Source organism: Nothobranchius furzeri, chromosome 12 (assembly GCF_043380555.1).
Source record: "Nothobranchius furzeri strain GRZ-AD chromosome 12, NfurGRZ-RIMD1, whole genome shotgun sequence".
NCBI lineage: Eukaryota > Metazoa > Chordata > Actinopteri > Cyprinodontiformes > Nothobranchiidae > Nothobranchius > Nothobranchius furzeri.
This window is the reverse complement of record NC_091752.1, coordinates 38118070-38262248: the sequence shown is the minus strand read 5'-3', so window position 1 is coordinate 38262248 and position 144179 is coordinate 38118070.

Sequence of the window (144179 nt, the reverse complement as noted above, 5' to 3'; positions counted from 1 at the left end):
AAAAATAACAAAGTGCAAGTCAAGAAATCCCTTTAGTTTAAAGATTAATTTATTAAGCAACATGAAAGGCCATGAAATGATCCTCTATCAGATGTGAAGTCAGTTAAGAAGGTCATTTAAGTAAAATATCACTGACAGCCACAATGCTTTTTGCTCCAAAACATATTTAGCATCAAACAAGATCAACGCCTTTCATAAAACACGACATTATTCCTTTTGTACGAGTCATTAAATGGTTATTTGTAAGAACATTAGCCGCATCTGCTCATTCTGATCTGTGGCTCTTCTGTAAATAATAGCAGATAGCAGAAGCTGCAGCAGTGAAATGTTTCATTACTAAAGTGTTTGGTATTCTCCTTCTAGTTTGTGTTTCTGCAGTTTGTGGCTAAGATTTAATGAGTTGAATAATCATCATTTAAACCCTGTACATTCATTATTTTTTCTTAGAGTAGGACCCAGTTTGGTTCTGCAAACTGTGTGTGCGTGTGCGTGTGTGTGTGTGTGTGTGTATTCATGCATGTTTCTCTTTTGCACCCAGGTTTGATTTCTTGAGCCTGCCTCTGATTGAACGGCCATTGTTTATGTCTGATTGTACTAAGTGACAGTTTGGGGGTTTGGGGGTAATCTGTCGTTTTTTTTAAAACGAATATCTGCCCCTCCAAAAACTTGCATCCACACCACCTCGTTTAAAAAAAACAAAAAAACTCTGTCCACACGTACCCGGAAAAATACGTTGTTAAGGACATGCCAGACCTGTAGGCGGCAGTACTTCCCCCGTTCTTAACCTCGTCCTTCGTCTGTGGTCTTCCGCAAGGAGCAGTAATTCTGTTTGCAAAAACAAACAAGCAAAAAGCGCTTGGACAATTGATAAAGCGAGCGCAGCTCTGAGGGCATCCATGATGCCGGCTAGTGTAAACACAGGTCGCACACGTGATGTCAGCATTTTCTCGTCGTGGAAAGTGACGTTGCGGACCTTAAAACTCCGGTTTTGTCTGTCCACACGCAGACACCCAAAACGGAGAAAACGCAGATCTTCACTTTGGCCGGAGTTTTTAAAAAGATCCGTTTTCGTGTGAAAAAAACTCCGTTTTCGTGTGGATGACAGGCCAAAACGTAGAAAAATATCTACGTTTTGGCAGATCCCCGGCTACGTGTGGACAGGGCCTCAGTTTTCATTTTTGTGCCTCACAGAGAAAAAAAAGGTGCTTCTTTTTCTCTAAATAACATAATGGTGGGCTTCAGGTTGTGGAGCTCTAACCTTGACCAAAGACATCTCACTGGGCTGCAACGAGTTGGAGATTGGAGACACAAATCTGCACACAAAAAAAAGTCAATTCCTAGTCGGAATCACACTAATTAGTGCATAAACACTTTTGTGATCATTAGGAATGACCAGAAATTGGGTCGATCACGTGTTTTTCAGGAAATTGGAATTGATGGAAAAAATCAGATTTTAACCATATAAAACAACTAACATTACTTATTAAATTCATCCTCAGAAAGATATTATCAAATGGAATAACACTGGCTTAAATTTCAATCCAGCAAGTTCCTCTACATCAGTGTGTTGTTTCACAGACAACAACACCGCAAATCCCACAATTTAGGGTAGTCCAGGAATTCATGCACCATAACATGTTGCGGTTAGCTTACACAGAGCATACTCGTCACCTCAAGAGAGAGAAAATGTCTGTAATCTGGATGTGTTTTTAAATGAAGAGCAAAGGGGGTGTGATAAACATGTGTAATGTGTGCAAACTGGGCATTTAAAGATGTGGAAAAGGTAGTGCTGCATACAGCGGTGATGTGTCACCTTAAAAAAACGGATCCTGCTCAGTTCGCTGCAGGAGGACCTGGCTGCAGCAAAATGGTTACTTGAGTTCAGAATCAGAATTCACCTTACCGAAAGTGATTAGGTCACATGACTTCCGTGGTCAACCAAAGTCATGTCGCCTTATCATCCGACCTTATATGATATGATCTTATATGATATGATACATGAAAATACATCAAATTTATAAAAAAATTATGCAAAATTACACTGGATTTCTCTATGCGTTTCGCATTAATGCTCGTAAACAGCTGCAATTGGGTTAAGAGGCCATGAAAGGCTCACTTTGGATGAAACAAGTTATGGTTTTTAAAGGTTATCATTTTACAACAATTCTTATACATCAATCAGCCACACACAGACTGATGTGTTTAAATAATTGTAACAACTGGAGACATTGTACTAAATGGAAAGCGATGACTAAAAATAAGACATAGCAGCTTTGCCATGCTGTAAGCAGTAATGAAAGACACCAACATCGCTCACAGCTTTACAGGAAGTGTCATTACAGCAGCTCCTGTCAATTCCACAGCAAAGAACATGTAAAATACTCCTTTGTGACTTTTTAATTTGTGTATTTATTGTGGTAAACAACAACAGCATGAGCAGCTCATCAGGCTCTACCAGCTCAGTGCCACCCCTGTCTGGGCTTCAGGACATTTGTGTCATTTCACATGTTTAAAGATGAGCCAAGACAAAGTACAACATAAACCTGTGAGTGATAGTTGAATACTGAAAGTTAAGATGTTTATGAATCACAACAGCAAGTGTTTACTGATTTCACATTTCATCTGTTCATTCTAGAATCCCCAGTAATTAACTGCAGCGCGGTGTGGCTTCCTTCTTTGTTTCTGAGCATTATGTGCAGCTTTTTGCACAGAACTTAAGTCAAAGGCAAAAGAAACGTTCACCACGTCCTGGTCCAGAACGTGTATACAGGCAATCTGGGCGTGCTCCCAAAGGACGTGATGGATGAATAAATGTATGCATGCATGCACACGATAATTAACCGATCACAGTTTGATAAGAGCCGTTTCCGGCCTGGGAATTTGAAAATAACTTTGTGAGGCAGTGGGTTTTTACCGCTTGATCAAACGAGGGCTAATGAGCAAACATGCACTTTCTGTGTTGTGTGTGTGTGTGCAGAAACCATTTGATGTATTGCACAGACTTAAGAGCAGTGTTTTGGTGATTGAAATTGATGTTTATCTGGTCAGAAATCTGTTACCTGTGTCAGCAAAATGGGATTTTCATGAAATAACAGCCAAGGTCTGCAGGGTGGCTGCAAGAAAAAATAATTCAGGAAACAAAAAGCAAAAAGCCATGACTAGAGAACGTTCTTCTAATGGGTAACTTCTTAAAACAAATAACAACAAAGCTTGCAGAAAACTGGAGGCTCTCTCTAGCATTACCCAGCCATAGAACTCAGATGAAAAGAATTCACAGCAGGGAGACGGAAGCACAAATAAACGGGAGGAGGAACCTGATGTTGCATGCAGAGAAATGTTCCTTGGTGAATGAGGCCCAGGATTTGGTGGTGGTGGTGGTGGCTGGTGGTAAAAAAAAAACATTTGAGAAGGAACCTAGGGTTTGTTAGAGGGGAATTCTGGGAAGGGAGTGAAAAGAAGGATGTATTTACCTCCAAAGATTAGTCTGACATAATCTAGAAGCGAGTTATTCAATTCCAGGCCTCGAGGGCCGGTATCCAGCACGTTTTTGTTTTAACTCTGCTTCAACACACCTGATTTCAATCAGCAGGTGATTAACAGGCTTCTGCAGAGCCAGTTGAGCTGCTGCACAGGTGAATCAACCACTGAATCTAGTGTGTTGGAGAAGAGAAACCACTCAAATATTCTGGATACCGGCCCTTGAAGCCTGTAATTGAACAGCCGTGATCTAGAACATATTATTCCTTCTTCTATTTTATAACAGCGATCAAATTAGGCTTAGAAGGTGTGTTAATTTGAAGCCAGATGTTAAAGCTCGAAGGAAAAGAGCTGAACATGAAAGTGATTTAATAATTAAATTTTTTTTTTTTTTTTTTTTTTAGTTTAGTTTATTTCAAACAAAGAAAACATACATTTTTTTTTAAAAAATACCACAAACAGAAAAAATACATATCATCCCTTCTTCTGTGTTTGAAAAGGAGTAGGCTGAAGTGGAAACTTATATGTCCCTACCCCTTTATACAAGTAATTTTTACTTGTTTACTAAATCTAACACAAAACCGACATTAAAACAAACAAAATGGTACAAGTCACCAAAAACCACCAAATTATATGGAAAAAAAACAACAAAAGAAAAAAAAAACATCTTTTTACAATTGATACAATTTACTTTTCCTTAGAATAAAGGACACTCACATAAATCATCTATTTTCTACTATATACTTGTTCAGAATATGTTTTTTATCATTCATTTTAAACACATTTATATTTGTACTTACTTTAATTTCTTCTTCTAAATTGTTCCATAATTTAACCCCAATTATTGTGATACACATCTGTTTTAATGTTGTTCTAAACTTATGTATCTTTAAGTTTAGTGTTCCTCTCAGGTTATATCCTCCTTCTCTCTCTGTGAACAGTTTCTGTATTTTATCAGGCATTAATTTATTTCTTACTTTATACATTATTTGTGCTGTTTTGTATTTAACCAAGTCCTGGAACTTCATTATCTGTGTTTTAATAAAAAGTTCATTTGTGTGATCCAAATATCCTGCATTTGTTATTAATCTGATAGCCCTTTTCTGCATTGTTGTTAATGTCTGTAAATGACTTTTGTACGTGTTTCCCCAGACCTCTACACAATAGCTCAAATATGGCAGTAGCATCGTATTGTATAACATATAAAGTGCTTTCTGATTAAAAATATACTTAGCTTTCCCCAATAAAGCAATGCCCCGTGCAAGCTTCCCCCTAACATATTTGATGTGTGGCTTCCAACAGATTCTGCTGTCTATGACCACCCCAAGAAATTTTATTTCATATACTCTCTCAATTTTTACATTATTAATTACTATATCTAATTCATTGTGTCTTCTTTCATTACCAAACAACATAAATTTTGTTTTCTCTAAATTTAGTGACAGTTTATTTACATCAAACCATTTTTTTAATTTATTTATTTCCTGTGTGACCACATCCAGGACCTGTTGCAATTCCACCCCCGAGCAAAAAACATTTGTGTCATCTGCAAACAATACAAACTTCAAAACTTGTGAAACCCTACAAATGTCATTTATGTACATTATGAATAGTTTAGGTCCTAAGACTGATCCTTGAGGCACCCCACATTGTATCTGTCTTAGTCCTGATTTATGTTGATTTATTTGCACGTATTGTTGTCTATTTGATAAATAACTTTTTATCCAGTCCAATACTATACCCCTGAAACCATATTTTTCCATTTTTCTCATCAATACATCATGGTTTTCTGTATCGAAAGCTTTCTTCAGATCTAAAAACAACCCTATTGCATGCTTCTTTTTGTCAATGCATTCTGTTATTTCCTCATTAAGATCAATCAGTGCCTGGACTGTTGACCTATTATTCCTGAAGCCATACTGGCATTCCGTCAGCAACTCACATTGATCAACAAAATTATCGAATCTTTTAACAAACAGTTTTTCTAATATTTTGGAAAATTGTGATAGTATTGACACAGGTCTATAATTTGTAAATTGATGCTTATCTCCTGTCTTGTAAATAGGAATTACCCTTGCTACTTTCATGTTATTTGGAAAAAACCCCTTTTGAAAAGAAAGATTACAAATGTGTGTTAATGGTTTTACAATGCCCTCAATCACATATTTCAGTGTTTTCATGTCAATATCGTTCCAGTCTGTACTGGTTTTATTCTTCATATTTCTAACTATCTCATAAATCTCCTTCTCATCAAATTAAAGTCGGTGAAAGAAAAGATGAACATGAGGACAGCAGAGAGAAAGACGAAGACATGAACACTGTGGACCAAAAGCCAGAGACTGCAGATACTACTGTAGCGGAATATAGTTGGTATATTCTTACACTTTTATTAAGGTCCAGAGATTTCACTGATCCAAACCTGAGCTGGATCATTAATCTTTGGACCGGGCCATTAGAATCAAAAGAGGTTGTTTTTACCACAGGGAATTTTATTCAAACACTTTGTATTGAATTAGAGACAAGAAGAGAGAGAGAGATGGGACGTTTAAAAATATTTATTTTATAATTATTTGAAACAATCACCAGGACTAACTCTCTAATGATGGATCCAGATGAATGTAATGCTGAAGTGTTGGTGTGTGTGTGTGTGTGTGTGTCAGTTCAGAATCTCCATCTGGTGGAGTGCGAGATGTTGTTTGCCCTAACTGACCAACGATGGACTTCAGGAGGAAGACATGAGACGCGATCTATGCCGATCTACGTACCGTGCAGAGACTTCCGTGTTAGATCCGGATGCCAGGTCCTCGGACCCTCCTTGTGCTGGAACTGGTGAAACAGCGTTGGCAGCACGACAAACCAGTCTATGGATGATCTCCCGGTACAACGGTAGGTTTCCAGCGTCACGTAGAGACCCCCCCTTTATTGGGTCATAGAGTTCAGCTTTTATTCTGAAGGAACCGTCGTCTTGTTGATAAAACGACAGAGTTTTCCAGCTTGACAGTTCTCAGCTTAAAAGTAGAAAATACAGCTGGCCAGTCTGTACTTCACTTAGCGATGATGGACATCAGATGGATTTGAGAGCTGGTTGAACTCACGTTGGAACTACGTTGAAACTTGCAGTAGAACTGGCTTAAAATGGCGTTGTTCTGTTTTATTAAGCTTAGTTGTTTATGATTCTTAGCGAATCGGAGTGGACAGATTAACTAAACACCACAGAACTCTGCCACGCATCAGAGAGGAAGTTCTGATTGGATGAGTGAACAATGTGTCATGTGTTTACCTTATGTGGATCAGGATGTCTAGCTCAGTTAGCCCAAAGTCTTGTTATTCATTAAACACATAAATCATAACATTGTGATTTCACAGATCAGTCACCTGATTATTATTGACCAACAGTTGTTTTGATTAGCTTTATTAGAAATAAAGTTCTTTGATTAACTAATGAAAAGCGTTCTTCGTCCTTCTGTCTTCTTTGCTGGAATGTAAACACCAGAAGCAAGCACACGACCCTGGCAATTTATGCACACTGTCAATGTGTCAAAGGGCAGCTGTTAAGGGCAGAAATGGCATATTCATAATGCTACACTACCAACTTTATATCTAATCAGGGGCAGAAACACAAAGTAAACCTAGGAATTATTTTGGACAAATAATCCAGAATTCAATTCAATTCAAAAATACTTTATTAATCCCAGAGGGAAATTGATTGCTGTAGTAGCTCAGAATAATAATAACAATAATCAAGTCATCAAAGAGTTATTGTATATTACAATGGCTGTTGGCAGGAAGGATCTCCAGTAGCGGTCAATGTTGCAGCGAAACTGAAGAAGCCTCTGACTGAAGACACTCTTCCATTGTCAGACAACCTTGTGAAGAGAATGCTCAGGGTTGTCCATAATTTTCTTGATTCTCTGGAGAATCCTTCTTTGCATTATCTCCTCCAGTGGTTCCACAGTCGTCCCCAGAACAGAACCAGCCTTTTTTATTAGGCTGTTGAGCCTTTTCAGGTCCCTGCTTCTGATGATACTACCCCAACAGACGATGGCTGAAGAGATTACACTCTCAACAACAGACTTGTAGAAGATGTGCAGCATCTTGCTACAGACATTGAAGGACCTAAGCGTCCTCAAGAAGTGCAGTCTGCTGTGTCCCTTCTTGTAAACTGCTTTGCTGTTCTTTCTCCAGTCCAGTCTGTTGTCCAGGTGAACTCCAAGGTATTTGTATTCCTCAACCACCTCCACTTCTTCTCCCATGATGGAAACAGTTTGATTCCACCCTGTTTCTTCTGAAGTCTAAAATCATCTCCTTTGTTTTGTTCACGTTCAAGGTCAGATGATTGTTTCCACACCATGCTACAAAGCGCTCCACCAGCTCTCTGTACTCAGCTTCCTGTCCATCTCTGATGCACCCGACAACTGCAGAGTCATCTGAGTATTTCTGTAGATGACAGGTCTCTGATTTGTACTGGAAGTCTGAGGTGTACAGGGTGAAAAGAAATGGTGACAGTACAGTCCCCTGTGGTGCTCCAATGTTACTGATCGCCTGGTTTGAAGTGCAGTTCTTCAGCCTCACAAACTGTGGTCTGTTTGTCAGGTAGTCTTTAATCCAGGCGATAGTTGAGGCCCCCACCTTTGTCTTCTGGATTTTCTGGCAAAGTACATCAGGCTGGATTGTGTTAAATGCACTGGAGAAATCAAAAAATATAACCCTCACAGTGCTGCCTGCTTTGTCCAGATGACAGTTGATTGGTTGAAGCAGCTGGATGATGGCATCTTCAACTCCAACTCCATGGCGATAAGCAAACTGCAGCGGGTCCTGATATGTTCTAGTTTGCTTTTTCAGGTGGACCAACAGGAGTCTCTCCAGGACCTTCAGATGTATGAGAACTTGATTCTACAAAAATAGAAAACAAATGGCAAATACCAACTCTCTATGACCTATTTAGGCTTTGAAGGACGTTTCTGTGGTGAAAGCTATGTGAGGGGACTGAGTTTTCACTTGTATCACCAAGATCATCTTTTGTACGTTCTTGCAGTGTTTGTCTTCAAGTTCCATTTTTGGTTCTTTTTTAAACACAGATAAGGTTTTTCTTTACCTTGCTGACGTTTCATTTGCTGCTGCAAACAACTTCAGAGCTGACGCTGATGGTGGCGTCACTTCCTACTCCATTTATCCGTTGTCACCCTCTGCTGCCCGCTCTCCCCTCTCCGATGATGCAGTCCCATGTGTGATCCAATGAGTAAACGCCATCGTCTCTGTTCATGGTCCCACATCCACGTCTCCTTATCTCTATAGCTTCCTTCATCCATCTTTTGTATTTCTGTTGTTCAGTGTTTATGATCCTTATGTTGTCCCAGTCCATTGTATGGTTTACTCTTGTGCAGTGATCTGTTACGGCTGACTTCTTTATTGTGCTTTCTGCTTCTTGTTTTGCTGCTCTTGTGTGTTGTAGCATCATGAATGTCCTGTTTTTGACCTAAAGGTCATGATCTGCTGCGTCTGCTCGAGCAAAGACATAAAGCCTCTGACAGGCTAATCTACATGAGATAGTGGCCAAGGTCTTTCATGTACTCTGCTCATCCGAACTGCTTCACCTCTGTTACAGCGAAGACGAAGAACTCTCTTTTGATAAATACATAATCAACAACTTTGTTATTACCGTAATAATGTGAACCCAATATTCAATCAGTCTGTGAAATTACAATGTTTATTACTTGATATTATAATCCTGTGATCAGTAGTATTTTACAAGTCATTATAATCTTGGTCATTTGCACTAGACACTAATGACATGTAATGCTAAAGTCAGACAAAACATTTCTTTTTGTCTGATCAAATCAGAACCTTTGTTTCTGGCAAGGCGTGGTTATCTGTGGTGTTTGTATAAGCCCTCTTTTGCATGTCAAATTCTGATTCGTCAGTAAACCAAAATATGACAGTTATAAAAACTATCCCACGCATGGGCGTCGCACCCGTGGGGGATGTGGGGGATTCAACACCCACACTTTTCCAGCCGTTTTGCTCACCTCCACCAGTCTGGTTTCTCGCACTCACTCTGTTTGCCTCATTTCCTTCTTCCCCTCCCTCTTCTGTTTCTCCTTGAAACTGGACAGCCGATGTTGGGTGTCAAGGAGAAACAGGAGAGGGAGGGAGGGAAGAGCTTGACTGAATTCATAATTTTACATCTTGACATTAGCTGTACAAAGTCTCAGTTTGATAAAGTGAAGAACAACAATTTGCAGAGATTTATAACAGGCACGGCGCCAGGTTTTCATTTTTGGGTGGGCCACGGTAATTTTGGACGGACCTTAATAAGCAGTGACTTAAGGGAAGCAGGCAGGTCGCACTAGAAATTTTCATTTAAAACGACGTCATACATTTTCCCCCGTCATTTTTATTTCTAAAGTATGAAGTAAAAACTCCCAATTTAATTTTCATTCATTTTTCATTTATAGGCACCAGAATGCATTACCTGCACTTCTAATATTTACCTCTCAACGTAGGACTCTTTCATAAGGGTACGTGCACTCCAGTAGTTTTATTCATGGGGCAAAATCTATGACATTTTTGAAAAAATAACAATAAAAAAAATCCATCTTCCAGTTAAAGCAAAGCATCCAGCCCACCTCTCCAAATGCGTAAAATGTGCATCACAGCCGCTAGGCGCGCCGCGCGCACCATCAGCTACATCAGCCCAGACAAGAGCAGAGCAAATAGAGAAAGAATAGAGGATCATTCTGTCTGGATGTGGATGGAGATTACATTTTACAGCAGCCTGATCATCATTTAAATACGTAAACCATCACCTGGCTTCTAGTCCATGCTATCAGCATTATTTTAATTTGTGTGTGAGCATTTGCATTTGCATGTGTGTGTGTGTGTGTGTGTGTGTGTGTGTGTGTGTGTGTGTGTGTGTGTGTGTGTTTTCCACATCAAACACTGGTCTAACCAACCAGACCAGCGTGTCCAGTAACGTATTAATGTTACAATTAAACAGTTCCACTTCATGTAGGCTAGGAACATTCCACCTGCCGTGGCCCGACCGCTTCTGCTCCACATAAACTTTGTGCGTAATCAAATGTCTCTACAGGTGCTTTCTGAGCTGAAGAGGCTATTCTGCCTCAGACTGGATGCATCATGCGTGTCCATATTAGAGACGGGAACAAGCGCTGTTCAGCCAAAGTTTCATAATCAGAGAACATTTTTCCAAGTGACATATCCCTCAGAGAGACCGGGTTTCCAGACCATTTCAGTGGGAGGAAATCTTACCACATCGCTGTGGTTCTGCACTGCACTGCGAACCCCTCTACAGATCTTCAGCCCACTGTCCACCGTGTTAGCTCCGAGCCGCGCTCAACACAGTGTCCAGTATAAAGCTCTGATGTTCCGATGGGAATCATTTCTTGATGGATTTAGTTACCTCCGCAATGTGCGTAACGATTAAAATGTCAGCTCATCTGTGTGCGCATCAGTGTGCGTTGGGATAATTCTTTCAAAACAACCGACATCCTTGAGTTTATCCGTCAAAATAAACAGTCAAATGGAAATATATGTAAACTGCCATTTAACTGTTTTGCCTTCCTGTGAAGATTGTTGCAAAGAGAAACAACTAAACTTGATTAACCCCAGAGCCACGCGCACTGCACTGTACTGACTGTAAATGAGGGGGAAACGATTTAATCGGATCCTTTTCTTTTCAACATGGTTTAATGTAAAGTTTCATTCAGTACAAACTTTAGTTACACCAATCTAACGAGGCAGAGCCTGGATTTGTATTCTGAACAGTTTAAACATGTTTAAAATGGAGACATGCATGACGCGTCAAAATTTCGCACCTGCTCCGCTATTATGGATATTAAACTAACAAGATGAATAACATGAAAGTATTTTAGGCGCAGACAACATCCCCCACACTTTTGAAAATCTTGCAATGCACCTGATCCCACGCCACCTTTTCTTTAGTTCAAAGCATTCTAGAGAAGTCTCGGACAGGCCATCTGGACTTCCTCTTCAGCCATAAAGAACCTCGACAAGCTGGATAAAATCTGTTGCAAGTTACACCTGACCGCAACGGTTCCTTCAGAATAAAAGCTGAACCTCACGACCCCTTCAGGGTCTCGGAGATGCCAGTGATAACCTGTCGTGACCTGGAAGCATTCCAAGACTAGTTTGGTTGGCACCGCTGCTTTTCTACCGGCTTCGGTTCCAAGGAGGGTCCTTGAGGACCTCGGCATTCTAGATCTAACGGAGGCTTCCCCTGGGGTACGTAAACCGACAGATGGCGTTTCACGTGTGTTATAAATCTCCTACTAAAGTTTAGAGCGAAACATTCACTCCCACTCAGAACTAACTGCTTCTCCGGATCCACTGGTTCTGCATAACATTCCACACACACACCATCGTTCATTTCACGTCTCATTCCATCCTAGTTCATCAGTACACAGAGTTAAAGTTAGTCTTGTTTAAATTGTGTAGAAATAAATTTCTTAACGATTTTAAACCTGACTCTCTCATTCCTTGGAGTTAATAAGAAGTGTCACCTAATCCCTGCAATAAAAAGTTCTGATCTTCTGGTTAAAATATTCAAAGATCCATCAGACTGATATTTCATATTTCTATGGAATCTCACATTTTATGGTTCATAAGTAAGATGTAAACTACCCATCCTTTACAGTGTCTTCGACTTGTTTCTTTCTCGCACTCCTTTCTAAGTTCTATTGTTTGTGTGTTGAGTTGGCATCCGGTTTCTCCTATCTATGTTTTGTTGCAGAGTTTGCATGGGATTTCAAAAACAACTCCACATTTATGTCCTGCTGGTATTTTGTCTTTTGGGTGCACTAGTCTGTTTCTAACTGTTGTGTATGGTTTTGTTGGTGTGTTTATGTTGTGTTTTTTCATTGTTGCTCTCACTTTTTCTGTTATGCCAAGTCGAAGACACACAAGAGCAGCAAAGAAGAAGCAGAAAGCACAATAAAGAAATCGGCCGTAACAGATCACTGCAAAAGAGGAAACCATATAATGGACTGGGCCAACATAAGGATCAAGAACACCAAACAACAGAAATACAAAAGATGGATAAAGGAAGCTATAGAGATAAGGAGAAGTGGATGTGAGACCATGAACAGAGACAATGGAGTTTACTCATTGGATCGCACATGGGACTGCATCATCGGAGAGGGGAGAGCGGGAAGCAGAGGGCGACAACGTCCTCTGCTTCCCGCAGATAAACGCAGTAGGAAGTGACGCCACAATCAGTGTCAGCTTTGAAGTTGTTTGCAGCCGCAAACGAAACATCAGCAAAGTAAAGAAAAACCTTGTTTAAAAAAAGAACCAAAAATGGAATTCACCGAGATCACTTTTTTAACAAAGAAATCTGTTGCAGCGTGTTACCAAATGGTAAATGGCCTGTATTGTATAGCACCTTCTTAGGGTTATTCAGCCCCCCAAGGTGCTTCCCAATACAATCAGTCATCCATCCATTCACACACACATTCATATACTGGTGTGATGAGCTGCAATGTTGTCACAGCTGCCCTGGAGCACACTGACAGAATCAAGACTGCTGAACACTGGCACCACCGGTCCCTCTGACGATCACCAGCAGGCGAGGCGGGTACAGTAGCCTTCTCTGGCGGATTACTGGACCACCCGCTCTACCCCCTGAGCTACTGCTGCTCCAACATTGTACATTGATCTAATTTCCCTCTGGGATTAATAAAGTATCTTTGAATTTGAATTTGATCCGCTACCAAACCTGTCAAGACATTGTTCGTGATTGAACATGTTTTGATGAATAATAGCTTTTCTTCCTAGCTATAAGGGGCAAAAATTGCCAGAAATTGTGCTTGAACACAATTTTATTAGTTTCTTTAGTGCTGATTCACTTGCCTTCTGAAAACGAAAGGGTGACGTAAAGTGACTGTGTGTATTTTTCCTGGCGATACGGGGCAGTATATAGCTAAATTACTGGAAGCAAACAGTATTTTTGTGTTGGAGTAAGACCTTACCAGTGTATGCCCATTAGGGTCAAAAAGTCCTGGAGATTGCAAACTTCAGCAAAATGCCAAGTACATCGGACTCCTTTTCATCACCAGCAATGAGTGAAGAGGTAAATGTGTAAAACAACAACGTTTATGAACGGTGAAATCTTGTAACTGTTTTATTACAAATCAGTAAATGCATTTTGTCCTCAAGGGCTTCCATAGAAGGAAACATGGTGTCGCCCAGAGAGTTAGACCCACTCCCATATATTTTAGACCTGATTTTTGTGGTTATATGTTACAATGACGCCTTTTTTTTCAACAACTGGGCATCATTTAATTCAACAACATTTTGATTGATATTTACAGATTAACAGTAAAAACTACACATTGTCACTTTAAGTCATACAAAAAATGCACAAAAACTCCAGAAAAGGAAAAAATGAAGCAAACCCTTATCACTCTTTTAATGTTGGTTATTGTCTAATATATATTAAGAGCAACACCTACTAAAGCATGCTTTCATCCGGTCCTAGCCTGCAGGATGAGATTTCCAAAACTAATTTAAAATTTGTCAAAGATCCAGATTTTAACTCTGCTGAAGTGTTACACCAAGTTACTGACTTGAAGTGATGAGCAGCCTTTAACAATTTCTTTTCATTTACCTTTCTGTATCCACTTGAATCAGAATCCACCACATGTTTATCAAATTTCCCTCTTATTGTTCCTCACCTGCCCCTCACAGTTGTCTTTTTCATCCCTAACTTTATCTTCTCTCATCCTCCGTCTCTCATCCACGTGTCTCTGCTTCTCACGTCTCCCTACCCTGTTAAGATAATTACAGTTCACTCTGTGTCGGTGTGAAGGGGGATCCCAGCCTGGCTGAAGCCTGATTAGTTTTTAATCATGAAGTGGCACTTGAGTAAACAAGGAAATATTCTCCCTGTCACTCCTGAGAGGAGATGTGCAACTGTGTGTGAGCGAGTGTGTGTGTGTGTGAAATAGTTTGAGTGCAAGCTGGTTGGATGTCCTTGGGAGCATTACGAACAGACAGACAGTAAGTTAATTAACCAGTCAAGCAGCCAGTCAGTAATGTAGTTATTCATTTAGTTTGCTTTAGGTTGGTTAGATGCATGGGGAATGCATTTCTTTCAGCTGGATGTCCTTGAAGACACAAAAAACAAAAATACAGCTACCAACCGTTCACATGGAAAATGTATTCATCAGCAAGTCAGTAAGTTAATTAGTGAAACTGAATGTTTGTTGGTTGTTTAAGCAGTCTGCCAGCTCCGCATTAGCATAGATGAAAGTTTCTGCTTAGGACATCAAACTTTTCATCCTGATGAGCATTTAGAGGCTCCGGTTCAATTACAAATGTATTTTAAAATGAGAGCCACCCAGTTCAAGCTGGTTTAATTTCAAATCTTGTTGCACATAAACCAGATTAGTATCTATTTCACTATCCATCCATCCATCCATCCATTCTCTTCCGCTCATCCGGAGTTGGGTCGGTCATGGGAGCAGCAGCCTAAGTCGAGAGGCCCAGACTCTCCCCAGCCACTTGAGCCAGCTCTTCTGAGGGAATCCCAAGACGCTCCCTGGCCAGGTGAGAGACATAGTCCCTCCAACGTGTCCTGGATCTTCCTTTGGGTTCCCTTCCAGTTGTATGTGCCCGTTAGTTACAGGAAAGAACAATCAAAGCATCTTTTAAACATAATCTATTACAGTAAATACAATTATTTAACAGCCACGGGGCTTCTCTGGCAACAGTCTCCTTTGGGTGTCTGTGCTCCGGTGGAGACTTGTGGATCTCTGTGGCTTGGAACTCTTACATCTGTTGCTGATCTTTTGGGACAGGTCTGAGGACCCTCACACTTACTATTGGATACCTCTATAGAAAAACTTTACATAAACAAGCGTGTGTACGCACACAGGTGCTCACATGGTGCTCTCATAATTATGGATTTGGGCATTACACACACACATAACCCATGGCTGTGGTTGGCACTAAATGCACTATAAATTATTACCGTGTGCTTTTCAGCAAAACGTGTTACCGGTATATATCCTCATGTTGTTGGTGCAGTGATATTTTGGTTCCGTTTTATTTTTGTGTGTCCCCTTTGTTCTCTCTATCTCTGCAGGTCTAGAAGTGGATTCTTGTACATCTATTGTTTATTTTGGTAAACATTTTTCACCCCACCTCTTTCTTTCCTCTCCCCTTTTTCTTTCACTTCTGTCTCCATTTTTGTTGGGTTTTAAAACAACCAAAAATATTTCTAACACACTTTTGGTATCAGGCGAGGCAATAAAGCTGAAGCTATACTGCTCCACCTGTGAGAGTAAAACTGTAAGGCATATCTTTGTCACGACGTGCAGGTGAGTTGAGCCGGAGGTGACGATCCACATGCAGGGGAAGAAGCAGGCAGGCAGGCAGGCAAACTGGAATGTCTAAAGAGTCTTTAATTACACAGAGCATGCAGTACATAGAAACAATGAATGGACAAGACACACAGAACTGAGAGGGTTTAAATACATGAGGAGCTGGGTGATTGGGTGACGAGAGGCAGGTGGGAGCAATAAACAGGGACACGTGACTGAACAGAATGGGGAGACAGGACAGAGTGTGACAATCTTCGGCACAGAGACATCAACTCTGATTGCTTTACAGCCGGACAGGACTTGTGGGGAAGAAACACATAAGTCAAAATGTTTTCTTTCCTAAAATTGCCTTATTGATGAAGGTTTTTCTGAAGACATTTTTTGTCAAACAGAAAAAAATTAAATTGGAGAAGTGCCAGTTTCCTCAGGGGTCAGCATTTGGCTAAACTGCACACAAAGGTTTAAGCTAAAAACGTTTTTGAGAATCTCCTTGTTTCATTGTATTTGGCACGTAATGAATAGGGCTGCAGAGTGGCGCAGTGGTTAGTGCTGTTTCCTTGCAGCAAGAAGGTCCTGTGTTCACATTCTGGCCTGGGGTCTTTCAGCAAGTTCTTCCTGTGCATGCGTGCCACAGTCCAAAAACATCACTGTCGGGTTGGTCTATCTGCAATTGTCCTTAGGTGTGTGTGTGTGTGTGTGTGTGCTTGGTTGTTTGTCCTGTTGTCTCTATGTTTCCCTGTGATGAACTGGCTACCTGTCCAGGGCGTACCTCGCTTATTTTCCCAAAGACAGCTGATAGACACTAGCCCCCTGCAACCCTGCGTAGATAAGCGTGTACAGAAAACGGATGGATGTAATGAATAAATTGTACAAGTGTGTTGTTGCAACTAACTGCAGTAAAAGTGCCCAAAGAAAATCTAAAACATAGACTAAAGGCTTTATTACGTGGAAACATGAAAAAGGTTTATCCCTTGAGCTTAGACCTCTTTTGATGCAGGACTTTTGTTTTTCGTGAAGAAACAGAGCGATGTGGGGAGTTGGGCTATTCAACGTACTGTTGTGCAGTTTGGAATCAGCAACTTCAAATATCAATGTCTGCAAGGTTTAAAAACTATGTTTATTTAGTATTAATTTCCTTTGAATAAGTATTTATTATTACAATTAGACCCAACATAAAAAAAATCATATGATGAAAATGTCTCCAAGCTTGGTGCATATATCAGTGAAACTCTAGTTAGTTAAAAGAGCAAAAAAGAAGTTAATCAATCATCACTGGCGAATGATCAATGTGTCATTTTTTCTGTATGTCGATCCATCAAGCAAATAATATTTAGAGTATTGATTTTGGTGAAAAAGGAAATGCATCATTGGTTAACTCTTCTGTGACCTCGATGACAGATCCATCTCTGGAAATGGTCTTTGTAGATAAACAGCATGAAAAAGTGCAAGATGATAAAATCAAAAATGAATAAACGGTATTTTGCTTGTATAGTGCCGTCTTAAGGTTCTACAACCCCCCAAGGTGCTTCACAACACAATCAATCATCAACTCATTCAGAGCAAGCCCTCATAATCCTGGGAATTTTATGAAGCCAAAACGAAAAGTGGCAAAAACTGCAGTTCCACCCTCATCCGCTAGGGGCTGGCACTAGAAGTGAGCAAATCCTCATTGACTCCCATGTTAAAAATGAAACTTTCACAGCAAAAAATAAACATGTTTACAGCCTGGTTCAAAAAACATTTTAGGTTTAATAGATCTACTATACATTGATGGCAACTCTGAGGGGGGTGGATTTTTTAGTAACTCTTCTGTTTAAGTGTATAATAAAATTCATTTAAATTAATGAGCATCAGAGCCACGTCAGAACTAGCGTTAGTGCTGGGAGCTAGCTCCGGGTAAAGTCCTCAGCCTGGGTATCACGTTAATAGATGTTCATTAATTCCAACTCTCTGAACTTTAGTTGTGTCCTCCATCTGTTCGTGTTTGGATGTTAATCATAGATTTATTTGGACAAAGAGTGCAAGCTGTGGTTCTTGACTGCACCAACAGTTCATCCAAGCAGTTTCTGCTCATTGTTATCAGTAAGTAAAATAATATTTCTATACTTTATTTTGCTGATTAAATGTGGAAAATGCTGCTTGCTCAAAAATAGTTAGAAAAATAACATGTTGGGCTGTCTGCCTGGGTACCAAAACTCGTAAGCTGCTAGCTAGCTGAGGCTTCTGTATGGAGCTAGGATTGGGACAATATTCAATCTAACTTGTACCAAGTTTAGTAACTTGGAACATGTTTCATGACACATAACTTTGGATTTGTAACTTGTAACTTTAGTTTTCTAACTTGTAATTCTCAATTCGTACTTGTATTTCTTGTTTTGTAACAGGAAATTTTCATTTTGTACATGTATTTTTTATTTTGTAAAATCAAACTTTTATTTTGTACATTTACTACTCATTTTGTAACATTAAACAGTCATTCAGAAACATGAAACTTTCGGCTTTTCCCTAGCAGACTTCCAAAATAAAAAAATCAATGTACAAGTTTGAAATTCTACAGGAAAGAGAGAGTTACGACACTCTTTGAACTCGCCGACTCGCGGTCACGTGGTTCATGGAGCTCTGTTCCAAACATCCCACAGCGCCGTAAGTCAGTTTGAACAGCGTATGGTTGGACAAATCACAAAAATTTAACATAATCACATTTCCCCTGGCGATTTGTGGTACTTATTGAATAATATTATATATTATATTATATATTATGTCCTAACTCCTTCACAAAGTAGCCTATTTATATTTTTCCAGGCATTTGTAGGAAGACAGACACCCGTGACTGTTCTACATTACAGGAACACAACAGTCCTAACACACTGTTGAACAACACATTTAGACCACATACATTACTATAATATAATATAGCATTAAATTTGATGTAGTAATGCAACACACTGCTCTAATATAAGCATTTAATAACTTTAAGTCCTACAAGAAGTCCTAAACTCGAGTTGTAATATCCATTTTAAAGTGTTTATTGAAAGCTAGAATTCTGCTCCAGCTTACCTTGAAGAAAACATGTAGCTGTTTATGCTTTGAATGATGATCCATTATGTTCAGTAGAATAGATTTTACAATCATTACTTTATATTTTTATGTGAAGACAGTACATGCATCTATAACCCAGTTTATCTGGCTTCTATAGCAACTAATTACAAAGAAAATTTCAATAAAACTGTATGGTTCATCACAGTAGATAAAAAAGTGCTAACTGTGAAAAAATGAGCACCAAACTTGTACATGTATAATAGCATTTTTAATAAAGCATTTTACCAACATTGTGTTTAGTCATTACATATGCACAAATAAGCTGAATCAATAAATTTGAGCAATGTACTTAAGACCTAATTAAACTCTTTTGAATAACTTTATTTTGATTATTATTAAAACAAAATGTGTCCGTGGGTTAAAATTTGAAATGACTAATTTTAGGATTGGATAAAATTTTAAAATGTAATTTTACATCTCTATATTTTTGGTTTAGTTCAATATTTCTATATGTACAAAATAGTACTTTAATAATCCCTTTCTAGGTTGATTATCTTACCGTGGTTGGTTGCGCTGCATATAGCAAACGGTCTGAGGGAGGAATCAGAATTATGGCTTACCCAAAGACGCAGAGAGAAGAAGAAAATGGTTGGCTCAAGTCAGCAGGAGCAACCTCACCATGACCAGAGATCACAAAAACAAAAAGCTGTGCAGTGAGTTTAACGTGCACTCTCCAAAGTTTTCTATCAAGGCTCTACATGTTTTGCTCTCAACTGCACAAGGCTGCAATTAAACTGTTAAATGTGGCAGGAAATAAACTACAGTAATACACCACTCTACAGGCACATTTTGAGGAGGGACAGTTTACTAAGCTTAGGCAAGGCAAGGTGAGACTCAGGGCTGATGCTGTGTTTGTTCATCGCCCTGAACCAAGAAGGAGGAAGGACCCCGCAGTGAGAAGTACAGCAGAACCACTGCATGTTGATCCACTGACCAGTGACCACACATATTGTGCTCAGGTAAACTGTGGTACGAATCTTTTCAAATATTAGACATTTGTATTTATTTTATTTAAAAATAATTCTTTATCTAACAGTGCCATTATAAATTCAGAGAATGAGGAAAGCAGCAGCAGTGAGGCAAATTAGATGAGGGAAAGTGAGAGGGGACATGAGATGGTATCAGGAGAGAGGGACATCCCAGGCAGGAAGCCATGAGGAGCCGGCGTCAGGGCCAGTAGGAGAAAGGAACAGGCTATGCAACCAGGGAACCCAGCTGGAAAACCTGAGGAAGGAAACAGAAAGTCAAAAAGGCATGAAAAACACAAGAGGCATTAAATGGAGTAAACAGACAATCAAAGAGGCTGTACAGCTCTGTTTTTCAGTGGGTTCAACAGGCTACAGGTTTCTTCAGGACATGAGTATCCCTCTGCCTGATGTTAGAACCCTGCACAGACAAATGCAGCCCATTAACTGGAACCAGGTGTGTTAGGAGAGGTGTGTGACATGCTCAGTTTGAAGGTAAAAAATCTGACAGAGATGGAAAGAGAGTGTGTGCTTACTGTGGATGAGATGGCAATCACTCCAGGCGTGCATCACTCCATCACAGACCCAACTGGGTTTTGCCACCACCGTTGTTCCTGGTCAGCTCTCCGCTCAGCCACTATGAAAACATGAAGATGGACACACAACACAGTTTAACCTTTAATGGTTACATAAGATTTTTGTTTTAGTAACTCTTTGACATTTATTTATTGATAGTTATGTTATTGTTAATTCTTATTTCTTGTCATTCCTTAACAAAATAGCAAATGCTAATATTATAAAGCAAGTGGAAATGAGCAGTTTTATGGAAAATGTCTAATTTTTAAAAGTTATTGTTCGACTACTGTTCTTGAATTATCTTAATTCTATTCTTATTACTTGAGTCCACAAAACAGAACAACATATCTTCTTACGTTCATAATGCTGTTTGTCTCATGCTTCAGCAGTTCGTTGCAGTCAGTGTTATTAACTGAAAAATATTAAATAATTACTTGTCTTCACAATCACATTTTCTTTATTATTGGTCTGTATTTGTGCTTCCATTTCTCATGCATGTTCGTGTTGATACAGCAACCAGCAACATGTTGTACAAAAAATCCCAAATAAAACTAATAATGTAAAAAGTTTATAACCTATGTCAAACTGTGGGGAATATTTTTAAAACGTAGAATCAAACAAACTGAAATAAACCCGTCTACAGCTCGTCCCCCTTCTCACAATCAACAAGCTGCACACAGTTAGCTCATTAAAGGTTATCTAGCTAAAACTGGCAACATAAAATATCCTTGTTGGCTTATTTTGGTACGAAGCGGTTAGCTAATGCTTCACAATGCAACAAAATGATGACACTTCATCAACTTACCAGAGAAAATCCTTCAGAAACACCGAAAATGAACTATGGTCAATGCAGCAGAGGGGCTGTTTGGAACTATTCGAAGCTACATGAACCACGTGACTCCCGCATTCCATTCTTTCCCTAGGAGTCTATTGGAGTGTCGTAACTCTCTACAGCTCTGACAGAACCCTGCCCTCCTCTCCCAATGATTGGACAGGAATTCGAGAAACGTGATTGGTAGCTAAGACTCGTGCTCTCATTGGTTCCACCCAAGTTCCTCCCACTGACGCTAGGATTGAGACAAAATGATCCGTTACACTGTAGGTTTGAGGTTTGTACCTGTAGAATGAAATGTGTGTTTTGAGAGTTTTGATTCCAAACATGTACATTGATTTTTTATTTTGGAAGTCTGCTAGGTAAAAACCGAAAGTTTCATGTTTCTGAATGAATGTTTGATGTTACAAAATGAGTAGTACGTGTACAAAATAAAAGTTTGATTTTACAAAACAAAAAATACGTGTACAAAATGAAAATTTCCTGTTACAAAACAAGAAATACAAGTACAAATTGAGAATTACAAGTTAGAAAACTAAAGTTACAAGTTACGAATCCAAAGTTATGTGTCATGAAACATGTTCCAAGTTACAAAACTTGGTACAAGTTACACTGAATATTGTCCCAATCCTAGCTCCATACTTCTGGGCTTTGCTGCTCCACTGCCGTCAAAGATTTGCAAGGTCACTGCTGCAGAGGTTTGATAAATTTCCGTAACATGCCTCTCCCTTTAACAGTTGTAGCGTAATGGATGTAGCTACACTTATTAAATGATCAATAAGATGTGATATTCCATATAAATATGAATTATAAATCTGATTGGTCTTTGAATATACTGAACATTACCTTAGGTTTTTTGAACTATTCAGGGAACACACTTCATAGTAATTCAGACAGAGTCAAGTATATAGTTTATATTTATTAATTTAATTCTGTATTTCTAAACTAGTGATTATACATGACAAATTATGATGAACAATGGTTGGACATGATAACAGACAGTGAATGAAAAGATAGAATGTAAGCTTAGATGTTTTGTAGCAAAATCTTATTAAGTATTTGAGAGATATTGTGATGTCTGGGTTGTAAAATAAGTTTGACTCTACGGTTTAAAGAGCTATCAATTATTCATAAAAACCATCCAAAGCCAGTGTGCAGATCTACAATTCCAGTGTTGGACATCAGCTCTTGAGTAGTCTGGAGGAAAGGCAGCCAAGGTGGTGAGGACACCGGATGCCTTGGCTCCTGGAATCCCAAAGCTCTCTTTGAATTCAGATACCAGTGGCCATTAGATGCTACCAGGGTCTGCTAGTTATTGCGCCTGAGGTGTTGTAGCGTCTGATATCACTCGCAAGTGTTGCAGAGAGGCTTTGACATTGAGATCAAAAGAGAGGATGGTCCCAAGTGCTTGCTCACCTGGTCAGCGTAACCGAGTAAGCTGGCGAAGAACTGGTTAGATCAGGAAGTGAACCCTACTTTTATTAACTGTTGTTTACAAATTTAGACAAATCAGAATTTGAAAAGTTTAAAGGCATTACCAAAATACCTCATGTTACTTGAAGCAAAAATGTTTTAACCATTAATGATAATGTTATGATATCATTATGTTCAAACTGATAGATTAACATTATTAAAATCAACAATTTCTTTTTTTTTTTTTTTTTTTTTTTTTTACCGTGTCCTGTCTGGCTGTGAAGCAAGCAGAATTGATGTCTGAATGCTGGTGACAAGCCTTACAGATTTATTCTCAGGTGGAGCATCAAAGCGTTTGCTTTTAATGTCACGCCTGATACTTAAAACTTTATTGTTATTGTTGTTGAATGCTTTGTAATTCCGACCAGACACGGAGACAGAGGTGAAAGAGAAAGGAAGAGAAAAGGTGGAGAGAGAGGAGGGGGGGTCCACAAAAATAAACAATGAACAAGAGTCTGCTTCTAAACCTGCAGAAAAAGACAAAAAAAAACAAAAGGACACAAAAAAGGGACACAACAACAATACAACAAGATCTACCTATCACTGCGTCAACTTGATGAAAAAAAAAAACAATATATATACATATATATATATATATATATATATATATATATATATAATCAACATTGCTTAACTGAAGAATCACGATAATAAATCACAATGCATTAGGTGCCCCCCATAGTCTTAAGACATGTGTTGAACGTGCCCAAGCCCATACTTTTGAGAGCACCATGTGAGCACCTGTGTGTGTACACGCGCTTGTTTATTTAAGGTTTCTCTATAGGAGCGTCCAACAGAGAGTGTGAGGGACCACAGATCCGCCCCCCAAAGATGCGCAGGACACGGGGGGAGCTCCAAGTCCCAGAGATCCAGGCGTTGCCCCAGAATGCAGGAACCCCAAGGAGACTGCAACCAGAAAGGCCCCCGCCCCCCTCGAGAGGCACACAGGATCGCCCCGGGGGGCCACAACCAGCAGCCGGCAGAGTCCCTGGAGATATCAGCGGCAAGCCCACAGGCCCACCCACAGCCTCCCACCCCCTAGCCGGCCGAGCCCGGGACCCAGCGACCCGGGACCCAGGGGTGACCACCCCCGCCGGGGACCCAGCAGAGCCCAGGGACCCAGACCCCACCAGGCAGCCACCGGGATCTATCAGGCAGATGCCAAAATCTTAAACCCCCAGACCCGGTTGCCACGAACACTCAGGCAGACCATGGCACAAGCCCCCACACCAGGTGTGGCAGGGGGAGGGGGGAAAAAGATCTATATCATCAAGAGAAGTTCCAGGAGAGGGGAGGATCCAAAGGCCCCACCTGACATATACAGTCATAGACAAACACAGTCACACACTCCCTCCCTCATGCTCACACATGCACATACAACCCAAGACTTACAAAAATGCACGCCGGACACTCACTCATGCTCCCCATACACACCCTATTCACTCTGGTCCCGGTACTGCTGCACATTGGGTACAACCATCACCGGTAACCAGAGTTTGACCCTTTCTGCTGGGGTGCTGATGAGCAGGCTCCCCCGCCCAACGCTGATCACAGCAACCCACCACCCCAGACCCCAACCAGACGGCCAGATCTCCCTCCTAGCCTCCAGCCACAGGAAGCCTAGCAACAACAGAGGTGGCAATTTCTAATCTGATGTAATTTAATGTCTAGAATAAATCAGTACAGGAAACAATATTGATTTTAACCATTAATCATTCATTAATGTAGAGTATTAGGCACATTATTAAAACACTTTGGATTTAACATATTGTTCATTCGACAAGATATGATTATATAACACTTAAAAAATTATAAAGAAGACAAGCTTTATTCAAAGAGGATAGATAAGAAGTCCTGCGTCTTGCAGCCTTGAGGACTCGACCAGCATGACAGCCTCACACAGAAGCTAGGTGGCCACGCTGGTGGGCTACCCTGGAGCTCATTCTTAGCTTCTTGGGTTAGCTAAGTTAGCTAGTGGCTACATTGTTTCAACCATAACAGCCCCACCATCAGCTCCATCACTTTCCCCATTTTTAGATTGTCTAGACATGACGAGACCATCGACATATATACTGGACGATTCATGTCCATAGGCTCTGATTATTTTTTCGAATTGATCAGCCTACAGCTCCACACACATGCAACAATGATGCGTTACCTCCACACATAAAACAAGCATGAACGAGTTCCACCATAATGTGGAGTTGCTATTGCTAACAGCCTAACAGGGATATAGAGCTGTGTTGCTTTACTTAACCCAAGCATTCCCCAGTCTAGTTCCTTTTGGAGGCTAATGCAGGTGATGGGGTTGAAAACCATTTTACATTCAGCATGCATGTGAAACTCAGAATGACTGATCGTATCCTCATTGAACCTCCCCTTGAGGGAGTCGTTAGACTCCCGACGTTCATTTTTAAGGGGAAAGGCAAGAAAAGAAAGCACTGATCTGTTTTTGTGTCATATCCTCTTAAATCAAACTAAATGTTTGAACTGATTTGAGTTGTCCATTGAGGAACATCTTGCCTTGATACAAAGCAAACTGGTTGATGAAGTCCTTATTTACATCAGCTTTTAATGTTTATGTTTATTTATTTGGCAGACACGTTTATCTAAAGCAGCGTACAATTTGTTTTACCTATAGGGCATGTTGTGATCTGTGGGGTAAACGAAGGAAACCCACGCATGCATGGGGATAACATGCAACTTCATGCAGAAAGGCCACAGCCGGGTTTCGAACCTGCAACTTTCTTACTGAGAGGAAACAGCGCTAACAACTGTGTCACCATGCAGCCATGTAATGTAAACATGTAATTAAAACATGTTTATCATATGTTACCAGTTAATAAATAAGTAATAAATAAATAATTACCCTCCAGAGGATGTTGAAGATGCTGTAAACCTTGAACCGCTGAATTGTGAGGGATGATTTTCACCCCGCCTCCTGAGCTGTTGAACTCTGGAAGAAAATACCATCCACTTACTGTACATCAACCAGAGTGCTATAGCGTCATCCCTCAAAGCTGATAAATCTCCTGTAACCCTGTCTGGGCAAGAGCTTTTCATTAAAAATAGTTAATGATCTCCATCATGCTTTGGTGTTGTGTTGTGTTTTGTTATGTTTGCAGATGAAAAGATCAAAGAAACGGACGGTCCTTTTACACGGGGATCAAAAAGGACAAAACAGGTGTGTTTTGGAGGTATTGGTTTTTCAAAAATGAAGATTATGTAAAAGCAATCAGTGACCTGTTTAATCTTTCAGAATGAGAGCCTGCTCATTTCCATAATCATTTATTTCCCTGTTTCCTCCACATTTTGTCAGAGAAGAGCCACCACTTCCTAAACTGTGTGGGAGATCCACTGAGACCGTGCTTATTTTGTCTTTATGACATTAAAAGAATTAGACAGATTTCTTTAGGTTTCTGCCCCAAATCATTTTACACAGTACAACTGATTCACTGTTACAAGATCCCATTCTTTAAAAATGACTGCTGGAAAAGAAGGTCATCATTTACACAGAGCAAGCATAGGGATGGATCTTATAGGGAAGAGCTCTATTATTGCTAAAAAAAAAAAAAAAGAAAAACGATACTTAGTTTTAAAGGAAGCATTTTAGTCTTAATGAACAAATGTATTAGAAACTTCTAGTGTAATTGGTGATTCTCTAGAAAAATAACTGTGCACAATTAATGTGGGTTTAAAGACCAAGTTTACTATTGTTTTCATTACATTTGCAGTGGTCTCTTATGCAGAGGAAAAAGACTTAAAAATGTGTGTGTGTTGGACGCTCCTATAGAGAAACCTTACATAAACAAGCGCGTGTACACACACAGGTGCTCACATGGTGCTCTCAAAACTATGGGCTTGGGCACGTTAAACACAGGTCTTAAGACTATGGTGGGCACTTAATGCACTGTGATTTATTATCGTGATTCTTCAGTTAAGCAATGTTGATTATATATTTCCTCATCAAGTTGACGCAGTGATAGCTTGATCTTGTTGTATTGTTGTTGTGTCCCATTTTTTTTTTGCCCTTTTGCTTTTTTTTTGTCTTTTTCTACAGGTCTAGAAGCAGACTCTTGTTCATTATTGTTTATTTTTGTGGAACCCCCCCCCCCCCCTCCTCCTCCTCCTCCTCTCTCCCCACCCTTTCTTTTCCTTTCTCTTTCACCTCTGTCTCAGTGTCTGGTCGGAATTAAAAAGCATTCAAAAACAATAACAATAAAGTTTTAAGTATCAGGCGTGACATTAAAAGCAGATGCTTTAATGCTCCACCTGAGAGTAAATCTGTAAGGCTTGTTACCAGCATTCAGACATCAATTCTGCTTGCTTCACAGCCAGACAGGACATGGTAAAAAAAAAAATAAAAAAGTGTGTGTGTGTGTGTGTGTGTGTGTGTGTGTGACTATATACATGTGTGTAACTGAATCTGTGTTAAACTGTTGATTTGTAACTTGTGTTTTGTAACTTCCCCCCTACACATAGAGATCATTAAAAATGCACACACATATCACTTGGTACACATGGATAAAACTACACACACACACGGATCAGTTTACAAGTACACAACTTATTTTGAGACTCAACTCTCAGATTTGTACGTACATGGTGCATTTGAATGCTGGGTGAAAGCTGGGATAACTGAATTTTTTTTGGAGTTAGTCTAAACTTGTGTTGTCAGGTGAGATACGAGTCTCAAAATCATATGTGTGCTTGTAAACTGATCTGTGTCTAATGTAGTTACATAGTCACAAATCTTCTGACTCTTGTTTCTTCCAATAGCCTCTGTAGGGAAGAAAGCTCTTGCAAGAGGGGCGATTCTAGATTTAGAGGTTTAGGGGTGCTGAGCCCCCAAAGAACAACCGGCCAACAATATAAATTTCACAATTCAATTTTAATTGAATTTCATTACCATATTTGTGAAAGAAAAGAAAACTTTTTTCACAAATAAAATTAAGGTTTCACAAATCACAAACTGTGTTTAATAGATTCTGCTGTCAGTGTAGAATCATCTGGTCCAGGCTTGAAGAATCTGGGTCAGTGGATCCCAAACTTTTTTACTTGTGTCCAAGACAAGCCAGAAGAAAATAACTTATAGATTTTACTTCACACTCAAATCCGGCACTAGACCCCAATCAATTGACTTCTTAGACCCCACAACATTTAAAGGCCCACAGTCGGAGACAACACACAAATTGGATATCAAAGTCTATTTCAAACCTACAGACACACACGCACTTCTATTCAAATCCAGTTACCATCCAAAGCACACATATGAAGGCCTCATCAAATCACAGTTACTCCAATTTCACAGAATCTTCACCCAAGGAGGCCACCAGGGTGCTGTTTTCTGCCCTCACACACAGGGAATAGTCCAGGTCCTTTCTGAGGACCTGCAGAGCATGTCACCTATGCTCCTTCTCATCATGACCTACTCCACCTAAGCTGGAAGGTTGATTTACCAAATTAAAATCAATTTCTCTAAATTCTATTCCAAATCCATTTTTCTACCATACCACAGATTAATTACGGCCTACAAACGCAACCAAAATTTTAAAGATGTACTTGTAAAAGCTAAAGTTAAACCCCTGACGGAGCATAAGGTAAAGGTCAAGCTGAGTTCTAAACAGTTACGCTGGGTGCAGAACATACCTGATAACACAGTCTACTCTTTCACACAAGCAGGGGAGCCCAAAACTAAAAACTGTGTGTACCTGATCGCATGCAAGGTGTGTACCATTAGATATGTGGGTGAAACATCAAGCACTCTACGCACTCATTTCACTCAGCACAGGTACAATATAATCAGGAAGAAGAGAACAGAAATCCCTCTCGTTAAACTGAGCATGGCTGGGAGGCAGTAGCAGCCATGTAAATATTACATATTGTACATACATAAGTAAATATTACATTTTGAGTTATTTTTATAACACAGAAAAGGTTTTTCTTTACCTTGCTGACAGTTTTGTTTGCCGAATGCAAAACATCCTCAGAGCTGACGCTGATGTTGGCGTCACTTCCTACTGTGTTTATCCGCGGGCAGCAGAGGACGTGTCGCCCTCTGCTGCCCGCTCTCTCCTCACCGACGATGCAGTCCCATGCGCGATCCATTGAGGAAACTCCATTGTCTCTGTTCATGGTCTCACATCCACTTCTCCTTATCTCTATAGCTTCCTTTATCCATCTTTTGTATTTCTGTTGTTTGGTGTTTATGATCCTTATGTTGTCCCAGTCCACTATATGGTTTTCTCTTGTGCAGTGATCTGTTACATCTGACTTCTTTATTGTGCTTTCTGCTTCTTGTTTTGCTGCTCTTGTGTGTTTTCGACTCATTTCTCTCTCTCGCACTCCTTTCTATGTTCTATTGTTCGTGTGTTGAGTTGCATAAAGGAAGGCATGGAGATAAGGAGACGTGGATGCGGGACCATGAACAGAGAGGATGAAGTTTGGGACTGCGTCATCAGAGAGGGGAGACCGGGGTGCAAAGGGCGACAATGTCCTTTGCTGCCTGCGGATAAACATAGTAGGAAGTGACGCCACCATCAGCGTCAGCTCTGAGGAAGTTTTGCAGTCGGCAAACGAAACTGTCAGCAAGGTAAAAAAACATTTCCTGTGTTTTCAAAAAGAATGAAAAATGGAATTAGAAACTAGGCACAGTAAGAACATACCAACGATACAGTGGGGCAAAAAAGTATTTAGTCAGCCACCGATTGTGCAAGTTCTCCCACTTAAAATGATGACAGAGGTCAGTAATTTACATCATAGGTACACTTCAACTGTGAGAGACAGAATATGAAAAAAAAATCCATGAATTCATGTGGCAGGATTTTTTAAGAATTTATTTGTAAATCAGGGTGGAAAATAAGTATTTGGTCACTTCAAACAAGGAAATTCTCTGGCTCTCACAGACCTGCAACGTCTTCTTTAAGAAGCTTTTCTATCCTCCACTCGTTACCTGTATTAATGGCACCTGTTTGAACTCATTATCTGTATAAAAGACACCTGTCCACAGCCTCAAACAGTCAGACTCCAAACTCCACTATGGCCAAGACCAAAGAGCTTTCGAAGGACACCAGAAAAAGAATTGTAGACCTGCACCAGACTGGGAAGAGTGAATCTACAATAGGCAAGCAGCTTGATGTGAAAAAATCAACTGTGGGAGAAATTATCAGAAAATGGAAAACATACAAGACCACTGATAATCTCCCTCGATCTGGGGCTCCACGCAAGATCTCATCCCGTGGGGTCAAAATGATCATGAGAACGGTGAGCAAGAATCCCAGAACCACACGGGGGGACCTGGTGAATGACCTGCGGAGAGCTGGGACCACAGTAACAAAGGTCACCATCAGTAACACACTACAACGGCAGGGAATCAAATCCTGCAGTGCCAGACGTGTTCCGCTGCTGAAGCCAGTGCATGTCCAGGCCCATCTGAAGTTTGCCAGAGAGCACATGGATGATACAGCAGAGGATTGGGAGAATGTCATGTGGTCAGATGAAACCAAAGTAGAACTTTTTGGTATAAACTCAACTTGTCGTGTTTGGAGGAAGAAGAATACTGAGTTGCATCCCAAGAACACCATAACTACTGTGAAGCATGGGGGTGGGAACATCATGCTTTGGGGCTGTTTTTCTGCTAAGGGGACAGGACGACTGATCCGTGTTAAGGACAGAATGAATGGGGCCATGTATCGTGAGATTCTGAGCCAAAACCTCCTTCCATCAGTGAGAGCGTTGAAGATGAAACGTGGCTGGGTCTTCCAACAAGACAATGATCCCAAACACACCGCCCGGGCAACAAAGGAGTGGCTCCGTCAGAAGCATTTGAAATTTCTGGAGTGGCCTAGCCAGTCTCCAGACCTCAACCCCATAGAAAATCTGTGGAGGGAGTTGAAAGTCCGTGTTGCTCGGCGACAGCCCCAAAACATCACTGGTCTAGTGAAGATCTGCATGGAGGAATGGGCCAAAATACCAGCTACTGTGTGTGCAAACCTGGTAAAGAGCTATAGTAATCGTTTGACCTCGGTTATTGCCAACAAAGGTTATGTTACAAAGTATTGAGTTGAATTTTTGTTATTGACCAAATACTTATTTTCCACCCTGATTTACAAATAAATTCTTTAAAAATCCTGCCATGTGAATTCATGGATTTTTTTTTCACATTCTGTCTCTCACAGTTGAAGTGTACCTATGATGAAAATTACTGACCTCTGTCATCATTTTAAGTGGGAGAACTTGCACAATCGGTGGCTGACTAAATACTTTTTTGTCCCACTGTAAGTAAATATTACTCTTGATATATCATATATTTCTTACTTGCAAAATCAAGTAAAATATACTAACTTCTATACTTTATTGTTACCTTATTTACTTTAATACTTACCTTAAAAACATTTTTTCATGGCTGAAGGCATGACTAACAACTACAGATCAAGTAAATCTTATCTAATCTAATTAGATTTCATCTTTTCAATTATTTTATAAATTTAATATTTTTCTCATTCACAATTTAATTCACTATCAAAATGTATTCAAACTGAAATAAATAAATAAATAAATAAATAAATAAATAAATAAATAAATAAATAAACATCTGGTTTCAAGAACTACCTTCTAGGGAACTGAATCATGTTTTTAAAGAACAGCTAGAAGCTAGAAAAGTGAAACCTATTTCATTGAAAATCTCTTCAAACTGAGTGGGAATCAAAGAAAACAATAATAATTCTATGGTCCAAGAATGTGCATTTCTTAGAAATCTTCCACAGGTACACTACAAATATGTTTTTTACAGTATGTGTTTTCAGAAAATCAAAAGGGTCTGCTGGTCTTGTACAGGACAGAAGATGCTCAGTAACACAAACACCACATCTGTGTGTGACAGGACAATCAAGTAAACTTCACTTGTGAACTTTAGAGCTTGTACTTTTGGAGAGAGCTTGATCTCATCTAGTTCCAAGAAAAGTATCTGGAATACTTCAAAAGTGTAATGAAGTGCTGGGGGGCATGCAAGGCATAAATCAGTCCTGTTAGAAGTGTGCAAGTTTTGGAGGTGTGACCCTCAAGAAGAATGTCTACATCATACTGGATGTTCTCCATCTTCACCACGAACCGTTGGTTACGTATTGTAACCCCAGATTCTATGAGTCTAGTCGCAGCCCTTAAGCTAGCTGCTATTGGAAGGATGATCTCAGCATCAGCCAATCATGAAGAGCTTAAATGTACGCCCACCAATGGTGGGCACCCCTTGTGGGTATATGAGTGGAGCGACTCCACTGTTCGCCTCTGATGGCTCTTAGTCCTAACAGAACCAGTGGGGCCAGTGGCTTAAGGGCTGCGACTAGACTCATAGAATCTGGGGTTACAATACGTAACCAACGTTCTATTTCGTCTAGTCTTAGCCCTTAAGCTAGCTGCTATTGGAATAATGCGCAGCTGGATGGGTTTACGCCACACTGGTTAGCTCAACCAATGGACACACCCAACATGTCTCCTTTTAGTGAGGGTCGCTCAGCCGCAACCCAGGGCTTAAAAGGCTGAGGCAACCAGAGATAAGACTGAGGCCCCCACTAAAATATCATCCACAAGAGGATGAAATCATTCAAGCAAGGCTGATGTGGTGCCATAATGCCTTCACTCAGCCTGCTGAGGTTCAAGCACTGAACGAGTGATGGATCCTGAAGACACATCTCGTAAATAATAACGAGTAAAGGAACAGGTGAAGCCCATGAAGCAGCCTGACAAATGTCTTCCATCGACACACCACTGTCGAGCGCCATAGAAGAGGAAATCCCTCTGGCTGAGTGAGCCCTGAGCCTCTCAGGAGGATCCCACCCTGGTGGTGTGTAAGCGAGTGAAATGGCGCCACATAGCCAGTGTGAAAGACGCTGGGTCGACAGTGCTTGCCCAAGGGAAGAATCTCTGTAGTGCACGAACAGGCTTTGTGAGCGGCGAATCCCTGAAGTGCGTGACACATATCGTGTGAGCGCACGCACCGGGCAGAGAAGGTGGGAAGCTGCCTCCTCATCAGAATTATGGGGAGGAGGAAAAAGTCCAGCCAATGAAATTGACCTGGATTTGAAGGAAGCATTAATGTTTTTGGGCACAAAGGCTGGGTTGGAGCATAAAACAGCAGACCCGCCATCTTCCCGGATCCTGAGGCATGCGGGAGCCACTGAGAGGGCGGTTAGGTCGCTCACTCTCTTAACTGATGCCAGCGCCAGCAGCAAGGCAGATTTGAGTGACAGGAACTTGAGTGAGACCTGGTCCAGGGTTCAAATGGGGCTTCAGATAAGCCGCGCAGAACCACCGTTAGGTACTACTGGGGAAATAGTGAGCGGGACACGGGTCTGTTCCTTCTGACATCTTTTAGAAAACGTTTTGTGAGGGGATGATTGAAAACAGATCTATCTCCAAAACCCTGGTGACAGGATGAGATAGCTGCAGCATGTCTTAACAGTGCTGAATGCGAGGCCCCTGTCCATCAGTATCTGAAGAAACGATAGGACATCTGCCAGCTGGCAGGAGAGCGCTTTAACATTCCGCTCTGTGCACCATTTCTGGAAAGCTGCCCATTTAGCAGCATAAGATGCAACGGTAGAGGGCGCCCGCGCACTCTGAATCGTGGCGACCACATCATGCGGCAGCCCAGAAGCCTCTAAGCGTGACCGCTCAGCGGCCAGACACTCAGTCGCTGGCCTATTTCGGGAGGATGTTTGATTATCCCATCCGCCTGGAGAAGGGCGTCCGCCCTCCACGGGAGTCTCCACGGGGAGCCGGACACTAGCGCTTGCAGGTCTGCAAACCATGACGCGGACAAACATCTGGGAGCTACCAGAATCACCGAGAGCTGTTTCGACCGAACTCGATCCAGGAGACGGGGAATCAGAGGGACTGGCGGAAACGCATACAGGAGCGTCTAAGGCCAGGGCTGGTGCGAGAAGGCGTCCGCTCCGAGCGGGGGATGGTCCCGGGGACTCAGGGAAAACCACAGGCGACACTGTGTTTTCGCGAGCCGCGAACAGATCCACAGACGGTTCCCCGAACCTTATCCAGATCTGTGATGTCAGTGCGGGATGCAGACGCCAGCCGGAGTCGCGGGGACCCCCTCTCGACAGGATGTCTGCTGCTACATCCAGGACCCCCGGAATTTAGGTGGCTTTGATGGACAGCAGGTGGACATGTGTCCAACACAGTAAAACTGTGGCTACACGCAATAGTGGGAGGGATCGAACTCCCCCTTGGCGATTTATGTAGGCTGCCGCCACCTGGTTGTCTGTGTGAACTTCGACATGACGGCCCTCGAGAAGGGCAGCGAAGTGTCTGATCACATACCTCGCTGTCATAAGCTCCAACACATTTATGTGCTTTTGCTTGTGGGAGGGCCAGCGATCTGCCACCGTATGGGACAAGCACGTGCCCCCCCATCCCAACAGTGACGCATCCGTAAACACAGATACGTGTGACGTAGGATGTCCGATGGGGATGGCTCGACACACGGGAGGCGACAAACGATCGCGATCAGTGAAATTTGTCGCTGTCGTTTTTATTACCTGACACACGGGAGGAGATCCGCGGCAGTGGCAACGCCATCTACGCGTTCTGTTCCATGGCGAAATCGAAACTTCTCTTGTTTTGTTTGGCTGTGTCAGGTTAGAGGGAATTAAGGTTATTTAAGCGGTTCAGAGTTAAAAAGTGGTAGATATGATGTTTCACAAGGTGTTGCTAGAGTTATGTGAAATCTTACTTGTGATTTTGCTATATAAAACATCATAATAATCAACTTCTCCTTCATGTTTGCTCGGAGATATACGGAGCATCCTGTCCGCTCATTGGTCAGTGAATGAAACCTCCGTTGATTGGTCCTCGTCCGAGCGACAGCGATGAAAAGTTGAAAATGTTTCAACTTTCTGGGATCGCGTCGCTGGGTCGCCTGTGCACGACCCGTGCACGAGCGCAAAATTTCACACGCACGTTTTTCGCGTTTCGCTTGGTAGGAGGGAGACTCGCGATTATTGCTTTGTTACGCATGTCTCATTGAAAATGAATGGAGGAGAGGCGATGTCGCCTCCCGTGTGTCGAGCCCATAAGTCGGACACAATTTCCTGCATGTGTAGGATGGCTGAAGATATCGCGTTAGCGTTCACACTTGTTTAATTTTCAATTTTAATTCTGGTACCTGTTAGCAGCTGAAACACATCCTCATATCCTTGTGGATATCATATACTGTATATGAAAACATGACTGTAATAATAAGTAAAGGTTATCAGTTGTAGGTTTAGCGTGCTCATAGGAAAGGGCCTATATAGTTGTCATCATCAACGTAACATGATTTACAGAATACATGTGACCAGCTAACATTTCATGTTCTACCACACGATGTTTGGATAAAAATATGAACCAATCAGATCTTAGATCAGGTGAGAGCCAGGCGTTTCCCGTCATCCTCTAGGTTTTGCAGCCGGTGGAGAGCAACTGCAGCGCCTTGCTCCAAAATCTGCAGCCGCCTTGATCTCACGAGGTTATCGTTGCATGCATGATGTCAGAGCAAGTCGGACACAAATCTAACTGGCATGCACTGCTTGCCGATCACCGCTGGTCTAATCTGCGCAGAACTGGCTCATCTCGAACACAGCCATTGTCTCACTGCATCTGGACACGACGATTCAAAAGTAAAATTAATTGGTTAAAGTTATGAGATACTGCATTGTGAATGTAAACAGCTAGCGAGGGTCCATCCGTGGACCGTGCGTGACAGGAGAGACAGTTAGCTACAATGGTAACGCAACCTTTGCCAAATTTATAAAGTCTACATACCTCTGCTTTGGGCCCGTTGTTTTTTCTTCCTCCTTCCTTCCCTTTCGGAATGCTGATCCCGATGGCCTAGGTGTTCTTCTCATCGTAAAATATCAAAAGTTTAAACGCGACAACAGGATGTGCTTCTACAGTGCTACCCACGCACGTGATCTACGGCACCCTTAACGGTCAAATGCATCGGAGCGATGGCCCAAGCGGGAGCTCGTCATGCAGCCAGATCATTAGAATTTAAATATTGATGTTTTAATTTCATGTCATTTCAGAGGGGGATTTTGAGTATGTAGAGAGTGCATTTCATATTACAAACATAAATTTAATAAACTTTTATTTATTTATTTGTTTTTTTTAATTTTGCACCCTATCCACCAGATGGCGCCCCAGGCGGCTGCCTGTGTCGCCTGTCGGCAAAGCCGGTGTTGGGAGCCGGTTTAGATGGCTCGAGCATCTGGCCGGGATGGTTCCTGGATGCCTCTCTGGTGAGGTTTTCTGGACACGTCTAACTGAGAGAAGACCTAAAGGAAGACTCAGGACACGCTGGAGGGACTATGTCCCTCAGCTGGCCAGAGAACACCTTGGAATTCCCTGCAGGAGCTGGCTTAAGTAGCTAGGGAGAGGAAAGTCTTCCTCCCAGCTTAAGCCGGGCGTACACTGTGCGACTTTTTCACTCGCAGCGTTCAGCTTCAGCTCAAACTGTACGACTTCCTCGCAGAGCAGATCTCACGAGTCGTGTGCTCACACTGTACGACCCAGTTCTCGCATGCGACCTGACTGCTCACACTGTACGTCTGGTAGCAACACGTCGGCCCTAAAAATGTGCTAAAAATAGCAGTTTTTACTCAACACGTCAGACTTTTTTGTCTTGCCTGTTGTCCTTCGGGAGTGCTGCAGGAGGACACACAGGGATTTATGGGGGTTGGATGAGGAAAACGAAATAAAGAAAGTGAATCTGTGTTTTGTGATCAGTTAAATTTGACATGAACACGACAAACACGCTTTCTTGACAATCTTTGTGAGTAAAAAAACGTGTAGAAACAAAAACGAACAGCGTGTGTTAAATAGCGAGCGACCGGCCGGCGTTGATGCAGGATCGCGCGCGCATGCGCCGTGAGCGGTTCCGATACTTTTTGGATTGTAGCTGCTTGCAGCTGCTCGCAGCGCCGCTTCAACAGTGCGATACCCTCACGAGGGACGAGCGAAATTTCAAACACGCCAGAAGTCCCTGCGACCTCACGACTGCTGATCGGCGGCTGGTCACGTGGTGTTAATCGCCTCTCGTAACCCCCTGTACACTACACGACCGCTCGGCGCAAAACTCGCCCCGATGTCGTGGCTTCTCGCACGACTGGAAAATCGGCTCAAAAAAGTGAAAAAGTCGCACAGTGTACGCCCGGCTTTAGGCTACTGCCCCTGCGTCCAATCTTGGATAAGTGGTCGAAAATGGATAGATGGATGGAATTCTCAAAACTAATGAATGGAGCAGGTCTTACATTTACACTGAAATCAGCCACTTTTAAATGTGTGTATACACGACTGCACATTTGCAGCTCAAGTCTCTTTCAAATGTTTTTTTTTTAATATTGTGAAACTTTACTTCATTTGGAACCTTCCCCTCATCCTTTGGTATAGCCCCAAAAAATGTAAAAATGGGCAGAAGTACTTTGTGTTCCATTTTTCTCATCTGTCTCTTATAATCATGCACACAAATTGCTTCCCTCTTTGCTCAGGAACATCTGCCGGTTCTGTAGTTTGCAGAAACTCTTTCTTTCATCGGTACTTCTTTCACTGAATCCTTTTACCATGCACTGCATGTTTGGGGCTTTTTCATAGCATGTCCAAGATTCCTGGTTTGCATTGTGACAAAGTTTTTGGTACATTTGGCCAAACTATAATGAAAGAAATAGTGGAAGCAGACATAAACAAATTCTTCCAAATCAGTTCTGCCCGTTTGATCTGCAAAATTCAAAATGCTTGTGCATGACTATTTAGCACCAAAGGCATTTAGATCAACAGCTGGGCATATTAATGTCCATGGTAGATGCACAGCCTGAGAGGATACTCCAGCTTTATTAGGGTTGTGCACAGCACTCATTCTGAAGTAAGGATGTGTTTTTCCCCTGTTTGAGGTCCTGCTGGCATGGGACAGGGAGAAAATATTTTGAGCAACACTGTGTAGATTAACCACCATCACACAAACACTCACAATTCTCTCATGTGTATCTTTTATGAAGCAAATTCTCTGTTTTATGAATCTATTGGTCAGCCAATGTGTCAAAGCTGACAGTTCCTGCTGTGTGTGTCTGTATGTGCATGTTGAGAGAAGATGGCTGCATTGATTTGTGTGTGTGCCAGTTGTTTTTGGTGTGTGTTTTGGTATGGGCACTTCTATCCCTGTGCACAGCTCACAGATGGGTTGGATATGCAGGCTGGCTACAGAGGGGCTGCCTGAGCTACATGCCATATCAGCCAATAGCGTCATTACTCACAATTAGATCCTAAGCAGATTAAAGAATGCTAACCAGCCAGTCAAACTGCAGAAAGAGAGAAATTGTGTCACTATTAACCCAGTGAAAAACATTTGATCTAAATCCACCATGTTGGCCTTTAAATCTACATTCAGCACCAGTACTTTGTGTTTTTCCACTGTAAAGTTTTATTTACCATCCTAACTTTGACTTCACCCTTAGACCTTGGAGTTGTTTTACTTCTAATGGATACGCATGAGCCTCTCTTGGTATCATTACCATCGGGGGAGGCTGGTAATTTGGTTGTGCCTATACACACCGGTAATTTCAATCAGTCATCCAGATGGTAAAATAATTTACTTAAGGTTTATTGCAAACCAGAGACAGAGCACACCACAAAGCAGCAGAGCAAAACTCTGCGTGCCACTGCAGGATTCTGCTACTGGTTTCAGTGTTTGGTGGTAAAACGGAGACACCTGCTGCTAATGTCACATGAATTTATGAAATGTTTAAAACTTAGTTTAATGAGCATCAGTGTTTTATCTAGGAAGGAAGACCTGAATAATAAAGGATGATAATGGATACATCCATTTCTTCCATTTCATTAAAACTAAGATTAGAAAAATTTAATAATTAAAAACAAATAAACAATTTTTAAATAAAAACAATTAGTACACAAATTTTCTATTCAAACAATTATTTAAATAATTAAAAACAAATAGTAAACAATTTTAAAATAAAAACAATTGACAAAACAATTCAACTGTTCAATTTATAAAGTTAATTAAACATTAGAAACTGAGCTAAAAGAACAACAATGAAAATATTTGTTTAAAAATGATGTGGCATGTGTACCCAAACTGTAACATTCAATAATAAATGCACTGATGTATCTTTGGACTAATAGGTGTTTTTAGAGCAGTGTGCAGTGGTTAGTGTGGTTGCCTTGCAGCAGAAGGTTCCAGGTTTGATTGCCGTACAGGGATCTTTCTGCCTATAGTACATTTGTAGCTTGGACCAGACCTGGTAGGGTAGTTGCATTTACTGTACATTGGCATTATCCATGCAGAGTTGACTGTTTTTTGGCCCTGCTTCCCTGAGGCCCATGTGTCGTGCTGAGCCAACCATACCCACCTTTGGACTGATTGACCATCTGAAAGTCACACCATCTGTAAGTCACGCCTACCTACTAGTGCGAGCCTCCGATTGGTGGGTAGATTCATCCAGGTGTGGCTTCCTGCATGCGCATTTTATTATCAGTCTGGACACAGTGGAGTAAACATCTTCTCCTACTGCAGCTCAAATCAACCACAGGACCCCAAGGACTGACCATCTGCTGTGAGCACCCTTGGATGTGAGAGCCCACAACATCACCGCTGCTCAGCGAGCGATAGGAAGCTGTGTGCTTCATGTCAGAGTCTCCAAAAGCAACACTGCTCACGCTCGCTTCTGTCATGTTGGGTGGTAATTTCTTGACCCACGACATGCAGAATCAACACACGGGAAAACAGGTAAGTAAAAGGTGTTTTATTTTTGACGAGGAGCTCTGAGGAGTCACGGGAACAGAAGTAGCTCAGCACTGATCACAGGATTCCAGGTATGAGATTCTGAGGAGGGAGACAGAGTGAATATCCTGAGGCGATAACAGGAGACTTAGTAGTTAGGCGGGAGCTTACCATTGCTGATAGAGAATAGGTGCACAGGAAGGGCTTGGTCAGGTCCGGGTGAGCTGAGGAGGTCCAGGTGTCGAGGAAACTGTTTATTCAGAGGCGGGGTTGAAGCGGAGGTAGGTGAGGGCAGGTGAGTGGCTGAGAGCGGGAGGCCAGGGGAGGAAGCAGTGTGATCTGGAATGCGGTAGTCCAAGCGGATATGGAGGTGGTGGAAGTGGAACGAAAACCTGGAGGAGAGCAGGAGAGAGTAGTCAGGGGATCTTCAGGCGGCAGGTTATCCAACATAGATGTAGTATCGAGCAAGTACACAGGAACTAGTATCACAGGATCTAGCAAACAAGATCGAGACAGGTTAGAGGCTTCAGATACCCACACTGAGTAATCATCCGGCGAGGTGTAGCGTCACGCTGCTTCTTAAATCCCCTGGATCTTGATGACCGGATCAGCTGCAACTGGTAGCTCCCAGACATGCCCACCTGCAGACGAAGCTCAGAGAAGAACAGGATTACAGACAGGCAGCTCACCACGGATCATGACAGCTTCAGTTTACTAACCCGCAGCATTTAGGAAGGACATCACGGACTTCTCCGCAGCTCTTTAGTGACCCGCCCACATGCTCAGAGACGTCTGCGTTCCTGAAACCTATTTAATAAGACACACCATTCCGGCAAATCAGCATAATACTGCAGCGGTGGTGTGTCTTATGAATGCGCTGTGGCATCATGGCAATGCAGGGATTTTGCAGGCGACAGGCACCAGCCCCACGCGTCCTTGCAAGGATAATTGGGTATAGATAATGGATGGACAATCACTGGAGACAACGGACATGATTTGTAGGAGACAAAAAAGTTCTAATGCAGTGGTGCAATATTTATCCTGCATAGCTTTTTTTTTTAACTATAAAAGCAGGAAATGTTGACTTTTAGCAGCTTTTGTTTTTGAGTGTTTTATATAACTTCTCCATCAATGTCAGGGACTTTATTCTTCTCAGTGGCTTTTATATTATAATTAAAATGAACTGAGAAATCAGATTGCATTCATTCTGTTTAAATTGATGTTATTTATATCTTTATTGTTCACTAAGTAACTTTTATCCTTACTTGTGACACTAAATTATTCTCTGATGCCCAAAGGATCTGACAAAACCGAATATTTTTCCCTTTAATTTTACTTCCTGCAATGTTATGAGGTTTGAAGAGATAAATCAAGAAAAGAATGTCTTACAATAGTTGTTTGACAGGTTCAACTAGGCGAAAACATCTATAAAATGGCTTCAGGTAAATAACTGCAATTAAAACATTACTAACAAATTAGTGAGACTAAATTAAAAAAAAATTCTGAATGTGTTCCAGTCATTTTTCATCCAAATGGGTCAAACTTCTGAAATATATATTATATACACATATAAAAAAGACTGCTAAATGTTTTCATCATCCTTTTAGAGGTTGCTCTAGGAGGCATATGGTGCATGAATCAGGTTTCTTTATTAATTACTACATTTTAGTAACTTTTGGGAGGAATGTTAAATATGCAACGTTGGTCCTGTAGAGTAGCATAATTCCAGATATTACTCACACCGAACACATGTAAGGGACAATTAAGGGTTCATATGTACTTTACTGTTTACAAAGGCTCACAGAAGGCTTAGATTTACAGCAACAGTAACACAAGTCATTTTTTATGAACAAGAATTCATTACAAAACAATGAGCACTCTATTTTAAAACACTGGATTTAGGACCGGGTCTATAAATGGTGAAATAAAACTGCTTAATGCTGCATAATGTTATGTATGTTGATCTAATCATTGTGAAACCAAAAATCAGTCGATTTAGTTTAATCTATGGCAATAAACTCGGAGCCTCTAGTTTACACAGCAGTGCTGCAAGTTGCCAAGGGGACCCAAGCAATGGCATCGGCTGTGAGCATGCAGCCGTTGTCTCCATCCTAGCAGGGTGAGTGGGGTGCATGAGTTGTCCGTCCAATCAGAGGTGATTATGATCTCTGGTTTAGCACTCAGGGGAGAGAGGGCCCTGTCACCAAGTGTGTGAATATCAACCATGTCAGACCTATAAAACGTCCAAAACTTTCTAAAATAATAGCCATCTCGTTATAACGGGACTGCAAAGTGTGCAGGTTTAACTTTAACTTACTTCAGGGGGAAGATCACCAGGACACCATGCAATCTTCTGGAGCCTTCTCCTAGCCTGCTTTTTCCAGTCAGAGAACCACTCTGCCATCTAGTGGTCATTTCTTATAACCTGTTAGCTACTTTTTCATGGCTCGTAAACACTTATATGAATAAATAAGCAAATTTGGATTTATTAAAATTTAATGTAGGTCAATCTTAAACTGGACTCCACCAGGGCTGCAGTTTGTCACCGGTTCTGTTCATTACCTTTATGGACAGAATTTCTAGGCGCAGCCGTGGTGTGGAGTGTGTCGAGTTTGGTGGCAGGAGAATCTCGTCTCTGCTTTTTGCGGATGATGTGGTCCTCCTAGCTTCATCCAGCTCTGACCTTCAGCTCTTGCTGGGTAGGTTCGCAGCCGAGTGTGAAGCGGCTGGGATGAGGATCAGCACCTCCAAATCTGAGACCATGGTTCTCGACCGGAAAAGGGTGGCTTGCCAACTCCGGGTTGGGAGAGAGGTCCTACCTCAAGTGGAGGAGTTTAAGTATCTTGGGGTCTTTTTCATGAATGAGGGTAGGAGGGATCGGGAGAGCGACAGGCGGATTGGTTCAGCATCTGCAGTGATGCGGACGCTGAGCCGATCTGTCGTGGTGAAGAGGGAGCTGAGCCAGAAAGCCAGGCTCTCGATTTACCGGTCGATCTACGTCCCAATCCTCACCTATGGTCATGAGCTTTGGGTAATGACCGAAAGAACGAGATCACGGATACAAGCGGCCAAAATGAGTTTCCTCCGTATGGTGGCCGGGCTCAGCCTTAGAGATAGGGTGAGGAGCTCGGACATTCGGGAGGGACTCGGAGTAGAACCGCTGCTCCTCCGGATCAAAAGGAGCCAGTTGAGGTGGTTTGACATCTGGTCAGGATGCCTCCTAGACGCCTCCCTGGGGAGGTGTTTCGGGCATGTCCTGCGGGCAGGAGGCCCCCGGGTCGACCCGGGACACGTTGGAGAGGTTACATCTCCAGTCTGGTCCGGGAACGCCTTGGAGTCCTGCCGGAGGAGCTAGTGGAGAAAGCCGGGGAGAGGACGATCTGGAGCTCCCTAGTTGGGATGCTGCCCCCGCGACCCGGACCCGGATAAGCGGAGGAAGACGAAGACGGCGAAGACGAACAAAATGTTTTGTTTAATTGGAAATTCAGAATGTAATTATTCTTGTACTTTTTTAATAATATTACCATACAATATCAGGTGTGTTTATAAAGCACATTTAAAAACAGCATGACAGCTGACCAAAGTGCTGTGCTGTAGTAGTAAAAAAAAAAGGAGGAAACCCCAAAATAACAAACAAGTTTACAATTCAAATAAGGGATGAAAGGGATATTAAGTTAAAAGAAGTAAAAGAAACATACTAAAGTAAAAACAAGGCCATGACTAAGGTTATCCCATGTCAGCAGGGAAGACACCACAGGGGTGAGGTGGTGCTCAAACCTCACTCCTGTCACATGGCCCCAAGGGATAAACCATCAACCCTGCTCAATGGTCAGCTTTCCTCGCAGGGTCACACCCATTAGGACAGTGGGAGGGTTAAGAAGCCTGATCATCATGTGACTTGATGGAAGACAGCTTTCCACTCCCCAGGTCCCGCCCACCTGTAATCACTCAGGAGAGGTAGAGACTGTATGGGGTGCCATTTGTAAAGTCAAACAGTCATGATCTAACAGCAATATTTTTGGTTATTTAGCATATATAAGATAAAAAATTGGGAGTTCACTTTTTCAAAGTCATATTTTCATCATGTTATTCATACATTTATAAATGTTAAAGTTTCCAAATAAATATTTAGTTAGCAAGCTAAATATTTAATTTGTAGTTAAATATTTATTTTGCAAACTAAATATTTAGGTCTGATCTAAATATTTAGTTTGTAAAATAAATATTTAATTCACTAACTAAATATTTAATTTACTAATTAAATATTTATTTTGGAACTAAATATTAAATTTGTAAATTAAATATTTATTTTCCGAGATAAATATTTAGACCCCAGCTAAATATTTATTTTGGAGCTAAACATTTAGTTTGCAACATCAGTATTTGGGAAATATATTTATATAGTATATTTTGGGGTCAGACTTAAATATTTATTTCCCAAATACTGATTTTGCAAACTAAACGTTTAGCTCCCAAATAAATATTTAGCTGGGATCTAAATATTTTTTCGGAAATAAATATTTAATTTACAAATTAAATATTTAGTTCCAAAATAAATATTTAATTAGTAAATTAAATATTTAGTTAGTGAATTAAATATTTATTTTACAAACTAAATATTTAGATCAGACCTAAATACTTAGTTTGCAAAATAAATATTTAACTACTAATTAAATATTTAGCTTGCTAACTAAATATTTATTTGGAAACTTTAACATTTATAAATGTATGAATTACATGGTGAAAATATGACTTTGAAAAAGTGAACTCCCAATTTTTTCTCTTATGATATGCTAAATGACCAAAAATATTGCTGTTACATTATGACTGTTTGACTTTACAAATGGCACCCCATAGAGACCGTGACGCATGCAGCATTTTTAACGCAGTGAGCACATTCACACATGGAAAGTATCAATGTGAATAAAACGCATGGCGGTACCTTGTCTTTACTTTCTTTGTGTAAAAGTAGCTTATGGGTCAAAAAGGTTGGAGACCCTGCAGTAGACAAACTGGTATTTCATTGGCAGCAAGCCCACTTGCTTGTCTTCTTTTCTCTCACTGAATTGATGAATGGACAGTTCTAATGTGCCTGTGCAGGCTATTTGTGGATCCTGCTCAAAAAGATGCCTTTGCGTTGCACAGTCCACACTCTGCCTTTGATTTGTCAATATTGGTAAAATGTGGCCAAATCTGGCTGTGTTCCCCGCAAGCATTCATGTTCTCCCCGTTCTGTAGCGGGTTGTCCAGTAATCAGAAGGTTGGAGGTTCATCCCTGACTCCTGCCACAGAATGCTGCTGTTGTGTCCTTGGGCAAGACACTTAACTTGCCTTGCCTACTAGTGGCGGAGGCCTGTCGAACACTGGCACCACCAGTCTCTCTGACCACCACCAGCAGGCAAGGTGAGTAAACATGTTCAAGCTGGCTTTTGCATAACCTTCATCACCACCCTCTGTTGTTCTGCTCTTTCTACTTATTCTGCCTTTCCCGGGATTGCCTCATTTCTCTCTTTCCTATTTGCTCGCTCCCTTTTATTTTTACATTTTTTTTATCTTAATATTTTTTCTCATTTTAAACATTTAAAATAATTTTTTGAAATATGGTTTATATTTTAATGTTTTGCTTTTGTGAAGCACCTTGTGATTTTTATCTTGAGAGGCGCTACATAAAATATAGTTTTCTTACCTTCTTTCTTTAAATCTAAAACCGTTTAGATTTGTCTTCCTAGGCCTTGGTTCCATCAAAATTAATCTGAAGGACAAACCTGTGATGCATCCAAGTTATACATTTTCTTCTGGAGCTGAATGAGTTATTTTCCACCATCAAGCAGGACAACCTTTAGCTGAAAACTCCAAGATGGGGTCCTACCTGGACCTGCCAGATGATTCCATGGATGTCTGAAACTGAGCTCTCCTCTGGCTGCGGGGCTTTGTAGTGCTGCAGGACTTACTTTCTAGCCTGGCAGCAACCAGATCTCTTCGTGTTGAGTCTACACATTTCTCCTGAGTTTGGAAAACTCTAAATCTCACGAGAATTTATCTTGCAGCACAAGGTTACTCACTTTCAGACCAAAAAGGGAATGTGTTGAGCTTTGAGAGCCAGCTACTGATGAGGCCTAACAAAAGGTTTATGTAGTCTTGAAGAGAGGAGTTAGTTTCTCACAAAAAGAAAAAAAAAAAGTTCCATTAATATTTATTTTTTATTTGCTGCATATGCCAGTCATTTTGTTTATAAAATCGATAACTAAATAAGTAGATTTGATGACACGGACCTAAATTCTACGAAGCAGAAGCTGACACTTTTATCAGCATGGTCTACAACTAGCATATAAAGATTCTAGTGAAAGAAATGGTAATGGGCATGTTATTTTTGTTACGTTTATGATAGAAAAACCTTTACAACAACACTTCTATAAACATCTTTCCTGAGCCTATTCCCAGAATTGGTCTTTGCTCTGGATCCTATTTTGAGCTAGAAACACATTCAGGCTAAACGCTGCAGTAGCTTTGAATCAGCACATTTTGCACCTTGACAGCTGTACAATCATGTTCTGTGAGCAATAATCTAGCATTGAGACTTTTAAAATGTCAGAAACTAAGATGATATTTTTTTGTTTCCACAATTTCTTTTTTCATGCTTTATTTTATTTGCTATTGTCTCATGTGAGACTTTTTCATTTCTGCTCCTCTAATTTCTCCTTCATTCCATCTGTCCTGTCTTCCCATCTGCCCTCTGTTCTTCTCCCCTCCTTTCTTGTCTTCTTTCCTCTTCTCCATCGTCTGTCCTCCACGTTCTCCACTTTCCCTCTCCTCCCCCTCCTCCTTTCCGAACAGAGCTATGAATAACAATTAGAGGACATACAAGTCACAGAGAAACCGTTTAAAAGTTTCAAATCACTTCTCTGTGAAGTATCGGCCTGTTTTAGCCTAAGGGGAGGGTGGATGGAGGCTAAACCACAGGCTGCAGAGGAAACAGAGGGGAAAGGAGAGGACATTATAATTTCTCCTCCACCCTGTTGTCCACCAGTGCTCAGTAAAGAGAAGATTATTTATCAGCTGTTCCTGTCTGCTGCCCAAAGGGTTCCAGTTACCCCGTGAAAGGCACGCAAACAGCAACACAAAGAAACAGCTCTGATTGTTGTCATGCTGCTGCGGCTTTAATAACAGGCTCTTAACAAAGGCACATTTCTGGCTTGTTGCTTATGACTAAAGCCTTTTTCATTATACACATAAAAATCAGATGAAGGTGTTTTAATTTATTTTTAGGATTTGAGCTGTGTTATAGTACCTTTCAACAGAAAAATAGCATTGGTCAGCCATTTTTCTTTTATTATTTATTGGGTTACATGAAATGTGTTTGAGGTCCAAACGACTAAAAACGACTTTGGGGAAGAGTTCACCGATGTGGGATTCAAGGTTGATTTGGCTTCAGTAGCAAAGCTTTCAAGAAAAAAATGGAAAACTCGTGGAGAAATGGCTGATCGTCCATCACAGTAGATTCCATTCTTCAGTTTAGTTTTGTTGTACACTTATTTTTTTATTCTGTTTCCTTCTATCAGATCGCTGTTGTCCCACGTGTTCCTAATGGATCGCCACATTCGTTCATGTTGTGTCTGTAAGTGATTGTTGAGTTGAGTCATTTTGCTTCATTATCCATGAAAGTGCAAAGCTGTGAAAAAGTATGTGTTTTGTTCTTACTTTAAGGACACAACGTTAAATGTTTCAGATCAGAAAACAAATACCAACGTAGACACTCATAAGACACACCATGCCAGCAAATCGGCGTAACAATGCCGCCACGGCGTGTCTTATTATAAAAGCGCCGTAGTGGTTTGGCGATGCTGGAAATTTTCGTGCCACCAAGCTAGGTAGTGATACTACTTCAATGCTGGACTTGTGAATGAAGATTACACCTTGGCACAACAGAGGGTGGTGTCATGATCACATGGAATGTCCACCAAGCTCTGGCCATATTGAAAATGAAAGAAAGCACGAGCAGTAATTTTCAGCTTTTGTAAACAGAATCAGCTGAGACATCAAACTGGACCTTGCAAACAGTCAGTGTTGCATAGACGTGCAGATCATATCTATATTGAGTCTGTTGGTCCAGACCACATCTGTAGGATGCCCAAACTAGGTCTTTGTACAGTGGGGAGCTTCTTGCTGGGGCTCAGAACATCAGACAGTTAACCGGGACTGTAGAGGACAGACACCTTTAGGAGCGGCTTCTCAAAAAAACTTAATGAGCGTGGCTTTAATCACAATAAAAAATAATGTCCAAGATAAAAGGAAGTGCATGGCAGTGCAGAGACCACCCCCCACACCCCCTTCACACTGCCATTGCACAATCCTTTGTGAAAAGCACACAATCGCCACATTACCGCCATGATCTGTTCACTTATGAACGAAAATGCTTCCTGATTCCACCTCAGCTTTGCAGCAAATTAGGGGTGTTGTTCTAAGAAAGAAGCTTTTTAAACAAAGGTAATCTGAGTAAATGGAAAACTCAGTTTATCATGGGAGCAAACTACTACAACCAACCTGACACTATGTTCCACTCCGCCTGTCACAGTTGATGTGTCCTTGGGCAAGATGCTTAATGCATGTTGGCCGCTGTTAAAAGTCCCTCGTTTGTGTTGCATTGATCACACTACATTTCCCATGATGCACCACTACATTTCCCATGATGCACCTCAGCATATAATATGGAATCCTGAGTGTGCCCAGCTGATTTGTTGATTGAGCAGTTGAGAGGAGTTGAGGTGTTTGTCGGTGTTTTCTGGGTGTATACCTCCTATGTGCGTACTTATTATGTGAGCATGGAAGCTGAGCTGAATGTATGTGCATGTTTAAACATGGATTGATGTCCTCTGTTTTTGTTTATTGTTATTTGTGGAGTGTTTAGTCTGTATAGTACAGATTTACAGAACCCAACGCCATAATGGGGCCTACAGTGTATTGGGGGGTGTTTGCTTTGCTATTTATCCCAGTCGCTTGACTGGATTTAATCTATTAGTGGTGTGTCTCCAATCTTCGAACTGTTGGCCAGTTGAGCCTGCTCAAGTTGGCTGATATTTATCAGTCTCTGTTTGTCATGTGATAGTGCCATCTGGTGGACATATTATGATGGTGTAGATTATGGTACTAGAGTTGCAAAATCATTGTATCGAGTTGAAGATTGACCATCATGTATTGCTGTCTGTTGATCACTCTCCCCTTTATTTGTATTTTCCAGATAACCACATCACATCCCAAGTATACACACACATCTCTAAGGACATCTGTACACACTGGAACCTAATGCTAATAAACAGCTTGAACTGTACCAATGGAGTTGACTGTTCCTTCTGACTGAGGAAGACTCAGTTGAAGCAAATGGGAAATCAGTGCAGTAAATTCTACAGCAGCTGTGGCTACATTGTAGCTCTTCACCACCAGTGTGTGCATGGATGTGCATGGATGAATGACTGTAAAGCACCTTGGGCAGTCTGTCCTGCTCATTACCAATGGTCACAAACACTTGGTTGCATTTGTTGTCATTATGGGTGTTACAACCAGTATTTAGGCTTAGTGGTCCATTACTCTTTTACAAATTTATCAAATCCTTTGGGTTCAGAAATAGGCTTTTTGTTAATTATGGCATTCCAAAATGCAAATGATATCTGTGAAACCATTAAAGCAACGAAAAAATAAAATAGAAACCAGGAATGTTTTAGAGCTCTTCTGCTTTTTAGTGCTGCTGTTGCCCCCTCCCACCTCCTCCCAGTATTTCTTTAACCCTCTCCCTCTACTAACCAATTTCCACCACAGTCACCTCTGTCCTCTGCACGGGCTCACAGTGGCTAATTGAAATTGGCACATTTAATTTTGCCCCACAGCCAGCTTCATTCCAGTGATGGATGGCAGTGGATGAATGTAATTGAACTTTGGAGAAAAGAGGAAGGAAGCAAAAGGAGGAGACATCAATTAACATAACCTGACTGGCCACTTCATTTATCAGGAGGGTTGAAGGGAGGCTTTGAGGGCATTAGAATGGAATGTATGCTAAAATGAAATAAAATAAAATAAAATATAATGAAACATCTCAAAATAGGGTATGCAGCTAATAAACGTTTAAATGCTTATTTTCAGCTAATTCTGCAATTGTATTGCAGCACATCTATGCAGAACAGCAGAGTAGTGTATGAGTTTAGCAGTTTTGTGCCTCCTTTTTTTTGTATAATGCGTTTGAGCTTTGGAGAACAGAATCTTGTCAAACCCCGGCTTACTTCACTGTTTGTATTATTCTGTTTCATTTTTTCACGTTTGCTTTTTTATTTTATTTTGAATAAAGTGACTGCCAATTTGCTCCTACTCACAACAGGAGGTCATTTTCCCACTTGTTTCCCCACAATGTGTATTTTTATTATCATTGTTATATTTCATAACTGGCAGCAGACTGTATTCTAGCTGTCGGCTTTGGTTAAACTGAGTGACAAACAGAAATGCGGCTGGTCTGGTATTACCATTGTCATTATTAAATAAACACCCCTAAGATTACAACAGAAGACTGGCTTCTCTACATTATAATAGAGATATAATTAGAGATATTTCCTTTTTTTTAAGTATTTTTTTTTTCATAATACATTTTTGAAGTAGTTGTTCAAAGGCAGCATTTTACAGTGGGGCAAAAAAGTATTTAGTCAGCCACCGATTGTGCAAGTTCTCCCACTTAAAATGATGACAGAGTTCAGTAATTTTCATCATAGGTATACTTCAACTGTGAGAGACAGAATGTGAAAAAAAATCTATGAAATCACATGGCAGGATTTTTAAAGAATTTATTTGTAAATCAGGGTGGAAAATAAGTATTTGGTCAATAAAAAAAATTCAACTCAATACTTTGTAACATAACCTTTGTTGGCAATAACCGAGGTCAAACGATTACTATAGGTCTTTACCAGGTTTGCACACACAGTAGCTGGTATTTTGGCCCATTCCTCCATGCAGATCTTCTCGAGAGCAGTGGTGTTTTGGGGCTGTCGCTGAGCAACACGGACTTTCAACTCCCTCCACAGATTTTATATGGGGTTGAGGTCTGGAGACTGGCTAGGCCACTCCAGGACTTTCAAATGATTCTTACGGAGCCACTCCTTTGTTGCCCGGGCGGTGTGTTTGGGATCATTGTCGTGTTGGAAGACCCAGCAATGTTTCATCTTCAAAGCTCTCACTGATGGAAGGAGGTTTTGGCTCAGAATCTCACGATACATGGCCCCATTCATTCTGTCCTTAACACGGATCAGTCGTCCTGTCCCCTTAGCAGAAAAACAGCCCCAAAGCATGATGTTCCCACCCCCATGCTTCACAGTAGTTATGGTGTTCTTGGGATGCAACTCAGTATTCTTCTTCCTCCAAACACAACGAGTTGAGTTTATACCAAAAAGTTCTACTTTGGTTTCATCTGACCACATGACATTCTCCCAATCCTCTGCTGTATCATCCATGTGCTCTCTGGCAAACTTCAGACGGGCCTGGACATGCACTGGCTTCAGCAGCGGAATACGTCTGGCACTGCAGGATTTGATTCCCTGCCGTTGTAGTGTGTTACTGATGGTGACCTTTGTTACTGTGGTCCCAGCTCTCTGCAGGTCATTCACCAGGTCCCCCCGTGTGGTTCTGGAATTCTTGCTCACCGTTCTCATGATCATTTTGACCCCACGGGATGAGATCTTGCGTGGAGCCCCAGATCAAGGGAGATCATCAGTGGTCTTGTATGTCTTCCACTTTCTGATAATTGCTCCCACAGTTGATTGTTTCACACCAAGCTGCTTGCCGATTGTAGATTCACTCTTCCCAGTCTGGTGCAGGTCTACAATTCTTTTCCTGGTGTCCTTCGAAAGCTCTTTGGTCTTGGCCATAGTGGAGTTTGGAGTCTGACTGTTTGAGGCTGTGGACAGGTGTCTTTTATACAGATAATGAGTTCAAACAGGTGCCATTAATACAGGTAACAAGTGGAGGACAGAAAAGCTTCTTAAAGAAGACGTTACAGGTCTGTGAGAGCCAGAGATTTTCCTTGTTTGAAGTGACCAAATACGTATTTTCCACCCTGATTTACAAATAAATTCTTTAAAAATCCTGCCATGTGAATTCATGGATTTTTTTTCACATTCTGTCTCTCACAGTTGAAGTGTACCTATGATGTAAATTACTGACCTCTGTCATCATTTTAAGTGGGAGTGGGAGTGGGAGAACTTGCACAATCGGTGGCTGACTAAATACTTTTTGCCCCACTGTATGCATTTGAGATACTACTAATCAAAAATGGCCTCATATGCAAAAACACTTTTTTTGGATTCCAGAGGTTAAAATCATAAATATTCAGTACTTGATGGGTCTGCATGGTGCACAAGCTGTGCAGGGATGTTTAGCATGTCCATTCCTTGGAATGTTGTACTCTCTGGCTTTCTCTTACAATTTAAAAACATGTGTTTCAGTTTACTTGTTGATTCCAAATAGCCTTTAGGAGAGAAGGTGTGAGTGCATTGTTGCTTTGTTTTGTGCGTCTCTTTGGTGATCAATCCTGCAACTCAACAGCTGCCAGCAGAACCAGGCGTCTAGTAAAACCCAAAGACATGCAGCTGACTTCAGCATTCAGTTTGTGATCAGGATAAAGCTATGGTTTTTATTCGGTTGATAAGTACACAAGTTCAGTTGATGGTGACAAATTTAATTAAATCTTAGGTGCTTACATTTGCATTTATTAATAATAATAATAACAACAACAACAACAACAACAACAACAACAATAATAATAATAATAATATAATAATAATAATAATAATAATAATAATGATGATGATGATGATGATAACCATAATAATAATAAATAATACTAAACTCCCGACACCAAAAACATTGGGGAAATTTCCCCACACTTAATTCACGGGGCTTTGTTGTCTCCCAGAGCACTGTAAAAGTCTGAGCTTCTTCTTCTGAAGAAGAAAGAAGAAAATATCATTTCTATAGCGCCTCTCAAGATAAAAATCACGAGGCGCTTCACAAAAGCAAAAACAAAAAATATAAAAAATTGTAAAAATATAAAAAAGCACTACAAAAATGTTTAAAAATATATTTAAAATGAGCAAGAATAAGCAATTGCGATTTAAAAGAAAAAATGTTAAGAAAGAGAGAGAGTGAATAGGAAAGAGGGAAATCAGTGGATTCTGAGGAAGGTGGAGTAGGTGGGGAGAGCAGAATAAAGAGAGAGTGGTGAAGAAGATCATACAAAAGCCAGCTAGAACAAGTGAGTCTTCAGCTGCTTTTTGAAGGAGACCACTGAGTCCACTGATCTCAGGCTCAGGGGGAGAGAGTTCCAGAGTCTGGGGGCCACAGCAGCAAATGATCTGTCACCTTTAGTCTTTAGCCTGGTGCGCTGCACAACCAGTAGGCTTTGATCACTGGACCTCAGGGACTTGCTGGGGGTGTAGGGACTAAGAAGATCACCAATGTAAGATGGTGCTTGTCCATGTAAGGCCATATTGACCAGAACCAGGATCTTGAAATGAACCCTGGAGTTGACTGGCAGCCAGTGAAGCTGGAGGAGAAGCGGGGTGATGTGGGTGTGTTTGGAGGACTTGGTCAGAAGCCGAGTACAGGCATTCTGAACCACCTGTAGACGGTTCAGAGAGGTTCTGCTCAGACACGTGAAAAGAGAGTTACAGTAGTCTAAGCGTGAGGAGATGAAGGTGTGGAGAACTGTCTCAAGTTCAGAACGGGACAGAATGGGACTCAGCTTAGCAATGTTCCTGAGATGAAAGAAGGAAGAGCGAACAAGAGAACTGACATGAGAATCCAGGGTGAGAGCTGGGTCAAAGGTCACGCCAAGATTCCTGACGGAAGGTTTGGTGTGGGAAGCAAGCTGACCAAGAGAGTCTCTAACTTTGGGAACCAGCTTGTCTGGGGCACAGATGAGGATCTCAGTCTTATCTTCATTCAGCTGAAGAAAGCTCCCAGCCATCCAGGTCTTGATAAAGTTTAAGCAGGTGTTTAACAGCTGCAGAGTAGACATCTCATGGGGCTTAAAGGAGATGTACAGTTGGATGTCATCTGCATAAAGATGGAAGGAGATTCCTTTGAAGGAGCTCAGGATGTGCTGAAGAGGAAGCAGATAGAGGAGGAAGACTAGATGCCCCAGCACAGAACCTTGTGGGACACCATGGGTAAGAGAGGTAGTGGAGGACCTAAACTTGGAGACGGCCACAGAAAAGGAGCGCTCAGAGAGATAAGAGGAGAACCACTCCAGAGCAGATCCTGATAGGCCTACCCAGTCTCTCAGCCTCTCCAGTAGCAGGTGATGGTCAACAGTGTCACAGGCTGCAGTCAGGTCCAGCAGGACCAGAACAGAACTGTCCCCTGCATCACTGTGAGTCAGAAGGTCATTAGAGACCCTAAGAAGAGCTGTTTCAGTAGAATGAGCTCTACAAAAACCTGACTGGAAGCTATCATAGATGTTATGTTCATCAAGAGCAGCTGTGAGTTGTTTAGCCACAAGCTTTTCCAAGATCTTGGAGAAGAACAGAAGTTTAGAGATGGGTCTGAAGCTGTTATGGAGAGAGGGGTCGAGACTCGGTTTTTTAAGAAGCGGGTGGATTACAGCGTTCTTAAAGTAAGCAGGGACCTGACCAGAGACCAGAGAATCATTAATTATAGAGAGCACGCTGAGGCAGATGGACAGAAAAGCACTTTTAAACAAAGATGAGGGTAAGACGTCGAGGGGGCATGCAGAGGTCTTCATAGAGTTAACTAGTTTGGTTAACTCAGGCAAAGAAACAGGAGCAAAGCTATCTAGGATGATGGGCCTTGTTGGATGGGAGAGGCAGCGATAAGGCTGAAGGAGAGATGCTAGATCTAACCTTATTGACTTTGTCCACAAAGAAAGACAGAAAGTTCTCACAGTCTGTAACAGAGTGGATGGAGGCTGTAGGAGAGGCAGGAGACACGATGCTGCTGATGGTGTTAAACAGCACCTTGGGGTTCCCTTTGCTCTGGGACACCAGGTTGGAGAAATAGGAAACCCTAGCGTCTCTGACTGCAGAGTTAAAGGATGACAGAAGATCGTTTAGGTGCAGCAGATGGACGTGGAGATGGGTTTTCTTCCACAAACGCTCAATTTTTCTGCATTGGCGCTTCAGGCTGCGAAGGCTGTCATTAAACCAGGGAGTAGGGTTCACTGCAGGAACTGATCTGGTTCTGACAGGACAGATGTTGTCCAGAATGGAGAGGCAGTGCTCGTTGAACTGAGAAGTTAAGGAATCTGGGTCGTTATCAGAAGAACAGGGTGGATAAAAAGCAGCAGAAAAATTGCTAGCTGTGCTCTCATTAAGAAAACAAGAACTAACCATACGGCGAGCAGGAGGTGGGGACGCAGAAACTGACAAGTTAAAGAAAATGCAATGGTGATCTGAGATATAAACGTCCTCAGGACAAACACTGTCAGCATTTAGACTCAGGGTAAAAACAAGGTCTAGAGTGTGCCCCCCGGTGTGTGTGGGGCCAGAAACATGCTGGGTAAAGCCGAAGGTGTCCATAAGGCTGGAGAAATTCATGGCAAAGTGATCAGAGGAATCATCAACGTGGATGTTAAAATCACCAACTATCACCAGTTTGGACAACTTCACAGTGGAGGATAGAAAGTCACTAAACTCCTGAAGGAAAGAACCGTTTGGACCAGGTGGACGATAAACCACAGCACAGTAGAACGGGTCCTTACGCCCAACTTTAATCAGCTGCAGTTCAAAGGAAGCAAAGTGACCAGAGGTTGTAGAGCTACATGGAAGATGGTCTCTGAAAACAACAGCTAGACCTCCACCACGACCAGAACCCCGGGGCTGGCTTAGAAAAAAATAACCACTCGGGCAGAGTTCAATCAGACCAGAATAATCAGATGTTTGCTGCCAAACTTCAGTCAGAAACAGAAAATCCAGGTATTTAGACAGAATTAGATCATTGAGCAGGAAGGTCTTATTGTTAACAGAGCAGGAATTTAATAGAGCCATGCTGAGTGAGATGGAGGAATCAGAAACTACAGAAACAGCTGGAGTTAGTGGACGTAAATTAGCAGGGTTAGATCCACGGTGTTTATAAAAAACCACTTATGGAGGGAACAGGAGGAGAAACCACTAAGGAATGAGGATAAACCGACCTTAAAAAACTTGGACGGATGAACTGCGTCCCAACACGTCCTGGCGGGAATGCGGAAGTGGTGCTCAGGTCACCAAACAAAGGTCAAGAAGCTAGAAGATCGTGCTGATGTTTACTAGATAAACCACGCTTTAAGAGAAGTCTTATTCCCACCTGGATTCCTGCTTGTTTACCTCTTTTCCTCCGACGTTTTCCCGGGACTGGACAAACACCGCTAGAGGTGCGCAGCTCTGGATCGTCGATTGGTTCCGGGCCGGTACGCCGCTCAGGCAAACAAACAGGATGGTAAATCCTCGGTGCATCTTGGGCGATCGTGAACGAACGGAAGGACAAAAGAGTCTGGCGATCATAGGAGATGGTAGCAGGGACACTACTGAAGAAGACTGCAGACAGGAGCAAGGTAGAAAAGAGGAGGTTAGTGGAGAAAAGTTAGAAAAAGTGGCCGGTGACCGCGGCTAAGCCAAGCACAGGCGCCATCTTGCCGACCGGAACTGAGTAATTCTGGTAATTGAATGCCACATATTACATCATACAGCTGCTCTCGTCTTCTGAAAGGATTAAATTTAGATTTACTTTGATAGAATAAATGCTTTTGATGTTATTAATGTTACTGTGGACACGTTTTGGCGCTGATCAGTGACATCACTCACTGCTGAAGCAGTTGCAGTATGCTAACGTCTGCAGAGTTCTGAAAGGGCTGAATTTGTATCGAGACACAACAGCTGAGAGGACCGGGACATCGTATCTCCCGCTCAATTCTTCCAGAATTTACAGTGAAGTTCTGGCAATGGAAACACGCCTAATATTTGTTAAGGGGCAAATTAATAGTCCAACATCCTAGCATAAGTGTTTTGTTAAAAATAAAAAATAAAAATAAAAATTTATATATGTATGCTTTTAAAGTCTAATAAAATAAGATAAATGGGAAAGTAACGTTTGCTTAAATGTAAATTAGTTGGAAACAATTATGGTGGAACTGTGTTTGGCAGTGGTAGGATCAGGACTATAAAAGGTGATGCACCAGCCGACGCCCAGTTTTAGTAATCAGACAATCACAGGTACCAAACCTTGGCCCATGTGAAGCACTTTTTGCTTATGTGGCAAGCCTGTGTGGAGCTGGCAGAGCCTTGATTCAAGCAGCAGGAAGGCAGCTGGTAAGAGAGAAACTTAAGAAACTTTATTGCTGGAGTTGTTTTCTGGTTGGCTGTAGCTTAGCCACCGGCCTACTAGCATGGTGATGTGGCATGGCCATATTGCTTGACATCAATAGTTTGCACCGCAAAACACTGTGTTTTAAGACTTTGTTAGCAACATTTGATAGACTTTGTCATCTGCTTTTGTAAATGTTAGATGGATTGAGCTAAAAGTTTAAAACCATTGATTGATTTAAAAAACCAATAAACATGTTTAAGGTATTTGCACTGCATGAATTAGACAAATATAAGGTTGTTTACTTTTGCGTAAATTATTAAAACATTTGAATATTTAAATAGTTAAAATAAAAAACAATTATCTTGAAGTGATGTACTATTTTGTTGGTTCTCAGTTAAGTATCTGTGCAATTTGAATTTAGTAAAATGTATAGTATGGGTTTGTCGTAACCATTTGCATTTACATGTTTCTTTGAGGTTTTTACCTGCACAAGACCAACCACAATCCTAAGCCTTCTACAAAACAACAAAATAAAATGAAGACGACAAGGAATAATTGTGTGATCCTTGAGTAAAGCCCAGTCATATAAAACTGCAAAGACTCTGCCATCCCTTTCAAGCGGGGATTCTACACAAGTTAAGGCAAGACTTGAGAGTAAAAACCAGTGGTAAAAAACCAGTTAAACACCGGAGTAAAATTCAGCTTGTAACTGGTGGGGAAAACTCACTGCAGATTCAGCATCGAGATGGATAGAAAACCAGCCAAAAAGTCTGTTAGACAACTAAAAGCGGAAAGGACATCAGCAAAAAGATCCTTCACCCGTCTAGCTAACAACATAACCAGACAGCTTCAGGACATGTCCGAGGAAGAGCTTAAGGAGAATTTTAATCAAATTTCCCTAGAAGCTGAAAAAGTTATGACTGCAAACGACGAGGTTGGTGCTGGACTTCTTGCAGAAACAGAAGATGGACTGGATGAAGAAGAACCTGAATTAACCTCTGATCAACAAGCAGACCTAGATGAAGCGACAAAAGACTGTGAGGAAAGACTGAAGCAGGTCAAAACATCCATCCAAGAAACTTTGTGGAGGATGTATGGAAAAGCTGAACTAGGAACTGAAATCCAAGTAGCAGAGGACCAAAGTACATATGCTACCACCATAAAGCCCGAGGCGGGGAAGGCTGCATATGATTTCATCCTCAGTCACTTACGAATGCTTTTGAAATCTGCAAAGGAAGCATATTCTCGATGGAGAAAATGGATCCCTCGTGATGTTCAAGAGGAGCTTCAGATACGATTAAGAGACCTGGACCTCATACTCCCAAAATTGGTTTCACGAACTGCAGAATTTATCCAAATGGAGTCAAAGGATGATGAAGGAAAAGATGGTCAAATGATGAATTTTCCAAATCAACCTCTGCAAATCATCAGATTAAAACCAACGTCTCTCCCCAAGTTCACAGGAAATAAACGTGACTTCTGTCGATGGAGGAAGGACTGGGAGGCACTGCAAAAACAAGGAGAACCAACAGGTTCAAAAGAAGTAAAGAAAGCACAACTACTTGATAGCATTAGTGAAAAACTTTCTAAGGACCTGCGTCTCAATTCCTACAATACATCTGATGATATTTTCCGTGTCCTTGAGAACCGGTTTGGGAACCGGACAGCCATCACCATTGAAATAGTTGAGGAGCTACAGAGAATCCCTGCAGTGAGAGGTCACCAACCAAGACGCATCGTTGAGTTAATCCAGGCTGTAGAGAAGGCACTTGAAGATCTGAGTGACCTTGGGGACACTGGAGCAATAAAAAACCCTCTTGTGACCAAATCGATAGAAACAAAACTTCCAGAAAGTCTGAAAAAGGAATGGCTTGTTTATGCAGCTGACAAAAAGAACTCTGTAGCATCGGCAAATCGATTCGACAACCTGTTGGCATTTCTGAAAAAACAAGAGGACATCTATGAGCAACTAGAACAACTCGAACGATTAAAGGAAGAGGAGCCAAGTAGAAAAGGAGTCAGGTCAGAACCAAGACTTGCCAGGACAAAGTCAGCTGCATCGGAAGGCGACTCCGTTGGTTGCGTTGTTTGTGGAGATCCAAAACATAAACGAAGACTTTACTTCTGTAAGAAATTCCGAACACTAACGCTAGCGCAGAAGAAGGATGCTTTGAGGAAAACTGGAGCATGCATGAAATGTATGGAGGTTCATGACAAAAGACAGTACTGCAAACCAACCTACTTGTGCCGAAATCAAAGCTGTAAAGGTGAAGAAAATCCTGATCACCATTATTATCTGTGTCCACATGCTGAAAGGAGTAATTCAACTCAAAGAAAAAACAGATTTGTAGCAGAAGAAAGTGATTCCATGAGAAAGTATACTGAAGACCAGGAAGAATTTCTCAGGAGGCTTTCACCTGAATTAGCAGAACACTGTAAAAATGTGTTTACTAATGCTGTTACTAAAACTTGTGGAATTCAGAAGGCTAAAAAGGACCAGTCTAATCTCTTAATGGGAAGTGGACTTGAAGAGGCACCAGTGCTCATGATGATTCTGGAAGTGACCGCAAATGATGGGCAAAGGATTGGAACGCTGATGGATTTAGCCTCTGATACCAATTATATCACCCATAAAGCGGCAAGAAAATTAAACCTCTGCAGTGAGGAAATTGCACTTGTGGTGCACGGAGTGGGCGGCATGAAAATCCATGTTAGGACTAGACGCTACCTCCTCAAAATTCGTGTAATGACCCAGAGAGGAGTAATAAAGTCACACCAATTGGTTTGTTATGGCCTTGATAACATTGCAACCATTCACAAACATGTTACAGCAGAGCAACTCCAACAAATCTTCCCAGATGTATCTTTGGAGGAATTAAATCAACCAAGTGAAATTAACTTGCTCATCAGCCACAGGGAAGGGAAGTTGGCCCCTCAAAGGAAAAGAGTTGTGGGGGACCTTGTTTTGTGGGATGGACCCTTGGGCAAGGCGGTCGGCGGGACCCATCCAGAACTTTTTGAGGGGATAACCATGACTGCTCATATGACAAAGACACACTTTGCAAGGTCAATGAGGACAGCCGCTATAAAGTACCAGGAACTCGGCCAGAAAACACCACAAAAACACCCTTTAAATGAGTGGAACCCTAATCAAGTTAAGATGTCGACAACGGCTACAGCAAGTCAGGACTTCTTAAAATGGTGGCATTGGGACAGCATTGGTGCTGCTTGTGTACCAAAGTGTGGTAGCTGCCGGTGTGGTGGTTGCCATCCGGGTGGTAAAGAGATGACCCTTGCTGAGGAACGAGAGCTGGAAACCGTGAAAGAAGGTCTGACCTACGTTAAAGGAGACCACCACACAGATGAACCCCATTGGCATGCTAGCTACCCCTGGGTAAGTGATCCAGCATCCTTACCTGGAAACAGGAAAGCAGTTGAAGCCACATTCCTCCGAACAGAGAAACAATTGAGCAAAGAGCCTGGGTGGAAAACTGCCTACACTGAGCAAGTCCATGATATGCTTGATCGGAGAGCTGCAATCAAGCTTACCCAGGAAGAAATCACTGGGTGGGAGGGTCCAGTATGGTACATCAGCCATCTCATCGCCCCAAACCCACATTCAGTGACGACTCCCATCCGACTGGTCTGGAACAGCAGTCAGAAGTACCAAGGGATAAGCATGAATGACTTGCTGATGAAAGGTCCCGATGTCTTAAATCAAATCCGTGCTGTCCTTTTGAGGTTCAGAGAAGGAACTCATGCTGCACTCGGAGATATAAGAAAAATGTACAACTCCGTCTGGCTAGAAGAGAAAGAGCTACATCTACATAGGTTTCTATGGCGTCACTCAGAGAATGAGGAGATTGGAGACTATGCAATTACAAGAGTCAACTTTGGTGATAAGCCAGCAGGATGCATAGCGCAGTTGGCAATGAGGGAAACTGCCAACTTACCCCCTTTCTCTCACCTTCAGGAGGAACGGAAAGTCCTTCAGTTCAGCAGTTATGTTGATGACATTTTTGTGTCCCATAATAACCCAGTTCAATTGAGGGAAATGACAGCTAATGTGAAAATGATCCTGAAAGCTGGAGGGTTTGAACTGAAGCCCTGGGTATATTCCGGTCAAAGTGGGAGGAGTGAGTACACTGGCAAGCAAGTCAAGTCAGAGGTGAGAACTATAATCCTCCCAAACCAAATGAAAGAGGAAGAAAACAAAGCACTTGGGCTGGGATATCTTGCAGAAGATGACAAGCTTCATGTGATGGCCAGCATCAATTTTTCAAAAAGAAAAAATTGAGATTGGGGAAAAATCTTACTCAAGGTGAAATCAGAGATCAGACGCCAAACCCACTGACACGGCGGGAGCTTCTCAGCCAAATATCAGGCCTGTATGACCCAATCGGCTTGGTAGCGCCCGCAAAGCAGAAAGGAGCGATTCTGGTGCGGAGAGCATTCCAGGAGGCAAGACTCACCAGTAATCAGGTTAAAGATACCTGGGATTTAGCACTCTCTGATAATCTCAGAGAGGATGCAATTAGGCTGTTTGAAGAATATACTCAGCTCAATAAGATTCAGTTTGACAGAGCTTTAACCCCCTTGCATTTCAGCGGTGATCCAACAGCCATAACCTTCTCGGATGGGAGCGAGCATGCCTATGGAGCTGTTCTGTACTTGAGGTGGGAGTCAGATCGGAGCCCAATCATAAAGCTGGTGGAGTCAAAAGCCAAGCTGACCCCTTTGGACCAAAAAGGTGATGCTGTCAAGGCGGAGGTTTGTGGTGCAGTATTCGCGTCCCGCCTTAAAAAGTACTTTGAGCTGCACAGTGAAATTAAAATTCAGCAATGGTATCATCTGATCGATAGCCAAACAGTCCTTGGAGCTATACAGCGAGAAAGCTATGGTTTTCAAACATTTTTTGCAAACAGAATAGGTGAAATCCAAAGTAACTCAAAGATCCAAGATTGGAAATGGATTCCAGGTCATCACAACATCGCTGATGTGATCACTAGAGGTGCTAGCCCCCAAAATCTTGAGGATGATTCTAGATGGCAACAAGGTCCGACTTTCCTAAAAACACCTGTAGAAGATTGGCCAACTAAATCTCCAAAAGAGCTTGGAAATGCTGCTAGAGAGAACATCACCAAGCTTCAGAAAAAGGCTTTTGTTGCTGTGTTGACGAGAGCTCAAGTAAAAGAACTTAAGTTGGAACAGGGAGAACCAACAAACAACCAAATCCCCTTGGAACGGAGAAGTCCAATCTCTTTGAAGAATCTTTTGAATTTCAATCGGTTCAGCTCATTTATCAAATTAGTCAAAGCAGTTGCATATACCTGGAGAGTTGCTAAGGTGTTCCTCGGGCATAACAAAACTCTAAAGAAACCAAAGTGGGAGGAGATCCATCTTAATGGAGTCATTTCTGTACGATAGCGAGAAAGTGCCTTGAAAGACATCCTATTCACGGTTCAGGAAGGAATTTCCTTTCCAACAGCAACACTGGACCGACTGGTTGTCTATCGGGATAAAGAGTCTGGATTGCTTCTCTGTGGAGGAAGAGTGCAAATTTTCAGAGAAGACAATATTGCCGTTCCAATAATCCCCTACAGTTCCTGGGTATCAACTCTGTTAGCCCGGGAAGCCCATGAAGTATCTCATGATGGCATAGCTGGAACTCTGTTAAAGATGAGACAAAAGGCTTGGGTTGTAAAGGGAGGAAGAATTGCTAAAAAAAGTTGTTGATTGCTGTTTGATCTGCAGAAAAGCAAGAGCTCAAAAGTGTCAACAAGTAATGGGAGACCTACCATCAGAGAGGTCTAAGCCTTCAGCCCCCTTTGAGTACGTCTCAACAGACCTCTTTGGGCCATATCATGTAAGAGATGAAGTCAAGAAGAGAGTTACACTCAAGGTTTGGGGAATCATTTTTTGTTGTATGGCAAGTAGAGCCATTCATACTGAAATAGCTAATACACTATCTACAGAGAGTTTTTTGATGGCCTACCTAAGGTTCACAGCAATTCGGGGCCACCCAAAGAAAATCTGGTCAGACCCTGGTACAAACTTTGTTGGGGCTAAACCTGTTTTGAAGGATCTCTACGATTACCTTAACACCCAGAATAAAGTAACTCTTGAGGAAAGCGCTGCAAGAAATGGAACAGAATGGACATGGACTGTGCTCCCAGCTGACTCGCCGCACAGAAATGGAAGTGCTGAGGCGGCTGTCGGAATCATGAAGAGAGCCCTCAGAAATCTTGCCAAAGGGAACATGCTCGGCTATAGTGAGTTTCACACTACCCTCTACATGGCTGCCAACCTTGCAAATGAGCGACCGTTAGCCGCAAGAGAGCAAAGCAGAGAGGGATGTATCCAGTATGTTACTCCCAATAGCCTTCTGCTTGGACGAGCATCCCAGGGTGGGGATTTAAAGAACTTTGATTTTTCCAGCTACCCTTACAAGAGGTTAAGAGAGATGGAAACTGAAGTTACAAAGTTCTGGAAGAACAGGAGGCAACTTGCTGGTCCCAATTTGTTTGTAAGACAAAAGTGGCACACAGAAACAAGAAATGTCTCTGTCGGCGACATCGTCTGGGTGTGTGATCAGAATGCTATCAGAGGCCAATTCATTCTGGGAAAAGTTGTGGCTACAAACCCTGATCGCAAAGGCATCGTGAGGGATGTGGAAAGTAAAGTTGTCCCCAGTTGCAGCGTTTCGATGGCGAAAGGATTAAGAGAACCAAAACAACGTCCAAGACATTCAGAAATAAAGGAGGTACCAAATTTTACTATTCTCCGAAGGGACGTCAGAAGACTTATTGTTCTGCTACCCAAAGAAGAGCAAGGACAAATCTGATGAATGTGGGAAAAGTTCTATGTGGATATTGACTATGGAATTCGCGACCTTCCCAATGATGTCACATGGGAATGTCGAGTGGGAGGTGTTTTGTTAAAAAAAAAAAAAAAATTATATATGTATGCTTTTAAAGTCTAATAAAATAAGATAAATGGGAAAGTAATGTTTGCTTAAATGTAAATTAGTTGGAAACAATTATGGTGGAACTGTGTTTGGCAGTGGTAGGATCAGGACTATAAAAGGTGATGCACCAGCCGACGCCCAGTTTTAGTAATCAGACAATCACAGGTACCAAACCTTGGCCCATGTGAAGCACTTTTTGCTTATGTGGCAAGCCTGTGTGGAGCTGGCAGAGCCTTGATTCAAGCAGCAGGAAGGCAGCTGGTAAGAGAGAAACTTAAGAAACTTTATTGCTGGAGTTGTTTTCTGGTTGGCTGTAGCTTAGTCACCGGCCTACTAGCATGGTGATGTGGCATGGCCATATTGTTTGACATCAATAGTTTGCACCGCAAAACACTGTGTTTTAAGACTTTGTTAGCAACATTTGATAGACTTTGTCATCTGCTTTTGCAAATGTTAGATGGATTGAGCTAAAAGTTTAAAACCATTGATTGATTTAAAAAACCAATAAACATGTTTAAGATATTTGCACTGCATGAATTAGACAAATAAAAGGTTGTTTAATTTTGCGTAAATTATTAAAACATTTGAATATTTAAATAGTTAAAATAAAAAACAATTATCCTGAAGTGATGTACTATTTTGTTGGTTCTCAGTTAAGTATCTGTGCAATTTGAATTTAGTAAAATGTATAGTATGGGTTTGTCGTAACCATTTGCATTTACATGTTTTTTTGAGGTTTTTACCTGCACAAGACCAACCACAATCCTAAGCCTTCTACAAAACAACAAAATAAAATGAAGACGACAAGGAATAATTGTGTGGTCCTTGAGTAAAGCCCAGTCATATAAAACTGCAAAGACTCTGCCATCCCTTTCAAGCGGGGATTCTACACAAGTTAAGGCAAGACTTGACAATAAGATTTCCCACTGGAAATTTGTTATTGGCTCATTGGCGCTACTGCTGTTTGTTCTTGAAATAGCATGCACTTATCCACATGTTTCTTTAGAGCATATGTAAGCTGCCAAACTAAACTGCTACTTCCACTGTCCGGTTTTATTTTTTCTGGTTCTGCTATTTTGTGCGGTACCTGGTGGCATTACCAGTTCAAAGATGAGGTCTGGTTCAACGTGTGTTGTTGTCGGCTGCCTAAACAATTCAAGAAAACAAAAAATCTTTAGAATTTTAGAATTAGTTTAGTTTATTTCAAACAAAGAAAACATACATTTTTTTAAAAAAATACCACAAACAGAAAAAATACATATCATCCCTTCTTCTGTGTTTGAAAAGGAGTAGGCTGAAGTGGAAACTTATATGTCCCTACCCCTTTATACAAGTAATTTTTACTTGTTTACTAAATCTAACACAAAACCGACATTAAAACAAACAAAATGGTACAAGTCACCAAAAACCACCAAATTATATGGAAAAAAAACAACAAAAGAAAAAAAAACATCTTTTTACAATTGATACAATTTACTTTTCCTTAGAATAAAGGACACTCACATAAATCATCTATTTTCTACTATATACTTGTTCAGAATATGTTTTTTATAATTCATTTTAAACACATTTATATTTGTACTTACTTTAATTTCTTCTTCTAAATTGTTCCATAATTTAACCCCAATTATTGTGATACACATCTGTTTTAATGTTGTTCTAAACTTACGTATCTTTAAGTTTAGTGTTCCTCTCAGGTTATATCCTCCTTCTCTCTCTGTGAACAGTTTCTGTATTTTATCAGGCATTAATTTATTTCTTACTTTATACATTATTTGTGCTGTTTTGTATTTAACCAAGTCCTGGAACTTCATTATCCGTGTTTTTATAAAAAGTTCATTTGTGTGATCCAAATATCCTGCATTTGTTATTAATCTGATAGCCCTTTTCTGCATTGTTGTTAATGTCTGTAAATGACTTTTGTACGTGTTTCCCCAGACCTCTACACAATAGCTCAAATATGGCAGTAGCATCGTATTGTATAACATATAAAGTGCTTTCTGATTAAAAATATACTTAGCTTTCCCCAATAAAGCAATGCCCCGTGCAAGCTTCCCCCTAACATATTTGATGTGTGGCTTCCAACAGATTCTGCTGTCTATGACCACCCCAAGAAATTTTATTTCATATACTCTCTCAATTTTTACATTATTAATTACTATATCTAATTCATTGTGTCTTCTTTCATTACCAAACAACATAAATTTTGTTTTCTCTAAATTTAGTGACAGTTTATTTACATCAAACCATTTTTTTAATTTATTTATTTCCTGTGTGACCACATCCAGGACCTGTTGCAATTCCACCCCCGAGCAAAAAACATTTGTGTCATCTGCAAACAATACAAACTTCAAAACTTGTGAAACCCTACAAATGTCATTTATGTACATTATGAATAGTTTAGGTCCTAAGACTGATCCTTGAGGCACCCCACATTGTATCTGTCTTAGTCCTGATTTATGTTGATTTATTTGCACGTATTGTTGTCTATTTGATAAATAACTTTTTATCCAGTCCAATACTATACCCCTGAAACCATATTTTTCCATTTTTCTCATCAATACATCATGGTTTACTGTATCGAAAGCTTTCTTCAGATCTAAAAACAACCCTATTGCATGCTTCTTTTTGTCAATGCATTCTGTTATTTCCTCATTAAGATCAATAAGTGCCTGGACTGTTGACCTATTATTCCTGAAGCCATACTGGCATTCCGTCAGCAACTCACATTGATCAACAAAATTATCGAATCTTTTAACAAACAGTTTTTCTAATATTTTGGAAAATTGTGATAGTATTGACACAGGTCTATAATTTGTAAATTGATGCTTATCTCCTGTCTTGTAAATAGGAATTACCCTTGCTACTTTCATGTTATTTGGAAAAAACCCCTTTTGAAAAGAAAGATTACAAATGTGTGTTAATGGTTTTACAATGCCCTCAATCACATATTTCAGTGTTTTCATGTCAATATCGTTCCAGTCTGTCTGGTTTTATTCTTCATATTTCTAACTATCTCATAAATCTCCTTCTCATCAACTGCTCTTAAAAAAACAGACTTTTTATTTCTTTCAACATACTCATTTCAGAAACAGTTTGTCTTGAGCATGAACAACCTCAAAAGGTCTGCCGGTGCTGAGAACCCTACACACTGCACTCCACGCCACAGGAAGATTGGAAACTAGCACCTAGCCTTAAGCGTTAAGACTGAAATCGCTCTGAAGCGAGTTTATGTTTGTTGGTTTTATTTTAATGATGAAAATCCCACAGAGCCACACCCTGATCCGGAGCTGTATCTGGGCTATGACCAACACCCACCACAGAAAAGAAGAAGGCTCAACAGGAATGCCATGAGTCAGACGGCCTCCAGCAACATAAACAAAAACACAGATTCTGTACCTGGTGAGTGAAACTGTAGATGTAGTTTGTTCCCGTTTCACATTTCATTCATGAAATTCTTTGAAAAATCTGAAATAATGCTACATTATAGCTCATGATGAATGACATTAGCATCATGGCTAGCGGCTGTCGTAAGAAGTGTTTAGTGGTGGTCTGGATGCTGGCCCGTCGGTGAGAAGTGACGGGTGAGACACTGTTAATGAACTGTCCTCGCTGCTTTTTAAAACATCCTTACAGTGTATCCACCGCCGGTGTGCTGCCATTTAAAACAGGTGCAACAGGCAGACGTGTAAACAAGCAACCATAAACAACACAGCAAGCGGAAGTAAAAAGAATACGTCTTCCGCTGTGAATAATGGGTAATGGCACGAAGTCAGCAATACTGTGGATAAATTGATCATTGTGCAAATAAGAGACAGGACAGAGGGGCCAATCAAATTTCAGCATGCCCCTGTGGTCCCACCTCTAAAATCACCAATGTTTTCATATAAAAGAGCAGACATGGTGGCTGTTGTGTTTCTTCGGCTCCAAAACAATTACTAATTTAATGTATCAAATTCCATCACTTTTTAACATCTTGTGTTACTTTCAGATGCTTCTGTGAATAATTGTCTACTACAGCTTCAACCTTCAATGCATTTTTTTAAGTACTTCCTATTTTTGTTGTTAAAATGTGTATTTCTGTGAAACACCCATCTGCTATCCTTGTTTAGCTTTATGTTAGTACAGTTCAGATAATGATGGTTAATTGGCTTATTTACCTTTTAAATTAGATGATACCTACATTTCTACCACTAAACAAGCCAGCAATGGTCCCTCTAACATGATTTGAGAACCAAGGCCACAAGTTTAAACTTCTTGGTTTGCACATTTTCCATCCAACTGTTGTTAATAAAGTTGATCTATAATTGGACGTTTTCATGTCAGTAACAGCATGCTTGATTGTTCCTGCAGTGACTTCATTTGTTATACAAATACACCGAACAAGCATTCTCTATCTGCTGTTTCATCACTCCATTCTCTCATTCTTCTTCCGTTTCCTGCGTCCCTTCTGTAGCTAATTAGATCAAGACATATAGTGGCTGTGTGACAGTGTTCTCCATAGAGCATAGAGGGGCAATATGAATAATTGAGGAGCTATTATCCCCTGCTATTATACCCCGAATAGAGCAACAGGAGCTGAGATGAATAATACCACAACCGAGATCATTTGTCATCATTTTAGCCTGAGGGTAATGGATAAGTGGGCATATGTTTTCTTTTATTCAGATTATCATCATTAGCTGCACTGGTGAAACAGGAAGTTAAATTGTTTCAGGTCTGTTGCTATTATTTTACTTATAATATAGCCTAACATGCTGTTATCAATGTCACTTCTAAATGCACTTGAAATGATTAATTACCTAACTTGTTTAGCCATGTTTATGTGAACAAAGATAATCCAGATTTGGGATTGTAATGCAACAAGTGATGGCATTCGCTCTGAGATGAGTGCTGTGAGTCTGTCCACTTTTAATTATGTCAAGTCAATCTGATGGTAAACTAAAAGACTCAATCATTACAAACGAACTGTGGTGTTCTAGTGGCTTATGCTAAGGAGTGATGCAAGGAACACCTATTTATTCACGGAAAATGTTTATGGTGCTGGACAAAATTCCTCCATCTTCTTCTATGGAGTTGCTGTGCTGTATTAGTTAAAATGTAGCATTGCAGGACCTAGGGTGCAGAACAAAGTGAGATGTGAGACCAGGATAAAAACCACTAAACAACACAACAGAAGGACACAGAATCGGACACAGGTGAAGGAAACCACGAAAGCAGGACATAAAACAAAACAATAATGCCCACATTCATGTTTTTGAAAGCTGAGTCTCTCCCACCTAGTCAAACTGACCAAAGTCATTTTTGGAAGCATCAAATAGCTTATTGCAATTATCTTAAGATAATTTTAAACACAAAGCAGCAGTGTAATAACTAGATGATGAAGCGATAACGGCTGCAAATTATAATCTTAGGTGTGTCCGTTTTTAATCAGAAACAGCAAAGCTGAGGGGGTGGGGCTTAAGCCACAAAAAGCTTCTGCAATACATTCCTGTTTCTTGTTATAGTTTCATACAGAAACATGAAATGGTGAAAAACTAAGTTATGAGTGATTTTGATAAGATTTGAGTAATGATCACCCAAACTCTGAACGGTCTATGTGTTGGTGGCAAAGTTCTTTCTACAGGTTAAACTGTCAGTATTAGAAAACGATGCAAAGGTCTTTTTATTTCAGCAATGCTTCTCAGACCGAGAACATTTTAAGTTGAATTGATGATATAAATAAAATTTATAATTTTTTATTATTTTACTATATTCTACTTTTGTTACGTTCACCAAGAGCTTCATGTTAACAACAGGTTAACATGGAGAGAAAACATTGGACTAAAGTGCGATTAAAAAATAAGTGTTTTCTTATCACGTGGATAGGATCATTTGTTTTATATCAGAGTCACAACAAGACACCAATAAAAACATAATACTATATCTTTATAGCCTATTTTCCTTTAACTTGATGAAACATGTCAAATAATAGCTCAAATGTAAGTAAAATAATACAAGGACATTTGTAGGTACACTTAATTATATGGCAACTTTCAAGACAGAAATCATACAGTGTTTTCTCAAGTAGAGAAAACTCATAAAATATTGATCCATCCATCTATCCATTTTCTTCCGTTTATCCAGAGTCGGGTCGTGGGGGCAGCAGTCTAAGGCGAGAGGCCCAGACTTCCCTCTCCCCAGCCACTTGGACCAGCTCTTCTGGGAGAATCCCATGGCATTCCCTGGCCAGCTGAGAGACGTAGTCCCTTCAATGTGTCCTGGGTTTCCTCCCAATTGGACATGTCTGGAAAACCTCTCCAGGGAGGAGTCCAGGAGGATTCCTAATCAGATGCCCGAGCCACCTCAACTGGCTCCTCTTGATGTGGAGGAGCAACAGAGCTACTCCGAGTCCTTCCCAGATGATTGAGCTTCTCACCCAATGTCTAAGGGAAAGCCCAGCCACCCTGCGAAGAAAACAAAATTTGGCCGCTTGTATCTGCAATCTCATTGTTTCGGTCACAACCCAAAGCTTGTGACAATAGGTGAGGGCAGGAAGTAGTACGACTAGTAAATTGAGAGCTTCGCCTTCTGGCTCAGCTCTCTTTTTATCACAATAGACCAGTACAATGCCTGCATCACTTCAGACGCAGCACCAATCCGCCTATTGATCTCACTGTCTAGTTTCCCCTCACTTTTGAACAAGGCCCCCAAGATACATAAACTCTTCCACTTGGGCAGGACATTGTGCCTGACTCAGAGAAGGCATTCTATTCTTTTCCAACTCAAGACCATGGTCTCAGATTTAGAGTAGCTGATTCTCATCCCAACTGCTTCACACTTGGCTGCTAACCGCTCCAGCAAAAGCCAAATATCACAATCTGATGAAGCCAACAGGACCACATCATCTGCAAAAGCATAGACCCAATCCTCAGGTCACCTAAATGGATCCCCTCAACACCTTGACTGTGCCTAGTAATCCTGTCCATAAAAGTTAGAATCAGTGACAAAGGGCAGTCTTGGCAGAGTCCAACTCTCAGCGGAAATGAGCCTGACTTACTGCTGGCAATGTGGACCTGTCTGACACCGGTCATACAGGGACCTAACAGTCCGTATCAGAGAGCCTGGTGCCCCATACTTCCAGAGTACCTACTACAGGGCCCCTTGAGGGACACAAATGAACTCCTTCTCCAAATCCATGAAATACATGTAGATTGGTTGGGCAATTTCCCATGTACCCTCCATTACCCCCCTAAATATATAGAGCTGGTCCAGTGTTTTATGGCCAGAATTAAAACCACATTGCTCCTCCTAAATCTGAGGTTCGACAATCTGACAAACCATCCTCTCCAGAACCCCTGAATGGACCTTACCAGGGAGGCTCTGCAGTGTGATCCCTCTGCAGTTGGAACACACCCAGTGGTTCCCTTTTTTAAATAGGGGGACCACCACCCTAGTCTGCCAGTCCAGTTGAAATTCCCCTGATGTCAACGTGATATTGCAAAGCCGCATCAGGCAACACAGCCCTAGAACATCCAGAGCCTTGCCTTGGATCTCACCCACCCCCGGAGCCTTGCCACCAAGAAGCTTTTTGATCACCTCAGTGGCCTCAGCAAAAGAGATTGGAGAGCCCAACTCAAAATCCCTGGACTCTGCTTCCACATGCCGGTGGGATTGAGGAGGTCTTCAAAAGCAATGCTCTTCTAACTGGTCTTCCAGCCTGTACTGTGAGACCTCTTCAAATGGTCCAGAACGCAGTGGCGCGTCTGGTCTTCAATCAGCCAAAAGGAGCACAATTCACCCCTCTTTTCATTGAGCTCCACTGGCTACCGCTAGCAGCACGCATCAAATTCAAATTCCTAACACTAGCATACAAAGTCCGAGATGGTACAGCTCCCATCTATCTGAATCCTCTTGCAAAGGCTTACGTCTCGGCCCAGCCGCTACGGTCATTAAAGGATCGTCGGCTAGCAGTGCCTACACCACGCTCAGGACAATCCAGACTCTCTTCATGCATCGTTCCACAAATGTGGAATGACCTACCAAGCACTACCAGAACAGGGGCTTCCTTTTCAATTTTCAAGAAACTCCTGAAGACCCTGCTCTTCAGAGAGCATCTTCTAAACTTGCACCCTCCCTGCACACGTCCCCCCTCTCTACTGTCCACTCCTTGTTTCCCCCTCTCCATGATTGATGTTAAGTTGTTGTTGTTATTGTTGTTGTTAGCCTCAAGGGCAACATGCCGATTATCACTTGTAAGTCACTTTGGACAAAAGCGTCTGCTAAATGCATACAAATAAACATAAATATTCTGCCAATCCACAATGTCCCAAGTAGAAATCAGCAGCACACCATTCCCACTGTAAATAGTATTGCTAGCACACTGCTTTCCTCTACTGAGCCGCCGAATGGTGAACCAGAATCTCCTCGAAGCTGTGCGGAAGTCTTGCTACATAGTGTCACCAAACTACTCCCACCCCCGGGTTTTTGCCTCCGCGACCACCCGAGCCGCATTCCGCTTGGATGTCGATGTACTCCAGTGGGTTTCGGGAATTGCGGCCACAACAGGCACTGACGACCCTGCGGCCACAGCTCTGGTCGGCCACCTCAACAATGAAGGCACGGAACAGGGCCCATTCTGACTCGATGTCTCCTGGAACATTTTGTTCCACAAAAGAAAAACAATCAATGATGAACAAGAGTCTGCTTCTATACCTTCAGAAGGAGAGAAAAAAAAGGGACACACAACAATACAACGGAAGCAAGCTATCACTGCGTCAACCTGATGTGGAAATATAAAATCAACATTGTTTTACTGAACAATCACGATAATAAATCACAGTGCATGAAGTGCCAACCACAGCTAACATGTGTTGAACATGCCCAAGTCCATACTTATGAGAGCACCATGTGAGCACCTGTGTGCGTACCCGCGCTTGTATATGTAAGGTTTCTCTATAGGAGCGTCCAATAGAGAGTGTGAGGGGCCACAGATCTGCCCCCCAAAGATGCGTAGAAGATGGAAGGAGCTCCAAGTCTCAGAGATTCAGGAGCTGCCCCAGAACGCAGGGACCCCAGGGAGACTGCGACCAGAAATCCCCTGCCCCCCTCGAGAGGCGCAGAGGATCGCCCCGGGGGGCCACAACCAGCAGCCGGCAGAGTTCCGGGTGATATCAGCGGCAAGCCCACAGGCCCGCCCGCAGCCTCCCACCCACAAGCTGGCCGAGGCTGGAACCCAGCGACTCGGGACCCAGAGGCGACCAGCCCTGCCGGGGACCCAACCGAGCCCAGGGACCCAAATCCCACCAGGCAGCCACCGGGATTAATCAGGCAGACGCTAAAAGTCTTAACCCCCTGACCTGGAAGACGCAAACACTCAGGCAGACCAAGGCACCACACTCCACACCAAGTGTGACGGGGGAGGGGAGGTGAAGATGTATAGCAGCAAAAGAAGTACCAGGAGAGGGGTGGAGGCAAAAGCCCCACCTGACATATAAAGTCATACACAAACACACTCACACACTCCCTCATGCTCACACATACACATACAACCTAATACTCACAAAACTGCACACCAGACGCCCACTCATTCTCCCCATACACACCCTATTCACTCTGGTCCGGTTCTGCTGCACAAAGGGTACAACCATCACCAGTTCCCAGAGTTTGACCCTTTCTTGCCAACGTGTTCTACCTCTAGGCTTTGGTCCAGAGAAAGGCCCAGTACCCCACGTCCGGGCGAGGGAAAACTGTTTCCATTTATGTTTTTCTGATCCCTCCCCTAGGACCTGTTTGCCATGGGTGACCCTACCAGAGGCATAAAGCCTCAGACAACTTAGCTCCTATAGGATCATCAGGATACTCAAACCCCTCCACTACGGTAAGGTGGTAGTCCAGGGAGTGGATAAAACATTGAGATAAAATAAATAAAACTATATGCTAAGAAACAATTGCATAACAACTGAAAGATGAAGAACAAATAAAATTTCAGACTGAAAAGATGAGCCTAGTGGTTCTCCATCTTTTGATTTTGTCCTGTCTACATTTATTAGCCATTTGTTTTATGTAGTGACATGAATGGCCTCATTTGTGACCCAAAGGTCACACATCCTCAGCTGGGTCAAGCTGTCCTGGCTGTACTTCTATTTACAGATTATCCATCACAAGGAGACACAAAGTCTGCTGTAAACCATCTTTAATCTGACTGCCTTTATCTGACTGCTGTTCCATCTGCAAGACGAAGGACACTTCAAGATTTAAAAGAATAATTTTTAACAAACTCTTTTCACTGTCTATTACAAGGTTCATAAATAATCATCAAGGTTCATTATAAATGGATTTAATTACTGAAATGAATTATTATTCTTTCGTTAATAATTATTATTATTTATGATAATCAGTAATGTTTAACAGTGTAAAGAAGGTCATGTGCACTTATACACACCATGCAGGACACAGAAATCAGGGTAAAGGTAACTGCACTCACATGTCTTTGTTCCATAACACCAAAGCTTTCTATCTCTGAGAGGGCGTGTTTCGAGGTATGTTAAAACCAAAACTCCTCAGTTCAAGTTCAGTTCTTGAGCTCACCAAAATCTCTCCGTGGCGACGGGAGTCCAGAGTATCGGGTCGGCCACTCGAAACCTCTTCCAAAGCTTTTCTGTCACGCTGATAGAATTGCTTCAACAAGAAACGCCATCTGCAACAAGCTGATGCAAGCTCCTTCAGAGTTATTGATTTTTGAGATGCAACCAGTTTCATCAGTCGGTGTAACCCGGAGACATCTCAAGACCGATTTGGTCGCACTACGGTTCTTCTACCCACCTCGTGCTTGGGGGTCATCATCTCTCCTGACATCTCGGATCCAAAAGGGGGTCTCCTAACTGGGTGAGGTAGACACTTCCGACAGATTGCGTCTGTATGCCTGTTTCTTATTAAGAAATAATTTAGCTTAGCTGCAAACCAAACTCTTTCACCCAGAGTGCGTTTTTCTCTCTGAGACCTACATTCACACATCCAAACACACACACTTCATTTTCTTTTCATCCAGACACAGATTGCTTTCATACCAAGTTTTAATACCAAAGCTTTTATAAATTGTCATTTATGAATTGTCTTTTAAAATTGTAATCTTTAAATTGTTAGTAATAAATTCTTAACTTTTTAAACCTGACTCTTCTTTGAAATAAAACACAGTCACTGAACGAGCAAAAATCTCTTTAAATCTTCTGATTTAATAAATAAACTTTTGCTATTAATTTAAATCTCTTAAATTAAATATTGGTCTTTGGATTAAATATAGACCAAGCCAGTTGGTGTATGAACTTCTATCGATTATATAAATATCCGTGAATATATATATATATATATATATATATATATATATATATATATATATATATATATATATACATACATACATACATACATACATATATATATATATATATATATATATATATATATATATATATATATATATATATATAAAACATAAGTTTCATTTGTCAATTCGTTTGATCTTTCTCAGAATTTAACCAAGCTGAATAGCAACAGCGTTAAAGTCTAGTTATGTAGATTAACTACGCTACATTTAGTAATGTTTGTGATGAGGTGATATGCAGAGTAGAAAGTCTTTGCTCCTGTTTCTGGATCAGAGGCTGCAAGTGTTGAACCACAGCCTTATTTTACACTCTGGATTAGAAGCGAACGACCGGAGGGAGGCAAAGGTCTTCCTTGGAAAAACATTCCTCTTGACATTTATGAGTTGGTTACTTTGACATGTTACAACCCTCCTAAATTTTCCTCCAGACCCTTTAAATAGTTTTCCATCATGGCTTCCACACAGCAAAGGTTCACAGTGGAAAGGGTTTCAAAGGTATTCACAATTCTCAGAACTGACTATCAATTATCTGTCAGAAATAATGAAAAACACGTGTGTTTAATTACATCATTACTGATTCATACCACAGCCACTATTGGGAATGTCTATTCCATTCTGGGAATAACAGGAAATCTGACGAACCCTGGATGATCCATCGGTGTGCCAGCACGCATTTGCCTCAGTTATTTAATTTTAAAGCATTAAAGCAAAAGGTTCAGCTTCATGCCTTTTATACTTTAAATTTCTAAAACCTTTTTTAAACTGTCTCCTTATACACGTGTTTGGAATTTCAGAGCAACACTAGAGCTTTAATCAAAACTACCATGTTGATTACAAACTAGGGCTGGACAATAATTTAATAGTTCAATATATCAATGGATAGGCATGTGGTGCGATAGATAAAAAAAACGGGTCGATAAAACTTTGATTGAAAAAAACTTTCCTTTTTTCGGTATAACCTATCAGGTAGCAGCATACTAGACTCACTACTTACTCCAGTCCAATCCAAACCACAGACTCGGCACGCTACGTCACCAGGCCCTCCCCTCTCAAGCCAAAACAGAGCATGAGGCAGCCGCAGCAAGATGTCTTGGGCTGCCATGATTAGTCGACTCGTCACGATGACGCCGACAAATAAAATAGACCTTATTTTATGAACATTTTTTCATCTCGCCTGCTGCGGCACATTCGGTGTTTGATTCCTGCCTTTCTGCTCAGCCGCCGCTTTAGCCCCGAGGCGCATGCACAGTGGTGGCCATCCAGCTCAGCCTTCACCGGAGAAAGTGGCGAGTGGCAACATAGCTTAAAGTTTTGAGAGCATTACACAAATTCAAAAGAAAGGCCCGTCGAACGCAAACTCTGCAAAGCTAAACTCTCCTTTCACGGGAGCACATAGGCAATGCACGAGCACCTTATGTCATGTTGAGGGGAAGGTGTCTGACCCACGACATGCAGAATCATAAACTGAGGCTGGATATGGTAAGAAATAAGGTTTATTACAAAAGGTAAACATAAAGCACAGCAGGAAAATCCAGCTGGGACTCCGGAGGAAATCTAGGGACAGGGAGGGAGAGTTAGTGGAAGTGGATGATCAGGAACACTGGGGTGAGAGTCGGGACTTACGGTTTGTGGTCCAGGGGGGAGCATGAAAGGGGGGTAGCTTGGTCTGGGGTAGTCTGGGAGGAGTGGGGGATCAGAGACACGCACTTGCCGGTTAACAGGAGACTGGGGTTCCAGGTTGCAGGCAGACTGGAGGAGCTGAGCACGGGACTGAGGACAGATCCGGTCAGGTGGGTGGTCAGAGAGGAGTGGACGACCAGGGACTGGCTGGGAGATGGAGGAATGGGTCAGGAAGGGTTGTAGGTACGTGATGAAGGTGGTGGTGGAAATCTGGAGAGAAGGCAGGTTGTAAAATCAAACAGGCTCAGAACAAACATACAACTAGGAAATTCTGGCTTGAGACTAGACTTAGTAGATCTCGGATACAGATACTCGGAAGGGGCTTGGAGACATAGATATCCGAGTTTAGCTAATCATCCAGCGAGGTGAAGATGTCTCCCAGCAGCTTATATGTCCCTGGCCAGCTGATGAGCAGATGGACTGCAGCTGATCCACTCCCTGACATGCCCACCTGCAGGAGAAGCTCAGAGAAGGTTAGACTGAGAGGAGAGCTCGCCCCAGACCATGACACCTTAAGAGGAAGAACAAAGAGTCGCCTCAGTAAGTTTACCTCGTTAGCTGCTAACATCAACAGTAAGAAACTAATATTTTTAAAGCATTAAACATTTTCTTTGTGTTAAAACGTAGCCTACATTATTTGATACAACAGAAGTATTAATCTGGTAAATAAACTAACTTCAATATATTTTATCTTTATGGTAAAGCAGATCCTCAGAGCTGTCAATGATTGCCTGACAGCTGACGTGTGGACCAGTCGTGCTACAGAGGCGTACCTTGGTGTGTTCTGCCATTTCCTGAGTTAAGATCGAAAGATGAAGCACTTCAACCTTGCCACCATGCTTCTAGTGAGCACAAGTCATTTTTGTGCACAATTTATTTTTCATTTTAGGTACCTTCATCTGACTGTAGCATTTACAGGTTACAAAGGTAATTAAAATTATTTGATAAGCTATCATCTTGTCTTTGATGGCTCATAGCTGATCACACTTCAGACTAGAAGCTAATCTTCAACAAAACTGACGATTAGTCGACTACTAAAACAGTCGTTTATAGCAGCCCTATGATGTTGCAGCGAGAAGAGGCGGGGAAAAAAATCAAAATACCAAAAAAAGAAAAATGGCCAGAGGTGCACGTAAAATATTTTCTACAAATTTTATGTTTTTCAATAATTATTGATATTGATCAATATAAAATAACTTTTATCGTTATACTTGTTTTCTATATCGTCCAGCCCTATTACAAACCTTAAGTTGAATCAGTAGGCAGATTGTAAATGAGGTCCCCCAGCCAGCTAAGGATGAGGGTCGTTGATGTTCAATACACAGAAGAAAAGGACCGTTTCTTACATCCTAACTGAAGAACTGAAAACAAGGACTTAGAGGCCAGATTTGGCTGTTCTTTCCATCAGTACTGGGGAAAACTTTTGAGGAAATGTTATTTTTGAATGACAATGATTTGGAAAAAACAGAGAGCAAAGATGAAACTATTATTTAGTAGGTATTCTTTTAGCAGTTGTAACAAAGTTTGCCTTGATATACAAAAGTTTTGCTGATAGAGATGCAATCACCTTTAAAAATGTGTTAGAGTGCTGAAGTTTGTAGGACTTTCTGTAATTTCCTTTAATGCCTTCAGTTTATCAGCAAAAGGTGAAGTTTCTTTCTGGCCCTATTTAGAAATATGATTTATTGATTAACATCAACACAGCTATGTTAATATAACACATTTTACAGCATGCATGATGCATTTCCTGACAACGTACCTGAGTCAGTGATGAGGATAATGATGGTGATGATTACAATGATTCATGAATTAGATTGTTGAAAGAAGAAATGGAGCAGAGACAAACCACATTATGATTCTGGATGTGGACCTTGCCTCATTTCTCACTGTCAGGGGACACTTTACAGTCTAAACAGAGAACTGATTAAGACTCAGAGCAGATCCATTAAACAGGTCTACGCTCAGAGATAAAACTCAATTATAAATGCTGTAAAAAGGTGGATGTTTCATAAATAATGGTGACTATAACTTTGTGTATTTCAGCATGATGCAATCCCTGGTCGTTACTGATTTTTTTGACATGTTTAGTTTAATGATTTGAGAAATTATTTCAAGAATATATTTTGAACATTTTATGCATTTATTGTGTTCAGTTATCAGCAGGAACATTGTCAAATTCACAAATGTGCACACTTTTCATAATTAGTGTTTTTAAATAAAACTTTAGTTCATTTTTTACCCCTTACACAATTAAAACTAAAGTCTGTCTGACAGGAGCTTTGGAGAGCTCGAACATGTTGAGTTAAAGGGTCTTCAACTTTTCACTCTCCAAAAACTTTCTGAATCTTATTTTCATCAGAAGTAGAAACCAAAACAGGATGCAACGATTTTAAACTTGTGTGCGATGTAGCTGTACCTGCTCAAACCTCAACTCACATGGGAGCAGACAAAAGTAGGCCAACCAGCTCTAGTTGTAGCTAACTCTGACTGCTGAACAGAGAGAAAGGTGCGATATGAAAAGATAATTTCTGTCGTGCCACGGGAGAACTTCTGAATAAAAACAATTAGTCTCATTTTTGCTGCTTTGATTAACACTGTACCTAATGTTTAAGCCCAGCGGCCCGAAGCCACAGGAGACGGTGCTAATTAAAACATATATCCTCAACCTTTTATTGCCTGCTAATTAAAACATATGGCACCTTCAATCATCAGAAATAGCTAATTTAATCATTTAATACTTTGTGTGTTGGTTGCTTCCTAATTAGCTTATAATACCTTCGGTCATTGTTGGCTAATTTAAAAAAATAACGTTTCTTTGTAATTGGGGCGTTTCTATGGAATACTGAGCTTTTTGACTCACCCTGAGGATTTGAACTTTTCATCCTCCATCAGAAGATCTGAATCCCATTTAGGATGAAAACTGAGCCCAAATTAGTGGACAGGTTTTCAGATTCATCCCTTATCTTTTCTTTTTTTTTAATCTAAGGAGGTAAACTCTCATGTTATCCTTTCTATAATTTCTTTGGATGTTTTTTGGTTTTCACTGCAAATTTTCTGTAGTGAGCAGTCATTTTCTACTTTCTTTTAATTTAAATTAAGTCGGTTAGTTCTGACCTGTGTATCTTTCATATCATAAATACTCCTAAATGGTAAAATACTCCAAAATTGTATCAAGGAATAACAGATACCTCAGCAAAAGACCTGGGGTCTCATTTATCAAACATTGTGTAGAATCCTTACTAAAACTGTACTTAAGCTCAGCAAAAAAATGTACTTACGCCAAGTAGGTTTGTTATCTATCCAACATGGAGTACGCACAGCTGCACGCAATCTCCGCTTCATAAATCGGAGACTAACAAGAATGTTTCTCATCTGCATTTTAGTCACATCCCACCCTCACCACGCCCACTTACTGCCATAAATATTTAATGCAAAGTGCCTTGTGGATCTCATGCATATACATAAGCCGGCTGTTGCACCGCTCCGCCAATGACATGGCGACCGTAGATCAAGGCAGATAAAGGAAGCACAATTTCACAAAAGCAGAACTTGAGGTACTTGTGGGTGAAGTGGAGAAATGAAAGGAAGTGCTTTTGCAAAACAAATAGAAAATGGCACAGCGTTGCTGAAGCCGTCAATGTTGTGAATTCTTCAGAGAGATCTGTGGCGGATATAAAAAAAATGGTCCAATCGGGATTTGATCCCCAGACTCCCGGATGAACGTCACACACGCGAACCAGTCAGCCAAACAGAGATCTCCCCTGTACAAGTAGCCAGGGCGCATGATCAATCGGGTCACAGTGACAGGACACACACTGTCACAGACGCATGACATTCTGTCTCAATCTGTCCCCCTGCTGATATTCTGCATTCCGTATTATGCGCTTCAGGCTGTGTGTGTGTGTGTGTGTGTGTGTGTGTGTGTGTGTGTGTGTGTGTGTGTGTGTGTGTGTGTGTGTGTGTGTGTGTGTGTGTGTGTGTGCGTGTGGGGGGTCTTGTTCTGTGTGAAAACGAAGCAGTACAAGTGATAATGCTGCAGGATTTCATAATTTTATCCTTCTCAGCAGCAGCACTGCAGGTGCTCTCCATGTTCAAAATGTGCGTAAGCAAGGTCCTTAGTCAACTTAAAGTTGCGCACATTTTTCCGCTAAGTTTTTTTTTCATAAATCCCAAAGTTTGCGTGGAAAGTTGCTTACGCAGTTTTCCGACCCCGTTTTGTGCGTAAGCAAGCTTGATAAATGAGGCCCCAGGCTGTGTGGAGGCTGAACAAACAGAACACAGAGCATTTAAAGATGACATGTAAAATAAGATTTGATTAAGAAACTGTTAATCATTTCCAGGATTTTACACAAAATGTGGCTTAAAATGTACTTTAAATGTAATTTTTTTCGATAATTTCCTTAAAAACATCTTTATAACTAAAACATAAATAAATAACAGATGCTCTTTAACTTCTGTGGATGTGTTTCTCATCACTCAGCCTATAGGTGAATGAATTGTTTAAATTATTTTACTTTTTAAAACATGAGATAGATTACAGCACAAAATATGTAAGCTACGTGTTAAAATGTTTACTATTCTAGGGTAAACCTTTTAGTTACCCCCACTAAGAAAATACATTTTTATCTTCAAAGTTTTCAGTTAAAGAATAAAATAAATAAATATACTACTACTACTACTACTACTACTACTACTAATAATAATAATAATAATAATAATAAAACAATAACAACTATAATATTTACAACAAGATGAAAATATAACTACTACTACAACAACAATAATAATAATAATAATAGTAAGAAGGAAAATGCATTTTTGACTTCATTTTGATGTGTTGAGATGCGTATTTTCTGTAGATTTCAGAGCATCTGTAACACTTTAGAGTCTAAAATCCTCCAAAGTGTTAATTTGTTTTCTGGGACTGATGCCGTTGCAGGATTTCATGACAAACAAGAATAAAAGATTTGAAGCCTAATAAGTTGAAAATGAGAAAAGAGCCATCCGAGGTTCTTGTGACTGTACATACTGTACATCTGAATGTATTCTACAAACATATAAACAAAGTTAATGTGACTAAATGTATGATTCAATCAATTAGCGAGACACTGATTTCCTGGGACACCTTGAATAATTCAGCTGATTCTTTCATTCTATTCACTGTAATGGAATTTTGGGCCTTGATTCATCATTTCTGTTTGTTTTCCTGGATGGAAAAATACCCATTCACTCCATCGATATTAAACTGCAGCGCATATGCGATTATCTCAACTCTTCCAGTTAGCTGGAGGGCTTTTAGTTCTGCAACGGTGCTCCCCATTCATCAGCTAATCACGGGCTGTAACTCACAGCCATTCATTCTAATACCAACAGCATCCTCATGAAAAATGGAGGAGCACCGTTTATCCAGAGGCACAATTGCCCTTGGTAGTCTCTGATTTGAGGATTCATCAAGTTATACCAGAGTTTACACAACACCAAAACAGTTCATTTATTAAAGCCACAAACACAACCATGAGCACGGTTTAACAAATCGGAGCTATTTAGACAACATCAAGCTGAGTAATATTGCGGTGCAACCCCAAACCGAACGAAAGGAAGGTTAATGATTTTTTTTATCATGCAAAATTAGATTTCAGAACATCTCTGTGCCTTCAAGTAGGAAAGCAAAAATAAATCGAACAAATGAAGAAAAGCTAACAAATATTTTTTTTCTTAAACGCAATAAAAATGAAGCCATGAATTGGTCAATAAGTCAGCAGATAAGAAGACGTGTGTGTGTGTGTGTGTGTGTGTGTGTGTGTGTGTGTGTGTGTGTGTGTGTGTGTGCGTGCATGCGTGTTTGTGTGTGTGTTTGTCCAGTTCAAGATGAGAAACAGACATTTTAGGTAAATTACACCTGTTTCTGTCAGTCTTCTGTGTGTGTGTGTGTGTGTGTGTGTGTGTGTGTGTGTCTGTGAGTGTTCTCCAGGCTAACAGGGTCCACTCGCCCCAAAGATCCCATGGTGTGTGTGGCATGTACTACACAGAAGCTTGTCAAATATCAGATTTACAGTACTTGATTCTAAAAGGATGAAACACTGCAAAGACTGTTACACACAAAAAGATGGTTGTTTTGGGAGAATTGTACATAAAAACATATTTTTAACTAACAGCTAACAGGTTATTTTGTTTGAATAATGTAATAATCTACAACCAAGTGAGTCTTGAATCAAATACTGACATGTAAAAACAAGCTCCATGTGCAAACTGGAAGAAAATAAATTGCCAAACAGGAATCAACAACAAATTCTAAATTATATTCAGACATTTTAAGTGACTTACTACTAAAGAACACTTTCATTGTCAGGAGAATTTTTATTTATTTCATAAGCGAGAGACTTTCTGCTGCCAAACAGAAAACAGATCATCTCTTTTAAAAACTTTAAAGATGTGATTCACTTGTTTGATCAATACTTTGCAGTGGTGTCTAATGGTCTCTGATTGGCTAACAGCAACGTGACTCTACCACTGACTCTGTTTGCTCTGCAACATTGATGTTATATCTCCACAAGTAACACAAGTCTAGAGGAGTTCTGCTGTGAGGTGGAGTTGCTAATGGTTAGCTTATACTGTTGTTTCCTGGACGCTTGACCAACAACAGTCGTCCCCGTCGAGAGCCATGACGGCTGAGTCCATGAATGTTAAATGACAGCGCGACGTAGATCTGTCAGAACGTTCTAATCCTAGAGTTTCATTGTCTATTTTCTATCAGAAGCTAATGCAGAAGATAGGTGTAGGAGACTATTTTTATGTTCAGCCTGCATGAAACACTCAGAGTGACTGATTAGAATCAGAAATATTCATTAAACAATGTTTTTTCAGTAATCCACACATTTAAAAGATTCTAAATGTTTTTTGTATTTTCTGTTTAAACATTGACGCAGAAGTCTACATTCGCCGTTACCCTAAAATCATTTTAACAGTTTTTACAGGCCGTTAAAACAAGGTTTTGTACAGCTTCAACCATTCCAGAGATCTGTTAGAAAAAATAGAAAAAATCATGTGGAATGTCAGTTGACATTGCTGAGGTCGTTTACATCTCCTACCCAATGGGACCGAATGTTGTGGTTATGCTGCCTCACCACACAAAGCACCCAGTATCTTAATCAGTGGAGCTGGTTTTAATGCTTCATCTTTTTGTCTTGCTTCATTTTTATCCCGTCACCATTAAACTGTGATCGTTACTGTAACTGAGACAAATTTAGAATGAGATTAACAAAAACCAAATCCGTTTGGGGACAACTGTAGCTGAGCTAAAAGTTTTCTTTCTCCTGTACTTTGATGTGTCATTCATTTCAACAAGGTGGTGCAAGGAGTATTTGAAATGCTTTTGTTTAAATGATGTAGAAAGATGGACTGATGAAAAGACTTAATGAGCAAATTGTGGTTTTAGAAATGAAGCTGTTGTACCATTAATCTCCAGGAAATTCTGTAAACCTGTGTCATGCCAGTTTTACTTCACTCTGAGCTCGAGTATATTGTAGTACACATGTGTATTTTCATATTACAAAGCTGTGTGACTGCAATTCTGCCTAAGGTGCTCGACACATGGGAGGCGACATCGCCTCTCCTCCATTGATTTTCAATGAGACATGCGTGACAAAGCGATAATCGCGGGTCTCCCTCCTACCAAGCGAAACGCGAAAAACGTGCGTGTGAAATTTTGCACTCGTGCACGTGTCGTGCACAGGCAACCCAGCGACGTGATCCCAGAAAGTTGAAATAATTTCAACTTTTCATCGTTGTCGCTCGGACGAGGACCAATCAGCGGAGGTTTCATTCGCTGACCAATGAGCGGACAGGATGCTCTGTACATCTCCGAGCAAACATGAAAGAGAAGTTGATTATTATGTTTTATATAGTAAAATCAGAAGTAAGATTTCACATAACTCTAGCAGCACCTTGTGAAACATCATATCCACCACTTTTTTAACTCTGAACCGCTTAAATAACCTTAATTCCCTCCAACCTGACACAGCCAATCAAAACAACGGAAGTTTCGATTTTGCCATGGAACAGAACGCGTAGACAGCTTTGCTGCTGGCCGCTGCCACGGGTCGCCTCCCGTGTGTCAGGTAATAAAAGCGACAGCGAGGAATTTCGCTGATCGCGGTTGTTTGTTGCCTCCCATGTGTCAAGCCCATAACACTGTCAGAACCACATGTATCATAACAGTGATTAAACAACTTAATATGTCTGAAATAGGCCTTAAAACACACCAGTGGTTCTAGAAAGACCCGTTTTACTTTATGAATGCAGTCACCTTCAGACAGTTTGACCGGATGGCTGTAAAATCCTGAGATTGAGGCAAGTAGGATCTGTTTATTTCTTTCTGACTTCACATTTAGAAGATAAAGGAATTATAAAGCAGCCGCACAGCATCAACCTGCTGAGTTCACCATCTAGCCCCGAAACTCTCCAATGAACTGTTTCATAAGGCTGACGGCGTGAGCATGAGGTCCAATTTACATCAACAAAAGTTAATAGCTTAATGTAAGCTGTGACTGAATCATTAAATCAATTACACATTCTGTATTCCAGATATATATGTTGTAAACCTCAATATCTTTCCAGAGACACCTTTGGGAACCGGACTCATTAAAGCAGAACTATTGTTGTGCAGACAGAAAGAGGTCTGTGCCTTAATGTAATATGGGTCCCAAGCCACATGAATTCACCTCCAAAGAAGTCAATCTCATTCTGAAGTGTGAAATCCTAATAGCAGCTGAACTCTCTTAGTAATAAGGAACTATTCCTTAAATTAGGACCTTAACCCACTTAATGAGGTTGATTTAAAAAAAATAATTAGGAACAATTGCCTTTGCAAAACATCATAGAAATGTTTGTATTTATCACATAAATAAGTGAAAAGCCATCATCCAAGCAGTTTACAAAATCCCTCTTTAATAATTGGTGCCAGTGATGGAAAAGAGCTCAAAAAAGGTAATTAAAGTTAAAAATAGGAGATATTTTCAGTGGTGGTGGAATATACCTTTGCTAAAGGTCACAGTATTGCTAATGAGGCCTTTAGCAAAAGCTGGAGTCTCATTTTGCAGTGCATGGTACGGGTTAATTCAAAACCTGCACTTTAATGTTGACAGCAGCAGGTCAAGGAGAAACAATCAGACCCAATAATAAAAGTATATTGTACACGAAGGAAACATATTACAACTTCAGTCATAACAACTGGCAGAAATCTGTCTCAATCTAATAAAAATATTGAGATTACACCAGTAATGGAGTCAAGTTTCAGCAAAAGCACCCCCAGAACACCCACAAAGCCTTTCTAGCCACAGCTGGAACGGCTGAGACAAGCATGTCGAAGTCACACTGAGACAGAAGCTTGTGACAGTTTTTCACATCAGATAATTCAGAGTCCACACCAAGGCTGTGAAGTTAATACAAGTAAAATAATTAAAAAATAACTATTTTGTGATCATTGCTGTATCATCTGTAACAGATGAAAAATGCACAGGCTGTTTAGTGGTAAACAGATTTATTTCAAACATGACAGAATTACTGATATTTCAGCTTTAGGTTGGCAACATAAACCATAAAGAAAACGTCAACATGAAATGATGGTTCAATATCTGAAATCTCAATTTTAGCCATTTTTGGTGTTAATTCATGTTGACTACTCGTGGTGTCCTTGAGTTTATTCAGTTCTGTTTCATTCAGTTTGTAACGTCCAGCAATGGTCAGTTTAGGTCGTCAGATGTTGAATGGTCAAACTGACCATTCAACATCTGGTCAAAAAGGAGACACGAGACCGCATGTGATCCCTTTAAATGAGCCTGCCTTCTTCACTCCAGAAGATTTCTAAAATTAAATATGAACTTCTGAAATTTACAAGCTAGATAATCATTAAATAAAGGTTTGTTTATTGCTACTTATAATTATAAAATAATGAAATAATTCATTAATCTGTGCTCAATGATTGTTTTAGCATGTTTACTTAAGAATGTCATAACATTTGCACTCACACAAGTAAAAAGTAAGGTAAAGTTAAGTCCATGACACATAATTAACCTTTTACCCAGATCAGAGCCTCCGGATCAAAGAAGGCGTGTGTCTCTGAGATTCTTGGTAACATCCAAACGTATTAACCTCTGGTTGGCTACACAATCATAACATCATAACATTAAAACCAGGTCACGCTGGTGATTCTTGAGTTCTAGAGACGCTTCAGGCCGGCCACCTTAAGCAAAAACCTCTTTAACCCACCAAAGCTTTTGACACGTCGTCAAAACCTATTTGCACCTGCGAAGCGGATACAACAAAATAGTTCCTGCAGAGCAAGCTGATTTGTTCAACTCCTTAAGAGTTATTCCTGAGACACAAACTAGTTCCAACTGTCGTTACCTGGAGATGACTCTGGACTGGCCTGGTCGTACTGCAAGTTAGTCTACGGACTTCGGTACCTGGGCCTCCAAATTTAACAATCCAGATATCCATAAGAACGTTCTTACTGAATGAACATTTCAGAAATCTGAAATGTTTATTCTAGATAGTGAGAATCATTCAGTTGAAAACATCGTGGCGTTATAGATATTATAGAACATACCAACCAGCGTTGTAGAGCATAAAAAGTCACAGCTGCTATGTAACTAATTACTTTTACTATGTGGTAATTGAGTTAACTCAATTACTTTTTGGAAAAAGTCATTTTTAACTATAACTCTTAACTTTTTTTTAATGTAAGACAACACTGAACATGGCACATCTAGTCTATACAATCTGAACATGTCTGTTTTGCTGGTACCTAAAAACAATATCAAAATAAGTAGGCTTGGAGTTGGTTTTCGTTGTATGTCTTTGGAGTTTTTCTACATTTTCTTGTGTCTTATCAAATATTCTCTTAACGAGAGCAAGCCCCAGGCAGTTTCTAGATAATTAAAAGTTAAAACTCTCTGCTGCTGTTTGAACAGGTGTGCTGTAACTGCCTTGTCACCAACAGAAGAACCTCTAATTGTTGGGTTAATACGGATCCAGAAGACTTGGAGGTCAGGTTAATGAATTAGTCATTTTTATAATAATGTAAAATAAAGGTTGGCAAATTAAAACAAGAAAAACATCAACGTAACCATAGGATCTGACCAAGGGCTAAAGAAAACCAGATGATGGCTGAGAGACAGCTGGGGGAGATTGGCAGGTGAGGAGTAGGAGTGAATGAACCGAACAAAAAAGAAAGCAGACCAACACTAAAATACAATATATAGCGAAGAGAACAGCGTTGCAGCGTTTTGTTGCCTCTCAGGTTGGTTTATTGTTAGTTTCAGATGTTTCAGATTTGCAGCTGCAAAGCAGACAAAGCTGGCACTAAATCGTTACATCAATTAAAGAAATCAGTCAATTCTGCATCAAACTGGAAGCAGAAATGCCAGCAGGGCTCCTAAAGCAGGGCAAGTGTTACTAAGTGTGTCATTTATTTCTGAGAAGAGAAAGCAGGACCATTTGGTGCTTGCTGTGCTGTCATCTCTAAAGCAATGTGCATTTTCACTTTATGCACAGGATGCAACATCGACATATAAATATTGGTCAATGGGTTTCCACAGGCTCCAATAACACGTTTTTGAGGAGAAATGGGAGGTGGCCACCACCGCCATTTTGACCGTGTCACAGGTTCCGTCAAGCCCAGACAATTCCACAAAAGGGAAGAGAGGAGGAGCTGAGGATGGGGCTGTAAGGCTGGGATCAATTGACGACACCCGGTCGAACTAGCTACAAGCTAACCCAAAGCTAACGCAGAGGTGGGAGCTAAGCTAACGGAGGTAGCAACCTAGTTACAACCGGAGTTAACTGTGCACAACACCAGAGCTTCTGAGTCAGAGATACGCCGGGCTGACCGCTGGGTAAAACCGGGTGGATCACAGAGGTCTCTGAGACCTCCACCAGCTGGCAGCCGCACAGCAGACAAGCGCCGCTGCGATCTGAGATGCGCAGAGCTGCCGCTGGGGAGAACCGGGTGAAAAGGTTTCCATCCCAGAGATCCACAAGCCGGCAGCCCATGCAGCAGACAGGAGCCGCGATCAGACAGAGATGCGCCGAGCTGCGGGGAGGGGAGAACCGGGTGGAAAACATTGGTCTCCCGAGAGCTCCACAAGCCGATAGTCGGAACCCAGCTCCACCAACATGTTATATTTCAACCCATTTTCTAAAGTGCAGCATTATGTTAAATGCACTGGGTTTTGCCCTATTACATTTAAATTTCATGGTTAAACAGTACATGTTAAAATCTAAGCTCAGCTCGGCAGTGACCTAAAATACATAAATATAATTTTACTTACCGAAAAAAATGAAGTGGAGACTCCTTGGACACTCTATTAGTGCAATTAATGCCACAGCAAGTCATTTTGTCCAACAATTGCACAAAAAATACCCAAAAAAGAATACACAAACAGAGACTCAAAATCCCAGAACAGTTTCCAGGCCAGACCGAGGCTCTACTGAGGCCTTTCCACGGAGCTAGCTCTGTGGTCACGTGGGTCTGAGGCGGCGGTCACGTGAGTCTGATGCTCATTAATTATACAGAATTTTAGGCTTTTAATACACTTAAACAGAAGAGTGAGAAAAAAATTCACCCCCCTCAGAGTTGTCATGAGTGCAAACTAGATAATTTAAACAAAAAACATGTTTTGGTACCAGGCTGTAAACATGTTTATTTCTGCTGTGAAATTGGCATTTTTAACATGGGAGTCAATGAGGATTTGCTCGCTTCTGACACCAGCCCCCAGTGGATGAGGGTGGAACTGCAATTTTTGATACTTCCGGGATTGCTTCAATTTTTGAGCCGCATTGTGGGGGCTTGGGATGCAAACACTTTTCTTAAAAATTCAATTTTTTTCATCTACTACAAAAAATTGCAGATACATTTTTTTTTGGTTGTTTTAAGAAAACATAATTACAATTGCCACTTCAACCACTAGGTTTGAATGAGGATTTTGAAATGTCTGTATTTCTCTAATGTAAACATTTATATTGCTATATTCTCTTGCCAATCTTATTGCCTTGCTTGATGATGGCTTTTTAGCTTGATGTTTGCAATGTATAAATCTCTCCATTGGTAGATGATTTAGAAGTGTTTTTATGTGAAATGCACTATGGTTCATTGAGTGGGATTCTATTTCCCGTAATGCTTTGCTGTATTGAATTACAGAGGTGTTTGACATCAACTGTCCTCTTTAACTAAGGACTCTCTGTATGAACATATACAACTCCTGATGAAGGTCTTCGAACCGAAAACTTGTAAAAAAAACAAAAAAAATACAACTCTCATAATCGCAGATTGAAGTGTGCAGATTCTGCTCTTGTTTCAACTTTTTTGATCTAGCACCTCAGCCTAGATGAGCTGTGTTTTTCCTTCTACTTGACCTTAGAAAACATAATTTAAAAAATCTACTAAGCAGGAGCACTTGTCTACTAATAGCTCAGTTTGTATTCCACTAATGAAAAGTCTCATTAATCTGAAAAAGGACAGTTGATAATGAAAGGTAGGCGCATCTTCACTTTAGGATAAGTCTGCACAAATATAAGTACCCCTGTTATGCATGTCTTTACTATATGAGGCTTGACTGATCACAGAAAGAAACAAGCTGCAGAAAAGTACAAGGAAAATGTGAAACTCATTCTTAGCTCCTCTATTTAAAAATCTATCATGAAGTGAGAAAAAAACTGAAGAATCAGATCAATAAATCCCTTTTTTAAATGTCAGCAATTCTGTTTTTAATAAATACTTTGGGTTTCATGAGTTTTCCTTGCAAGCACCGAATGCATCTACCTACTAGCCAACAGTGCAGGAAATTTTCCATCACGCCCACCATGTTGATTTGCTTCCACACACACATTTGTCTTCCATACGTTTTGTATGCCCCATGATACTTCTCACAACTTTTTATTATCTTCTTTGTACACACACACACACACACACACACACACACACACACACACACACACACACACACACACAGAAAAAAAGTTGTACACATGTGTAATAAATCACAGACATATGATTATTGCAGCTTTCTTTTCTCTCTCTTCTCACACTTGATTTTTTTTTTCCTCTTTATGACTCCACACAGATAGTTTTCTCCTTTTATAAAGCCTCTTTTTCTCAGCTTATCTCATCCATTGATCTTTTCTCCACTTGATCACTTCCAGCATAGTCCCATCTGGACAGACCATGAAACATGAAACAGGCAGAAAAATCTGGCCTTGTCATGTTGCCGTCTGCAGCATGAGAATGTGTGTTCTGTCAAAGAAGATTCAGAGATGATTTATCGTTGCACAGATTACATTTATCTCATTGTCAGAGCACAGATTAGACACAGACACACACAGATGAGTGCATTAGTACTTATTCAGAGGTAACATATAAAAAAAACTGTATAAAACCTGCAAGGACACGTGGCTTGCATGTTTCCAAAAGCGAATGACCTCGCTTTTTTTACTGACAGGATTTTATAAATATGCAAATGGAAACTTACTAAAATGTCAACATGTATCAGTGGGAGGTTAGGTTCATTAACCTTTTCCTTTAAACCAGATGATGTTTGCACATTCCTTTGTTTCTATATTAGGAGTGTTCTATAGTTTTTAAAAATAATTTTGTTTAAAGCAGAAGTGTCCAACTCAAATTCACACTAGGCTAAAATGAAATCTGGGACAAACTCAAGGGCAGAACTCTATATATTGATAGAAAAATTGACCAACTGTGCAGATTTTATTTTATTTCCAGATGGCATGTCATGTTCCATGCATCCATTCATCTTCATCCACTTATCAGTCAGGTCATGAGGGCAGTAGCTTATAAGCAGATATGTTGTGTTAAACCTTTTATTATGAAAACACACTTTTGTTTTGCATACCTGACCCAGTCAGCTTTCCGGCCTAATCACAGCACAGAATCAGCTCATGTGTTGAATGTTCTAGTGGAGACTGATACAGGGTCTCATGTCCCGCTGTTGCTCCCTGATCTCTCGACCGCTTTTTATACAGGGGGCCATGATATTCTCTAAGGTAGTGTGGATTGGCATAGATGGACTTGCTTTAAGCTTGTTTTAAATCAAACCTGGAAAACAGATGTTTCAACGCCCACATTGGTGACTGCTCTTCTCCCTATCTCCCACTTCCTTGGGGTGTTCCACAAGGCTCATTTCTTAGTCCACTGCTCTTTACTGTTTACATCATTTCTCTAGGTTTCAATTTTGTTAAATATGGCTTTCACTACCACCTTTATGCTGATTATTTTCAGATTTATTTCAATCTAAATCGGTTAGGTTGCACTAATTTGCTTCTTGATTGACTCTCATGGCCAGCGTCTAACTTCCTCCGTTTGAATGAGGATAAGACAGAGGCCATTATCTTTAGGCCCAGGTGTAAGGAAATGCATCTACTCTTGTATCTCTCTTCCACATGAATTTTGGTTCTTGTGATCAGCCTGGGGGTGAAACTGGATGGTGATCTGTCTGACTCTGCAGATAAATGCCACTGTGAGGTCTTGCTTCTTCCATTTAAGCTGAATAACGCACCTGATTTTTTTTAAGAGACCGCATCTGGAATTAGTTATTCATGCCTTTGTCATTGCCATGCTCGAATATGCAAACTCCATTCCCCTTGGTGTCAATGCAACCTCCCTTAGTCGCCTACACAAGGTTCAGACTGCGGCCGCCTGAATCCTCACTGGCACTAATAAAAGGTGCCAAATCACACCAGTGTTGGCTGATCTGTTTTACCTGGTATTAGTGCTGTTTCTACGAATAAAATTAAATTGGATTCAATTGAATTGAAGACCAAATTATTGAATGAAGTGTGTTATTCTGAGGCGGTAGGTGGCGACATGCAATTGTGTTTACGTTCTTCTGGCAAGTCTATAGCAACACAAATTGTAAACAAATGCTGGTGGGAGTGAAGCTGTAAAAAGGCTAAAGAAATGGATGACAACAACACTGCAGTAAGATAGAAAGAAAGAAAACAATCTTTTCTATAGTGCCTCCCAAGATGAAAATCACGAGGTGCTTCACAAAAACAAAAAATATTAAAGCCTTAAAATATGTCAAAAATGATTAAAAATATGTTTAAAAGGAGAAAAAAATGTAAGGAAAGGGAGAGAGAAAATTAATAGGATAAAGGGAAATCAATGGATCCCAGGAAAGGTGGAATAAGCTGAATAAGGAGAGGGTGGTGATGAAGGTCACACCAAAACCAGCTTGAACAAGTGAGTTTTCATCTGCTTTTTAACCCTCCCACTGTCCTAATGGGTGTGACCCCACGAGGAAAGTTGACTATTGAGCAGGGTTGATGGTTTATCCCTTGGGTCCATGTGGCAGGGGTGAGGAGTGAGCACCACCTCACCCCTGCCACGTGGACCTCAAGGGATAAACCATCAATCGTGCTCAATGGTCAACTTTCCTCGCGGGGTCACTCATGCAGACAGTGGGAGGGTTAAAGGAGACCACTGAGTCCACTGATCTCAGGCTCAGGGGGAGAGAGTTCCAGAGTCTGGGGTCCACAGCAGCAAATGATCTGTCACCTTTGGTCTTTAGCCTGGTGCTGCACAACCACTAGGCTTTGATCACTGGACCTCAGGGACCTGCTGGGGGTGTAGGGACTGAGAAGATCACCAATGTAAGATGGTGCTTGCCCATGTAAGGCCCTAAAGACCAGAACCAGGATCTTGAAATGAATCCTGAAGTTGACTGGCAGCCAGTGAAGCTGGAGGAGAAGCGGGGGGATGTGAGTGTGTTTGGAGGGCTTGGTCAGAAGCCGAGCCTAAGCATTCTGAACCACCTGCAGACGGTTCAGGGAGGTTCTGCTCAGACACGTGAAAAGAGAGTTGCAGTAGTCTAAGCGTGAGGAAATGAACAGTCTCAAGTTCAGAGCGGGACAGAATGGGACTCAGCTTAGCAATGTTCCTGAGATGGAAGAAGGAAGAGCCAACAAGAGAATTGACATGAGAATCCAGGGTAAGAGCTGGGTCAAAGGTCACACCAAGATTCCTGACAGATGGTTTGATGTGAGAAGCAAGCTGACCAAGAGAGTCTCTGACTTTGGGAACCAGCTTGTCTGGGGCACAGATGAGGATCTCAGTCTTATCTTCATTCAGCTGTAGAAAGCTCCCAGCTATCATGTTTTAATAGAGTCTAAGCAAAGTACATTTGGTATGTAGGCTACTGTGTTGACTGATTGTGCTAAATGTCAGATTCATGCAGGGCAATGGCATTATGTGTTTTCCCTGTCTTGACACTTCCAAAAGAAGGAGTGCCCAGGCTCGTCATAGCTCTGCTAAGCTGGGATGTTGTTTACATTCAGAGAAATTCTGCTTTCTAACTGCATTATCTGTAGCCTAGAAACACATTAGCCAACACAGTAGCTGAAGTAAAATTATTTTGATTTGCATAATGGTCTAGCCATGCTCCTTAGGACCTCAGTAAGCCTATTGCAATGCACCAGGCTAAAGACCAAAGGTGACAGATTATTTGCTGCCCCCAGACTCTGGACCTCTCTCCCCCGAGCCTGAAATCAGTGGACTCAGTGGTCTCCTTTAAAAAGCAGCTGAAGACTCACCTGTTCAGAATGGCTTTTATGTGACTTCCTGCTGATTCTTATTCACTTCCTTCTTTTCATGCTGTTTTTTCTACCAATTCTACCGCTCCCGGGATCCTGTATTACCTTTTTCTTCCTTTTCAATAACTTTATATTTTTTCCCTTTTTCTTTATATTTTTTAAATCATTAGTTATATTTAAAATATTTTTTTAATTCGTCTTTTCTGTTCTTGTGAAGCATCTTGTGGTTTTTATATTGAGAGGCACTATTTAAAAAATAGTTTCTACAAGAATAGAATGACTGCGGCTTATTTGAAATGGGTTTGGCATTAACTTTGTACTTTTTAGACTTGGACTTTTCTTGGAGTCCAAACCAGATAGTCCTTTATTTTTAGTCCTTTATTTAGAGAAAGGATATTTTTGTGTCTTTGTTGACAGGGTATGGTGGACTGCCCCACTGACTGACATCCATAGAGATGTCACATTGTTCATTATTCTCCACGTCTTCTTCCTCCGGCTCTTGAAGGGTGCAGACGCTTTTTTTCTCTCCTCCATATCTTATCCTCAAGGCCTTCGTCTGTCTGTGTGTGCTGGGTGCACGGCTGCTTCTGCATTTTTTTCTGGAAACTGGAAACTGAAATTCACTAAAATGGATCTCGTCAGTTGGTCACTCAATGCGGTTGATAAAATTCTTTCAACGATGAGAACGGGAGAAGGGGCTCCCGGATGCCCCTCCGGGACAGACCAGCTGTCTGTGGAGGACTCTGAAGATTTGTGGATATTCGTGGTGTTGGCGTCGTGTTTCCTGCTGATCGGCATTGGAGGCTACCTGGCTTACCGGAAAATTAATGAGCTGTCGAGGAACATTGGCCGGATCCCGGAGCTCAGAGATGGATTGCACCGCGCTGTGAATTCACAGACTCACGTAATAGCCGAGATGAATCGTAATCTTGGGACTTTGGCTGAGATTCATTCATTGGCACAAAAGATGGATGCCATCAAGGAGCGAGTAGACGAATCAGCACGGATTGAGATAGTTTAATGTCCATTATTGGGATTTTGAGAGGTTGAGGACCAACAAACTGTAAGACAGAGAGGACATTATCTCTGTCTGGCCCCAAAACAATTTCTAATCGGAATCTGGCGCCCTTGAGCCTGCAAGGCTCCAACGAAAACTCCTCCCTCAGAAGATATGTGGAATGTGCTGTCGCTATGGCAACTCAATTATGTCTCCTATCCCAGCCTGGGTGGGACTGCGGGAAGGCCGCTGAAACGTTCCAGGGTCACTGCAATCCTCCAACCCTCAATGCTCCTCCCCCTATCCACACTGAGGTGACATGCGCTGCTTCTATTGTGGCTGCAGGAACTGAAGTAGGGATAGTCCCAACCCACCACCCCACCTAGTGGACACTTATGTTGCGTTGTCTGAAGTCTGTTGCATATTTGTTTGAGGTGGGTTTTTTTTTTTTTTTGCAGAGCAAAGCTGCCCTCCTGGTGGGAGAGTAACTCTGAAGTGCCTTTTTTTTCCCTCCACCTGAACCCACCCTCATGTAAACCCCTCTGTCAACTTCAGGAGACACAGCACCGACTTGGCCCACTCTACATCAACGGGGAGTGTGTGGAGAGGGTCCACACCTTCCGGTTCCTTGGTGTCCTCATCTCTGCTGACATCTCCTGGGCGGAAAACATCTCAGCGGTCATCAAGAAGGCCCAACAACGACTGCACTTCCTGAGAGTCCTCAGGAAGTACAAACTGAACTCCGACCTGCTGCTGACCTTCTACCGCTCGTCCATTGAGAGCCTGCTAACCTACTGCATCACGGTATGGTACTGCAGCTGCACCAAGGTGGATAGAATGAGGCTTCAGAGTGTGGTAAAGACGGCACAGAAGATCATCGGCTGTCCTCTCCCCTCCATGATGGACATTTATTCCTCCCGCTGCCTCAGTAGGGCAGCAAACATCATCAAGGACAGCTCCCACCCTGGCTTCAACATGTTCAGACTGCTTCCATCAGGGAAGCGCTACAGGTGCATTAAGACAAAAACCCACAGACTCAAAAACAGTTCCTTCCCCAAAGCAATAACCACCCTGAACTCACAAATGCACCGATAGCACAGCCCCCCACTTCCCACTTCCTCCATTGACCACCACTATCTATTGATACCAAATTCCATGTGCAATAATTGTATTTACATAACATTACTGTCCATATGTACATAGTGCTGCAGAACTGTAACAATACTGTGCAATAATTTGTACATAACACTTACTGTCCATATATACATAGCGCTGCAGAACTGTACCCCCCCCCCCCCCCCAAGTATGTTTGTTTTACACTGAGTAGGAGATGCTCTGTATCTCACTTTACACCTGTATAGTGACAATAAAGGCATTCTATTCTATTCTTATCTCTATTAAGGTAGCGCGACTCATGGTTGCGAATGACCGCAGTCACCAATTCTTGTCATGTGTCTTGCCCATGTATGTCTGATCTCTGAATTGTGTGTACCGAAACGCTAATTTCCCTCTGGGATTAATAAAGCTTCTTTGATTTGATTGATTGATTGATTGATTGATTGATTCAATAGCATATATGGGAATTGTGGCATCAACAAGTCATCTCTATGTCGTGTTTTTGTTCTGCTCAGCAATTGAACTAGGTTCATTCACTCTGTGAAGAGAGGGGCAGAGCTGTCAACTGAACACTACCTGGTGATAAGTTGGCTTCGATGGTGAGGAGAGGGTGTGTGTGTGTGTGTGGATGTGTGTGTGTGTGTGTGTTGGGGGCACGGGGTATTGTATTGTGACTGTCTGCTTGGAACATCTGGTGGGGCTCCTGTCAGAAGGAGCTTTAATTACCGCCTCTGACAGATTTTCGAACATATCCCAAGGGCAGCGAGGGACATTGAGTCTGAGTGGGCCGTGTTCCATGCTAACCCTGGTTGAGGCAGCTGACCAGTGCTGCGTCCGCATGTTCGTCAGTGCCTGTCGTGGTGGCAACCCCAAACCCGCTAGTGGACACCGGCGGTTAGAAATGCTGTCAAGCAGGATAAATAGTCTTAGCGGGTCCTTTTGGCCTGTGGGACTCCAGAGGCAGCTGGTTGGTATCAGCAGTCCAAGCAAAAAGCGGCTCAAGTGGTCACGGAGGCAAAAAAAAAAAACGGGCATGGGAATAATTGGGTGAGACCATGGAGCAAGACTTCCGTATCGCTTCAAGGAGATTCTGGTCCACCATCCAGCATCTCTGGTGGGGAAAGCAGTGCACTACTAACATTGTTTACACTGGTGACAATGTGCTGCTGATCTCTAGACGTTGTGTATCGGTGGGCAAAATACTTTGAAGAGACCTCCTCAATCCTATACAGATCTTATCTTAGCCACTTATCCAGAGGGACCAACTCCAGATAAGTGGCTGAAAATGAATGGATGGATGGAACTCATGGCCAAATAAAAAAATCTGAAGCTTTGTTTCCTCAGTTAGTCTTACTTTCTAAACATCTGGTTCTAGTTTATGATTTCCATTCCTGCATAACTTTTTGTCTCCATCCCTGAGTTCATATATTTCTGGGACTCTTTTGTTCTTTGTCAAATCATCATGGGGTTTTTCTGATTCATTTCTCCCTCCTTGTAAAGCTTCTCTCTGTTTGCGTTTAGGATTTATGCTTTAATAACTTCCTGTCACTGCAGCGCCATGTGTTATCTCATGAATGAGTTTCTTTATTTCTTTTGCCAGTGTGACTCTTTAGCAGTGACTCTGCATTTTGAGTTCTGCCAACAAATCTATGATAAATCAGTGTTTGTTGTGTCTTAATATGAAGAAATGTCACAACTCGTAGTACGTCAATCAATACAAGATGTTGCTCATTTAAAAGTTACTCTGGCTAATAAACCTGTGCTGGTGTTTTTATAATGACAAACAGCAGTAAATGTTTCCTGCTTTTTCTCTTTTGTTTCCATCTTGACTTCTCTTTTTGTTATATTTAGACGGACCGACGGCTCATCTATGGTTTTAATTAAAAATGAGCCCATTTTACTCTTTCCACAAACTCACATAATGGTTAGGTAAAAGCAGACGTACACATTCAGTTCTCCTTCTTCCTCCCCAGTGCTTTTTCCTCCGTCTGCCCCCTCACCTTTCTTTTCTTAGCTTGGGTTCAAATACATGCAAATGAAATCTTTCTGTCACGAGAACGATTAAATTTAAGCTCCCTACCACTGCCAGCATGTCAGGCTCTCTGTTGTGGCTTTTCAAAGTTATTGCCAGCGAAACACAAACAGCCCGGTTATTGCTGCGTTTCTCAGAAGAAGGTGGTTTCATGACTCTGTTATTGTGCTCTTTCTGACTTATTCTAATGCTTGCAGCTGACATTTTATCGTCATTTGAGAATATATATATATACATATGTATGTGTATATATGAGTTTGAAAGGACGCAGACAAAGAAATCAACAGCCCTATCAGATAAATTAGAAATATGAATGTTTCCAATGTTTCCAAACTAAAGTTAGACAGGCAAATTGACTCACGTCTCCTGCTGAAAAAAAATAACAAAAAAAAAAACAGAACACTGAAATAACATCAACAGTTCTGGCGACATAGCAGGGATTTGCTCGTCTGTTTAAGGCGTACTGCCATGAAGAGATTACTCTGCAGGCTTTGCACCAAATTGGGTTCTGAACCTTGAGTTTTGTTCATCCCTTTCAAAGAGTAACACATTCGTTCAGCAGGTTGTTTTCTTTGACTTGTTATCCAGAATCCCGGTGTGCTAAATTTGAAGTGACACACATACAAAGAAAACCAGCAATTCATTCTCATTTTTCATTCTGGAACCTACTTTCTCAAAATTTTGGCACCACAATAACATTTAATTCCTGAAAGCAGTTTGCAAGGCTGATTATGTTTTAATGTTTAAGTTTCTGAGTGACAAGCTAGCTGCCAAATACTTGGTATGACAAACATTAATCATCTAGGTGCAAGTCCGCCACAGATCATTGAATGGATTTTATTGCATTATGTTATTGTTGAGCATTTTATTGTGCAGACAGAGAGAAAAGCAGACAAACAGAGAGACAGACAACAAATCTCCCTTCAGGACTCGCCGTGCCTCCCACAGCTTGTTTTTTTTTCACAGCTGTTTTTTAGCAGACTGTCAACAGCACGAGGGAAGAGCTGTACCTAATGGGACAGATAATTATTACCTGCATAAAATTTTAAAACCCTGAACCGGTCTGTGGGTGAAGATAACTGAGCTTCTGAGACTTAATCATCTTTCTGATTGTCTACTACCAAAAAACAAAAGTCTAAATGAAGGTGAAAATGTTTTTTTATTCTTGTGTCTGTGTGAATTTTAGTGTTTCTGTAGTTTTAGTAAATTATAAGCAGGCTGAACAGCAGCAGGTTCAGGATGCACCCGTGGGGTGAGTCTGTGTACTGAGAGGGGTTTTCATGTGTGGCTATCCACCTTGACTGTCTGCCTCTACTCCATTAGAAAACTGAGCACCCAGTTGCAGGATTCACGCCCAGGACACAACTTTTCCAAAAGCTGATGTGGAATGATTGTATTAAAGCTGCACTGAAATTGATGAAAAGAGTTTGGAGTTTTATGGAGATAGCGTCGTCTGTAGATCGATTTGGCCTATATGCAAACTGAAGGGGATCCAGGTTGGCTGGAATAGTGTTTTTATGTGCTGCAAAAGCAGCCACTCTAAGCATTTAGTTACTCTTGTTTCGATGGCAAAAGCCATTTAGGCAGGCTACGTTCTTTGGGACTGGGATGATGATGCACTTTAGAGGCGAGTGGGCCTGTAATCCTGAGTGAAGTGCATGAAAATTAACTTAGTAACTATGGTACTAAATAATACCTCATCAACTATTTTACTAAGAATTATCTTTAACAGTGCATGAAAAATAATATCATGTGGTCAAACGTGGTCAATTTTTGGTACTGCAATCAATGTATTAAAACAATGAGTCAATTCTCAGTGACAGAACCTTGTGAGTTTCGTAGCAGTTGCCTGTTGTTTGTTTTCATTTCCTGTTAGCATTGTTATCTCAACGTTAGCCTAGCCTTCTTTACCTGATATTAAAGCAAAACAAAAAAAAATGCTGTGGCTTCTTAGGGTTACAATAAATAACTTCGGGACACTTCTGGTACTGGCTTCCTGTCTTTCCAAAACACTGCTGCTCTTTACCAGCCAGGGTCAAATTACAAATGTCAGAACAGCAGTGCTTGCCAGTGAAATCTTGGCAAATCTAAAGGCACACTTATGATTGGCTCTAGAACCATGAAGTATGGAAGTGGAGCAGATTGCAAACAAAAGGCGTGTCTGAATCAACGGCTAGGATGCATGTTAGTACGCATCCTTGCCGGTCTAGCTAGGTCGGGTGCTTGCTCGACCGCTAAGACCGGAAGTCAGCGACTCTTGAGTTCAGATACTCTAGCCTTCGCCTTTACGATGTACTGCTGGTCCTGTTACTTTTAGCAACTGTGATGGCAGCTAACAGGCAAAGTAAAAGAGCTAAAGCTAGCTAAAATTGAGCAGGGATGTTTAAGGAGCTACAACAGCTTCATCTCTGTTACCAGTGTTTGTTCTTAAGGCTGAGAGATAACCATTTCCAGATAAAGTAATTTTGTTTAAACTACAAGTTTTCTGGACTTACATGTTAACTTTAGATACAGAATGGTTAAATGTACACAATACTACAGAGTATCAGTAGGACATTTACTATTAGGGAGCCTAAGTCTTCTTCCCTTCTGGTCGGCTCATGGGTCCCCGGAAGAACGAAAAAATGAATGCAACTCAACGGGGCTAAAAGAGATATTTTGTAATCTGCTTTACCTTAAGCCCTGGAAACCATCCAATGTCAGTGTGCAGAGTCTACAATACCCTTGTATGTGTCACTCCCGGCGGTCCAGAGGAAAGGCAGGCCAAGTAGTGTGTTCACCGGATGTCGAGACCACGAGAACCCAAACAGTCATAGCTCCCTTTGATTTCAGCTTTCACCGGCCATGAGATGCAAGCAAGTTAGATGTCTGTTTGAGGTGTTGAGCTGCTCTTAAAAGATCCACTGTGTCTGCAATCACTCGCAAGCATTGCAGAGAGGGTTTGACCTTGGAAGTCAAAAGAGAGGATGGTCTCAAATGCTTGCTCACTGGTTTGGTGGAACCAGGAGGCAGCTAGAAACTGACTAGATCAGGAATTATTTCTTGTATTTTTACCTTTCTTGTTTATAAATTATACAAATCAGAATTTGACACGTTCAAAAGGTCATTACCAAAAATTCATCAGAATGCATGCCTTCCCTCAGATATTCAGAGAGGTTAACTCTTAGGCCCTGTCCACACGTAGCCGGGGATCTGCCAAAACGTAGATTTTTTTCTACGTTTTGGCCTGTCATCCACACGAAAATGGAGTTTTTTCACACGAAAACGGATCTTTTTAAAAACTCCGGCCAAAGTGAAGATCCGCGTTTTCTCCGTTTTGGGTATCTGCGTGTGGACAGACAAAACCAGAGTTTTAAGGTCTGCAACGTCACTCTCCGCGACAAAAAAATGCTGACATCACGTGTGCGACCTGTGTTTACACTAGCCGGCATCATGGACTCCCTCGGAGCTGAGCTCTGTCACTACCCGATCCATCAATTGTCCAAGCACTTTTTGCTTGTTTGTTTTTGCAAGCGGCATTACTGCTCCGTGCGGAAGACCACAGATGAAGGACGAGGTTAAGAACGGGGGAAGTACTGCCGCCTACAGGTCTGGCATGTCCTTAACAACGTATTTATCCGGGTACGTGTGGACAGTTTTTTTTTTAAACGCGGTGGTGTGGATGCAAGTTTTTGGAGGGGCGGCTATTCGTTTTTAAAAATCCCCGGCTACGTGTGGACTAGGCCTTAGTGTGAAGTAAAAATGTTTTACACATTTAGGTGAAGTGAATGTTAAAACCTTAATATTAATCATGTGATGTATGAGTATACTGGTGGTTATGATCCAAATAAACAACAAATTAGAGTCAACTAGCATTATGGACAGTCTTCAGTCAGGCTTTAGACAGCACCACAGCACAGAGACTGCACTGATCAAGGTATCAAACGACATTTGTCCCAACACTGATTCAGGTAAAGCATCTGCCCTTATGATGCTTGACCTCAGTGCACCTTCTAATATTGTGGACCATAACATCCTTCTGGACAGACTCACAAACTGGATGGCACTATCAGGCACAGTGCTTGGCTGGTTCTAGTCCTATCTCAATGACAGCGGCTATGTTGTCTCTATTAGGGACTACCAGTCAAAGCGGATCACCATGATATGTGGAGTCCCCCAAGGCTCAGTTCTAGGACCACTTCTCTTTAATCTCTATATGCTCCCCCTGGGTCAGGTCATACTTAATAACAACGTTGCCTATCATAGCTATGCTGATGGTGCCCAGATATGCCTAGCCTTATCACCTAGTAACTATCATCCACTGAACTCACTCTGTCAGTGCCTAGAGCAAGTAAATGACTGGATGCAGTCAAAATTCCTTCAACTAAACAAAGACAAGACTGAAATTATTGTCTTTGGCAACAAGAAGGATAGAATGGTTGTTATTGCTCAGCTAGACTCCAGGGGAATAAAGACAAAGACCCAGGTTAGAAATCTTGGTGTTATTATTGACTCCGACCTGAGCTTCTCTGGACATATTAAGGCTATAAATAAATCTGCATTGTATCACCTTCATCAAATATCAAGAGTCAGAGGTCTCATGTCCAGACCAGACTTAGAGAAACGTATTCATGCTTTTATTTCTAGTCGGTTGGACTACTGCAATGATCTCCTAACTGGTCTTCCCAAAAAGGCTGTGAAGCAACTACAGCTTGTTCAGAATGAGTTTTAACAAGAACTAAGAGAATAGAGCACATCACTCCTGTTCTTAGATCCCTACACTGGTTACCAGTAAACTACAGAATATATTTCAAAGTGCTCCTACTAGTTTATAATTAACTCAATGGCATGGGGCCAAAGTACATGTCAGATCTCCTTCCTGTATATACACCCAATAGGGCTCTGAGATCCCTTGGAAACAATCAGCTGGTAGAACCTCGGGTCAGAACAAAACATGGTGGAGATGCATTTAGCTACAATGCTGCTCACATATGGAATCAGCTTCCCCATGACCTCAGATGTGCCCCAACCCTACTGTTGTTTAAAACAAAACTAAAAACCCTAATGTACTCATCAGCCTTTAAATGAATTTTTTCGTATCATGCGTCGTCTCCACTGTGTAACTTGGTCATCTCCTTTAGCTCTAAACTGGAATTATATCTACACTGAACAAAAATATAAACACAACACTTTTGTTTTTGCTCCCATTTTTCATGAGATGGACATAAAGTTCTGAAATTCATTCCAGATACACAATATCACCATTTCTATCAAACATTGTTCACAAATCAGTCTAAATGTGTGATAGTGAGCACCTGTGCTTTGCTGAGATAATCCATCCCACCTCACAGGTGTGCCACATCAAGATGCTGATCTAACATCATGAGTAGTGCACAGGTGTACTTTAGACTGCCCACAATAAGAGGCCACCCTGGAATGTGCAGTTTTTTGCTTTATTGGGGGTCTGGGGACTCAGAAACGGTCAGTATCTGGTGTGACCACCATTTGCCTCATGCAGTGCAACACATTTTCTTCGCATAGAGTTTATCAGATTGTCAGTTGTGGCCTGTGGAATGTTGGTCCATTCCTCTTCAATGGCTGTGCAAAGTTGTTGGATATTAGTGGGAACTGGCACATGCTGTCATATACGCCTGTCAACCACATCCCAAACATGCTCAACGGGTGACATGTCCTGTAAGTATGCTGGGACTGAACTGGGACATTTTCAGCTTCCATGAATTGTGTACAGATCCTTGCAACATGGGGCCGTGCATTATCTTGCTGAAACATGAGGTGATGTTCATGGATGTACGGCCCAACAATGGGCCTCAGGATCTCATCACGGTATCTCTGTGCATTCAAAATGCCATCAATAAAATGCACCTGTGTTCTTCGTCCATAACAGATGCCTGCCCATACCATAACCCCACCACCACCATGGGCCACTTGATCCACAACATTGACGTCAGCAAAGCGCTCACCCACATGACACCACACACGCTGACTTCCATCTGCCCTAAACAATGTAAACCGAGATTGATCGATGAAGAGAACACCTCTCCAACATGCCAGACGCCATCAAATGTGAGCATTTGCCCACTCAAGTCTGTTACGGCGATGAGCTGGAGTCAGGTCAAGACCCCGATGAGGATGACGAGCATGCAGTTGAGCTTCCCTGAGATGGTTTCTGACAGTTTGTTCAGGAATTGTTTGGTTATGCAAACCAGTGTTTCAGCAGCTGTCTGAGTGGCTGGTCTCAGACGATCTTGGAGGTGAACCTGCTGGATGTGGAGGTCCTGGGCTGGTGTGGTTATATGTCGTCTGTGTATAACAGAGAATGTTTAAGTGGTTAGCAGTAGCTTCTTCTGAGGAGAACAACACTTAGAGAGGAAAAAAAAGTTAACAGGTGAAATAGCAGGAAATAAAACAGTTAAAGAGCAAATTGTAGAAGAAAGTAGTTGAGTGTGGAAATTAGGGATGGGTACCGAATTTGATACTTTTTAAGGTACCGACCGAATTGCATAGTACCGACTGAGCACCGATTCACGTCATTTCAAACGATGCCTCGTTTCGGTACCCGTCCATCATAACGAGAACTTGCCAAGACAGCTGCGCATGCGCAAGAGCGTTATGTCGTCGCTCTCTGCGAACCAGTTTTAAACAGAGCAGCATGGTAGAAAGAACGCAGGCTAAAGATTGGGTCCACTTCACTAAATGTGATGGGTAACTGGGTGATGATGAAACCAGCGACAACGATCTAAGTGAGACATCCTCATCTTAATCTGCTCCGGTAGGTAAATATAATTAGCTTCATATGTTAGCTTCCGTTTTGCGAATGGTGCGTTCGCTTTCTCCTCGGAACTCCGAATTCCCGACTAGAAGAACATGAACACACTCTAAAATTTGGTTTCACTTTACTAAATGTGACGGGTGAAGAAGAAACCAGTGACAACGATCTAAGTGTGAGGCATCATCGTTTTAATCTGCTCCAGCAGCTAAATAAACTGTTTAAGATAAAGTTAGCTTGGTATGTTAGCTTCCATTGCTACCATTGTTATCAGCTAATGGTGCGTTCGCTTTCTCCTCGGAAATTCTAACTTCCCAGTAGGAAAAATCAAATGAAAAAAGATGGCAAAAGGACTGAAGATACACAGTAAATTTAGTTCACAGTAAAGATGTTTGCTTCAGTTTAATTATCAGCTTATAAAACTACAAGGACGATGTTAAAATACAAACAGCTGAATGTTATTTATCGTGATATATATCAAATATTGTTATATATTGAGAAAAATATATATTTAATTACAAAAGAGAATTAAAATAATAAACACTCAAAAGTATCAAAATTTGGTACCGTTAAGTTCCGGTATCGATTTGTAGGTACCAGGAATTAGTACCGGATCGATTCGCATTAAGGGTTGGATTGGGTGTTAAACCACCAAATGGTTCCCGAGCGCAGCTATGTCTGCAGCTCACCACTCCCCCAGGGGATGGGTCGAATGCGGAGAACAAATTTCGAACACACATCAGTGTGTGTGACAGCTAATGGGACTATAACGTTAACTCTGGATAACCTAGCCTTTTATATGGAGGCATTTTGGAGGCAGGGCAAGGGCAGGGCAAGGGAGAGTCATCTTTACAGACTGTACACTCCACCTCCCTCTACTCCCCCATTTGTCCAGATCTGGGCTAACATCAGATTTTTACCATAGGCCCCATCAAATAAAAATGTTTTAAGCCTAGTCTTAAAAGTAGACAAGGTGTCTGCCTCAAGGACTAAAGCTGGGAGCTGGTTCCACAAGAGAGGAGCCTGATAGCTAAAAGATCTGCCTCCCATCCTACTTTTTAGATGTTCTGGGAACCACCAGTGAACCTGCAGTCTGAGAGCATATGTGAGAGAGTATGTGAGAAGGAGGATCCTAAAATCAGCCAATGTAGCGAAGTTAAGGCAGGAGAGATATGATCTCTATTTTTAATTCTGATCAGAACTCTAGCTGCAGCATTTTGGACAAGCTGAAGACTTTTAACTACATTCTGTGGACTTTCTGAGAGTAATGAATCACAGTAATCCAGTCTTGATGTAATAAATGCATGAACTAGTTTTTCAGCATCACTCCTGGAAAGGATGCTTCTAATCTTAGCAATATTCCGAAGGTGGAAAAAGGAAATCCTACAAACCTGCTTAGTGTGGGATTTGAATGACATGTCTTGGTCAAAGATAACACCAAGGTTCCTTACTTTGTTCTCGGAGATTACTTTAATGCCGTTCAGGTCAGGTGATTGACTAAGCAGTTTCCTTTTCTGAATTTTGGGTCTAAAGATGAGAACTACAGTCTTGTCTTGATTTAAAGGCAGAAAGTTTAGAGTCATCTAATTTTTTATGTCTTCAAGACAAGCCTGCAATCTACGTAACCGATTAGATTCATCAGGGTTAATGGATAAATGTAACTGAGTATCGTCAGCATAACAGTGGAAGTTTATCCCAAGCTGTCTAAGGAGTTTGCCAGCTGGAAGCATATCTATGGTAAAAAGAATTGGTCAAAGCACTGAATCAAGTAACCCTGGAGTATGAAGAATATTTGCCAGGCACATTAACAAAATGAAATATATCAGACACGTAGGATTTAAACCAGCCTAGTCACATTGGAACCAGTTGCCACCCTCAGTTAGGCTGTCCCCATCTCTGCCGGGTTTTAAAAGTCACCTGAAAACCCACTTCTTCCGCTTGGCGTTCCCTTAACATGTTTGAGGTCAGCCTTCTTTTATGTTGATTTTATTCCCTGTTTTTATTGGTCACGTTATCCCTTGTTTTATCCTCTTGTTTCTACTTCATTGTTTTAACCCTCTTTGCACTATTTTAATTGCTTTTATTATGTATTCATTCATTGTGATTTACATTTCTTATGTACTGTGTACAGTGCCTTGTGCTCCCTGACAGGGTCGCGGAAGGCGCTTTATAAATAAAGCTTTGATTGACAGATTGATTAAACTCACAAAGTGATTAATGGATGTGCAACTGATTACCATTTGACTCAGTCTTGTTGGAAATAGCTGTCACATCTGAGTTTATCCAACAACAAAGGCTCCAATAATCAGTAAATGTTCACCAGATATATATGAGAAACATTAACACACAGTTTCATTATGAGATTATTTCTCTACATACAGTGGTCTTAGTTTAACACTTCATCATGGATGACAGAAGCATTCCTTCAAGAAAGGCTGGCTCTTTAATTAAAGTTATTCTGAGGAATGGCTAGAATAAGCTATGAATCTGAAGAATGAATAATAAGACAAAGTAGGTATAGGAAAACTGATTCATGCCTCTTCACATGAACATTCAAAGGCTCTGACATCAGAGTGATGATTATCAAAAGGGACACAGGATGAATTTATACCATTACTGCCGTCATCGCACCAGCATGAAAATCCTCTGCTCGTTGAATAGATCCCGAACTTTTCCACCTCCTGCTAGCTGTCGTCTGTTGGAGGCATGCTGTGAGAGGATGAGAATGTGTCAGCTGTTATACATGTTCAGGCTGATCCAGATACATGTTGTTCAGAACATGGAGAGAGTTCTGCTGAGTCACAGCTGGAGTTTCCTCCAGCTTCCCGAGGAAGTAAGGTGATGTTAGCCATGGTGCTGTCAACAGAAATGTGTGTCTTTCTCAGAAATCCTTCTTAATCAAGTTTAATTTGGTTTATTATCAATTAGGGTTCCCATGCTAACACAGATATTGTTAATGAAAAAAAGAGCATATTTTGAACATATTTCATGAGTCTTGCAAAAATCGTACAGTTTCATATCACACCATTAAACTCTGAAGGTAAAAAAGGGATTTTTGCCAAATTATCCGCCTGAATTGACTTGCAGAGAAGTTGCAATGTCAAATCTGCATCCTCATTACAAACCAACTGGGATATTTTATGTGTGTAAAAAGTCACAAAGTAGTAAGTAAATTTGTCATTCTTTCCAGATGTTCACGACTGAAGAATGCAATCTCCAGGGAACCCCGTAAGACAGGTTTTTATTAACCTGTTGGCAATATCTTGTAACCATTTGTAGTCAGATATTCTCAAATTTAGAATATCTTCTGTATGACTATGTTTAAAAAGAAAGCAATGCATGAATAAATGGACTGCTCTGCCTCTCTCTAATGGGAAATATTCTCAAAAGCATGTAATTAGCTGTAAATCTTATACCACAAAATCCAGTGCAGTCATGAAAGGCAAACTTCGCCAAGTCAATCACTGCTGGGCTGCTGCATCCATCCCTGATATCGGACCGTGAAGCAGATGAATTTTGTAATATTAATCCCCTTTTCCCCCCACAGTATATACAGTACAGGGAGCAGCTGTGTGTGAAATCCATTCTGTTTGCGTCACAGCCAGACAGGAAATTTTTTCAATAGTAAAAGCTAAACATTTCATGACAAACAGTCAACTAATAAAATACTGCACTGTGTAGCGTAACAAATGGTCATGTTTTTCCATCAAAAATGACCAGAAGTTAACTTTTAACTTACAGGCTAAACTTCTTCATACAGGTCAATCTGACACTGTGGTGCCGACATGAAGAAATGAACTTGAGCCAACATTCTTAAATAATCCTGCAGTACGTCATGAGTCCTCAAGGCTGCAAGACGCAGGACGTCTTATCTGTCCTCTTTGAATAAAGCATGTCTTCCCTGGCTCATAAATGACTTTGAAACTTCATATAAACATATTTTGTTGAATAAATAATGTGTTTAAATCCAAAGTGTTTGAGTAATGTGTCCTATACTTTACAATCATGAATGATGGGTTGAAATGAATATTTTTCCTGTAATGATTCATTTCAGACCTTAAACTACACCAGGTCAGTGATTGCTGAATTTAATGTTAATCTATCAGTATGAACACAGTAATGTCACCATATTATCATTAAAGGGGCATTATGGAAGTTTGACAGCCAAAACATGTATAGAAATAATAAATTTCTTCTTCATACATTCTCCTGCAATGCCCTGGTCCTGTAGAATGAGCCCTGGCATTTTTACTGTGATTGCCTGTTTTTCTATAAAATCACAGAAAAAGAGAGCTGCTCAGGTCGAGCGGGCTGCTTTATGTGCATTCATGCTCAGGCATAGCCCGTAGCATTTGCTATCCGTAGCTTTAGCAGCAGAGGGAGAGGCAGTGCCACTTTGTCGCTGTTCCTAATGCCTAGTGACAAAGCTAGCTACATTTCTAAGGAACCTTAGCTACTTTCTGTAGAACTTTCTTTTAGATATTTCCTGCAAATTAGCAACAAAATAGCCATTTTCGCTCCGAACCGTTCTTTGAACGTTGATTCAGATGTCATCAAGGATATAAATGTTACAGATACAATGGACGTCATTGGCACTTTAGCTCACCAAGTAAAATGCCGGACTCTTGTGCAGAAGACCTGGGTTCAATTCTGGATGTGAACATAGTTTATTTAGAGTTTCTTTTTTACATTAATGGTAATTTTTTTTACAGTAAGATGCCCAAATTTTTATTTGAGACTCGCCGAACGGCATTGAATTCACAGATAAAAAAGTTGTGGGTACAACTTTCATTTTGGAACGATTTTTTAAGCAAGGGAAGGGAATGATCTGAGCATGCAGGAGGACTGACCCATCATAAACCTTTGTTGGCTATGCTAAAGAGAAAGGTACAGAACCAAATTATTTAATTAATTAGCTGTGCGTTCTCCTGTCCTCTGTCCTCCGGGCCACACACACACACACACACACACACACACACACACACACACACACACACACACACACACACACACACACACACACGCACATACACAAACACATGCAAGGGACTGTCTCAACTGTTATTTTCTTTAAGGAGTGTGCACGTACAGCATGCGCGCCTCGTGCACGAGCCTACTATTGAAGCTGCCGTTACGCTTTTGGCCTGAGGGGGCAATCGCGAGCATAAAAATTCAAAACTCCGTAAAGTCCCTTTAATGGTTAAAATATTTGTGCTTCGCATAATCTGTTTAACATTCTTCCTTTACATTAACAATAACTTCTCCAAGTATCTGAGGGAAGGAAGGCTTCTCTGAGGTATTTTGCTAATGCCTTTAAACTTGTCAAACTCTGATTTGTCTAAATTTGTCAACAACAGCTAATAAAGGTTAGGTTAGGTCACTTCCTGATCTAACCAGTTCTTTGCCAGCTTACTTGGTTAGGCCGACCAGGTGAGCAAAGCACTTGGGACCATCCTTTCTTTGACTGAAGGTCAAAAGCCTCTCAGTAGCGCTTGTGAGTTGTTTCAGACGTTACCACATCTCAGACGTCGAACGTCTCACTAGCAGACCCTGGAAGCATCTCATGGCCAGTGATAACTGAAATCAAAAGGAGCTGCGACTCTGAGATCCGAGGAGCCATTCCATCAGGTGACATCACTAATCTGGCTGCCTCTTACCCGGACTGCTCAAGAGCTGCCGTCACACAAGGGTATTGTAGACTTGCACACTGGCGTCGGATGAGTTTGTGAATATCTATAGCTTGTTGAACCATACAGTCAAATGATTTTACAACCCAGACATCACAAGATCTCTCAGATACTTAATAAGGTTTTGCTACAAAACATCTAAGCTTACATTCCATAATTTCAGTCATTGTCTGTTATCTTGTCCAACCATCATTTCATTCGTAATTTGTCATGTGCAATCATTAGTTTAGAGAGACAGAATTAAATTAATTTTTATAAACTATATACTTGACTCTGTCTGAATTAATATGAAGTGTGTGTGTGTGTGTGTGTGTGTGTGTGTGTGTGTGTGTGTGTGTGTGTGTGTGTGTGTGTGTGTGTGTGTGTGTGTGTGTGTGTGTGTTCCCTGAATAGTTCAAAAAACCTAAGGTAAAATTAAATCAAAAATTCAAAGACCAATAAGATTGATAATTCATTTGTAAATGGAATATCACATCTTATTGATAATTTAAAATATGTAGCAACATCCATCACACTGCAACTGATTTAAAATTAGATTTTCAGCTAAATTAATATTTTTTGTAAGTATTAATAAAGCAGGAATGAAGCTGAATCTTACATTTAGTAACTAGTTGAGAGTTGTTCAAATAAAAAAAAACTTGATTGGACAAGCATTTGACATCACCTGGTTAGCAGGTAGGCTATCTGTCCCTCCTTTGTGACATTTCCATAATCTTATAAAAGCTATTGATGCAGATTATCAGATTATCTCCTCTGTTTTGTTCTCTGCTCTCCCACTGCGGTTTGCTCTGTTTCTTTCTGCAAAACAGCTCAAAAGCTGGTTTCCCTCTAATAGCAATATCTGGGGTAATGTGAATTACATCAGCCAATACCTCGTTTGAAAGCTTGTTTTATGTTATTTTATTTTAATTAGATCAGCCATTCAGACGTTATGCCAAAGAACATCTATCTGGTTGACAAATATCGAACATCTGTGATTCTTTGTTGTGTAGGTTTCTCTAACTTCACTTCAGAAGAAGTCTCTCATGTCTGCTTTTCTGTCTCAGACATGAGGGCTTGTGATCACACGTGATCACCCATAGCATTCTGGGATGAGCGCAGACATGATGGAAGGCTGACGAGTGTAAACGAACTGTGAAACAAACGGCACTGTCGCAGAGAAGAAGCAGATTTGGGTGAAAGAAAGTGTTAAACAACATTATAAAATCCCAATAAGGTTGCAGAATTTACAGGGATAGGTTATATAAAGACATCAAGGACAGGTATGTGGACAAAATCAGCGTTATAAATGGGTTTGATCCATATGAAAGACCCAAGACCAGAGCACCGATGACGTATTGTTACCGCCACAGTTCTGCATAACGGATATTTTCGGCTTTCTTGTTTGTTGTGTGAGCGGATGTAAACGTCTGGATGAGAGGTAAATGTTTTATTTGTTGGTTTTTTCTAGTAAAACAATCAAAACTATCCCATAGAAGTGTAGCAGGAGTAGTTGTGTTGTGTGTCAGTGCGCCCATGTGTGTGTGTGTGTGTGTGTGCGTGTGTGTGTGTGTGTGTGTGTGTGTGTGTGTGTGTGTGTGTGTGTGTGTGTGTGTGTGTTCATGTGCATGTTGCAGTTGAAGGACAGAAACGATAAAAAAGTACACCACCTGTAAGTTACCAGAATGAAAATACTGCAGAAGGTGATGTTGGTCGCCCTATAGCTGCGATTCAAGTGGGCCAACAAGGCTTTGTTATAGATACTTGGTCTCCGTGGTTTTGCTTCTAAGCAGGAAAACAATGAAAAGTTTGCTTGTTTTCCACCTTTATTCTCCTGGCGATTACATGTGTCACCCCACAACACAGCAACGATTCACTGGAGTTGTGTAATATAACCGATCACATGAATAATAGATTAATTTAAGCCGCAAGAATGACACTGAGTGCACTGTTTACAGTAATAACAAGCAACAAGTAAGGACTCATACGCCTCCAACTGGGCGTCTGCATTGGTGATGACATCACGATCACAAGCCCTATTGTTTTTCAATTGAAAAATGTGGATTGTTAGCCTTGCATTTGCAGCACTAGCGTGGTGATGTCAACTGTAAAGTATGCTATTGTAATATGATTATATTTCTTACCTTAACCATTGCATATTATCATGTTTAATCAAATATGTAATAAAGATGATGAGGCAAAGCTAGCATTTAGCTTTTAATCTATTAAAATAGGAATTTTAGAGATGCTGAGTTAGATTTGAAAACATTTGACGCTTGCTTGAGATGAGCGGGAGAGAATGATCAACACTGTCAACAGCTGTATTAAGATCTATAGCTTAAACAGCAGAGTCATCCATCACATTAAGGGAAACTGTCTCAGAGCGATGAAGAGCTCTGCAGTCACATTGGAACTCCTCAAATTACTCAATTTAGCTGAGCTCAAACCTTTGTATGTTTTATTTGACATAAGTGCTTCACTCAGAGACACAACAATGTGTGTACAATTCTGAGTGGGCAATCCGTCTTCCTTTGCTCTGCTCATTCTGTGCATGTTCTGGAAAAGAATCAAAAGATAATGTTTTTTTTTTGTCAGTCTTGCCTTGATTGCATAGTTACGGAGAAGGGGGTGCATGTAGGGAAGAAAGAGAAATAAGAAGCCTTGAATGTTTGGGAATCAAAGCGGCGATACATTGAGCCTGTCGAGTGTGCGCCAAAACCTGTTTCTTGGCTAAAGACACTGTTAACTTCTTAAATAAGTCCTGCAAAAGTCTTGCATGATTAACAACATAACACTGAAACTCTAATGTCATTTTGATGGGTTTCATATTTTGAAGTGAAATAACTTTAGTTCCACGTTGTCTTTACTGTTTTCCATGTTGTTATTTAAATAGAAAGTCAAAAATAAATCTGGTTATCTTTACCTTTATCTCCCACAACTGTCATTTTGACTTCTCTGTTGTTTATGTTGTATTATTTTTCTGTGGATGGAGAACAGTAGCTCAACTAGTTGAGCGGGTTGTCCAGTAATTGGAAGGTTGCAGGTTTGATCCTGGCTCTGCACAGAGATCCTGACTTCTGCTTTTGTGTCCTTGGGCAAGACACTTAACCTTGCTTGCTGGTGGTGGTCAGAGGAACCGGTGATGCCAGTGCTTGGAAGCCTCTGTCAGTGCGCCCCAGGGCAGCAGTGGCTACATTGTAGCTCAGTACTGTGTGTGTGTGTGTGTGTGTGTGTGTGTGTGTGTGTGTGTGTGTGTGTGTGTGTGTGTGTGTGTGTGTGTGTGTGTGTGTGTGTATGTAAATGGATGAATGATACACCGATACACTGTAGTGTAAAGCACTTTGAAGTCCTCTGAATCTGAAAGGTGCAATTGAAGTGCAGGTCATTTATCATTTAATAGAATTTTCATTGCCAAGCAACCAACATTCTAGCTTGTTCATTCATATCAAACTGCTGCTAAAAGGACCTTCAAAGAATGTTGTTGGTGAAATGGGAATTAAAATGCTTCAGATGCTTGATGATTCTCATTCGGGTAGAGAAAGAGAAACCAATGATAACTGGTCAGTAGGAAATAGCTAAGAGTCTGCCTGCAACTCAGAAGATGATCACCCACTCTAGTCACACAGTAGACAAGTGATGAACATCTTCTCAAGGTTTGGACGGCAATAATATTTTTACACTATATTATTAGGAAAGAACGAGATGATGGATATTAGTGGCCGAAAACAGTTTTCTCCACAGGGTGGCTGGGGTCTCCCTTAGAGATGGGGTGAAAAGCTCGGTCATCCGGTAGGGGCTCGGAGTAGATTAGCTGCTTCTCACATCGAGAGGAGCCAGTAGAGGTTTCTTGGGCATCTGGTTAGGATGCCTCCTGGATGTCTCCTTGATAAAGTTTTCTGGGCATGTCCAACCAGGAGGTGACCTAAATAGAGTCCCAGGACAGGCTGGAGGGACTACGTCTCTCATCTGGTGTCACGATGTGTGGCTGGAGATGGTGGACCATGTGTGGTGGTGGGTTCCGGAGGCAGAAGAGCAGGCACGGAGAACGTAAAAACGAATTTAATTACAGAACGGGAATGGCAGGAACAAACACAACGGTGACAACAAATAACAATGATCTGACGAAGGAACAGGAGCAAAACATGTGGTATAAATACACGAGGCTGATTGGGAACACATGGGCAGGTTAACGCGGGACAGGTGAAAACAATCTGGACTAATCGGGGCAGGAGAGAGACACAGTCAAGAGGGAAGGGGCAGAACGTGACAGTACCCCCCCCTCAAGGGGCGGATACCAGACGCCCACAAGGCCAAACAACACTCGGGACTCGAAGACTTGACTGGGGACTCGAAGACTTGACTGGGGACTCGAAGACTTGACTGGGGACTCGAAGACTAGACTGGGGACTCGAATACACTCGGACTCGGGACACTTGGACTCGGAGGACTCGGGGAACTGGGACACGTGGAATCGGGACACAGGAACACTTGACTTGGGACTGACTGGAACACGGGGCACAGGAACACTTGACTCGGGGCTGACTGGAACACGGGGCACAGGAACACTTGACTCGGGGCTGACTGGAACACGGGGCACAGGAACACTTGACTCGGGACACGTAGACTCAGGAACTCGGACACTCGGATACTGGAAACTCGAGCACTGGGTCGGCAGAGCAGGGGCCTCTGATATAGGCGGCACAACTCTGGCTTCTGCGGGCTCTTTGAGTTCAGTCCTGGATGGCAGAGCAGGGGCCTCTGAATTAGGCGGCACAACTCTGGTCCTAGTGAGTTCATGAGCTCTGGTTTGGGCTGCAGTATCAGGATGCAGAAAAGGCTGCAGCCAGAAGGACCTGCAGGCGTAGGCCCCGCAGGCGTGGACCAGGCAGTGGGTGGGGCTGCAGGAGCGACGTGAGGAAGCCCAGCTCGGCGGCAGGTACTCGACATCTGGTCGGAGCAGGTGCACTTCCCGATTTGCTGGGTCATCGGTGGAGGCTCGGTTGAAGGGAAGCAGGAAAGGAGCAGGAAGACCAGCCCTACCACTCCGAAGAACGCTGGCGTGCGCAGGGGTGTTTGTCTCACCAAAACTCCAGGATCCGCAGCTTCCGTGGGAAAAAACAGGACGGGGCGAAACAGCAGGAGAGGAGAAATGATTCCGACCACCCCGAAACAGCTAGGATGCGCCAGAATCACCCAGAGGGCTCGACCACCCCGAGAACAGGTAGGATGCGCCGAGATACACAACTCCAGGCCGGAATCTCCCTCCGCTGAAAAAAGAGAAAAAAGAAATAATAATCCTCCAAAAAACAGACGGTAGCTCACCACAGGTCCAGGTTGGTCAGATCATTCTGTCACGATGTGTGGCTGGAGATGGTGGACCATGTGTGGTGGTGGGTTCCGGAGGCAGAAGAGCAGGCACGGAGAACGTAAAAACGAATTTAATGACAGAACGGGAACGGCAGGAACAAACACAACGGTGACAACAAACAACAATGATCTGACGAAGGAACAGGAGCAAAACATGTGGTATAAATACACGAGGCTGATTGGGAACACATGGGCAGGTTAACGCGGGACAGGTGAAAACAATCTGGACTAATCGGGGCAGGAGAGAGACACAGTCAAGAGGGAAGGGGCAGAACGTGACATCTGGCCAGGGAATGCCTTGGGATTCCTCTGGAAGAGCTGGCCCAAGTAGCTGGGGAGAGGGAAGTCTGGGCCTCTCGACTATGGTCGTTGCCCCTGCGACCCAAATCTGGATAAGCGAAAGAGAACGGATAGATGGATGGATATTATTAGGTTTACACATCCAAAATGAGCTAACTCATAGCGCAGTAGAACCCTCTCATCCTATGACATAATTACCAGTCTAGTGTTCTATTGGTCTGAATGCCAATTGTCAAACTGACCATCGAGGTGGAATTCTGTGAGTCCTTGTGTTAATGTTAAATTCTAGAGTTCTAGAATGTGGTTTGTGGTCCAGAGGCCATCTGGCCGCAAGTATCACATTTAGGATTCCTGAGGAGGTCAAAAGTTCTGTACTATTTTTATTTTAAGCTCAAAACTTAAAGCCAGAGGGCTGCGAGTGTCGGCGACCCAAAATGATTCCACAGAAAATTAGATCCAAGTGCCGATGTCTGGGAGTCACATAAAATGTTGAATTTGCTTAATTTATTCTCTAAAAAAGTTAAACAAAACTGAAAATCAAGAAATGACAGAGAAAGTTGCAATATCTATCAAATGTGGTAACAAGTAAGAGTTTGATATTTTCAGTGCATGGTATAATTCTGGTGCTAGGGACACACTCCATGAGAAATCAAACTTAACCTTAAAATGATCAAACTTATTGAATTTTGCTGACATCACCGTGAAATCTATGTGAACTTTGTAATTTGGTTTGGAATACTGACACAATCAAAACACGCACATGTGGCTTTGCCTTCATGTTCTTGTGACACATTCATATTTACACAGACAAGTGCAATTGAAAACTGTGTTGAGGGTCTGACCTCATGAGGAAATTACTATGCAGTGATTTTCTCCAAAATGACTGTGCTTAAATTGCTCTGAAAAGCAAATAATCACATCAGCGCCAAGAAACTTCATTTCCCATGATGCTTTGCACACGGAAGCATTGGGATGATGTCACCGCCTAATACCAGAAACACGTTCTGCGGGAGGCGGGAGCTCATGGAGCTTTCCCGCGAACTCAAGCTATAAATCATCAACAAAGACAAAGAAACTTCGTTCTTTTGCCCAGGATACCTGGCGGTAAGGACACGCTTGTCGAACGCTCCGACTCCATTGAGCACGCGGAAGCTCTAAGTGCCCAAGTTGAGCCCACGGAACTGCTGGAAACTAAACTGCAAGCCCATCAGATCTGCTCGTTTCTGCTCCCCTCCAGCTGATGTTTGAGGACACAGAACTGCGGAGGAAAGCAACAACTCCATCCAGCTCTCAGAGACGCTGTAAGTTGTCAAACTCAGCACAGAAAGAAACTTCCTTCTCTTTGTGTCCAGCCCGTTGGAGAAACACTCGTGGGGCCAAAACAACGGAGAAAGCATCAAACCGACGGACGACGCCGAAAGCTGCGGAGAAACACGGAGAACCGTCAATTCAAAGAGGGAGGGACGCCTCGCTCTTCTGGTGATCAGAAACTCATCTCTTTCTCTCTCTCCTTCTTCTTCCGTTTCCTCTATAGTCCAGAATAAGCAATAAAACCGCGCTATTGCTTAAAAAGTAGCTTCGTGTTTTCCTCTTTCGTCCCAAACACGTCCGTCGGGTCATTTTGAAAGAATAAACTGCTTATTTATCATTGTCTGAATATCTTTAAATGTTTCCTACTATGGCCAAGTGGTGAAACTAAAAGATATTAACTTGTGATTAATCTTTTGTGTTGTTTCATGATCCTTTGAAATGTTTTGAGTGATTTAAGGTTAAGTTACTACTGATTCTAAGTGCCTTGGAAGTTAAGGTACAAGTTGCCACCCACACTTTAGCCAGACAAAGGGGTCAGCCATCTTGCATACAGGCTCCATTTTAGAAACACACACACACATACATACACACAAAACACCTTGAACATTATTTTGAATATACATCCTTTTATTATATCACATGGTTATTATTCATTTATGCCACTGTTTATTCATTTGACAAATTGTTAATTAAACGTTATGAAATTCAGATTTTCGTCTCCAGTAGCTTTGTTGTGTCGAAGAGAAGTCTCTGCTCCAAGGATTCTACGAACTTCAAGAAAGACTGATAAGAGTTTTGGATTCAATTTTTCCCCGGTAGAACGGGGTGGTGCCCCATAAGATACGTAAGAGTATCTTAATTAATTAATACATCGGTAAATATTCCCATATTTACAGAATTTATTGAAGAATCCAAAAGTAAGTTAAAGCTTACGAATTGTTCGCTCCTAATAACCCCAACAACTGTCACATGCAACCTTTCGTTAAACATGTGATTAATGCATGAAGATGCACACATTTGAAGCTGTAATGTCATTATCAATAGGAGAAAAGGACCCTGTGAAAGATTCACTTTTCCACAGCAGTTATCCTCACTGCCTGGCTGTACAACACTCCATTATGACCTTCTACTTGTTTGTGATTCCAGGAATCATAATTACCTTCACTAATAGCATCCGGAGAAGCTGATTCATTGTAATATTTAACATGCTTAATGATTAATGCTTTATAATAAACACGGATATTGCCTTTGGCACAGAATTCAATCTCTCTAACAATAACATATTAGAACTGTGTTCTTACCACATGACCATTTTATGAAGCCCTAAATAGCACACAGTCCACATGACTTTTATTTTGATGCATGTGATTTACTGTCCATATCTTTGTTTATTACACTTCGACAAAAACTTTTATTGCTTTTGTTCAAATTATTTGCACAGCTGAGATCAAGGGATAACTAGATAAATTGCATCATTGCTGTTTGAATGCTGGATGCTGAAACTGTAAGCTGAAGCTGCTGAATTGCTGAACTAAAGTTGAAATTAAGCTAACTTGTCAAAATGAGCTGAATGTATTTAAAGATTAGAAGCAAAAGGCACTAACTAGTGTTAAAAAGCTGATAAAGGAGGTGAAGAATGGAGAAAAAATCCTAAAGAGCAGAAAACTGAAATCGTTGAACATTGTTTAGAAAACTGGACATCTGAAATGTCTAAACAACTGTCATTTGAGTATAGACTAGTTAACAATTACATTTTTGCAATTAGCTGAACTGTGAACTTAGCAGCTGTAACAAAATAGAGTGATGTAACTATCTAGAGTTGTATTTTAATACACTGTAAGTAGATCACTTGTTATAATCAGAAGATGGGCTGTTTTTATCATCAGGGAGTTTAATTAAACACTCTGTATTGACTTTGAGACAAGAAAAGAGAGAGAGTTGGGATCGTTTAAGAATCTTTAATTTCTTAATTATAAATTCTTAACAATCTACCAGGACTAACTCTGTGATGGATGAAAATGGATTTGGATGTTGTGTTGGTGCGTGTGTGTGTGTGTGGTTGGTTCAGACTCCTTAAGCTGACGTCATTGAATCTGGTAGTCTTTGTTATGACTAGATATCACGAGGCTTATAAAGTGATGACATGAGCTGCTATTTTGCCGTGTACGTACCCAGTGGGGGCCTCCCAGGTAGATCAGGAAATGCCAGGTCGGAAGACCTCGGATGTGCGCTGGAGCTGGTCGAAACAGCGATCGCAGCGTTTCAAAGCCCGTCTGAAGGGTCGACCCAGGTAACAATCGGCAGCGTCAGCAGGTGCTCTTATTTTGAAAGGATGTCGTCTGGTTGTTAAACGACGAAAATCTCCAACTTCACAGTTCTTAGTTTAAAGAAGAAAACACATCTGGCCAGGCTGTGCCTCTCTTTGGGATGACGGTGAATAGAACTGAAGTCAAAATGGAACCGACTTAAAATGGCGTTGCCTTGTTTTATATCTCTGAATTGTTGATAAGTTTTAGTAAAGCGGATTGGACACTTTAAGTCAGGGATTCCCAAAGTGTGGTGCACGCACCCCTGGGGGTGCGCGAGGTGAAAAGTGTAATGGCTGCGGAGCTCAGAGAAGTCTGTCATATGTCACCATTAGCGTAGAAACTCATTTGTGGGTGGGCCTAAGAAAAAGTAAGTGGGCACAATAAATGTAATTGAAAACAAGTATATTTTTGCACGCGCGGGCGTCCTCCACATGTGCCCTAGCTTCATAATAACAATGCGCTGAGCTTCAGCACTCTGGCCTGCGCACGCCGATATGTTCCGTCGCGCGCGTGCGTGTCCTCCACATGTGCCCTAACATCATAATAATAATAATGCGCCGAGCTTCAGCGCTCTGGCCTGCGCACGCTGATATGTTCCGTCGCGCGCGTGCGTGTCCTCCACGTGCCCTAACTTCATAATAATAATAATGCGCCGAGCTTCAGCGCTCTGGCCTGCGCACGCCGATATGTTCCGTATTTGATCATTTTTAACGGTGTTGGAGAAATCTGAAGGTGGCGAGTCATTCTGGCAGATTGTAATTAACACCTGTCTCATGCAGGTGTTCTGACATTGTAAACCTCACACACAGAAAATTGTGGATGTAACAAAATAAATCAAGAAATGATTCCCATTCAGGCTATTAACAGCGCGCTGAAGATCTGAAGTTCAGAGTGCGTCTGTCAGAGGTCAGACGCGTTCTGGCTGAACCACGGCTCACGGGTGCACAAGTGAGCACATCTGGGCTGGGCAGAAGTCATTTTACAACACTGGTTTAAATAGCGCGAGACGCGGTGACTTGAGCGGCTGTGCCGCGCGCGCGTGCGCGCGCACACACTCACACAGCTTCAATAAGCGCACACGCTGCTTTAACTCCAGCGCGCCGTCAGACTGAAGGCAGAAATGAACACTGCCTCCACCGTGATAAAAACTTTTAAGAGGTTATTTTTCATTCAAGGTCAAATTAAGACATTAGCTTCTGGGATGAGTCAGGTCCGCTCCAGCCAGTGACTCCTCATGAACCTGACCACATCATACTGCAGCATTTGTTGTTCCAGTCCGCATGACAGCGGATCGCAGATTCAGCCACACCATAAAACAGCAATAAGTCGGTCTGAGGTAAAAGTGAACATCATGGCTATATCTTGTCCCCCTATTGACATTTGATTACGCACAAGTAGGTGATCAGTTCAGGTTTACACAGAGCAGAAGGAAGGAGAGCGCTCTGGCCGCACAGGTTAAACGTTCCTACTTTAAGAAAACCTTTAAATTGCATTGTTTATGGGCTACCTGGGCACTCTAAATATTTATTTAAAATGAAATCAAAGGAAATTGTAATGGTATCGAATGTTTATTAATTACTATTTAAAAAATGAAAGTGATGGGGAATTTTTTTAACCCTCTCTGTTTAGCTTGACATCTGATTATATATATATATATATATATATATATATACATATATATAGAGCCATGCCCCGATGTGGCCGCTGGGGGGGGGGGGGGGGCGTCGACCTGGTCGGGACATAGAAGGGGGTGCGCGGCTAAATAAGTTTGGGAACCACTGCTTTAAGTCAACAAGCCAGATTCTCTTGCGGCAGCCGAAAGCTCTGATTGGTTGGAACAATGTGTCATGCGTTTCTATGGAGATGAGGGTCAGTCTGTCTGTGCAGTAGTCCTGTTTTCATTAAACACATAAATCATGACATCTTTATTCCACAGATCATTCACTTGATTATTATTGATCAACATCTGGTTCGACTAGCTTTAATCAAAAATTAAGTACTTTGATTATTGAAAAGCGTTCTTCTTCTCCTTCTGGCTCTTCTCCTGGAATGTAAACAGTCTGAGGAACACCCGACCTTGGCGTTTTCTACACGGGTGTTACTGTGTACAGGGGCAGCTGTGTGGAGCTGAAAATAATGAACTTCATTACGTTACATATCCCCCCTTTTCAAGGTCAATGTGGTCCTTCAAGAGACCACTTGGTCGTTGAACAAACCCAAGTTATGAAGAATCTTGACAACAGAACAGGATGCGATCCCAAGTCTTGCATACTCCTCAGGAAGAACACAAGTCAGCAGGTTATTAATTATTCCCCATGGAAGCCATAAACGAAGCAACAGCAACTTTATATCCTCACGGGCAATAAAGCAAAGCAGGAGCAAATCTTGAACGTATCCACGAACAGGGTAGTATTCCAATCAAAAATCGATTGTTGTATCCACAGGCAGGGTAATATTCCAAATAAAAATTGAACCTTGAAAGAGTACTTATCGTAATCCACAAAAAGGGAAGAGCAGTTGACAGTAATCCCAACGAATGAGGTGTCCCAGCAGCCATGCCGGAACCACAGTCGTCCAAGGCCAACCAGCCGGAGCACCCCCAGGAGTAGTCGATGCAGATGACGAGTCACGGATCCACCCCCAGGAAGCAGGATCCTCACAAGCTCAGCAGAGGAGAGAGAGCACAGTGCAGGCACTTCAATGTAGACACGACAAAATTGCATTTCATGTCATCAAAAAAAATTAAAAACCTAACTCTATTAGTGCCTTTTGTACTATGTGTTAGTTTTATGTGTAATTACCCATTAAGTGAAGAAATGGATGCAGCCCTGTCTGTGTTAGATGCAAACAGGGATGATGTGAGAAGCAGAAAAATGAAAGAAACCCTAACTGGTATCAGTGAAACCTCACTGGAAATACACGCTGTCAGGAGAGGGGCAAAATTGGTTATAGCCCTGTGAGATAAATCAAAGAATTGATAGTCAAAATCATAATATTCACTGTTAAAATCAACTGGTCAAAGCTACTATAAAAAAACAGAAATGTAAATCAGTACTAAAATGTAAATCAGTGGTTAGTAATCATGTTCATGTTAATGTACCCCTAAGGAATTGTGATTAGTAAAGATAAAAAAAACAAAAGTTTTGGACAACAGTACTATGTGGCCTAACCCACTCACTGTTACCTGGCTGTTTACCTGACTCCAGGAGCCCACAGCACGTCCGTCTCAACACACCTTAAGTCTGCACGTGACGTATAACAGGAAAGACAACCATGCACACTCACAAACAAACAAATTTGTGTCATCAGAGATAGAAACCTGTGGAACCAATTGGACGTATATATCACCCCCCTTTTGAAGTCAGCGGATTGTTGTTGTCGGTATTGGCCGAATCTGTGGGGCCCTTGTGCAGTTTGATATGGTCCCTGTGTACCCATTTGTTGACGGGCGCCTTGTTTTTGTCGGCGATCTTGATCTGATACACGACCGGAGAGATCTTATCTGTAATCAGGTATGGACCCGACCATTTGGGCAAAAGTTTCTTAGCCAGCTTCCCCGAGGTCGCCTTATTGTTACCCGTTTTGGGAGCGAAAATGTAGTACCAGGCCTGATCACCTACATCGAGTTCGGAATGTGAGGCTTTCTTATCGTAATAAGATTTTCGGCCTTCAGCTGACTTTTCCAGAGATGACTGTGCGAACGAGAATGCTGCAAGCAGGTGAGTTCTCAGGTCCTGCAAGTATTGGCCGCTCGTACACGCCGGGGCTGTGTCGGACCGAACCGGTCGTTGATACAGCAGGTGAAGCGGTAGGGTCATTTGTCTGCCCGTCATCATGTTCAAGAAGATGTTGAACTCAGCTGGCGAGTTGGAATAACCAAAAGGACACCGGGTGAAGGTGTACTGCCGGTTGGCAAAGGAGAAAGCAAGTTTGTGTTGGTCCGATTCGTGGACGGGAATCGTCCAAAATCCAGACGCAATGTCAAGGGTGGAAAAGTACTTAGCATCTTTCACTTTTGGAAGCTCCTGCTCCAGGCGTGCCATAGGCCACCTAGACAAGGGGACCTGTTTGTTGAGTTGCCGGTAGTCAATGGTAAGTCGCCACTTACCATTAGGCTTCAGTACCGGCCACAACGGAGCCGAGTAGGTGCTGTTGCAGGGTCGAATGACCCCGTTAGCCAAGAGGCTGTCAATGATTTCCTGGAGTGGTTCTATGGACGCCAGGGGAATCTTGTATCGCCGCACAAAGGACGGCGGTGCATCTGGCCTGGTAGGAATCCGGTCTTCATGGATAGTGGTCAGACCACAGTCCAAGGAGTCAAGTGAAAGAAAATCCTGGTACTTTAGCAAAAGTTGTCGTAGCTTGTCTCGCTCGACCTCGTTGGTGAGAGCATCTGCTTGGTCTATTTCCTTCTCAATCTGGGACAGAAGTTCCAGGGGTCTACCCGGTGGCTTCGAGAGTGGTGGCGAGGTCGAAATCGCGTCCCCCCGCGAAAGACTTGCCACAGAAAGGCGTCCGCCTGTGTCAGGCCGCGGTTTGTACAGCCTTGGCTTCCTCACACGTGCAAACAGTTGTCCGGACGCGCAGCTGATTCTAGCGTCAAAGCGTTGGAGACAGTCCAACCCTATGAGCATGGGCATCCTCATCTCCTCGTTGATGTACACGAGGTGTTTAAAGGACATGCCTCCTATCGAGATGTTGACCTCAGCCATCGCAGCCGCGGACGAAGGAGTGCCATAGAAATCGTCAAAATCCTCTGGGCCTGAAATGAGTGTGGGGGGTGAGATGTCCTCCCCCCTTTGTTCGCACATGCTGCTGTAAAGAGCTCCGCTGACGAGCGAGATGTCCGCTCCTGTGTCTAATAATGCGACACAGCGATGTCTCTGATTTACAGTGACCTCCACTGCGGGCCTATTAGATCCCTTTCTCACGACCAGAGGTGCAAGCACATTTTTTTCAGTCACGGCGGTAGCAGTAGTGGTACTGGGGTCATCATCTGTGGGTTCATTGCCTAACATCGCCACGGATGGAACGACCGGTGAGGTGTTGTCGCTTTCCTTTGAGGTGTTGTTGTTTTCCTGTGAATCAGAACCTGTGAAAACATCAGCCTGCAGCATTTCAGTCTCATTTTGCGGCTTCTCAGGCAAACCCGGAGCTGCTGCCCGTGTTGCCTGAAAATCACGCATAAACTGTTTGACGTCCTCGCCGTCTTTCTGAAGAGCGCAGATCATGTTCATCATGTTCCTCATCTCAGTCATCATTGGTAGGAAAGCGCTTTGCATCGCCGCCTGAAGTTGTGATGGAAATTGCATTGTTTCCTCTGAGCTCATCTTCCAAATTAGTAATGTGTTCTTTAATTTACTAATTTACTCTTTGATTTTATTTCTATTTAGATGTTTATTTAGAAACAACCTACCTGTAGACTTATTAAAGAATTAGTTACAGGGAAGCTTGGCTGTTGAATGAATATTTTGGGCAAAATTGTTCAATAATGCCAAAAATAACATTGTCATTTGACCTGTCCAAGATGGCCGGTCGAGCTACGTGTCGGGTTACCTAAGATGGCGGACCGCCGCGCATGCGTCGTCCGACAACCGGCTTTGATCCCCGTAGCAATTTCACGATTCTAAACACCGGAGCGTTTACTAGAACCGCCGCTAACGTTATCCAAAAGCACTCCGTACCGGAAGGTTTAGCGGATTTAAGGACGTAGAATCGCTGCGTCGGAACGGCTTGACAGCTTCGCGGGACGCGTTCCCGAGCCCCTCACTGAGAGTGGCTAGTTAGCTCTTTGGCTAGTGCTAGCGAACGCCCTGGAGCGACCAGGGTCTTAAAATTGCCCGATTAACCAACGGGCATCTCGCTCCGTGGTTAAAAGGGTTTAACAGCGTACGCAATTCGGATGCAGTATCGCTCTACGGTGTATAACCCGACTTACAGCGTTTACCTAGCAAGTTAAGCTACGGTAGTTGCTAACGAGTATTCCAGTAAGGAACAGGCGTGGATCAGGCGCCTATTGAACAGAAATAAATTTCCAACGGAGTCTTCTGTCTCCCATTACACAAATGGATGCACACAGTGTCACAAACACCGCGACAAACAACAAAACAGACGGTTCCACTTATTAAAACAGGAGAAATGTTTACCCTCAGATGTAGGCCTCAAAATGGCCGTCAGCACACGTCAGCACTTAAGGTGTTTTGATGAAACAGCGCCTCCTGTTGGAGGGTGATGAATGTGCACCCCCCTTTCTGAGAAGCTGAATGAGGAAAATGCTCGCTTTTCCTCTCCCTGAACGCACACACTGGACAAAAATCCCAAAATATGTCTCAAAATTGGCACAAAGTGTAATAAACTGTGCAGATATCAGGCTTAGCTCGCCAATTGTAACGAAATAGAGTGATGTAACTATCTAGAGTTGTATTTTAATACACTGTAAGTAGATCACTTGTTATAATCAGAAGATGGGCTGTTTTTATCATCAGGGAGTTTAATTAAACACTCTGTATTGACTTTGAGACAAGAAAAGAGAGAGAGTTGGGATCGTTTAAGAATCTTTAATTTCTTAATTATAAATTCTTAACAATCTACCAGGACTAACTCTGTGATGGATGAAAATGGATTTGGATGTTGTGTTGGTGCGTGTGTGTGTGTGTGTGTGTGGTTGGTTCAGACTCCTTAGGCTGACGTCATTGAATCTGGTAGTCTTTGTTATGACTAGATATCACGAGGCTTATAAAGTGATGACATGAGCTGCTATTTTGCCGTGTACGTACCCAGTGGGGACCTCCCAGGTAGATCAGGAAATGCCAGGTCGGAAGACCTCGGATGTGCGCTGGAGCTGGTCGAAACAGCGATCGCAGCGTTTCAAAGCCCGTCTGAAGGGTCGACCCAGGTAACAATCGGCAGCATCAGCAGGTGCTCTTATTTTGAAAGGATGTCGTCTGGTTGTTAAACGACGAAAATCTCCAACTTCACAGAGCTTAGTTTAAAGAAGAAAACACATCTGGCCAGGCTGTGCCTCTCTTTGGGATGACGGTGAACAGAACTGAAGTCAAAATGGAACCGACTTAAAATGGCGTTGCCTTGTTTTATATCTCTGAATCGTTGATAAGTTTTAGTAAAGCGGATTGGACACTTAAAGTCAACAAGCCAGATTCTCTTGCGGCAGCCAAAAGCTCTGATTGGTTGGAACAATGTGTCATGCGTTTCTATGGAGATGAGGGTCAGTCTGTCTGTGCAGTAGTCCTGTTTTCATTAAACACATAAATCATGACATCTTTATTCCACAGATCATTCACTTGATTATTATTGATCAACATCTGGTTCGACTAGCTTTAATCAAAAATTAAGTACTTTGATTATTGAAAAGCGTTCTTCTTCTCCTTCTGGCTCTTCTCCTGGAATGTAAACAGTCTGAGGAACACCCGACCTTGGCGTTTTCTACACGGGTGTTACTGTGTACAGGGGCAGCTGTGTGGAGCTGAAAATAATGAACTTCATTACGTTACACAGCATATGCTGAATTTTTAAACGGATATCTGAAGCTGCTGAAAAGTTGAATTGATGAAATTAAGGTAACTTGTGTAGGGTTTGGGCACTCTCGCCTTGGGCACCAAATTACCTAGAGCCGGCCCTGCATTGCTGGACGTTACACTTGTCAAAATGAGTTGAATGTATTTAAAGATTAGAAGCAAAAGTCACTAATAAGTGTTATAAAACTCATAAAGTAGGTGAAGAATGGAGAAACTAAACTAAAAATGTCAAAAACATGAAGAGCAATATTGTAAAAGCCAAGCTGAAAATTGAAGATGAATGGATGTTAATTTTCTCATGTTGACGTCTACTGGAAAGCCTTGAGTGGAAAATAAATAAAAGTGTGATGGATCTTAAAAGTTAATGAAAACTGTTGATTGGGGAATTCAATAGTGCAGAAAACATGAACATATCTGAACTTAAATAAAAACTGGAAAACTGAATTTTATAACGTGTCACACATGTCTCCGTTTAAAACATGTTTAAACTGTTCAGAATACAAATTCAGACTCTGTCTCTTTGGATTGTTGTAATTAAACTTTGTACTGAATGAAACTTTACATTAAACAATGTTGAAAAGATAAGAAAAGGATCCGATCTATTTGTTTTTCTTCCCTCGTCTACGATGATGGAGATAACGGTGCAGTGTGCATGGCTCTGGAGTTAATCAAGTTTCATTGTTTCTCTTTGCAACAATCTTCACAAGAAGGCAAAACAGTTAAATGGTCGAGTTCACATTGACCGGATATTTCCCGTTTTGACAGAATTACCCCGACGCATGCAGATGCGCGGTTATTTTAATCGTTATGCACATCGTGGATGTAACTAAATTAATCAAGAAAAGAACATCAGAACATCTGAGCATTATACTGGACACTGTGCTCAGTGCAGCTCGCTGTCGGCGCACACGTAAGGTGGACAAGCTGAAGATGTGGAGAGGGGCTTGGAGTGCGTCGGTCACAGGCAGCAGCAGAACCAGAACGCATACAGGAAGTTTCCTCTCACTGAAGCGAGTGTTTTCCAAACCCTGTCAGTGAGACGTGTCACTTAGAAAATGTTCCCTGATTATGAAACTTTGGCTGAACAGCGCTGGTTCCTGTCTCCAATGTGGCGACGCATCCATGAGCCTGCCTGAGGCAAAATACCAGAATCTCATGTCCTCTTCAGCTCAGAAAGCGCCTATAGAGACATTTGATAACGCACAAGCAGGTGACCTGTCATTTCAGGTCTTCATCATTTTGGTTTAGATTTTAAAGGATGACAATCTTTATTTTTAGATTTAGATAAAAATGAATGAAGTAAAATGAAATACATTGTAATTAAATATTCATTCATCATTTTACAATCACAGAGAGACCCATCAGATGGATGAAAGAGCCTCATACGGCTCCAGAGCCACGGATTGCCGCCTTATCTAGACTGATGGACTCATAGGGACTTGATCTGCACGTTCATGCGACATTGATTGTTTGGTGGGTAATAAATGAGAATTTTATGCAACATTATATTTTGTTGGATACCTTTCATATTTTATTGACAGTTTATTAATTGTGACCACTTCCATGATGATGATGCTGTGACATTTTTAGTTTAGACTCTGATTTACACATTAAAACAACAAATATCAATGGTCTGTACCAGATGGTTGGATGGGCAGGTGGGTGCAGTGTGTGTTCTCATCCTGCACTTTCTGCAAGTGAGGTCACCAACAAGGACTGAGTGGAACGACAAATTTGCTTCCGTCTGTCTTTTTCTTCTTTCTTCCTGTTTAAATTAAATGTTGTTGACAAATTTAGACAAATCAGAATTTCACAAGTTTAAAGGGCGTTACCAAAGACCTCAGAGAGTCCCGCCTTCACTCAGATACTTAGTGTTAACTCTTAGTGTGAACTGAAAATGTTATAACATTTATGTGGTGAAAAAATGTTAAACATTAATAATAATATTATGATAATATTGTGTTCATACTGATAAATTAAATGACTAGAATCAACAATTACTGATCTGGTGTAGTTTAAGATTTGAAATGAATCATCACAGGAAAATTATTCATTTTAACTCACAATGTAAAGTATAAGAAACATTATTCTAATGCTTTAGATTTAAACAAGTTGTTCATTCAACCGAATATCATTATATGAAGTTTTAAAGTCATTTATGTCAGGGAAGATAGACTTTACTCAGGGAGTAAAAGATAAGGAGTCCTGCATCTTTGCAGCCTTGAGGCTCAAGATATACCTATATATCTATATATATATCTATAAATAAATATATATATATATATATAGATAGATATATATATATATATATATATATATATATATATATATAGATAGATATAGATAGATATATATAAACACAATTTAAAATACGCTCATAGTGTCAGCTCTGAGGATGTTTGCAGACGCATACTAAACTGTTAGCAAGGTAAAGAGAAACCTTTCCTGTGTTTTCAAAAAGAACCAAAATGGAATTAGAAGTACACTAGCCTGGCAAGCCAGACTAAATAAAGGTATTATTTAGTCTGGCCACGCTCCATTGACGGCTCTCGGTTGTGGGGCGGGTTCTACCGTTGTCTTTCAAATGATCTCCACATCCTACTGGACAATGAATGTGACATACTCTTGTTTCACTCTGTTGCATCATCCCACCCACCAGGCATATAGAGTGCCCTGATTGGCCCACAAAGCGGATAAAGCTCTGTGATTTGTTCACTAAGCAGATAGAGCACTATGATTGGCCCACCATTATGGACCAATCACAGCTCTTTATGTGTTTGAAACCCCTCTAGAGAGCTGTGATTGGCTAGCCAGAGTCCTGGTAGGAGCTGTGGAGGTTCCAATGGAGCGTGCCTAGACCAAACTTTGCAAAGCAAGAATTTGGTCTAGTTCACTAGGCTAGAAGTACACAGCAAGAACGTACCAAAGATGCTTGTTAATAGACTTGATCTAAAGTATATAAAATATTTTGAGACCAGAGGTGTCAAAAAAATCATGCAGCATCTGTCCAAAAATAATAAATTAGAGTGGCTTTAAGCAGACACATTTAAAATGTAAACAGCAGTTCACAGAGTTAGGCCACGGTTTGCTTTTAAGGTTTAACATATTTGTATAGAAATAAAAAAAATTACAGACATTTTTTTATATAGAATGGACATTTTCTATGAGTCCTAATAGAAAATGAATGAACTGGAGTGTCAACATGCTTATGAAATTGCTACCATGTGTGTCAACACGGCTACTTTGACATAGCATAAACTATCAAATGTAATGTTCTACCTTTACTTCTAAGGTGAGTTCTCTGATCTTGTAGAGAGCTGCGTCCCTTATGAAAAATAACTAGGAGCATCCGTTTGGCAGGACACATCCACTGTCTGTCTCTGTTGTGACACACTCTACAATCATAGAATCCTGGATGTCAGAAAACTTTCTCCAGCTTAACCGGGACAAAACCAAAGTTTTAGTCATCGGTCCTGAGACCCAGAGAGAGAAACTTTTTCCCAAGCTACAGTCACTAAATATTAATTCATCTTCTCAAGTGAAGAACCTGGGTCATGGACGTAATTTGGGGGGGGGAACATGTCCCCTCCACTTTTTCCGAAGTCAAGTCTTGACCCCTGCACTTTTTACCATCCAAAAACAATATCACGCTATATTAAATTGACACTGGTTGAGCTCTAGGACCAAGCAGAAAACAGCCGTTTGTGTTGAAGCCTGTTTCCCATTAGAACATACTGTAAAGATCCCCCCCCCCCCCCCCCCCCCCCCAGCTCATGTCCTGACTAAGACCAGGAGGCAGGAGCACATTACACCACTCAAACAAGCTGCATTGGCTTCCTGTATGTTTCAGGAATGATTTTAAGGTTCTTTTAATGGTTTTTAAATGTCTTAATGCTCTTGGGCATTCTTATCTCTCAGAACTGCTTCATAAACATGAGCCTTTGCGGTCCCTGCGCTCCTCTGGCACCCATCTCCTTGTCATTCCAAAAGACAGGACACACTACCAAGGCGAGGCATCCTTCCAGTTTTATGGCCCTCGCCTCTGGAACAGTCTGCTAGAGGACCTCAGGGCCGTAGAGAGTGTTCTTGTTTTTAAGGCCAGGCTCAAGGCTCACCTTTTTAGTATAGTTTTTAAGTGATTTTGATCCATTTCAGCCTGTTTTTACCATCTTTTATATGTTTTATCAGTGTTTTATTACTTACTCTTTTTAATTAAATAACACATATTTTCCTACATATTTATTTTAACTTGTACTAATTATTAGTTTTAACCAGTCTTAATACTTTGTTGTACAATGTTTTATAAATTTAATTATATGTTTTCTGCTTGGTTATCTTTCATCACTGTTTATTTAGATTTTTATTTATCAGCTGTTAATGTTTAATTTGTTTCTTAACTATCTTAGTCTCATTAGTAAACTAGTGTTTCCTCTGTGGGGGCCGGCTGCCCCGGGGGCAGCGGTGGGCTGTGGCGGCCAGGGTGCTTCGCCTGTCTACTCTATGCCAAGGCTATTGCTGCCAATCTTGGTGCTCCCGGTGCAGTTGGCTCCATTGATGGTGTTTTTGTCTTCTTTGTATCTACTACATCTGCACTCAGCCAACTGCCCTTTCTCTATTACGTGTGTGAGTGTGGGCTGCGCAGTGGTGCAGTGGTTAGAGCTGTTGCCTTGCAGCAAAAAGGTCCAGGGTTCGATTCCTGGCCTGGGATCTTTCTGCATGAGTTTGCATGTTCTCCCTGTGCATGCGTGGGTTCTCTCCGGGTACTCGGCTTCCTCCCACAGTCCAAAAACATGACTGTTAGGTTGATTGGTCTGTCTACATTGTCCTTAGGTGTGAGTGTGTGTGTGTGGTTGTATGTCCTGTGTGTCTCTGTGTTGCCCTGCGATGGACTGGCTCTCTGTCCAGGGTGTACCCTGCCTACTTGCCCGTTGACTGCTGGAGTTAGGCACCAGACCCCACGTGGACAAAGCGGGTTCAGAAGATGGATGGATGGTGTGTGTGTGTGTGTGTGTGTGTGTGTGTGTGTGTGTGTGTGTGTGTGTGTGTGTGTGTGTGTGTATGTGTGTGTGTGTGTGTGTGTGTGTATGTGTGTGTGTGTATGTGTGTGTATGTGTGTGTGTGTGTGTGTGTGTGTGTGTGCAGGAGTTTGCATCTGCTTGGGACGGGATTGAGGAGGGAGAAACAAAGGGGATCTCTTATCTGAATCTGTGTGGGAGGGGTGGGAAACCAACTGTTGTCTGGTTGTTTTTAATATTGTAAAGCGCTTTGAGCTGCATTTGTATGAAAAGCGCTTCATTAATACATTTTGATTGATTGATTGATACAATCACAGTAAAATGCAGAAAATTGAATCAGATTACAATAAAAGCTGGACATTATGCTTAACACAGAAACTACAAGCTTATATAAATCAGTGATGTTGTGGCAGGCCACTAGCTGCACATGAGCAACAGGATGCAGGCTTGAGTGACTGTACCTGTTTTGTTTTTGTTACTCATCCCTCCCACTGTCTTTATGGGTGACCCCATGAGGAATGTTGACCATTGAGCAGGATTGATGGTGGTGCTCACTCCTCACCCCTGCCACACGGACTCAAGGGATAGACCATCAACCCTGCTCAATGGTCAACTTTCCTCGCGGGGTAACACCCATTAGGACAGTGGGAGGGTTAATAGAATAACCCACCTCTGTGTCACCCTGGATCCCCCCACAGTGTAAGCTAATGTTAATCCACTTTTCATCACTAATTTAATTTTGGTTTGTAAGAAAATTCTGTAATGGCTGATCTGTCCCAACTTCTGCTGAAGCTTCAGCAGCCTGTGATATCATCCTCACTGTAACCAGCGGTCACCCCCAGCAGCTTTGTCTCATCTCAGGAGACTCCTCCCTGCTCTATCTTCAGACTGTCATGGTCTGTGCTGAGCTAACCTCCATCTCCTGAGTTTTTCTGTTTGCAGGTGGGCGTGTCCTGGAGAGCAGCTGCTGCAGATCTCCTCATCAGTGGTCAGGAGATTTAAGGAGCGGCGTGACAATTCAACAGCGCCAGATGATTGCTCTTTCTGGGTAGTATCTCGCAAGCTCTAGACCAGTTTCTAGCTTGTTACCTCCTGATCTGCCTGCTAAGGCTTGTAATCACCTGTCCTGTTCCTCCGACCTCCTCCCAGGTATATATCCTCGTTCGTCTGACTGCTCACCACAAGGAAATAAGGAACTTCTGGATCTCTCTATCTGTCAGCCTCGCCCCTTCCCCTGACCGCCTGCTCTCCAACGCTCACCTGCCCGCTCAACTCTTGGACTCCTGGTGCTCAGCTCCCAGCTCTCGCCTCCACCCGCGGATCATCTCGCTCAGCCAGACCTGACTTGCCTCCCTCTTTAAGCTCCCCTGTCATACTGGAAACCATAAGCCTCCACTCACCTCGTTCACTCCCTGCCTGTTGTACAGTTACTCACCATTATCTCTGCCACAGAGCACTACTAGACCCGCCCGATCTCCGACCCTCTTCTTCATCCTCATCAAATCTTAATAAATAACTTACTTACTTTTGTCTCTGAGTGATTCTGCATGTCGTGGGTCAAGAAACTTAACCCAAACATGACACAGGCATTGTGAAGAATGTTCAGTTTTATATTTATTTTGCACACTACATCACAGTGTAAATCAATCCTGGTCCCAGGGTCCACTATGAATTACAATAGAACATACCTTTATTGTTAAAATGGTCTTTAAGGGCGTGGTTGTTTAGAACAGGCTGACGGAGCGCCGCAGCTGCAGCTTTCAGCTGATAGATGCTAAAAATAGCTGCAAGATTGATTACAGCGTTGCTGAACACAAAAGTGGTTGAAATAACAGTTTCCCTGAAGTTCTCCACTAAAATCCTTTTATCACTCTGTGGTTGGCTCTGGTATCCACTCTGCTGCGGTCTGTTGGGGTGCAGGCAGCTCTGACCTAGACGGGAAGAGACTGAACAAGCTAGCTAAAATAGCTAGCTCAGTTCTGGGCTGCCCAGTGGATTCAGTTCAGGAGATATGTGAAAGAAGGATGCTGGGGAAGATGATGTCCATCTTATAAAACTTTGCATTCCACTGTGCATACCACTGTGGACAGCTCCATCAGAGGAAGGCTGAGACATCGCGGATGTAAAACAGAATCCTGTAGGTCATTCATCCCCTCTGCAGTAAGAGTGTAACTCCTGACTTTAAGTTTTACTGGAATTAACCCGTTACACAATAACACCAATGCAATACTCAGTATGTGTTCAATACCAGATTTACATAGTGTGTCTGTGTCCTTTTCAGTAGCCTATGCTGCATAGTGTTGGAACCCAAGTTCTTTTTTTTTAGTTGTGGGTTTCTACCACTAAACGTTGTTGTGTTGATTCTGCAGGTCCTGGGTCAGGTATATTCCCCCAAACATGACACACAGTCCCAAAGTTACCAGCACCATGATATCCCTGTTCTTGATTGACCAGCAAACTCGCCTGATGTTACCCCCATAAAAATCTAAAGGGTATTGTAAAGAGGAAGATGCAATAAGCCAAACCCATCGGTTCAGAGGAGCTGAAGGCCACTATCAGAGCAACATGGGCTCTCATAACAGCAGTGCCACAGACTGATTGACTCCATGTCACACTGCATTGCTGCCCAAACCCAGGCCAAAGCAGCCCCAACTAGGGAGGTCGTGTTGACTTCCAGGGGCAAACGGGAAGCTTTGAAAAATTCCTAGTGGGTCTGGAAAGCTGGTTTCTGGGTCAGAACTGGCTAAGAACCGGTGGCCCCGACCTCCAGTTAAGGATGCGGAGCTTTTAAAACTTCTCACAAAAACAATTCCCAATGCCTAAATAATTAATGTATGTGTAAATTTTTATTTAAAACAAGTTGCTATAATGTTTCAATAAACTTTTGTTCATTTGCAAACGTTTGCTCTAATCTGCAACATGCTCTTTAAAGGAATACATTTTTTTATTATCATTTCTGATAATAATCAGTCACGCTAAGCTTTTCATGCGGGCTGAACCTGAAAATAGTCTTACGCCTATTTCTGCATTAGCTTCTGAGACAAAAAGATGGTGAATTTCTAGGATTTGAAAAAGCATTTGACCCATCCCTGTGGGGAGCTGCAGCAGTGGTTGTGCTCGAAAACTATTGGGCCCTATTTTTAAAAATCTTTGGTATGACACGACCAGGAATTGAACCCGATCTCCCAGTCCCACGGCGGGCATCCTACCACTAGGCCACTGAGAAGGTAACAGATGGGAGGTGTAATTGGGAGTCTCGGCTCATGGGTCCCAGGAAAAACAAAAAAATGAATGCAAGTCAACGGGGCTAAAAGAGCTATTTTCTAATCTGCTTTGCCTTATACCCTGGATCGCTCATATGTTATACTGCAATTTAAATGAAAAGTAACGAAGAGTGGTTCGACCACGCCAGTCACGTACTTTGAGATTTATCAACTTGTAAAAGTTTGTAATTAGCATGACTACACATCAGACGTCGGCACTTTACATATGACGTCACCACATAATCTCCTGTCCCCTAGTGTGCCGAGCGTTCCTTTTACTGATGTTTAATGCAGTCTTGCATCTTCTTAATCTTTACACCACATGAACACCGTAGAACTAATGAAGAAGCATAAATCATGTACAAATTAACAAGTTAGTTGCCTTAAGTTGGCTAACATACAGAGTTTATAAATAAAGAATAAACATACTATTTTGGCCTGCTAGTAGACAAACCGGTAGACTTGAAAACACTTTACCTTCTTCTCAAATGTTCTTAACTGGCACACATTTGTCCGTGCGCAGCAATAAAATCTCCGAAGCTTCGAGAGACAGGAAGTGACGTCACAGCACTCTTAAACACGCCTTATCAAAATAAACCAATTCAAAATTACTCAAATATCAAAAAGTATTAATTCTGTGCACCTGTAAATGCTACAAAATGTATTGAAAAACATGAAAAAATAATACTGTCAATAAACATGTTAAATAAACTTTCTAGGGCATTCACAAAATCACAGTGCCATCTTGTGGTGAAACTTTGAACAAAAAAGTTGCTTAAACTGCATTTACACCTAGCGTAGCTGCTACTTACCACATGGTCATGTTTATGGTGGGTTTTTTTTTCCTTCTGAAGGAAGGATTTACAGTTAGCTGAACTTACAGCCATTTTCCCTCTGTTTTTCCCCGTGTCTGGTTGGATGACACAAGAGCATTTGTAGTTCTGGACTCATTTTCACACAAAACCTAAAATATAGTTTCCAGTCGTTCGAAAGTAAGTGCGTAATTGATATCAAAATGCATCTTTAAAATTCACAGACATCATATGTGAAATCCATAATAGGCACAATTAGAAAATAGCGTTTTTAGCCCCATTGACTTGCATTAACTTTTTCGTTCTTCTGGGGACCCATGGTCCGGAAGTAGATGAGCGTGACTTAGGGTCCTTATATGTCCGTGACTGTGTTTGTGATTAAAAGCTGGACAGATTTGCCATTGCAGCTAAGTACCTCTATCAGCTTATGTCTCAAAGAAAATCCCAAATCTAAATCATCCAAAGCAGATACCAAACCAGTTCCAAACAAGTGCCATTGTCCACCATTTTCACTGTCACAGCTCTAGTACTTAGCCAGCCTAATCTCTTTCTGCATAAAAAGAGTGCTGTGACTAGATAAAATTGTTTGGGCCAATGGTAGACCTGCTGCCACTAGAATTGAGCATGGCTAGACCTTCCTTCAGAGCAAAATCCTTTGGTTATAGTTTGTCTAGATTTCTAAGCTATGTGATTTTGCCGTTTCCAGCTCTGATGTTTGATTGTTTTGGGGGGAAAAAAACTCTACAAAAAGCACTAACAGTGAGATACAAGTGATGTCTTCACAGTCCCAGAGTAATTTTGGGTGTGACATATTCTCCTGCTGAACCATAAGTTGAATACTATGACCTTTCCTTTTTGGCACTGAGCTGAGCTTGTTGTTCTATCAAAAACACGAGCCAACAGAGCCGTGTGCCTCTGGCGTACAGTAATTTTCCCCTGATAACTCCCTCTGTCCCGTAGCCTGTCCGTCTTTTTATTTGTTTGTGTCAGCTTTGTTTCTCGCCCCCTTTATCTCCTTCTTCTCAGCTCACTCTCATAATTCCAGGCTCATTTTTGCCTCAGAAATTAATCTGAGGTTTTCACAATGAGCTTAGATGGCATTACACATGCAAACAAAAGTCTGATATTAAAAATTAAGCTTTGCCACTGAAGAGCTATAGGGCAGACAAACACTTTATTTATTCCGAGTGATGCACTGTTTATTTCCATATGAAAATGTGGGATTTGTATGAGGAAAATAAATATGTTTTGTGATTACAGTCGATGAACAGATGACCTGGTGTTATTAATCATCCATTCAGTCTTCAGCTGGTGTCATGCATTATTATTTCTATGTTGTTATTTTTGGGTGCTGGTGTTTTGAGCTGCAGCTGTTAATAACACGTGGTTTATGATCTCTGAAGAATTAGCCAAGATGGCAGATTAAACATAAATTACAGAGCGGAATGTTTTCCCGGCAAAGTTAAGTGCTCCAACTGAGTTTTGTTTGTAGATGAATAAGTCTAATAACATGTTTCCATTGAGGGATGCACTTGTCCATCACAAAACTGAATATTTTACACGACGGTCAAAGCAGTAAAATTAGCTCTTATTTCAGTCCATTAAAAAACTTAATATATTTTTTAAAACTTTGATTTAAAAGCTCTGAGCGTGATTCAAGCAAAGAGAGTTTTGATTTATTTTAAAATCACTAACCACACCATTGTTTACATCAGATACATCTGGCTGTCAAGGCTTTTGGTTCTGACTCCAACATAAAGAGCTGAGAGTAAAAATCAAACACAAGTTACTTGAAACAACCAAAAAAATAAGAATTTGTATTTTTAATATTTGTATTTGAAAACATTGAGCATTTTCTATTTCATCAAAATTATGGCCTGAAATACAGACCTGATTTCTCATGTTAACCCAGTTGGTTGTAATCCCCCTCAGTGTAAGTCCTCAGTTTCTCTTAATCCTTTGGCAGAAACTACTGTTCACTGTTTTAAGCCCGGTTTACACGACAAGATAATTGTTGTAATTTTCGGCCTGATCCTCCCCTTCCAGCAATCTTCTGGACATGCCTGATTACCTTAATGACTCAAAGGATAATCTTATCAGAAATTCCTGCCATGTGTAATGTGTTAAGAGTGCTCTGGTCTGCTCAGAATCCCATCAGGACCAGTCAGATCTTAAATCGAGGATTTCTAACGTGCTGGAATGTCTTTGTCCGATTGTTGAGGAGATCGTTTCATGTGTAGGTTTTGCCAAACCCAACACACTAGCTACATTTACATGCGCCAAATTTCCCCTATCCAATTCAAATCTTGGGTGATCGAAAATCCCAACTCTCTGTTTATATGTACACTAACCGAAATGATCCGATCTTGCTTAGTATACATGTACATAGCATTCAATCAGATTAAAGTATCTTTCCGGAGTTTTTCCCTTTCAGAACTTACGTATGTATGATTTGTCAGAAATCTGTACAAGAGATTATCTTATCATGTACTGTGATACAATGTAAGCAATACATCTTTATTTTTTTCTTTTGCTAAGCCCACCACCTGCCCGCAGAGCTCCATGCAATAGAAAACTGAGCGCTGACTAGAACTAACCAATAGCGTTAGACTACCTCTTGCATGCTTCAAATTTAAGGAATACCTCGGCTAATGCTGAGTTGATTAACTTTTCACGGACAAGTTAGTCTCTAAAATATAAACATGAGAACACAGCATGACATGAAAATAACACTCGTAAAACAACGTGTTTTAGCTCTGTTTGTCGGCTACAGAAGCACATTTATTAACATAAACGTTAAGTCGCCATCTTAACAAAACGGAAGGAGTGTGATATGCTTGTCAGCCACTAAATGGTGCCATCAGATAAGAGAAATACTCCTGAAAGAAGCTAGGTTGAGCATGCTCAAAGATGTCTTTCCCAGAAAAAAAATGTAAACAAATGCCATCTTGTCCGCTCGTCTTTTCACACGCATTTCATTTTCTTAATCTCTAGCTTTGTCCGTTGACTTACCTTTCCAGCTGTTTTTGATTTGGTCGATTCTTTGGTGAATTCCCGCTTCCTACATCTTTAGATGCACTTAAGTGTATAACTCGACATTTCTACGCTTTCGGCCATCGAGATCTTAATGATATAGAGCTCCCGTAGTGTTTCCAGTAAACAGATCACTTTTGTTTTCCTCTCGCAATGTTTTCAACTTGTCTTGAGCTTCTGCAAAAGTAGAAAACTGTCATGCTAAAGTTGCACACATTCACAGTATGCAATATTTTACCCTAACAATTCGAATGAACGTCAATTGGAATGATCGGACAAAACCACCTCTCTCAATCGGAAGGAAATTGAATTCAGATCTGACCTTAATGGATCAGAATATTCCGATTAACATGCTTACATGAATAATTTTTGATCTGATAAAGCATTCATTCCAATTATTTGTGCACATCTAAATGTATATACAGTAGGACCAAGACAGTAGCACTATTTTTTATTGCCTCAGATAATTTATAAATCCTGCCATGTGAACCAGGCCTAATGTAGTTTCCTGAGCCTTAGTCTTCTTGTGTTCCAGCTATTGTAAGGCACGGTAAGGCAGCTTTACTTGCAGTGTTGGGAGTAACGCAGTACAAAAGTAATTAACTACTGTAATGCATTGCTTTTTGCTGTAATGTGGTAATGTAAGGCATTACAGGGACAGAAAATGGTAATATTTACTCAGTACAATTGTCAGTAACGCGGTAATTACAATGCATTTTTAAACCCAGAATCAAGATGCGGGTTCCCTAAAAATTCAAATTGCGGGAAGCCTGAAAAAAGATCCAGTATCTACATATATGACATCATTTATGGACTCAGCTTTGCGGGCATTCTATGAGCAGAGAGGACACAGCGGTAATGGCTCAAATACTCCAGCTGCGTCCTACGCGCGGCCGCTGTTATATTCACAAAATCGCTCCACCAAAACAAAGTAATTCGTTTGCGATTGTTTATATCCGCCCATAGGCGTCATTTTAACCGGGGACGCCGGGGACATGTCCCCTGCAAAATTCGTGATTGGCAGCTGTGTCCCCCCCACTTTCAAAAAGCCTGCTGATGAGGATTTTTGTTTTACCAGCTCAGATCTTATACCAGGGGTCGGTAACCTGTTCCCATCAAAGAGCCATTATTATGGCGTTTAAAGCGTGCCACAACCCGTGCACGCGCATTGGGTCCACAGCGCGCATGTGAACGGGACTCGCGAGCGCAAATATACATGGCAAAGTACCATGGATTTACTAAAGCAAGTTAGTGAACAGAAAATGGCCAGTGAGGACTCTCCACCACACAGGAGAGACCCAGTGAAAGCAGAAAAACAGTAGGCTTTGTAGGCAGCACCACACCCTGAGCCCAGGTGCCTCCAAGGCTGCTTAACGAGCTGCCTACAACAGAAGAAAAACACAATTAAACACAAATGAAAACCCAATGAGACGGTGGGGGCATCACAACACTTTCAGGACTACCCAAACACCAGTAATTCTTGACTGCACTAACTTGCTTTAGTAAATCCTTACTTTGGTTAAATAAATCAGTTGTTGAACCCCCACTCCTCTGTTTGGTCTCCTTTCTTATTACAGCCCACCACTTCCAGTCTGGGTTGTAACAATCTGCAGACAGATTTCTGAGCATCTCCTCCTTTGGTATACAGATCCTCACTGAGCCAAGTACTGTGAACAAATAGTTTCTCTGTGATATTATCCAGCAAGGTCTTGTTTTTGTCAAAACAAGGGTGAGGTAATGAAAAAATAGAAATATTTCAATAAATTAACATTAAAATTATTTATATGCATAATAAAAAAAAACATGTTTTGAAATATATAAAGTGCACCAAACTTGACTCAGTTCATTCAACAATTCTAAATGGACAATTATGTAACTCATCAATTAATTATTTGAAAGGATAATTTGTCAATTAAATGCTGAAAAAAATAAACAATACATTAATGAGGCAAGAACTTTTTAAACTTGAGCATACCTACACCCACAAGTCTATTTTTACCTGGTTAAAACCATCTAGCTTATGTGCACGTTTTAAAACACTGCCCAGCAAACATTCGGACGTTTAATGACAGTTGAACGGTCACAACTGTAAAATAATATCACAGGAATTAGGAAAGAATAATATGACATCAATTCTATGTTCCTTGGCCGGACTCAAACCTGGATCCTCCAGAGTGAGAGTCACCTGCTCTCCCAGCTGAGCTATGACAGCAACTGCTGAATCTCAGATTTTTTTATATAGATAGGTAGAGAGTAAAGTGCGGGGTAAACTAACCAATCAGAGGACAGGGAAGATCTGCCACAGGCCACGCCTCCAGAGTGCCAAAACTCCTCACAGCCGAGCGAGCGGAATTAGAAACCGAGCTCGCAGAGGCTGCCGAGCGCGCACAGAGGCTGTCGCGCGCGCACGTTTTCCTCTGCCGTGTGCTCGTTGACAACGCGCGCAGGCAGGTTTGTCACTTGTGCACATCCTTGTGCGCTCACAGACACAGTTTGCTCCCTCTCAGTGCACAAATGACCTCTCGCCATGTATATTTTCGCTCGCGAGTCCCGTTCACGCGCGCGCTGTGGACCCAATGCGCGTGCACGGGTTGTGGCACGGGTCTGACGCGATACAATATTACCCATTTCCCACGGTAAAGAAAACACTGCAGCAGCCGCAGCGTTGCGGGCGGGGCCTACCCTCAGACAGCAGAGCGCTGCTCACAACAGGTGACAGCAGCCGAGGGCATCGCACCCGTGGGGGATTCAACACCCACACTTTTCCAGCTGTTTTGCTCACCTCCAGAGCAGTCTGGTTTCTTTACGTCGCACTCACTCTGTTTGCCTCATCTCCTTCTTCACCTCCCAGCCGATGTCGGGTTTCCAGGAGAGGGAGGGACGGAAGAGCTCGACTGAATTCATAATTTTACATCTTGACATTAGCTGTACAAAGTCTGAGTTTGATAAAGTGAAGAACAACAATTTGCAGAGGTTTATAACAGGCGCAGCGCCAGGTTTTCATTTTTGGATGGGCCACGGTAATTTTGGACGGACCTTAATAAGCAGTGACTTAAGTGAAGCAGGCAGGTCGCGCTAGAAAATTTAGTTTAAAAAGACATCATAAATGTTTTCCCCCGTCATTTTTATTTCTAAAATATGAAGTAAAAACTCACAATAAAATTTTCATTCATTTGTCATTAATATTTAGTCTACAACCGTGCGTTAAGTGGACCATCTTCCAGTAAACGCAAAGCATCCAGTCCACCTCTCCAAATGCGTAAAATGTGCATCAGCCGCTAGTTAGGTGTGCCGCGCGCACCATCAGCTGATCAGCCCAGACAAAAGCAGAGCAAATAGAGAAAGAATAGAGGATAATTGTGTCTGGATGTGGATGGAGATTACATTTTACAGCAGCCTGATCATCATTTAAATACGTAACCCATCACCTGTCTTCTAGTCCACGCTATCAGCATTATTTTAATGGGTGTGTGTGTGTGTGTGTGTGTGTGTGTGTGTGTGTGTGTGTGTGTGTGTGTGTGTGTGTGTGTGTGTTTTCCACTTCAAACATTGGTCTAACCAACCAGACCAGCATGTCCAGTAACATATTAATGTTACAATTAAACTTGATTAACCCCAGAGCCATGCGCACTGCACTGTACTGACTGTAAATGAGGGGGAAACGATTTAATCAGATCCTTTACTTTTCAGCATGGTTTAATGTAAAGTTTCATTCAGTACAAACTTTAGTTACACCAATCTAACGAGACAGAGCCTAGATTTGTATTCTGAACAGTTTAAACATGTTTGAAACGGAGACGTGCGTGACGCGTCTAAATTCGCACCTGCTCCGCTATTACGGAAATTAAACTAACAAGATGAATAACATGAAACTATTTTAGGCACAGACAACATCCCCCACACTTTTGAAAAGCTTGCAACGCGCCTGATCGCTCATGTACGTCTTAATTATCTTTCATTAGACGATAATCAATAAAACGATTTATATAAAATGGATCCAGAAGTTGTAGCCCGTCTCTGCCTTCAATTTTTGGTATTTTTCACCCTGTTGGTGGTTTTACTGAGCAGGTGCCACTTTTGTCCTACGTTTCTTTTTAAAACATGTTTAGACTGTTCAGAATACAAATCCAGGCTCTGTCACGTTTGATT